Here is a 143280-nt window from a genome sequence, read left to right on the forward strand (position 1 = left end):
CCCACGCACCCTACAGAAGGGTAGGTCCCAGCACTGAGACATGGAGGTTTCTACACTTGAATTTCATGGAGATGCGTGAGCCACAGTACCAACTACAAACACCAAAAAATAAAACAGTACTTTTCTAAACAGTAAGAGTCTAACAACTATCTATGAAAATGAAAGAGGATTTCGACACACACTTATAGAAAAGGCATAAACTTAGAATAACCCTGTGTGTGTTTGTGCATACATGTAGATAACATGTGCATAAGACAAATTAAGCTGGGTGTGGTGGTGCATATCTGTAATCTCAGCTAATCAGGAGACAGAGGCAGGAAGATCACTCAAAGTGAGGTGTTTCTGTTGTCTCTCATTGACTACCTTACTTATCTTAATTTAAAATTTCCTCCTTCAAGATGTCCCTAATTATCCTCAAGCTGATGGCTCAGATTGTGGATTGGCTTCTATCTTCTGCAGTTACAGAGCAGGCTCGCACCCAGCCCTCTCTGTATCCTGGGAGGCTAGAAGGGATTTGCTTTAGTCCTTATCTTAGAACCAGGACAGAACAGAGTATTTTTTGTCTCTCAGGCACACAGCAGTTGTTTGTTGACTGAATGAATGAGTGGCCAGTGAAAGGGGGAATTTATTTTTTTTTCTTTGTTTATGAATCCAATAAACTCTTTGTAGAAGGCACAGTTATAAATTGTGAAACATGGCAATAGGCCCCGAGCCTACCACACAGCTTCAGAAACAACTGTCCTGCTCCCCTAGAAATAAAAACTATCCTGAACTTTGGCTTCATCATTCCCTTGCTTTTATAAGTTAAAAACATTACATCCTAGCTGGGAATATGGCCTAGTGGTAGAGTGCTTGCCTCATATACATGAAGCCCTGGGTTTGATTCCTCAGCACCACAGATATAGAAAAGGCCAGAAGTGGCGCTGTGGCTCAAGTGGGAGAGTGCTAGCCTTGAGCCAAAAGAAACCAGGGACAGTGCTCAGGCCCTGAGTTCAAGCTCTAGGACTGGCAAAAAAAAAAAAATCACATCCTAGCCACTCAGGAAGCTGAGATCTGAGGATCACAGTTTAAAGCCAGTCTAGGCAGAAAAGACCCTGTGAAATCTTTATCTCCAACTAACCACTCAAAAACCAGAATAGTGCTGTGGCTCAAGTGGTAGAGCTCAAGTCTTGAGCACAAAGAGGCTCTGGGACAGCCCCCAGGCCCTGAGTTCAAGCCCCACAACCGACAAAAAAAAAATCACATATGTATGTGGTATGTGTTCCTACATAATATTGTTTAGTCTTCACTTGTTTCTGGTCATTATAAAAAGCATACCAAAACAACATATAAGCTATCCTAAATTAGGTGTTTACATATTGCTAAACAACACATCATTGTTTTTGCTTGGTTTTTGAGGTTTGCACAAGTAGTATCACATAACACATACTATTCTGCTACTTAAGTCTTTCCCTATTCCATATTATGGTTCGAAGTTTTACTGGAGCAATAGTCATTTTCTTTCCTTGCTGAATAACTTGTTTTCATCTGAAGGGTTCAATTTACTAGCATAATTCCTTGTTGATACAATTCAGGTTGCCTACAGTTTGGAGCAAATACGAATACTACTGATACTACTGCTATAATATTCTTAAAGTGATAAGGGGTAGGGAGGAAAGATGGAGCCTGTTAGGTCCTCTCCCTACAGAATAAAGCAGGTGGAAAAGAGAGAAAAGAAAGGGCCAGAAGGCGCCAACACCTCAGGTAGCCCCAAAGTTAAATAATATTATTGTTTTCAATGGATGTTCCTGGATGGGTGTGATAGTCCATGTCTGTAATCCCAGCTACTTTGGAGGCTGAGATGGGAGGATTGTGAGTTCGAGGATAGTTTGACAACTCTATCAAGACCTGGTATCAAAAACCAATGAAGGTGGGCTGGGGATATAGCCTAGTGGCAAGAGTGCCTGCCTCGGATACACGAGGCCCTAGGTTCGATTCCCCAGCACCACATATACAGAAAATGGCCAGAAGCGGCGCTGTGGCTCAAGTGGCAGAGTGCTAGCCTTGAGCGGGAAGAAGCCAGGGACAGTGCTCAGGCCCTGAGTTCAAGGCCCAGGACTGGCCAAAAAAAAAAACAAAAACAAAAAAAACAAAACAAAAAAAAATGAAGGGGGGCTGGGAATATGGCCTAGTGTCAAGAGTGCTTGTCTCATATACATGAAGCCCTGGGTTCGATTCCCCAGCACCACATATATGGAAAACGGCCAGAAGGGGTGCTGTGGCTCAGGTGGCAGAGTGCTAGCCTTGAGCGGGAAGAAGCCAGGGATGGTGCTCAGGCCCTGAGTCTAAGGCCCAGGACTGGCCAAAAAAAAAAACAAACAAAAAAAAAACCAATGAAGGAAGAGGGAGGGGAGGAGAGAAGGAAAGAAGGAGAAGAAGGAGGGAAGGAAGGAGTACCAACAATATTCGGGGGGAAAATCTCTTTTCGCTGTGTGTCCTGACAGGTCAAATAAAGGCAGTCTTGCAGTCTTGAGGTCTCTGGGGAACAGTCTCCCGGCTTGGGTGATGGCAGTTTTGGGGGGTGAGGCCCTTGGGGAGTTCCTCTTGGCTTCTGAGTGCTTCAATGGCTGCCTGGCTGTGGATGTCTGTTTTTCAAAGCAACAGTACTACAGAGCAAAGAACAGGAGCAGAACAACCCGAAATGCCCAAAGCTCTGTGTTTCCTGAGATTCAGCAGTTCCCATGAATAAACATTGTGACGGTTGTAACCGCTGGGTTAATTTGCAGAGCTCAGAAGATGTTGAGTCTGACCATGTACTGCTAGCTTTCTTGTTCACTTTTTTTTCCTGTCTCAAAAATCAGTAAAACTTCATTTGCTTTCATTCTTTCACCATTAACAGAAAACTGGAGAAAGCAAATGTTTGTGTTTACAAAGACAAACGGCCTCTTAACCCAGAGCAAAACCTCCACTGATGAGGGGAGAAGATAAAAGCGGCCCCCAGCCTCCTGAGCAGACCCTCAGAGTCTCCATCTTCTGCTGGGCCCGTAGGGCCCAAGAATCTGAGCAGCCAAATAGATCCCAGCCCCGCAGGTGGAGCAGAAGTCATGCCGGACCAGGTGCTGGTGTGTAGTCACCAAGAAAACAGGAACCCGGCAGACACACACACAAAACAGGATTCATTTCAAGCACAGCTTTATTTTTTTTCTGTTTTGTTTTTAAATCAATAAAAGAAACTGGGCCCTAGAAGCTGCAGGGATCTAAGCAGCAGCAAGTTTGTGCATTTGTCCTTTTCTGTTTGTTTATATATGTTTATGTTATCACACTGCGCACACACTTTTATTTGCATGAAATTCTGCACCGTGTATACTAATTGTAGTAAAGTTACTTAACCCCCCCAAATTTCTATAGCAACCCATTTTCTTAAGTTGAGGGCCAAATATTAAAATGCTATTTTTCACATCATTTATAATAATCTTGTTACAATCCATTTAACAAAGTTTGATTAGATTTCAGTGAAAATTATCTTCCAGAATAGGTCCCTCACACCCCAAGATTGGGGTTTAGTAACTTTACTACAATTAGTATATACAGTGCAGAATTTCATGCAAATAAAAGTGTGCCAGCAGTGTGATAATATAAACATATATAAATAAACAAAAAAAGGACACGTGCTTTCTTGTTCACCTTCCTGATCACTTCAGGGCCTCCTCCATCATCTTCATTGGTGTTCCATTTGGGACTTAGAGTAATTGGGTCAGAATATAAAACATTGATTTAGGGCTTAGTGGGAGACTACTTGCCTAGCATGTATGAAGCCCTGGGTCGATTCCTCAGTACCACATAAACTTTGATTTAGCTGGGTGCTGGTGGCTCAGTCTCACTTTGGAGGCTGCAAGCCCAGGCAGAAAAGTCTACAATTAATCACCAAAAATGAATCTGTGGCTCAAGTGGTAGAGCGCCAGCCTTGAGCGAAAACCTCAGGGACAGTCCTTGGGGCTTGAACTCAAGCCCCAAGACCAACACAAAAACAAACATACAAACTGATTCATCACGAACATTGTAGATATATAACATTTAAATGTTTTTTGAAACCAGTAAATATACAATTAAATGTGCAGATGTTAAGTATACAAGTTGTTGATTTTCCACAGTTACACATACCCAAACAGCTGACACTCTTATCTGCACATTCATATATAGACATTCAATAATTTGATACATAGTGTCCATCTCCCCAGAAGGGATGGCTCATTTCCATTTTCAGTCAACCTCCACCCCAAAAAGGTGCCGGCTCTTTGGATTTCATTCATTATGGAGTTCTTTGCCCTTAGTAGTTTGCTTATATTGAAATTAAGTTTCCTATCCCAGAAATTAGTGTGAATGAATGACTCTTCTAAGTCAACATAAGGTTTTTGCAGAGAACTGTTGCATATATCAGTAATTCAATTCTTTTTAGAATACGTGGTTTTCAAAAGAGTGCTTTGTAGTGCTCTATTATTATTATTCTTCCATGCTGTTGATGCCTACTTTTGTAAATTATAGTAAAAGCACGTGTGTGTGTGTGTGTGTGTGTGTGTGTGTGTGTGTGTGTGTGTGTGTTGGTACTGGGGCTAGAACTCAGGACCTGGAGACTTTCCCTTAACCTTTTCCCTGAAGGCTGATACTCTACCACTGGAGCTATAGTACCACTTCCAGCTTTTCTGGCTAACTAGAGATAAGAAGCTTTTGGATTTGTCTGCCTAAGATAGCTTTGAACCATGTTCCTCAGATCTCAGCCTCCTGACTAGCTAGGAGACCAGGAATGATCTACCAGTGACAGGCAAAACGCCTTCTTAATGAATGCATTTTTTTGGCATACATTCATAGTCCAAAAGTGTTTCATTGGGGGTAATCCAAAAGACCTTGAGTTTTTAAAACCAGAATTGGGTTATGCAAACATCCTAGGCTCTTGGTTCATTTTTTAATGTTCTTGAAATCACTTGTTGGCTGAAGATCAAGTTTTCTGGTGGGAAAGTCTTGTCTGAGCATTGGTGGGCTATAACAACTAAGTATTTGTCAGCAGGTAGATCATTGTGAGAAGAATATTGGAAGAACTTCCAGAGAAATTAAGATATGCAAAAAAGTGTATCTCAAAAACCAATAAAACATGGTGTATCAAGTTTCCATATCTGCATGGATCTGTTTTTAGGTTCTCTGTTCTGTCTATTCCTGTGCATATACCATATTGTGTTAATTAGGATAGCTTTAAAATACATCTTGATATTTGGCGGGGCAAGTTTCCACATCTTATTCATCATGAGTACCTTAACTTGTCTTGGGATTTGACTTTTCCACAGAAATTTTGGAATAAGTTTATATACTAGCCATGCTTTTAGCTCTGCAAACCCTACGCATTGCCACCTGTCCTGTTTGCATGCCAGACATACATTGATGGCATATAATATGACCCAATCACTTTACCATGGCCCTGCCTCTCTGTTACCACCACCTCTGGAAAGAAAAGGTCCTCTTCTGCCTGTTTCTCTTTTATTTATCTTATTTTTTGGTGCCTGTCCTGGGGCTTAGACTCAAGGTCTGGGCACCATTCCTTAAGTTTTTATACTTTTGCTCAAGGCTAGAGCTTTACCACTTAAGCCACAGCTTCGCTTCCAACTTTTTGGTGGTTCATTGCAGATAAGAGTCTCCTAAACTTCCTATCCAGGCAGGCTTTGAACCGTGACCCTCAGATCTCAGCCTCCTGAGTAGCTAGGATACAGGTGTGAGCATCTGTGCCTGGCTATTTACATTCTTATTGGTAAACATAAAGCTGTCCACAGTAAGGAGTTTGAACATGACACTTGGATAAATTCAGATAATACTACGGAGGCGCATTTTTCAAACAAAATCCAGAGCCCAGATTCCCACCAAATCCTTATTGGCCTCTCAGACTCCAGCCCAGCATACATCCGCACTAATCACCACAAAGCCTTTAGGCCCCAGACCCTTGTGAAAGCCTGCCTTCCCTGCTCCCAGGGGCAGAAACCATGAAGAGTGCGGGCCCACCTTTCTGGGTCTCCCTTTGTCTCCGGATTGACTCCAGGGCTCCCTCATGTGGCCAAGCCCTGTATTACATGTACGCGCATGGGATCTGCAAGGTGTTTTTGTTTTCTGGATCTACTGCAGTAACATTCCTAAGACTAAGAAGACCCTATTACAATAATAGCTTACTAATTTCTTTAAAAAAAATCTTGTTGGTGTTTATTGCACCAGATAGAGCTATCAATTTACAGAAAGCAAATAGATTTAAAGTATTTCCAGAAACATGTATGTATGTACCTTGTTTTCCTTTAGTGCCTTCAATTAAAATTATATAATTTTCTAATTAAAGGGCCCCCACAAATGTGTTAAGTTTATATTTAATTGTCACTGTAAAATACATTTCTAGTAATCATTTTCTTGCCATTTGTTGCTAGTACATGAGGACTCAGTAGATCTTTATTCTGTAAAGCAGCTACCCGGATAAGCTCTCTTATTGTCTATAGTAATATTCAGATTTTTTTTTGTTTTCAGTGTAGGCAATTGTGTTACCTGTAGGTAATTCGAATTTCATGTCGTCTCTTCTGTTCCATACAGGACTTCTGGTACAATCTTAAATAGAAATGATAGGGCATCCTGTCTTGTTCCTGGCCTATTATTTTATTTTATTATTATTTTAGTAGGGCTGGTGATAGGATCCAGGGCATTGAACATGCAAGGCAAGTCCTCTATCACTGAGTGATTTTGCTAGTCCTCGTTCCTAACTATATGCAAATTATTACTAACATTCTACCACTAGAATAGCTCCTGTAGTGTGTGTGTGTGTGTGTGTGTGTGTGTGTGTGTATGTGTATGTGTATGTGTGTGTCCCTGTATTCGACTTGAATTGAGGGCCCCCATACTCTTTGTTGCTCAAGGCAGGCACTCTACCACTTGAGCCACAGCTCCAGTTCCAGTTTTTTGGTAGTTAAGTGGAGATATAAGCTCATGGAATTTCCTGCCTGGCCTGGATTTGAACCTTGATCCTCAGATCTCAAACTCTTGGGTAGTTACAGCCACTGGCACCCAGTTCCTGTAACTTCATTTTTTATTTTTTATTTTTTTTTGCCAGTCCTGGGCTTTGGACTCAGGGCCTGAGCACTGTCCCTGGCTTCTTTTTGCTCAAGGCTAGCACTCTGCCACTTGAGCCACAGCACCACTTCTGGCCGTTTTCTATATATGTGGTGCTGGGGAATCAAACCCCTGGCGTCATGTATGTGAGGCAAGCACTCTTGCCACCAGGCCATATTCCTAGCCCCTCCTGTAACTTTTTAATAGACTCTTTATCGAGTTAAGAATGTTCCCTTTCAGGGTTAAGTGTGGCTCAGTTGGTGGAGTGCCAGTCTTGGGCCAAAAATTAAAAGAATGTATCCTTAGTCTATTACTCTAACAATGTACCTGAGGCTCCATAATTTATAGGGAAAAGAGAGGTTTACTTCACAGTATGGGAGACTGACAGCCCATGCTTGGGCGGCCTTTGGCCTTTGAGGACCTTGTGGTGGATCGCATCACAGTGTTCAGAACACTTGTTAGAAGAGAGACCATAGGGAGACGAAAGCTGGAGAATGGCAGGGGATGGATGTGTGCTTTTCCCAGAAACTGACTCTTGCAGGAAGTACCGGGGCCCCTTAAGAACATTAATCCTGTCCTAGGGCAGTGCCCCCAGATAAGACCTATTCGCCTCTCTCTTCTTAATCCTGCCACATTGGGAACTGAGCTCTCTGCCATCCCTCACTGAGCGGCGCATGCAATCCAAATCCAAATCAGCAGTGAGCGTTGAATTGGGATCATTTCTTTTTCTCTATCTATTGAGATGATCAGAAGTTTTAATGTGGTGAATGCTGTTAATAGTATTTATAGAGTTTATGTTAATACTACACTTGCATTTCTGGCATAAGACAAACTTAGTCATGATGTATGATCTTTTTATATATCCCAAGATTAAGTTGGCTAATAGTTTTGTTTAGGGTTTCTGCATTTATGTTAAAAGTGAGATTGGCTTGTAATTTTCCTTTATATTTCATGTCTAGATTTTTACCTGTCATGACCTCATAAATTAAACTGGAGAATTGTTCACTTCTCTGGGGGAGGTAGTGGTATTGGGGTTTGAACTCGAGGCCTCATAAATAGTTCATCTTTTAAAATATTTTTGGAAGAGATTCTATAATAGCATTACTCGTGCCTTGAAAATCTAGTAGAATTTTGCTGCAAAAATATCTTGGTGTGAGGTTGTGGGGTGTGTGTGTGTGTGTGTGTGTGTGTGTGTGTGTGTGTAGGGACATTTTAGGCTACTGATATAATTTCTTTAATGACTTTAAGAATCGTCACTTTTGTCTCTAGATATGCACCTGTAAAGAACATGTAACTAGGAGGTGGGGAATTAGCTCAGTGGAATAGCAAGTTCAGTCCTCAACTCTGAAAAAAGAACATGTAACTATATTGAAAAAAATTGATTTGAGTGTCTTTTAATCTTTTTTTTTGTGGTTGTGGGGCTTGAACTCTGGGCCTGGGTGCTGACCCTGAGCTCTTCAGCTCAAAGCTCCCACTCTACGACTTTGAGCCACAGCACCACTTCTAGTTTTCTGGTGGTTAATTGGAGATAAGAGTCTCATGGTTTTCCTGCCCAGGCTGGGTCTGAACTGTGATCCTTAGATCTCTGCCTCCTGAGTAGCTAGGATTACAGGCGTGAGCCACCAGCGCCCGAATCTTTTTGTAATTTTTATTTTTGGTGGGACTAGGGCTTGCACTCAAGACCTTGCACCTGCTATGCATGTGTTCTACCACTTGAGCTATACCTCCAGCTTTATTTGCATTTATTTTGATTATTGCAGAAGCATGGGTTCCCTGAATGGCCTGAGCTGATTCTATCCCTCCTTTCTTGCAATTTTTGTGCATAAAATACTTTGACATTAAGGAAAGCTGTTGAGATAGTCCAGGCATTGTCTTCATTTCTCCCAGAACAGGATGCCTTGTAATGTTTAAGCTCAGAGTTCAGTGACCCTTAGGTATAAAGCCTGAAGTGGATTTCTTCAGGGGCTCACCAGCCACAGTATGAAGTGACTCTATGCAGGTGTGACTCTATTTGCCCTGAGCAGCTTCCTTTCATATTAGGGGGCTGATGACCTTGAATCCTAGGCTTCTGTTCACCCTGACTGTCTGTGATAAATCCACCACACCTGACTTGGGAAAGTGTTCTGTGTCACAGACTCAAGCAGCTGGTTTTCAGTGTGTGTCAGGACTCATACCAGACCGCAGAACCTGCTTGATCTGGGAGTCATAGCAGAAATGGGAAAAAAAAATGTAAAGTCCTCCTTGGATGCCCAGTGAATAGAATAGTTCCCCCCCGCCCCCCGGGCCCCTTCCACACCCCAGATGATACAAGGAGGGTGGGCATTCCTCTTCACAGTTGTTCATAAGGACATTTCTAACATGGACTTTTTACTTTTTATGTTTTTCTTTTTCTATGCTATTCCTTCCTTTCATTTCTTTCCTTCCTTCCTTCCTTCCTTCCTTCCTTCCTTCCTTCCTTCCTTCCTTCCTTCCTTCTTCTTATCTTTCCTTTTCCAGTACTGGGGTTTGAACTCAGGGCCTCATTTGGCTTGCTTACTCATCTGGTGCTCTACTACTTGAGCCATGCCTCCAGCCCAGCTTTCTTCAGTCTCCTGATTAGTTAGGATTGCAGGTGTGAGCCATGGGTGCCCCGCTCACTCCTGTAATCCTAGCTACTCAGGAGGCCGAGATCTGAAGATTGTGGTTGAAAGCCAGCCCTGGTCAGGGAAAGTCATGAGACATTTATCTCCAATTAACTACCACAAAGCTGGAATTGGGGGTGTGGCTCAAGTAATAGGGCACAACAATGTGTGAAAAAGCTGAGAGAGCTTGGGGCCCAGAGTTCAAGTCCCAGTACAGCACTGGTGTGCATGTACACACACACACACACACACACCATACACACACACCACACACACACATACCACCACACACACACACACACACACACACACACACACACACACACACGGGCTGAGAGTGGAAGGAGCTGAAATGAACTCCACATTATGGAAAGAAGTGTTATATCATTGTTGTAATTATTTTCAACATGCCATGTGAAACTGTACCCTTTTTTTTCCTCTTGTATTCCTTTCCTGTGGTTTTACCCCTGCTATCACTGTATCTGATCTTAGTACCCTGGATACTGTATAAATGTGTATTAGAACTAGGGAAGGGAAAGGGAATACCAAAATTGAGAGACAAAGGATAAAAAGACAAACAATTCCAAAAGCAATACTTACAAAGCTATTTGGTATAAACAACTGTACAACTCGTGGGGAGGAGAGGGAAAGGAGGATGGGGGAGGCGGGAGAATAATGAGGGAGGAGGTAACAAGTTGAACAAGAAATGTACTCACTGCCTTACATATGAAACTGTAACCCCTCTGTACTTCACTTTGACAATAAAGAAAAAAAAAGAGCAAAAAACCCCAAACCTTCACAGTCCTTCTGATTTTATACAGCTGAGGTGACAAGCATAGTGGTATATGCTATACCTGAATCCTAGATTTATATGTGTTCAATACTAGTCTTAATAACCTAATGACTAGTTATCAATAACCTCTTGTTTTCAGTAATCTCTTGCTCAGACTGTATTCAAATCAGTCCACCTAATGTTCACCTTCTGAATAGACAGGACCACCAGTGCCTGGCTCTGATGTTCACTTCTGAAGGTTGTTTTTCATCATACCTGGTCCTTCATAGTGTTTTATTGTGTTCTTATTTTTGAAACTATTTTTTAGATATTTTATATAATTATTTCAGTCATTGAAGTGCATGGTGGTATTTCTCATGGTTTTGTGGTCATAGACTAAACTCCTATTGAGTTGCTTTGAACTGAGGTGTTCTCGTCCCCCCACCCCCATGGACTTGAATTTGCTACTGCTACTGCCAAGAACAAGGCAGTGCTTCATTTGTTTATTTGTGTGTCCCATTTATTTTCTGCCCTGGTAATTTTCCTGCCCTCTGAGTTTGGCAATTCTTTAAAAGTATGGATTTTTGTCTAGGAACCAGTTGTTATATAGCAGGAAGCCCGTCAGGAAGCCTTCAGGTCCTGTTAATTTCTGATCAGGGGAAACATTTGGGCTGTGGCCTAAAGTTACCTCTTTAAGAGTCTGCTCTGCCTGTGACAGGGGTTACAGAAAGAAGCCAGATTTTTGTCCCAACAATGACAGCAGTGCTCACCTCACAGAGGGCTGTGGGAGTTGTGGTGAGGTGCTGGCCAGGACACAGAAGTCTCCATTTGAACAACCACCAGAGCATGGTTTGAGTATTTATGGATGACCAAACCGAGCCAAACTGACCAAATGACCAATACAGACAATATGGAATTAATACAGAAATTTGTCAGGGAAAAATAAAATTACAATGAATAAAATCTACTTGGCATACTTTCCAGGAAACACAATTAGATATGTTTCTCTTAAGACAAATGTTATAATCCAGGGTGTGTGTGTGTGTGTGTGTGTGTGTGTGTGTGTGTGTGTGTGTGTGTGTGTGTGTGTGTGTGCGCGCGCCCGCATGCACACGCCAATACTGGAGCTTGAACTTAGGGCCTGGGTGCTGTCTCTTAGCTTTTTCACTAAGGCTGGTGCTCTAGCCACAGCACCACTTCTGGTTTTCTGGTGGTGAATTGGAGAAAAAAGTCTCTTGAACTTTCCTGCCCAGGTTGGCTGTGAACCACAATCCTCAGATCTCAGTCTCCTGAGTAGCTAGGATTACAAATGTGGCACCTGTCTTCAAGAGTTTAAAAACCCCAAACCCCAGAACATTAGTTGTATGCTTCCCTGGCTCACTTTTCCAGTAATTAATTTTAACTACTGCATTCCCAGATCTCAATCTCCCTGTTTCTCTGCTGCTCTTACAACTCTTCTGACCTCTCCCAGTCTTTGATCATAAGGTCTAGGGTGTTTCATTCACAATCTCATCCCACCACAGCTGACTCCCCGGCCCCGCCCATTTCTTTCCTGCCCTGTGACTGGTCTGTGAGGCTGTTTTTCCTTGGTGGTGGGCTCTAGCACATATCACTACACATTCAGCCTGGCTACCCCAACACCAAACGCACCAGGAATCAGGCCTGGCTGAGGAGTGGCGCCAATCAGAGGCCGATCCAGTCCTGTGGAGCAATCTAGGGCATTTGGGATCCCAGGCCAAAAATATATGCCTGAAAGTCACAGGTTAAGTGCTTTATTTTTTGCAGCTTCTTAGACAAACTCCATAAGGGAAAAACAAAATGCATAGACTCTGCCAATGACATAGATTTAACATGTGAACCTCAGGAGCTCCAGACCTTGTGGTTGAGGCACTTCTGTGCCAGAGGCACATAGACTATCCAGCTCAGGCTGCCTGGCAAGGTTTGGATACAAGGCCCATAGCTGATTGTCCTGTTGGGCTGGCAGGTGACAGTTCCTCTGCCCCAACTGTTGCTTCCTGCCTCTCACTTGAAATCTTTTCTCCTGATCAACACCTTCAGCAGGAGGTAGGTGGGGGCAGGAACAGCTTAGATTAGGCCCTGTGTCATTGTCTTTGGTAAGAGAGAGGATCCCCAACCCCTTGTTGGGAAAAAGGAAGAACTGGAAAACGAAGGCAGCCAACACCCACTGTGGAGGATCTGGGGATTTCCACTGCTCGTGTTCTTCCCGCTTTCTATTAGCAGCTACTCCACAGGCCTGCACAGTGCCAAGCATGTGCTAACCTCTGAATTGCTCATCCACTGTGCAGGGAGCCTTTTGGTGGGCAATGTTGGTGCTCCATCAGGGCCAATTTACTGCTTAAGTACTGTCTCCCAGCCTGGAACAGCAGTTGGGAGTACCTGCAGGGAGCAGCCCAGCGGCTCCCTCCTCCCCAACCAGCCCTAAACCTAACTAGAGGATCAGGTTTTTGCTCTGGGTGGTCTGTCTTTATTGAAGGATGCTAATGTGAACTGGGCAGCAGGGGCACCCCATATTACACACTCCTGTCAGCCCTGCCCAGCCCTACTTTGAAAAGATGCTTCCAGGCACAGGAGGGCTGTTGTGCTGGATGAGTGTTTAGTGGTGGATGGCTGGCTTCTTCAGGATTTGGGGAATTTGGACACTCCCTGTTTCTCTCCAAAGGAAGGAACCCAGTTTGAGTGAATCAGTGGCAGATGGAGGGCAGAGGACTGGTGAATAGAGACCAGATGAGCCTGGCTGTAGTCTGGCCTTTTGTGCTTTGGGACACTGGCATTTTAGATTTGTACCTTTGGCATAAAAGGCCTTTCCAGCTGTTTTAAATGTATAAGATGGTAATTCTCCCTTTGTCCACTAAGGGTACATCCCAAGACCCCAGGGAGGCCTGAACTTCAGGTGGTAGGCAACCCCATACATAAATCTTCATGATGAGATCTAACCAATAAATTAGGTACAGGAAGAGATAAAAAACAGAATACAATCAAACAATTACAGCAATATACAATAATAACATTTGTGAATGTAGCCCCACCCTCTCAGAGTTCACATGAATGTTAATATTTTCAGACTAAGTTGACTGTGGGTAACTGAAGCAAAGGAAGATGAGATGTGGATGGGTGACTGTTAGACCCCACAAGGAGGAACATGGTGCTAGTAAGGTTTTCTGAGGGCTTGGAAGCAGTTTCTCTGCCTACAGGTAGCAGAGGACATTCGAAGGGGGTCCCTATTATTTTCCCACAGGCCCAAATGAATGACAGCAGCCCCTCAGCCAGTGGGGCAGGTCCAAGAGGGTCTAGCAATAGCATCACTCAGCCTGACATCTCTCCGCCCCCTGGGACCAGTCTGTCAGGGGTGTACTGAAGGCCTTCTGGGGAGATGGCCAAATTAATGGTGGAAAAGGCGAGAAGGCACAGTGGTTTAAAGAACGGTCACTACCAACTTAATGGAGAGAAAGCAATTATACTTGTTCTGAGATGGGATTCATTAGTGGCTGCAGCTCAGAGGTGACTTCACAATGACTTCACACCCTCGCAAGAGGATCAATTTACAGGCGCTGTGGTAACTCCACACTTTAAGGGGGGAATAAAAAAACAAAACACCTCAGCTCAGTGAGGATCAAGTGGAGCTGCTTCAGTCCCCAGCCCACCCTATAGGACAGAGAACTGACTTTTCATGGCTCCACACTGGTTGGAGCCATCCCCAGCCGGGGCTCCAGGGTGAGCCTGCCACTTCTGCTGCCAAAGGCTGCATCTGCTCAGCTCTCAGGTATTGCCAGAGGTGTGGAAGGTCCAGCCACTTTAGAGTCCCAGCTCTGTACTATTTGGGAGGGGGGGTGGTAGTAAGGGACAAGCTTCTCCTGGACAAATCTGTGTGTACTTCTGAAATCTAGGAGAGCATTGTCTGCTCTTTAAACATCTGGCACTTGCTTCTCATTCTACAAGTTGAAAGCTCAGGGCCTCAACTTTTTAGCTAGGGGAGTATAATCACAAATCCTGTTTTACATATAATATATATATGAAATATATGTACATATATATCACATGCATGAGTGTGTCAGTCTGAATACTGCATAATGACCCTCCCAGGCATTCCAAACTTAAATTGCAATTATTCTGCTTTGGATCATTCTGGGCTCCCCTGACCATCGGGCCTGGTACGTGGTGCAGGCCCAGGCACCTCACACGTGGCTCGTTTTCTCTAGCAGCATGGGGTCTGTGGGCAGCATGAACTTGCCAGCGCCATCCCTCTCCCAGCCTCTCCGGATCTTGACGAGTCTGCGGCTGAAGCAGGGCAGGAGGAACAGGCCCTTGGCTAGGATGACCACACAGGGCACCAGCAGCGTGAGCGTGAAGGTGGGTGGCAGGTAGAACTTGTAGCGGCTCTCCTCGAAGGCACGGGTCCAGCCATAGGTGAGCGTGTGCAATGTGCTCAGCACCAGGGCCACAAAGCCCAGCGTGGACTGAGGGAGAAAACAGAGCTGGAGTGAGAGCCGGCCATGACTGTGATTTGATTCCCTCACAGAGAGTAATGAATGTGGCTTGGGAACTCTTGGCTGTGGGTTTGAATTCCAGCATTATTGTTCCTATATGCAAGAATATCTCAAGCAGAAATGGGAATAACACTTCTATGCACAAGGTGTACAAGGTGATTCAGGAAGATCCCATAACATGAAGCTCCTCCCTCCATTTGTATCTCTGGGGGCTACCAAAGATTTAGAATTGCTGTCTAAGAACTTTGAAAACATTCTACCAATTTTGTGCATATTTCAATGCATATTACAGTGACAAGCATCTGCCTGTATGTCAAAATCAGAATTTCACAGTAGTTGGCCTAAGATGAGCCTGGACATATACTCTGAAGACTGAGATGTGAGGAGCATGCTTCCAAGCCTGCCAAGGCAGAAAATCTGAGACTCTTATCTCCAAATAACCAACAAAAACCCAGAAGTGGAAGTGTGACTCAAGTGGTAGAGCAAAAAAAGCTAAGGGAAAAAGCCTGGTGTTGGTGGCTGTAATCCTAGCTCCTCTGAGGTTGAGACCTAACGGTCCTGGCTTGAAGTCAGTCCAGGCAGGAATGAATGTCCATATGACTCTTAACTCCAATTAACTACCAAAAAGCTGGAAGTGGAGCCGTGGATCAAGTGGTACAACACAGACTGAGTAAAAAAGCTGAGGGACAGTGTCCAGGCCAAGTTCAAGCTTCAATATTGACAACAGAGAGAGAGAGAGAGAGAGAGAGAGAGAGAGAGAGAGAGAGAGAGAGAGAGAGAACTATTAAGTGGCCCTAAAGAGAAACAAAAAGTAAATAATTTACAGGTGGCAAAAGTGAACATGGCACCAGTGGCTCTGGTCTGGGCAAGCTGGCACCCGGCAGAAAGCACCAGTGCAGAGGCTCTGAGGGTACAGGTCCCCCTCCTCTTGCCCATTGCTGCGCTAGGAGCATCCCAGGCAGAAATGTGCCAGGCCTGCCTCCCACCAGAAGGGGAAGAGTGATGGGGTGGGCAATGGGGCCATTAGAGCTCCCGATAGAAACCGTCTGGGTCTGTATTTTCATCATTGCCCTGAACACAACTTTGTGTAGGAGCTGGATGTGAGAATGTTCCATAAACACCATTCCCAATAACTACAGGGGAACTCATGGATCACCATGGGAAGATGTAGATTATTGGGGACGATGGGGAGGAGGAAGGCATGCTGGTTTGGGCTGGCTTTGATCCACTTAGCATCCGTGAGGAACAGGAGATTCTAAAAGTCAACTTGAGCAAGTTCAGGCAGGGGTGAGGGCTCTGTGCATTGGGCTGGGTGGGGTAGGGAGGAGAGGCTGTGCCAGTTGTAGCTAAATTCTATGACCCCTAGATCTAGATCACAGGCTGGAAAGTCCTATATTTATCACATAGGAATGAAAATAACAGAGACTAAGTGAAGATCACTATGCATTTTCCCCAAGGAAAGACTGCAAGGATTTAATTTAAATAGGGTGAGATGGCGTGTTTTCATATAGATTTTTCTCAAACTTTCCCAAAGAGCTTCAGTGAGGATTTCTAGATTTCCTCCCAACCCTTTGTCAGCATCAATCCAGCAGCCCAGATTGGGGGGGGGTGCAGTCTTACACACTCAAGTGGGGCTAGAGGGGTGACAACACAGCTCAGCGGTAGAGCACTTGCCTACCATGTGCAAGGCCCTGTGTTCAATCTCACATTGCAAAATAAATACAAATGAATAATTGACTGAATAAATGAAATAGATTCTTCACTGGGCCTTGTTTTAACTACTTCCTGGGGAAAAAGATGGCATACTTGCACCCATTCATAAATAATACCAGGAGACTGAGCTCCAATTTTTAAAAGAATACTGCCCAGAATAATTGCTTGCAATTCACTCATGATGCACAGTATCATTTTGTGAACAACTTCCTAGGTTCCTTTTACCCAAATAAAACAAAATCCTTCCTTGCCCTCTCTGGTTCTTTTTGGCCTTGTGTCCATGCGAGGATCTAATCTCAGGTGAATGTCTGGACTCAATGACAGCAATTGAGATGCCATGGTTGGCTTTGTTCTCTGATCTACAATTAAGTCATATATCACTTAATGCCATCAACCCCTCCCTCAAATGGAGGCTTCCTTGACTATAAGTCACTGAAAACCAAATCCTTGTCACTCCTAGAAGTATCTATCAAAAACTGAAAATCTGAAACTTCCGGTTCACACTAACTTTTTTTCTAAAATTCTGATCACTGAGGTTAAACAAATCTACAGCACTAACCAGGAGACTAAATGTTCAATGACCTGTCAATCACCAGGCTATTCTCCAATCAGGTCCCCAGTGTCAGCAGGTGGCTCCCCCTCCCTCCTATTCATGGGGTTACAGGAATTGTCAAGGCTAGGAAGTGTCATTTACCCCACACCACTGACCAGTCTTTTTTGCAGGCCTGAATTATGTTAAAATCACCTGGGGAGCAGGGAAATGTTTGTACTCTAAGCTCTACCCCTGAAATTCAGATTAAACTGGTTTGAGGTGGGTCTCAGGCATCTGTTGTTTTTCAAAGATCAGCAGATGATGCTACTGCATAGCCAAGACTAAGCCACTAATTTTGGAAGCTCTCAACACCCACATCCTTCTAGCTTGAGGTTGAAGAGCGCATGCTGGCCTGGTGCCCAGGTTGTTTGAAAAGGCCCTGAACACATCTGTTCTTCAACAAAGATCCACTGAAGCCATTAAGTGCCCACCTGCTATGCTGTGGTTTTCCCAGATGAGAACCAGTAAGGAGAACCCATGAAGGTCTAGAATAGTGGTCCCATTGAGGCTCAGCATCTCCAAAGGATGGCAGGCCTTATAGTTCTAATGCTCCCTGATGAAGAGAGTGAGGGACAGGCCCTGCTCTGGGACACAGATGCTGTCCTGCTGTGCTGCCCTGGAGCCCCTGGTGGCAGTTGGTGCCCCAGCTTACACACCCTCATTCCTGGGCCATCCAAATCCCTCAGTGCAGATGGACAGAGGAAGTCCTAGCCTCAGGCTAATGCTTCTTAGGAAGGGCTGACAGCCAAAGGCCAGCCAATAACAAGAGACCTCTTAACTCTGCAATCTAAATGGGAAGCCTGGATGAGTCCAGCCAGTTTTCCTGAAACTCTCTCTCTCTCTCTCTCTCTCTCTCTCTGGGAACAATTTAAGAATCTCAGAATGGCTAAAGGAAACAAGAAGAGCAGGGATTGTCATGGGGGCAATTAATAACCCTCCCAACCCCCCAAAGCTAAGACCATTTTTATTATACAATGGCTTGTTAGCAAAAAAGACACAGCCAGGTCATGGGTGGCTGTTGTTGGTATTCAATAACTGTGGTGTGAAGGGGCTTTGGCAATCTCTCACCAGGCTGGGGTCAGGCTGGTCTGTCATTATTCCAAGCAAGTGGCTGTAGAGAGTAAAGTCAGAGGAAGCTCTTTTTGTTTGAAAAGGCCCTAATTTTTCTGTAGAAGTGAACTTTGTCATCTGGGAACTTTGCAATCTAATGTTTTACTGGCTGAATTGGGAGTGAAGGAAAGAAAAAGGAACTGTTAGGTAGGCATAAAAATTGGTGGCTATAACACGTGGCAGATAACATGTGTCCAGTCATGGAGCTTCTTGTTCCTATAGTGCCTCAGGCTCCTGCTCAAATGCTTCTTCTTCGTACAATGCATTGAGTTCCTGCTCCAACTTCTTTTCCCCATAGTGCCCCATGCCTGCTCATGCCTGGAAAAAGCTGAGGTGGCACATGTACAGGCCATCAAGCAATGAGCCTGAAGCCCGGGAGAGGAGATGGGGAGGGGCCTCACACTGTCATAATTCCCTTCATTGGATTCTTCTTTGAGGCCCCCTCTCTGAATTGAGAGCCTTGCTGCTTTCCTTTCATAGCTTTCTTTTCACATTCAAATAAATTTACTCTGTTTAACTGAAACACTTTCCTGCCTCTCGGTTCTTTAATGAAAGAAGGAAACAAATCCATACTCCTGGATGGCATCGGGAGCATGTAGCACAGAAATCGAACTAAAGTACCCAAAGAAACACAAACCCAAATTTCAAACTTGAAGAGCTCCCCAAAAGCCGAAGGCTGGATGTAAGCAGGGTCATCTCTCTGAGGAATCAACACAGTGCTCCAATGGCTCCCCGCTGGATTAATAAACAAAGCACCTGCAGATGCAGCCAGCCCAGGAGCCACCTCTGTTTCCTAAGCGTGGGCTATGTGGTTGTGGTGGCAAGCAGGGACTTACCTTCCCTCAAAAAATCTCCTTGGTGCTCAGGGGTGCGCGAGGCCAGCATATCACATACAGCCAGCTCACATCCTTGAGATAGATGACAGTGAGTGGATGCAGCAGCAGGTGGGAACAGAAGTTTCTAGAGGCTGACCTGGTCTGCTGTGGCAGGACTGATGAGGGCTCTGGGACTGAATTTATATCTGCAGCTCCTCCTCCTGTGCTCCCACGACAGGAGGGTACCAGCAGTGCAGCAGTGCTCCTATGGACCACCCTGACTTCTAAAACCATCTGAGTTAGTGTATATTGGTACCAAATCTTTGGCTCTAATTTTTTTTTTCTTGGTGCAAGTCCTGGGGCTTGAACTCAGGGCTGGGCACTGTTCCTGAGCTTTTTTGCTCAAGGTTAGCATTCTACCACTTGAGCCACATCTCCACTTCTGACTTTTTGGTGGTTAATTGGAGATAAGAATCTCACAGACTCTTCTTCTTCTTCTTCTTCTTCTTCTTCTTCTTCTTCTTCTTCTTCTTCTTCTTCTTCTTCTTCTTCTTCTTCTTCTTCTTCTTTTTTTCCAGTCCTGGGGCTTGGACTCAGCGCCTGAGCACTGTCCCTGGCTTCTTTTTGCTCATGGCTAGCACTCTGCCACTTGAGCCACAGTGCCACTTCTGGCCATTTTCTGTATATGTGGTGCTGGGGAATTGAACCCAGGGCCTCATGAATACGAGGCAGGCACTCTAGCCACTAGGCCATATCCCCAGCCCCCAGACTTTTTTTCTTGGACTGGCTACCACCCACGGGTCTTAGATCTGGGCCTTTGGAGTAGCTGGGATTATAGGCCTGATCCATCAGCGTCTGGCCTTTTTGGATGGCAGCTCACAGTTAGAAATGTATGTTACACTATACATTGCAAGTGTCCAGTAGATAACAGGTATGCCACACAGATACACACACACACACACACACACACACACACACTACCAGATCAATAAAAGGGAACATAGCTACCTTTGTACCATCTAACGCATTCTGGTGGTTTCTTTGCTATCTTATTTTATTTCTTTAAAAAAATATATTGGGTATAAGCCACCATGCAAATGAACACTGTAGTTTGTAAACTCTGACAAGGAGCACTCTGATGCTTGGGGTCGGAGTGTCTTGGCTTCTCTTTCTATCTTCTACTCATTTCAGACTTGGATGGTTGGGAGCCAGGTTCAGTGACCTGCAACTACAGTCCTAGCTACTCAGGAAGTGGAAGCAAGAGAATCACTGAGACCTAGGGGTCTGAAAGCAGCCTAGGCAACCTAAGACTCTACCTCAAAAACAACAACAACAACAACAACAAAGAAAACAAAACAACAACAAAACAAAGAAAACAAAATATGTGGTTAGAAACAAAAAGTGTGATTGGTAGCTAAGTCAGGGATAGTAGAAATATGACCAGCTTACTCCAAGAATAGAAAAACATGTTTTTTCTATTTTTATTATCCATAATTCCTCACTGTTGTTCACAAAAATGCCTGTAGGAGGAAAGTGATGGAGGGCAAATCTGATCAAAGTGCATTGTATGCATGGATGGACAAAATGAAATCCCCTTACAAACTAATTGATGCTAATTTTTAAAAATGTGGATAAGAATAATTCTCAAAAAGTCCTGGTAGAACATTCAGTCCATTTTTCAGTTGTGCAAACTGAGGCATGGGTTGGACACAATCTGCCCATGGTTATGGAGCAGGGACAAGGGGAGACAGAGCCAATGCTGGGCTTCCAGGATTGGCGGAGCCTCCTGTCTACTGGCACTGCTGGGAGATAGAGCCGAAGCATATGCAGATGGAATGTAGGTATTTAATTATTTCCCCAAATAAAATTGTGCCTTTCTACCTGCCCAGCTCCCTCCCTGGCTTCTGCAGGGGCAGAAGGACTTTTATATTTTTATCTCTACTCTTCAATATGTAAAGCTGAGTGTAGCTTCTGGGGTCCTGGGCAGCTTTCGCTAACAAAATCAAATCCACAGGCTTTCCCCAGCAGCTAGAACTAGGGCTTGTAATCTGTGTCTGCTTAAGGGAGTGACTTTCTGCTGAGAGGAGCAGCTGCAGGCTGTTTTAATTGTGGACAAACCATGCACCCTGAATACTCCAGGCAGGAACTAGAAAACCCTAGATTTGGGTGTGCGAAACATGGGGATTAGTGGCAGAGCAATAAAATTCCTTTCCCCCACCTCCTTAGGTCTGAGTGGCAGGCCTGAGCCCTCCTCCAGGGAATTCCGAGATGAGCAGAGCCCTAGAGATTCACAGGCACATTTTAAAAACAACCACAACTGTTTAGTTCTAAGGTACAGCTAAGGGTCCCCAGTCACAAATCATTAATTTAGGTTACATAAGAGCAGTACACAGTCGCTGTCCCTCTGGGCCTTCACTGCAGAGAAGATAGTCGACAGATTCTGGGTGACAGTGGGAGTGGATATGAGGGCTGTTCTGGCTGTTTGGAGTCCTGATACAATCAGGCAGGAGCCAGCATTAGTCAGCCCCATCCATGGGAAGAGAGATGTTACCCCACCAATTACAAGATGGAGAACAGCATGAGAGAAAGTATAAGAAATGTCCTGGTTGTTATCAGTTGTCTCCATTATCACAGAAACAAGGCTCAAGGCCTCCCACAACGGCAGGCCTACAGAAGTGCTTAGTACATGCTAACTGCTTGAACAACTGATCTTTTACCAGTGTTTTCTGCAGTGGTGGTGGCTGGTAGCTGAGGGATGGATGCTGAAGCTCAAAGAAGCCTGGCTAAGAGGAGTCTGTGTGCTGTACAGGGATTTAAACGCAAGGTCTGGGTGCTGTACCTTAGCATTGTACCTCAAGGTTAGCTTTCTACCACTTGAGCCACAGTTGCACTTCTTGCTTTTTGCTGGTTTAATTGAAGATTAGAGCCTCATGGACTTTTTTTTTTTTTTTTTTGGCCAGTCCTGGGCCTTGGACTCAGGGCCTGAGCACCATGCCTGGCTTCTTCCGGCTCAAGGCTAGCACTCTGCCACCTGAGCCACAGCGCCCCTTCTGGCCGTTTTCTATATATGTGGCGCTGGGGAATCGAACCGAGAGCTTCATGTGTAGGAGGCAAGCACTCTTGCCACTAGACCATATTCCCAGCCCCTCATAGACTTTTTTGCCTGGGATGACTTTGAACTGTGATCCTCAGATCTCAGCCTCCTGAGTAGCTAGGATTACAGGCCTTGCTTATGTTTCTTGAATCTGTGATGTACCAAGATTGTTTTGGGGGGAAGAAAATCTTTCCCCTAAGTTATTTGATGGCAGACTTCCTTCCTTCCTTCCTTCCTTCCTTCCTTCCTTCCTTCCTTCCTTCCTTCCTTCCTTCTTTCCTTCCATCTTTCCTTCCTTCCTTCTTTCCTTCCTTCCTTCCTTCCCTCCTTCCTTCCCTCCCTCCCTCCTTCCCTCTCTCCCTCTTTCCCTTCCTCCCTTCTTCCCTCCCTCCCTCCTTCCTTTTTAATTTTTTTTTTAGTTCTGGGGATGGGCTTTATACATGGGAGGCAAACACTCTACCATTGAGCTATATCTCAGTCCCCAGAACTCTTCTTCTTCCAACTTTTCCTAGCAATGAAATTCTTTGGGAAACATTCATCTCTTACAAAGGGCTCCCTCCCAGATACTCTGCAGGAGCAGCAGAGCCAGTGGCATTGAGGGTGAAGCGGGTAGGGCTTCCATCCACTTCTACAAGATGTGCAAGGCCTGCTCAGCAGGAAGATGTGCTCAAAGGCTCAAGGACTGTAATGATCAGACGTGCTTGACCTGAGACCCCCTCTTCTGGCCTTGTCACAGCCCTTGTCTAGCTTCCTGGGATTTGGAGAGATCGGGAAGCTGAGCTTGAAGCGGGCAGTCCTATATCCGAAGATGAGGAGGCCCTCAGGGCAAGAGGGCCCTGGTACCCTGGTACTGGGTGACCCTGCTGTGCCTGTGATCCATGCTCAGGTAGGTTTTGGAGAGAAAAGCTCAATTCCGGACAGGAGGGCCCCAACTGTGATGTGGCCGGCTCTCAGGGGGACCTGCTTTACCTGCACGAAGCTGAACTCCCTCCAGTTCAGTGAGTTTGCGATGGATGGCAGTGAGGTGACAGCCAGCAGCGACAGTGTACCCAGGGCCAGCACTCCTAATGACAGGTAAATCTCCATTCGCCAGACCTCCTCCTCTACCCACAGGTGGCTCTTGTTGGCCAAAACCTAATGCAGATGCAAGAAAAACCATGACCACCATGGCAGATGCCAGTGTCCTTGGAGATGAGGGAGCCAGACTTGAAGGACAGGAGAGAGACAGCCACAGCTCCATGCATACCCCACAGATACCTGATCACTCCCAGCTATTAACCCATTTTACAGATGAGCGAGATGAGGCACATAGATCACTTTCCCAAGGCTCTGTGAGGCTCTCATACATCTGCCTGGGGGACCAGCCAATTAGAAGGGTCTCATCAGTCAAGAGCAAGGGGTCAGAGAGGTTGACAGTACAGACTTTCCACTGAGGACTGTACAAAATTTGCTAGTCCCGAAATCACAGTACAGCAGAGAGGCCCAGATCCAGCTCTGAAACCCTAAGCCACGTGTGCTCGCACACCTTTGCAGGCTGCCTCTCCTCCCACCTTGCCTCACCTTCCAACCCCTTGTTTTTCTGGTCCTTCAACTGCCTTCTCTCTCTGTCTTTCTGTCTTTGTCTGTTTCTCCACACAGATATACACAGGCACTGATCTTTCCACATCTATCTAAAGCTCTCAAACCCCATTTCTCCACCCAGTCCACTCATCCACTTCTGTCTGTAGAATATAGGTTGGGCTTGACAGCTACCAGGAACAGAGACTGGTGTCTTTTCTTCAAGCACTGGAGAATACTTACTATGTGCTGGATCCTGAGTAGCAAAGCACAGTGCCTGCTCTCAGCAGCTCTGAGGTACCTACTAACTCTAGGGACCCTCTGCAAGCCTAGAGATCACCCCACCTCCTCCTGGAGTGGGTCTGAGCTGAGCCCCTCTTTGCCAGCCTCTGCTCACACCCACTGGAGGAATGCCAGCATATCGAGGTCATTCCATTTTCCCACTCACCAGCTGGGTTCCTGGTAGTCAGGTTGTTCTCAGAAGCACCCTGAAATGCTAGCGCATTAATTCTACCAGACAACAAGTGACGATTCTTCCATGAGAAGATGGCCTATGCGTGAGCCGGCTGCCTCTCAAAACAGAAAGACTCAGACAGGTTTTTTTGAGACACTGCTTCAGCAGAAAAAATAAAATAATATAAGCCCCGTTACCAGAAAAAATTATTAAAAATGAATCCAGGGGCTGAGCAGAAGTGGCTGAAAAATCTCACATGAGAAAGTTTAAAGAAACCCCCAAAATGCCACTCACTAGGTTCTCTGCCTGTGGTTTGGGGAAAATGGTGGTCTTTGTAGTGTTTGAGGGCAGGTGGGCGCCCACTGGTATCTGGAAGCGTCAGGAGTCTGGCGACCCCACTTCTTGTCCTGACCACTACCACGAAGGACCACGGGAAACTGTTTTCTGCTCGAGACATCTGCATATGGCCACATCTAAGACATGGCAGAAATGGCTACAATGGTATTAGCTTGAAAGGTGTGACTGGTACAGCCCAGGTCCTCTCCACAGCTGGGCCCAGAGGAGGCCGACTCACTGGTGATAGTGTCAGTCTGTCATCTCCCCTGTTTGTCTGCAAACCCACTTTATTACTCTTTATTCACTCTGCTTTTTGATAGGCCCAGGCAGTTGTCACGAGTCAGGGTTTATAAATCTTCACACAGTACTGCAGGGACTTGCAACATACCTCATTTGTTCCTGATACGTACACCTCAGTGAGGTGGGGGGAGGGGGGGTGGGGAAAGAGGGAGAGTGATGGTAGGGAAGCTGCCTGGGGATCTGCATCATGGCTACTTTTAACAGCCTGTGTGACTCTATGACATCTCACAGTTCACAGGTGCTAGCCAGTGCTGTCCATGGCTAGTTGCTCTCCAACCCTGTGGAAAGCTTCCACGCATACAGCTGACCAAAGGGTGGCGCACACAGGAATTTTAGTGCTTCAGCCACCTGGAGAATGCCCAGCAGGGTGCTGTCAGACAGGGATGGATGCAGGACTGCCTGTCCCTTCAGGTGCTAGATTAGATGTGACAGGACTCAGGGGTAGGAGGACATTGAGATGACACTGTTACTCCTCTCCAAGTCTTTTTAGTGGGCACTGGTAGAGCAGAGCATAGTATCTACTACCTCTCAAACCCAAGTAACCAATTTCACAATCAGTCATTCAGTGAATAGGGTTAAGAAGGGCAGACCTTCTTTGTTGAAAGAGCTAGAGGATGAGGTTATGTGTAAGAAAAATGAGGGAAGGGCTGGAATTGTGGCTTAGTGGTACAGTGCTTGCCTAGCATGCATGAAGCCCTGGGTTCAATTCCTTAGTACCACATAAACAGAAAAAGCCAGAGGTGGTGCTGTGACTCAAGTGGTAGAGTGCTAGCCTTGAGCAAAAGGAAGCCAGGGACAGTGCTCAGGCCCTGAGTTCAAGCCCCAGGACTGGCAAAAAAAAAAGAAAAGAAAAATAAAAGTAAAGAAGAAAAGAGAAAAACGAGGGAAGTTTCTGCAAGATACAGCAGATGACAAGTGGGAATGGAGAAGGAGGACAGGCTAGGAGATCTTAACAGGTGAGGAGGCAGGGCAGGGAGTACACTGCACTGTGAGGAGCCAGTCATTATCTCAAGGTCAGAGGGGTCACGGGATGCTTCTCAGCAGTGCTGTGATGTGGTCAGAGGAGGTTTGGAATGATCTGAGAGGCACATGCAGATTAGCTTTGGGAAGAGGGGTTTAGAGAAAAAAGTATGCTCAGTATATTGTCTTTCATTTTGATTTCTGATTTTGATCTGGAAATGCATCTCTGGGGAGCTGCACTAGCAAATCAGAAAATATTACACAATGTTAGTTATTGTCCATGAGAATAACACTGCCAACAAATGCAGTCTCAAAGATCTTCTCTCCACTGGGATGCAGCCTTGCCTCCTGATCTGCACGGGAAAATTGGGGACATTTCCTATGTGCAGGCTGGAGTCCTCCCTTTACCCATGGCTTTACCAAGGATCTACCTGAGGGAGGTGCTGTGGGAAAGCAGCAGAGGGTGAATGGGGCAGACACGCAGCATGCAGGAGCCATGGAGAAAATTCTGCTGTTGGGCACTGGATGCAGGCACCCAGGCTTGGATCTAAGCCTTGGGATGATGTGTTCTACCTGCTAAACACTCCCAGGTTGGGGCAGTTCACCACTTCCTGGTGGCTATGTGCCAAATCCCAGACTCCCTCTGCTACAACCCCAGACATGTCCCATCTACCCGGTGCCACCCTTGAGAACTCTGCAGAACAGTTAAGCCCTTCTAGTCACTGGCCTTCTGGGTCTCTAACAGTGAGCCTCCTGTCCAGGATGGTTGCCTGGCAACCTCTGTCCTTTAGAGGGCTTTGGGATTCAGAGAAAAATCACCTTGTTTGTACCTTCTGGGCCTTGGTATTGGCATCAAGGCAAAACTGAGTTAATGTAATACCAAAGAAGGCGTGGGCTGGGCAGGGACCTTAGGGAAAGGAAATTGGCCAACTGACAGGTGTCCCAATTGGGACAGAGCAGTGGTTTTCACTGTGCCCTGGGGGAGGGTGGAGGTCACACTCATCTGCCAAGTCCTGTTAGCAAGGATGCCATGTTCCCCCTCACCCCTGTTCCCCTTACCAAGGCGCCCCAAGGAGCTTCTTGCTGGCTAGGCTGGCTCTTTTAAAAGATGGATGAAAAAATATTAAAAATGTTACTGCTGGGCACTAGTGGCTCATGCCTGTAATCCTAGCTACTCAGGAGGCTGAGACCTGAAGGTCATGGTTTGAAGCCAGCCTGGGCAGAAAAGTTCCCCTGAAACTCTTATCTCCAATTAACCCCTCAAAAACTGGACGTGGAGCTGTGGCTCAAAGTGATAGACTGCTAGCCTTGAGTAAAAGAGCTCAGGGATAGTGACCAGGCCCTGAGTACAAGCCCCACAATCACAAAAAATCAAAAATAAAACAAAAAAAAATATTAGCAACACATGAGATTCTGGAGATCAAAAGAGGGCCTGGGACTTTCTTGGGGTCATGACCTAATCAGTGATACCAGAGGGAGAGAGTCCAAAGCAATGACCTTCAGGTTTCCATTCTACCTCATGCCATAGGGGCTGAAACAAAGTCAACACTGCGACCTTCTTACTCCTTCCGGTGGTGCCCCGGCCTGTCAGAGCAGGTTCTCGTTGGATGAGTAAGTAAATAACTGGTCAATGGATGAAGAATCTGGGATTTTCTACCCAGCTGCTGACCTGGCTCTGCTTTCCTGGGTATAAGCATGGATCTGGAATGGAATTGCTGGTTTTGAGTCCTACTTCTCCTGCTGATTGGCATTGTGGATTCAGTCAAGTTACTTAACCTTTCTCTGCCTCAGTTTTCTCGTCTGTATATGAAAGGTAGTACAGCTCTTGCCTTAAAGGAACAAGATAGAGGATAAATGATCTCACAGAGGGACTGTAAAGCTCTTAGAATGGTACTTAGAACAGCAAGTTTCTTATGGGCTTTGTGACTATTATTTCCCCCCTTTATTTTCTGTAGGCATCTTGCTTCTCTGCCTAAAGCCAGAGGTTCTTGATTTCTCAGAAAGTCTGAGCCCAGGGTTGGTACCAAGTGTCTGTGGTGGGACATGAGGGCTTTTGAGGGCCACCAGTGGAGAAGCAGGAGCACCAAGAGTGGTGGGAGGCTGAGGCGTGTGGTTCCTGGGCAGTAGCTGGCCTTGCTCAACAGTTCTCTGAGGAGGGAGGAGTGGCTTTTTGGTGGTGGGCAGCTTCATCAGGGTCCCTACATCACGAGCAGGATGAGTTGCTGCAGGGCCTCAGCTGGGACAAAGAGGGCTGACACATATCTCACTCAACTCTGCTGAGCAAGTGGTGCTCTGGTGTAGACCACAGTCAACCTAGGGCTAAAGGGGGGAACTCAGTAGGAGAGAGCAAAGGGACGAAAGAAAGAAAGATGCAATGTTGCTTGCAGTGCTGAACCTGAGACTAAGAATCAATCATCAACTGTGAGCTAAGAACCAGGAGGCTTGCGGGGCCTGTTCTGTACGTACTGTTTCCTGTTCCCACCTGGCCTGGCCCAAAGGCCTCCATTCCCCAGGAGTAGCAGGTAGAAGGACATCATGTCTGTTCTAAATGAATAGTAATGCCCCCTCCCCAAACCAAACCACTCACTCCTGTAGCCTTCCCTATGTTGGCTGTCAGCATAGCTACCTTTGGGGTGCTCAGACTCAGACCCCAGAGATGCTCTTGACTAACTTCATCTGTACAAGTGAACCTCACCTTCATTACGTCAGCAACGTCAACGTCCTCTTCCTTCAAAATATGCCTTCAATACCCCTTTTCCTCCACAGCTCCCATCCCACCTTCTGCCTCCACTGCACAAATGTGGCATCAGCCCAGTAGTGTCTGTCTTTGGCCTTCTTGGCTATTCTGGGCCAGGCAGCAAGAGCAAGCCAGTGATGGGGTGGGCCCTCAGTCCTCCAATCAGAATCCTTCACTGACTGCCTGAGTCCCTCAGGGCCTCAAGCTGGAGCCCTCCCTCGGCATTCAGTCCCAGTTCTGGCAGGTCTCAACTTCTGCTTACTCCCTGGGCTTCAGCCCCACAGGCTTCTTAGCTGCCCTTCAGATGTGCCAGGCCTGCTTCTACTTGAAGGCTCTGCTCTTGTGGCCTTGTCAGCCTATGGCATCTCTGGTTGGCTACCAACTAGGCTTTTACCTGTTTATATCTCTTCTTACACACCACCATTCTTTAGGCCTCCCTGATCCCTTTAAAACCCCACCCTGGGCCTGAGCATGCATGGTAGCTCATGATGATAGTTCCAGCTACTCAGGAGCTAGTGGTAGGAGGATGTAGCTTGATGCCAATGAAAAGGTGGGAGACCATATCTGAAAAATAAGTTAAAAGCCAAAGGACTGGGGTATGGCTCACATGGTAGAGAACTTGCCTAGCAAGGCCATGATGATCAATAATCCCAGTATTGCAAAACTAACAAATAGCAAAAAAAAAAAAAAAAAAAAAAATCCCTGCATCCTGCCCTCCTGATTTTTGTTGTTCACTTTTTTTTTTTTTTTGTACTTAGGCCCATGGCACTGTCCCTTAGCATTTTTGCTCAAGGCTAGTACTCTACTACTTAAGACGTACTTCCACTTCCAGCTTTTTGGTAGTTAATCAGAGGTAAGAGTCTCACACTTTCCTACCGGGGCTATCTAGGAGCCCCAAACTTCAGATCTCAACCCCCTGTGAGTAGCTAGGATTTCAGGTGTGAGCTACAGGGGTCTGGCTGCTCCCTGCTCTTTGATCCTGGATACCTGTGGCCCTCTGCTTGCTTTTCTGTTGTTTTTTTTCCGGTTCAAGTCTGCACCTTGGAGGCTGGCAATTGTCATCTGCTCTGTTTGCTGCCAGTAGGGTGTGGGTACTGCCCAGCTGGAACAGCACCTGCCTGCCCTTGGCTGCTGTAGGCTAGGTGCACCTGCTGGGGGCCACAGTGGGAAGCAGGTGTGAGTGGTACCTGTTTGACGGCCATATTGATCAGGTCGTAGCGGTGGGAGCGGCGCAGTGGCAGGCAGAAGCTGTAGAGCGCGTGCAGTGCGGCACAAAAGAAGCTGAGCAGCCCGATCTGCTTGCGGTGCTGCAGCCAGTGGTCCAGCCAGTCAGGGAAGCGGCGGTACTTGGTACCCCGCCAGAGCTGCAGGGCGGCCGCCAGCACACCAGGCAAGTACACCAGTGACAGCAGCACATAGGCCACACAGGGCAGTGTGGTGTTGACCACGGACACAGGCAGCTTGTAGAACTTGTTCTTGCCTTCCTGCACATAGGGCTGCAGCACATCCCGGGTGAAGTTGTATGCATAGAAGCACACGAAGAGCCCCAGTGCCAGGAGGGTGGGCACCTTCCAGCCTGGGAGGAGGCGCAGGGGCATGGCCTCCACCTCCCGGGCTGAGGCCAACAAGCCCATGTCCACTGGCATAAAGCCCATGGCACGCACCATCTCCGAGACTGTGTGCTTGGCTTCCTGTTGGTCACTGCAGATGGGCACCTATGGGGAGAAGGGGTGGGACAATCAGATGGAGGCACAGGCCACAGGGACAGGGAGGGCCTCAGTGACCACCAAGCCAAACAATCCCTTGAGAAGCTAAAGAAACCAAGACACATAAGGACAGGGATTGTCCAAGGAGCTAGCAGCTAATAGTACACTGGGGGCATAAAGTAGCTGCAAGTCCGCAGCCAGGGGTCTGTCCAGGTTCCCCCTGGGCTTCCCAGCCAGGCCCACCACACAAGGACCAGTGTGGGTCCTGCACAGCTCAACAACCACTGGTGAATGCCTGCCCAGGCAGCATCCCTGGGGCCTGGAACAGCTGCCTGCAAGGACAGAGCCTACCCTGGGAAAGGGTTTTGCATGTGGCCCAGAATGTGCTGCTGTACTTGCATCCCACTGTACAGAAGTGTCCTCGTTAGTGATGTCCCTCAGTTCTATGGGGAGACTTCAGCATGCAGGCTTTACCCAAGCCAAACCATGTCTGCCTTTATTCCAGAAGCCCACTGCTCCTCCAGAACAATCTATGAGGGCATGTTGGTATCTGAAGGTCCTGAAGCTCTCCCAGCCTCCTTGTGGGTACAGCTGGGGTCCAGTCCAGTTCCTCAGCGCTCACTGAGAACTGAGTCTGTGCCAGGTTTTACATACATGATTCCTCAGCTTCCTATAGGCCTTCAGGTGGGGACTCCTGTCCCCATTCCTCAGACAAAGAAACTGGGGTTTAGGAGTCTTGTTTCTTACCTTTCTGCCCTTGTAGGTTGTGCCCATGGCCTTGAATACCCCCTTGTTCCCTAATCTAAGGACATAAGGTAAGCCCCACCCCAAGCTCACGCCCATCCTGAGGTCTTCCCCAGCCAGCCTGCTTGCACCACTCCCTGCAGGCCTGCACCTTATACCTGTCCACTCTTCCTGGCCAGCGACCACTCAGGATGCAGCCACATCCCAGGCCCTGCAGACAGGGCCGGCTGGGCACCTTTGCACTCTTTCATCACAGCTGGTATTTGGTTGGACTGGTTGGTGGACATTCTCCCACACTTGTGGAATTTGTACTTTAGCCCCAGGGAAGAAGCAGGTAGATTTTTAGCATTAAAAAACACCTTGTAGGGGCTGGGAATATGGCCTAGTGGCAAGAGAGTTTCCCTCATATACATGGAGCCCTGGGTTTAATTCCCCAGCACCACATATATAGAAAACCGCAAGAGGTGGCACTGTGGCTCAAGTGGCAGAGTGCTAGCCTTGAGCAAAAAAAGCCAGGGACAGTGCTCAGGCCCTGAGACAAGGCCCAGGACTGGCAAAAAAAAAAAAAATAAAAAAAATAAAAAAAAAGAAAAAAAAGAAAAAAAAGAAAAAAGAAAAAAAAGAAAGAAAACCACCTTGTCTTAGTTAGAGCTCCCATATGTTTTTTTGATACATACAAAGCTCTGGCTGTTCTATAGAGCCATTTTCCAGCCTCTGTTGATCATTCTGAGAAACTTACTGGAAGCCCTTGGCATACATGTGATGAAGTTTTGGACATGCCTGCCTCCCTCAGGGCCTGGCACAGAAGTGTATTACTGTCCTCTTTCTGAATCCAATTTTATAAGCCATGTCTTTCCTTTTTCACTTGAAAACAGTAAAAAAAAAAAAAAAAAGCCAGACACCAGTGGCTCACGTAACTACTCAGGAGGCCGAGATCTGAGAATCGCAGTTCTAAACCAGCTCAGGCAGGAAGTCTATGAATTAAGTACTAAAAAGTTGTGTGGTTCAAGTAGTAGAGCACTAGTGTTGAGCAAAAATGCTCAGGGCCAGTGCCCAAACCCTGAGTTCAAGCCCCACGACTAGCACAAAAAAAACCAAATGACAGTACAAAGCTATTACGTTCTAGGACGCCCAGGTATCAGAGCAGAAAGAATATGGATTCATAGGAGTAAGGTTAAAATCCAAGCTCACCAGCTGTGGGCCTGTAAAATCACTGACATTCCTAGGCATCTCCTGCCATATAAAATAGAACATTTCAGTTGTGAGATTAGCTCAGACTATATATAAAAGGTTGGAATGCTGCTGGCTTATGAGGAGAATGAGCCACATATTTATTGTAAAGAAAACCGTTATTTCCTAGGAACCTACCTGCCTGTTCCCATCCCTCGGGCCAGCCTGTAGGGTCCAGGCAGAGATGACATTGAAGGCCTTCACTACTGTACAGGCAGGGAAGAGAGAGGCCAGGAACTCAGCGTTGGACTCGTGATGCCGAAGGTGCTCCTGCTCTGTGGGATTGCTCACATCCACCAGGATCTTGCCTGCTAGCTGGTCACTGAGACTGCACAGTGTGGCATAGTGCTCCCGGAACACTGCCACGAAGATGACTTCCGGGGAGCTCACTGCCTCCTCCTGGAAAGTTACCTGAGCAGAGGCAGGGAAGAGCCCAGCCGTGCGTTTGGGGTTGCGGCTTCCCACCACTACACTGAAGCCAGAGCCCACCAGACGAGTGGCCAGGGAGCGGGCAAAGTCCCCACTGCCCAGGATGCCCACTTTGGGGGCCCCACAGGGGGCCTCGGCAAGGCTGCCATCACTGTCCACCAGGCGGCGACTGATCAGGGGCTTGTCCATCTCCCCTGACATTTTGATGACTGCAAGAGAAGACAGAAAACTGGTTATGGGAGGGCTCCCGGATTCTCTGCTACCTCCTCCTCTTGTTTAGTGTTGGTGGCCAGGCCTCAGCCTGGAAGGTGTTCTCTGAATGCTCCCTGTCCCAGGGAGGAGTCAGATTCAGCAAGGAGCTGCGGGGAAGGACTGCTGCCATCACCAAGTCCTTCCTGGGGGACCGATAGGCTTGAGTGCTGGGAACCGGTATGGGATTTCTGTCCTGATTCTTTTCAGAAGAGTTATGCAATGTGGGATGACCATGCAACTCAGCTTTCATTGTCTGTGATTACTGGCAGGCAGAGCCAACATGCATCTGTGCTGCTTCTTGCTCTGCACAGGGGAGTAGGTGGTTGATGCCTCTTGTGTTCTTTCTTAAGTAGGTGACAGGCAGCCTGAGGGCAGGGCCTCTGGCTGGACCTAGATCTTGTTCTTGTGTGTGTACCAAAAGTGGGCTTGAACTCTGGGCCTAGGTCCTGTTCCTGAGCTCTTTTATTCAAGGTTAGCACCTTACCACTTCAACCACGTGACCACTTCTGCCTTTTTTGCTGGTTAATTGGAGATAAGACTCTCATGGAGTTTCCTTCATGAGCTGGCTTCAAACCCCGCTCCTCAGATCTCAGCTTCCGGAGTAGCTAGGATTATGGGTGTGAGCAACTGGCACCCTGCTTGACCTGGTTCTTTATCATGGGGCCTGCTGCTGGTGTGGAGTTTGACATCTACCAAGTGGATGAATGGACACTGTAGCTGATGGTTCTGGGGGACAGTGCTGGAACTCAAGGCAATGTGGGTGCCTTGGGATCTCCATCAGTAAGCCCATAATAGACATGAAGGACACCATGGATTTGGGCCAGGAGTCCACAGCAAACCAAGATGGTTAAATTCTATTTTAACTGTCACCATCTGATGCTGGCAATTTTTTCAGACACAACAGTGAACACAAATCATGCTAGTGTTGTCAGGTCCTGTGAGCTTGTCACCAACACTGACCAAGGTCAGGTGAGGAATTCCACTGTAAAAGCTTTCACCCAATACTACTGAAATTTCTCTAACTGAAAGTGATGGTAGATATCAGACTGATCAAGAGATGATGCTATTCAGCATGCTACTGAAGAAGTATACAAAGTACTAAAACACTTTTAAGGTAAATAAATAGTATCTGTGTTCCATGTTGGTTCCTTTGTAACCCTAGGTGTTTTGTGTGTGGAAGAGCATCACTGTGAGCATAAAGTACACAGGTGTCACATGTGTCTGGGGTCCTTGGTACAGGATGGCCAAGAGGCTGTGTCTGAAATTAGGTGGGTAGCAGGAGTGGCTTGTCCTCCCTGTATGCATGGTCCTTCCTCCCACATTTTCTTTTTTTTTTTTTTAACTTATTTATTGTCAAAGTGATGTACAGAGGGGTTACAGTTTCATACTTAACGCTGTGAGTACATTTCTTATCAAACTTGTTACCTCCTCCCTCGTTTTTCTTGCCTCGTCCCCCTCCCCAACTCCTCCCCCCCTAAATTGTACAAGTTGGTTTACAGCATATTGTTTTGTAAGTATTGCTACTGCATTGGTTTTTTTCCCCCAGTCCTGGGGCTTGAACTCAGGGTCTGAGCACTGTCCCTGGCTTTTTTTTTTTTTTTTGCCAGTCTTGGACTCAGGGCCTGAGCACTGTCCCTGGCTTCCTTTTGCTCAAGGCTAGCACTCTGCTACTTGAGCCACAGAGCCACTTCTGGCCATTTTCTATATATGTAGTGCTGCGGAATGGAACCCAGGGCTTAATGTATACGAGGCAAGCACTCTTGCCACTAGGCCATATCCCCAGCCCCTGTCCCTGGCTTCTTTTTGCTCAAGGCTAGCACTCTACCACTTGAGCCACAGCTCCCCTTCTGGCTTTTTCTATATATGTGGTGCTGAGGAATCAAACCCAGGGCTTCATGTATACAAGGCAAGTACTCTACCACTAGGCCATATTCTCAGCCCCCTCCCACATTTTCATGAGAATCTCCTAAGACCCTGTCAGCACTGGACAGGTGTGCAGGGGTTGGGAGGATGGGCTAACACAAGGTAGGGCTAGGGGACTGGGAAATTGAGGCTCAGCTCTAGGATATCAGTTGTGTGTCCTTGAACAGATCCCTGTGCCTCTCTGGGCTTCAGCTTCCACCTTTGCTAGAAGAGATCACCATGACCAAGAATATGATCTCAAATGGTTGAAGAAACTATGACTTGGACTTTTTACAAGGGGGCAACAGATCTTGTTTATGGGATTCCTCCTACAGACCAAGTACTGCTGTAAAGACCTTGCCTGAGTCCTAGAGTAATGGCCCTCGTGGAAGCCCATGAGCTAGCTACCATGTTAGCTTTCTCTCTCTCTCTCTCTCTCTCTCTCTCTCTCTCTCTCTCTCTCTCCCTCCCTCCCTCCCTCCCTCCCTCCTTCCCTTTTATAAAATAGTGGGTTGCACACTGACCTTGAACTTCGGGGCTCAAGTGATTTACCTGACTCAAACCCCATGTGGCTGGGACTACAGAGCACACTACTCTGCCTGGCTGAGTACCACCCTGAGGGTCAAGGTGGCTCCAGGTGGCACAGAGGCAAGTAGGGGAATGGAGATTGCTGCTTATCTTCTTCCCAGAGGGCAAGGAGCTGTGCACTGCTGCTTCAGAGAGATGCAGAGCAGGTACCACATAGCTGAGATCTGAAGTCAGTATGGAAAGGGCTGCTCTGACCATCCATCCCTGTCTCCCCTCTCTCATCTTTAAAGCTGTTTTAAAATGTCACCCTGTCATTCTCACAGGGTGGCAGGGATGGTCCACTGTTAATCACTGGGTCTATTCTGTAGTACCATGTTTCCCAAGTCCACAGGTGGAAGTCACACCTGCACAGACCACACCTCCAACCCTGCTCTATTTGGACTTGACCTCCCTGTCTAGTTCATTTGGCGGGGTGGGGTGGGTGAGGGGTGGGTAAGTGTTCAGGCATACTTTGAAAAGGGGCCTCCTGACTCACCCCACAATTCACTCACACAGGGAGGGCTGGGTCACGGGCATTCCTTAGGGGTCCAGGCTGCCTGGGTTGATTCTGACTTGTGTTGAGCGACCTGTGACTTGTCTGTGCCTCAGTTTCCTCAGCTATAAAAGGGAATAGGTAGTATTCCTTACGGATAAGTAGACTTAGTAAGGAGACCCTGAAGCCACTCTGAGCGTATCAACCATGGGTAGGTAGGTTACCATTACTAGGGGGGTGGGCAGCAGAAGCCATGCTCTGCACCAGCAGCAGATCAAGGGTGGAGAAGGCATTGGCCGGGGGCTCCCTGTGTCCCTCTGTCCCAGCAGCAGGAATGAGAGCTGGACTGGAAGGGACACTTGATGCCCAGCCACCTGGTGCTGGTGAGGCAGGGAGACACACTTTGCCCTGCTCTGATGGGGAGGAAGTGAGCCACTGGGAGCCTTCCTGATGGGCATGGTCACATTTGCCAGCAGATGGATGGCATGACCTGGGTTCTCACATGGACAAAAGTCTGACCTCTATCTTTGCTCCTAAGTAACTGTTCAGTGCTCCGGGAGTATAAGGGTGGGTAGGGAGAGTGCATTAGTGACTGCTTCTTTACAAGGTGGTGGGAGGGGTTGGATAAGACGTATCCACAGAGGACTGACAGAGGGCAGTTGGGCAGGGCTGGGGCTCTTTTCCTGGTGGGGATGAAGCCAGATCCCAAAGCAAAGCAGACAGGGACACAGGGTAGATCCAACTCTGGATGGTCTTGAAGAAACATGGGCTCAAAACAGCATGTGGCCAAACCAGGGTGAGAAAAGGTGGTCAGACTCAGCCTTGGAGTCTTATCTGTGCTGATCCTATACTTAGCATCCCAGGAAAGGGCTGGAGGCGCTGGCCTTGGGGTCCTGGCTGCAGCAGAGGGGAGGCACAGGCAGGGGATGGTTCCATTTCTGCTCTCGACTAGTATTACCCAGCTTCTCAGGGAAGTTTCCCCTTCCCCCTCTCTCTTCTCCACCTTTCTCCACCTCTCCTCTCTTTTTATATGTAGGTGTGACTGCTCTAAGTTCTCCTTGGGCAGTGGCCACACAGCCTAAGGCCTGTTGCTGGTCTGAAGGCTGGTAGGGATGGGGTAGGGAGGTAGATGCAAGTCCTGGAGGTCTGAGAGTCCCTGCAAGGCCTGGATGTCTGAGCATGTGACCTGAAGGTGAGGATGTTAAAAGGCCTGTCTGGGCCCCTGGCCAGGCCTGGCTCCCCCTGGGGTTCTATTTATAGATTGGGAGCAGGGGAGGGGTGGGGGATCACATTGCAGCTGGTGGGCCAGATTTGTAGCTTGCACATAGGCCAGGCTCCCTGCCTGAAGCTTGGGTGTCCCTGTCTCCACTTCCTGGCAGGGGCAGATCATGGGCTGTGATTACGGCCAGGAGCCATGCCTGGCCTGTGGGCAGCATGCCAGCTCCAGCCTGTTCTCAGGCAGGTCCTAAGGATGACATCAACTGCTCCTGGCCTTTTCCTCCTGGGCAACAACAGCACTTTAGATATGGAGCAGCCATTTTTATCCTTGGAGTGTAAAAATTTTTCCAAAATATAGTGCACAGTTTAAGACCCAAACTGCTCAGACATCCCTGTGCTGTTACTTTTTTCTATTTCTGGGGATCAAACGTAGGTTAAGCACATTCTCAGACCCGTTCAGTTTTGTCCGTTTTGTGGTAGGATAGCTTTTGAACTCAGAGACTCATGCTTGCTAAGTAGTGGTTTATCATATGTCCTTTCAACTTTTTAGTTATTTTTCTGGCAAGGCCACACTTTTCTGCCCCTATAGCTAAAATCCTCTTAACCTACAGCTTCCTGGATAGCTGGCATGACAGGTTAGAGCTACCAAACCCGCCTTACTGGTTGAGATGAGGGTTTCACTTTATTTCCCAAGTGGGTCTCATACAATGATCCTCTCTGCCTCTACCTCCTGAGCACTTGGGATGAGAGGTGTGAGCCACCAGTGCCCTACTTCCCTTAGGTTTTTATGGAACATTTTTGTAGGTCACCAGCATTTTCTCCCATTGTCAGACTACTGCTTTCTTCTGCAAGACCCAGCCCCAGAGCCTGCTAATTTGCTAATTTGTTCAAGTACACACCATGTGAAGAGTTACAAGACAACCCGCAGAATGGAAACAAATGGCAAATGACATATTTGATGAGGGACTTGTTTCTAAATACATAAAGAAGTCATAACTCTTACAATTTACCGCACACTGCGGTAGAAGTGTTAAATGGTATACCCACAGTGGTAAAGGGGCTGAGAGGTCCTCAGGAAAAAAAGAGTTTTTTTTGTTTTGCAAGGGCTGGTGATTTTGGGGTTTGAATTCAGATCTTGCTAGGCAGGTGCTTCACCACTGAGCTACACCTTTAGCCCCTTCCTACATTAATTATTTTTGAGATAGGGTCTTGTCCTTTGCCTGGTCCCATACTTGGTCCATACTCTGCCTATTTTATGTTTCCTGACATAGATGAGATGACAGGTGTGTGCCACCACGTCCACCTGTTGGGGACTCAGTTTTGGCCTTAGTGGGAGAAGGGCGCCAAGAGCGAGGCGCTGCCCCTCCCCCAGCCCTGGAGAGTGTGGGAGGGAGCCCCTCCCACCTTCCGGCCTCAACCGGAAAAGAAGCCCCCAGCCCCTGGGGGGCGAACACGTGCGTGCCACCATGATAGGGTTGTCCAGCCCACAAAGGAAGTTTCATGACATCACCTGATGGGCAGCTCGGCTTGGCCAATGGCCCAAGTCCTTTTCTTTCCCGCCATGACCACTATATAAGCCCCCCTCCCAAATTAAAGCCTTTGAGACTCATTAAACCATCGCAGAGTCTCCCTGGTGCCTTCTTCCGCCCCCGCTCCTGGTAACATGTGAGGGGATCGGGGGAGGGGAGGCTTCAGCAACCTTTCCTCAACTTAGTGTATTTCCATAAGAGTACGCCTTGGCCTTCTGACAGCAGAAGGCAAGGCTGAGTGCTCTTTCATAGATTTTGGGATTCAAGCATTTTCCCCAGGGGATCGGGGAGAAAGGGATCTGTCAGATCCCGACATCCACCTACTGGTTTAGAAGGGGTCTTGCAACCTTTTGCCTGGGCTGGCCTGAAGCTGTGATCCCCCATCATCTCTATTTCCCAGGTAGTTAGCATTGTAGGCATGTACCATTGCACCTGGATAAAACATGCCTAGTAATTCTGCTCCTAGGTATATAACCAAGAGACATGACAGCATATATCTATACAAAAATATGTGCATCAGTTGGATACTGTTGGCTCTGCCTATAATCCTAGCGACTCAAGAGGCTGAGATCTGAGGATTCAGTTCAAAGCAGAGAAGTCTGTGAGACTCTTCTCAAAATAACCACCAAAAAGCTGGAAGTAGGGATGTGGCTCAAGTGGTAGAGCACTATCCTTGAGCACAAAAGCTCAGAGATAGAGACCAGGCACAATGCTCAAGCCCAGAACTGACAAAAAAATTATGTACATCAGTACTCATAGCACCACTTGTAGTATCCAGAAAGTAGAAATAATTCAAAGACCTATCAGTTGATGAATGGCTAAACAGATGTGGTCTGTCCATAAGATGTAATAATACTCATCCATATAAAAGGAACTAAGTACAAATGGCTGCACTAACACAGATGTATCTTGAAAGTATTATGCTTGCTCAGTGAAAGTAAGCTAGCCACAAAGGGCTTCACTTATATAATTGTGTTTAAGTGGAACAGCTAGAAGAGGCAAATCCATAAAGGCAGAGTAGATTGTTTTGCCAGGGAATGTGGGTTTTGAGGAAAATGGAGAGCAACTGCTCAGTGGTACAGGGTTTCTTTATAAGATGATTGAAATGTTACAAAATTGACAGTGGAAGCTGTGCAACTGAAAATACTAAATAATAACAAACCATTGACTTGTATACTTTACATGGGTGAATTATATGGTATGTGAACTACAGTTCAATAAAGTTGTTATAAAAGAAGTTGACAATCAACTGGCTACTGGTGGCTTATGTTTGTTATCCCAGTTAAACAAGAGGCTGAGATCTGAAGGTCTCAGTTCAAAGCCAGCCTGGGAAGACAAATTGGCAAGACTTTTTTCTCCAGTTAATCAACAAAAAGGCAGAAATAGAGATGTGGCTCAAATGGTAGAGTTGAGTAGAAAAAGACCAGTGAGAGGATGAAGCCCTGAGTTCAAGCCCCAGCACTGGTACGTGTACACATACACACACACACACACACACACACACACACACACACACACAAAGTTGATAATAAAAATGGTTTTTATATGCTTACCCAACATGTGCCCTAGCTTCCACCTCCTTTACCACACCCAGAAAATATTATGTTTTCACAAGTTAAGTTGGGATGTAATCTGTCACTGTGTGTGTGAACTAAGAAGCTACAGAGCTCATAGGGACTTGCTGTGAGCATCATGCCTTGTTTTGTAACATGATGTTGATGGCTTTGCACCCTTCTACAGCTATTTCCTAGTTTTGTGGGGTTGTTTTTCCTTTCTTTTCTTTTTGTTGGTTCTGGGCTTGAACTCAGGATCTGGGTGCTGTCCCTGAGCTCTTTTGCTCAAGGCTAGAGATCTACCACTTTGAGCCACAGCTCCACTTCCAGTTTTCTGGGGTTCATTGGAGATGAGTCTCGTGGACTTTCCTGCCTGGGCTGGCAGAGCTCAGCCTTCTGAGTAGCTAGAATTACAGGCGTGAGCCAGCAGCACCCAGTCCCTAGTTGCTTTTAACACAGCTGAAGTTTCTAAGCCCCTTGAGCTCTAGAGTTAGTTTTAATTGTTGGAGAAATAGTATCTTAGGTTGAACCACCTTGAGGGCTGGGTGAGACATCTGCCTCGGTGCATGCCACTCATGTCAACAGACCATCATTTCAATCCCTGTGGGGTGGGCTGGTGTGCTGAGGTCAGAGGCCCACCCAACCTGTCCCTGGGTGGTCAGGAATGGCGCACACATGTTCTGGTGGGAGGGTTGGGAGGCATCCGCTGCTATTCACTCAGATGTCTGGAGCAGAGAGGGTATTAAATACAGTGTGCAGCTGGAAATCAAACACAACTACAAATCTGCTAAGTGTGGTGTTGGGTCTGACTCGTTTCCTGCTATGGTTTGAATATGCCTGATCCCATAGGCTGAAATTAAATCCTCATTCTGAGGCACTGATGATACCAGGTAGAATCCTTAAGAAGTAATTAGAACCAGCATGGTGTCTTGGGCCAGGAATCTTGGCCTTCAGGATGCTGAGGCAGGAATCTGAGGCCAGTCTGGGTAGTGTGGTGAAACTGTGTCTCAAAACAATCAAACAAGCAATAAAAAGAAACCCAGACTGGTGCAGGTGGCTCATGCCTGTAATTCTAGCTATTCAGGAGACTGAGATCTGAGGATCAAGGTTTAAAGCCAGCCTGGGCAGGAAAGACTGTGAGACTTTTATCTTCAATAAACTTCTCAAAAACCAGAAGTAGCACTGTGGCTCAAGTGGTAGAGCGCTAAAGCTCAGGGACAGCACCCAGGCCCAGAGCTCAAGCCCCACAACTGGCAAAAGAAAAACACCCCAAAACAAACACACACACACACGCACACACACATGCACACACACACACAGAAACCCAGGTATCACACCTATAACCCTAACTTCCAGGAAGCCGAGATCTGAGGATTACACTTGAAAGCCAGCCCAGATAGGAAAGTCCCTGAGACTCTTATCTCCAGTTAACCAGAAAAAAAAAGAAGAATGAAGCTGTAGCTCAAGTTGAAAGAGTACCAGTTGAGTAAAAAAACTAAGGAACATATCCAGGCCCTAAGATCAAACCTCAGTACCAGCACAAAAATAAAATTAAATTAAATTAAATAATAAAAAGTAAATAGGAATCTGCATTAATGGGTTAGTTTCCTACAAAAGCCAGTTGGGCTAGATCTCTTTGTGATGCCTTGTGCTGCTTTGGTACCTTACCAGTAAAGAGGGCATCACCAGATATGGCCCATGCAGAACTAGCAGCCATATTAAACCTCTTTTCTTTATAAAGTACACAGCCTTGGGAATTCTGTTATAGTAACAAAAATAAACTAAGATTCTTCTTCCTCCCAAGATCACCCATTCTCAAATTAGATCAGAGCAGGCCAGAGACTCTCCAAGTCTTGCCCCCCAAACCACATAAGTCCTTGGCAGCTTACCCAGCCAGGCTGTGCTGCAGTCCCCAATGCTACTACAGGAAAACATCTGAATAGTCTAGATTTACTAAGGATCAATTACCTTAGGGAACTTCTCGGTCAATGGACAAGGGTACAGCTTGTGGGGCACCCTGAGTCCTGACCCAGCCTGACTGCTTGCCAGCCAGGGGCCAGGGAAGCTGCTTACCTTTCTGGGATGAGGTAACTTTAATGTGTTGTGGTAGGGGTTCTAGGAGATAGGTTAAGGGCCACACTCTGGTCTGTTAAATTCACTCCATTTTCATTACATTCCTCTGTCTAGGATTTTTAAAACACCCCTTTTTGTCTGTATTAAGCAGAAATAGATGCCATTAAATCAATATACCAAATGGACAAAAATTTACTTTTAAATTTTCTAAAAATGTGCTCTGAGATAATGCCCTAAGTGTTCCACACATTTCTTCTTCCCAAGATGGCTGAGAGCAGAGACAGTGCTGTCTGGGATTTGAGGAAGAGAGGCAGCAGGGCCAGGGGAGGGGGACACTATGACTGGCATCAAGGGGCCAGGCACCAGGATATTTGGCATGGGCATTGGGCTCCTTGCCAGGACAGTCCTCAAGCCAGGGGTTCTCAAGCCACATTTCCCTGTTAGGATCCTTAGCCCTTGCATCAGCTTCTGTCCATCTTTGTGAACAGTGTCTCTCCCTTCCCCATTTGGCTCCTCTCCTGACTCTAAGTTCCTTCAACACAACAGGTCAGCACTGTTGTGACTCCAGCCCTTCAGTGCCTGGCACAGTCAGTCATAGTGTGCTGTCCTTAGCAGAGGCTGTAAAGCTCTGTTGGGCTCTTTCCCTGGGATTCTGATGCTGCTGTCTAGGCACCATACTCTGAAGGGATGGGTGAATTAACAAATTACTTGCATGCAACCATCCTGTCTTCCCAGGATTTCTTTTCCCAGGTCCTTACAGTCAGCCCAGGTTCCAGCACACCTCCCTCATAAAACTCTCCTTGACTATATGGACCCCAAGAATGGTCTCTTCTTACACTCTTCTCAGTTGTAAGGGTCAAGTGCATAAGCCCCATCTCTGCAATTCCCTCAGCTGTCCAGAGCTTGTCTTCATGCTGAGTATAGAGTGGTTGTACACATAGGGGTATGTTATCCAAGCAAATGAAGCAAACTTCATTGTCCCCTTTCCTGCTACATGTGGGTCACCAGGCACAGGAGAGGAGGGGTGGAGGAGAGGAGTTGTATTGGGAAGGGGTCACAAAGATGTGAGAGGGGGCAGGCAAGACCCATTAACTCCCTGAGGACTGAGTATCCTGGCCAATCAAGATTCCAGATGGTGGCTGGACATGGTAGCTCATGCCTGTAATCTGAGCTACTAAGGAGGCTGAGATCAAGAGGATCTAGGTTCAAAGCCAGCCTGGACAGACAAGTTTGCCCCACTCTAGCTCAACAATAACTAGCCAAAGGCCAGATTAGAGGTTTGGCTCAAATGGTAGGGATCCAGCTAACAAGCAAGCCAAGTGAGAATGAGGCCCTGAGTTTAAACTCTGGTGCCAGAGGGAAAATATCCAGATGACCACTTTCCATCCAGGACTGTCTCACTTCCTCAATTCAAAAACCCAGCTGGGAAGACTGACTCTTTGGAGCAGCTCATCATGGGAAAGTCAGGTGTCAGAGCTGATTGGAAATGGAGAGGAAGACCCAGTGGTCAGCACCAAGGCTAGGGGCTCAAAGCAGCCAGAAGTGCTCCAGTCTCAGGCTCCTAAAGAAACCATTCCCTTAGGAATCAGTCCGTGTGGACAGCGCCCTCTGCACTGTCCAAACCTCCTTTACGAAATTTTCCTATTTATGATTTCCTCAGCCCCAATGGGTATCAACAGGAGATAATGCACTAAGGCCATGGAGGGGCTCAGAAGACAACCTGTCTTCCAGGTGCTTTTAGGAGAAAGGCCAATTATATTAGGTACGACAGTGCTGTGTAGCAGGGAGCAAAATGCTCCAAAGAGGGCCCAGCCAGGAAAGGCTTAACTCTCCCGGGGGAGCCCACGGAGGTGGCATGCTGGAGCATCTTGCTCCCAGTGGGCTGGTTAATTCAGCCAGGCAGGATGCCATCAGGGAGCAGGGCTTGAATCTGCAGCCTCAGCGTCTGGGGTCAGGTGATTTCTTGCTTTCCAGGGAGCTCTAAAGCTGCAAAGCCTGGGGCCAGTGTGTCTTGTGGGCTGTGGCTGCCCTGCCTTTACCCTGGCTGTGGTGTGGGATCTGCAGTGTCAGGAAGGGACCTCAGGCCTGGGCCAGAGCAGGGGAGGAGGCCAGAGCAGGGGAGGTATGGATGAAAGGGCAGGGCGGGGGAAGCCAAGACACACAGCAGCTCCAGGGTTTCAGCTGAGGAACTCAGTCTGCCTTTGGCAGCCTGAGTGTCAGGCCTGGGGAAGTCATTTTCCCCTGGTTTTCATAATGTGAGTGCTCTTTCCAGGAAGCCTCTGGATGGCATTCCCCTGGCCCTGGGCAGCTCCTTCCTCTTGACTCACAGAGACATTGAACTTGGCCTCTATGTTCTTTTCAGCAGCTTTGCTGCTAAGGGTCATGCAGCCCCTTCCCAATCTTGCCATGGGATAGCCCCAACTTTTCCAAGAGTCCCAAAGAGCTCATGAGACGAACTCCAGAAGTAGTTCCTGGGAGGGGAGGAGGACAGTGTGAGTGTGGAGAAGGGGAACCTCACATTCTAGGATTCACTCAGCACTTTGGTGCTTCATGTGCCTGTCATCCAACAAGGTAGAGGCCACTTCTTATTTTTGTGCCTCTGGGGTCTAGCACCCGATAAGTGCTCAATGGATTTTTATGGCTTGAGTGAAGCAACTTCTGGATTCTGTGCCTGAGGGCAGGGTGTGCCCGTGGGTCTTGGCAATTCTCCCAGAAACTAGCTGGGGCTTTCTGCACCCTAAGATGATGAAGCAACACATGGGTCTGTAACCCCACTGCAGTCTAGTGATAGGTTAGATATAGCCTAGCATTTTGTTATTTGGGAAACTTATTAACACACAAGCCTTTGTATAAACAGCTGTGTTTAAATATTGCAAATAAATATAAATGCATAAAAAGCTCCTGTATCTTTGGCCAAAGTGGAAAATCAAATACCAGGTCGGAGGGGCAACTGGGGTATAGCCCAGAATGGGGTATAGACCACAGAGGCTTTGGAATGCTGGGTCAATGGCTTCTACATTAGGGCAGAACAACAATATAGAGCACCCAGTCTCCATCAGACAGGGGTGCCAGGGACACAGGTGAGACCCTACCAATGGCAGACATGCCTTGCCCTGCCTAGCTGGGGCCAGCCTGTTCCACAGTCTCATTTCTGAGATCCAGCCTAATCTCAGGCTTTTTTTTTTTTCTGCTCAGGTCGTAGAGATATTAGGTCCTTTTCCTCGAGGTCCACTAAGAAGGCATGAACACCCTCCCTAAGAAGTCCAAGGGGTGGAGGTGGGGCTAGCTCTCCAATCCCCTCCTCACTCCTCACATGTCAATGTTAATAGTAAACCTGCTGACCTTGGTACTAATACTCACACCTCCCAGTTAGGTAAAACAATCTCACTTTACTGACCTGAAACGTATGGATGTTCCTTGACTTATGATGGAGGTACTGCCAATAAACTCATCATAAATCGCTTACTGAAAGGCTGGAGAAAGATCCACATTGAGAATGTAAAATAGGGTCTCTAGTAAATGCTTACTGTTTTTACATCTTCATGAAGCTGAAAAACCCAAGTTGAAACATCAAACTCGGGGACTCTATACAATGGAAGTGAAAGGATCCTGGCTAGGCAAAGAGAAGCAAATCTTGGAGATGTTCCCCAGCACCCCCTTTCCTGACACATAACTGCCCTGTGTAGTCCAGAGGTGTGGACAGGTTAGGGGACTGGCTCCAGGCCTGGTTACTAGCTTTGGCCTAACCTCGATCTCCTGTGCCCTGATCCTGTCTAGTCTCCGTCCACACTTCATGGGAGGTGACAGCTCCTCTAACTCACTGCTAACCTTGTCATTCTGAGGCTGATTTTGCAAACCTGCCCTCTCTCCTACTTCCTGTAACCACAGCCAGCACAGCCTCAGGCACTCTTTGTCTCTTGGGCTTATGGGTCCAGTGAGAGGGAAACCAGTACCTCTGCCCTCTATCAGTACCTCTCACAGTGGGCAGAAGAGAGGGACAGAGAATGTCTGCTTCAAACCAGGATTGAAAAGCAAGGTGAAGGCCATATACATCTTAACTGCCTCATTTGTATTTCCTCTGTGGACATCTTCCCCTTCTGATGGACTCTTACAAACATTTTACTGTTAGATTTCTTGTAATACTGCCTGGAATTGTTATTTAGACATCATAAAAAAATCATTATATTTTAAAAAGAAAGGCGGATATGTTCCTACCAAAGAGAAGACAGAAAGCTCAGGCACACACATTAGCAAACACACACACACACACACACACACACGTTTGGTCTGATGGAAAACAGAATTTTACCCCCACATTGCTTTGCAAAATAAAAGCGGATGCATAATTTATAAAGCTTTTTACAAATATCTAGATTTCGAATCATCCTAGAAAAATCCGGTTCGATTACTTGAAGCTGCAGTTCCGTGATAAACCAATACAGAAACAGTTCTCAATAAGTAAAATTTATAATTCCCAATGGACTTGCTTTCTACAGAAATGCACCATAAACATTAGCCATTCTTTTTTAAAACATACACCAGAACCCACAAAGCTACTGCTCTCTGCTCTTGCTACCTGCAGGCACTGTGATAAATCCTGGAACCCTTTACTTTGAAAAAGGCTTCTGTCTTAATTGCCTGGACTCCCCTCCTTCCACAGAAGGCTGAAAGAAACAGAGGAGACCATCTTTTCCTTTCTTTTGCCAAGAACCCCATTATACTTCACTCTTTGTTGCCAGCCCAAGGCAATGAAGCCCTCTGGGAGAAATCTAGTTCTCTGGACTCTCTGGAGCTACAAGGACACATTCCAATAAGTCAGGGGCCAACAGGCTAAGACTAGGGCCTGCCACTCCCATGCCACCTCTGAGCTGGATCTGAGCCCTATCTGGACTTACCAACTTCAGGAAGGTTTGACATCTGGTCTGAAGTTTTGAAGTCTTGGTAGCTCCACTGTGAGCTGGAACACTCCCTCTCATTCAGGTCTCCACCTGTATCCAGCCTGACTACAGCTTCTCGGATGAGGTCTTCCAGGCAGCTGGGCTGCCTCCTCCTCAGCCTGCACTCTTGCTGCTGGCCTCAGCGGCTGGCCCAGGAATGGTGACTGATAGTCAGAGAGTGCCCTGAGAGAGAGCAGCTCTGCCTGAGACTTCCTGTTTTGGGAGGAAGCCTCCCTGGTGGTAATTAGTGGTTCAGACTCTGGTAAATTTGCTATAGGAACTGTAGTGGGACAGCCAGCAGAGCCGAGTACACATAAAACAAATAAATGCCATCCCAACATAAGGTGTACACACAGAGAGAGGGTGGAGGGGCGATAGATAGACAGACAGATATATAGAGCCTCTGAAGCAACAATTTAGCTGGGTGTCAGTGGCTCACTCCTGTAATCTGAGCTCTTCAAGAGGCTGAGATATGAGGATTCAGGTTCAAAGCCAGATGAGGCAGGAAAATCCCTGAGACTCTTATCTCCAATTAACTAGTGAACAGCCAGAAGTGGAGCTGTGGCTTAAGTGGTAGAGTGCTAGCCTTGAGCAAAAAAAGCTCAGAGATAGCAAGTACCCAAGCCCTGAGTTCAAGCCCCAGAACACACACACACACACACACACACACACACACACACACACACACACACACACGAAAGAAAAAAGGAAAAGAAAAAAGAAAGCCACAGTTTATCAATTTATACAGAGGTAATTGATTGCCATTTTCATGGCTGCCTTAGTGACAATCCTCCCAGTACTTTGTGTGGACTACGGCTTCACTATCATCTTTACCTGTCACATAGTGCCCACGGAAAGGAGAAAGACAGATGAACAAACAGAAAGACCCACAAACAGAAGACAGCTCTGCTAGGAGGGCAAATTTGAGTGTCAGCTGAGGACACAGGGATGTGTCTACCTGCTGCTGTTGGCTTTCAATTGACCCTGCAGGCCATACCAGCCATCCCATGAGACACAGGCTTGCAGACTTCCACGCTGTTGAAGTGAATTAGGCCCAGTTTAGGCTTATGGAGAAGGCTAGTTGGCTGTTTTCAATCTACTAAAAAGCTGGGAGAACAGGAGCTCCGAGCAGTGCTGGCCTTTTATTACCAGAGAACCCAGTACCAGGCTGAAGGTAGGTATCCTCTTACTGCTTACAATCACCAATGATAGAGCAGAAGCGGAATTGCACTTATGGAGGTGGGCCCTGGAGCTGTCTCTCCCGCTTCAGTGAAGCCTTCTGAGGGTAGGGGCAAATTCTGGAATCTTCCAGCACAGGCCAATGTAAAGATTTTTTTTTCACTACCCTCCCTTCCAGGTCTTTCCCCTCCTCACTTGCCTTACTACTTCCTACTTGGCTTTACCATCTCTCTGGCTCATCCAAGTCCTCCTTCCCTTGATCATCCAGCCCAAGCTCTTGAGCACTTAAGGCATTTCTGCCCCCATTTCCCCAAAGTCTGAGTCTGTGCTCTGTCCACTAGGATAGCTGGCTCCAGGAGATATGGATAGTACTTTTAAGTCAGGAGAATCCCAGAACCTACCAGTGGCCCGGGGAGCACAAGTGGTAGGTTTCTGGGAGGTTCCTGGTGAGACCCAGGCACTGGGGTGCTCAGGACACTGTGTTCCTGTTAGTACTGTGAGTATTCCTGGACCTTCCCACCCTAGAGAAGCGGAAAGGACACTTCCCTAGGAAAAAACCCCTGCCAGGCAAACACACAAATACCCCACAGTTTCTGAAGCCTCACTTGCTGGGGGTGGGGGGCACTAAGATCAGAGCTGTATCCTAGTTTCCCCAATCTCAGGACCTTTCTCCTCAGTACCCTGCACAAGTATTCCAGAAGTTCAACAGGAGTTAGTTATAGCAAGGGCCCTGGAAGGACAAAAAGCAGCCTGGACAAATTTGTAACAGCCTGGAGTTGTGAGCTCCATCTTCACCTATAGATCCAGGATTCTTGGGGGCAGGGCTTTCCAGGATGGTGGGCCACCCAGCCTCATCACAGCCCTTGGCTGCTGGATCCAAGGCTTCCTTCCTTCCTAGATAAGGCCATCTTCAAGAACCAGCTGCAGAGGGCCTTATCTCACCTTCCAAAGCTGCTCAGGCCTCATATCTAGACTGAGGCTGATTGGGCAACAACCTCACTGAGTCCAATCAATGCTAATGAACCCTGTGCAAGCCAGTGCCTCTAACATACAAACACACTAAAGCCCAGCTCAGGGCCAACTTACCCTCTATCTTTTTACTCAGAGCATGTTCATTTTCACATAGGCCCTCACACCAACTGTGGGTGTCCTGTCACCCTTAAAACCCCATCATGAAAGTCACAAACCTACTCTCCCTATAGCTAGATGACCATACCACAAGTACCAGAACCTAGAGTAGCGAGAGGGGGTCTGATTATGGGAGCATTGCTGTTGCTGGTGAACCAAGGTCTCTACCTTGTAAAGGCTGGTAGCCCTTTGCTAATCCCCACATTTCTTTACAGTTGAGTCACAGGCTAGTTTTATCCTCTGGAGCTATACATAGATTTTACATCTTAATCTTCTAATCTGATAGCTGAGGTAGGCTTAAAAATGGGCTCTTTGGGGCTGGAGTGCAGCTCAGTGGTTGAGCACTTGGCTAACAGGCTCAAAGCCTTGGGGTGAATAAAGAGCAGGAGGTTATGATTCACTAGCAGTCATCAGCCGTCTGCCCACCCTGCCCTGCCTCAGCAGTGGTCAATTCCTCCAGCCTGGGTGTAGGGAAGTAGCATCCCTAGTGTTGAATCCAGGTACACACTAGCTGTGGGCCCTGGGCCTGGTTGAAGCCACTTCCTTACTTCTACTCAGAAATTTTGGAGTTGGGGTGAGGTGAGGAGAACCAATGATAGCTGTGGCCAGGTGTTGGTAGGTCACACCTGTGGTCCTAGATCCTCAGGAGGCAGAGATCTGAGGATCTCAGTTCAAAGTCAGCCCAGGCCGAGAAGTCCATGAGACTCATCTCCAAATAACTAGCAAAAGGTCAGAAATGGAGGTGTAGGTCAAGTGATAGTGCACCAACCTTGAACAAAAGCCAAGAGAGCATGAGGCCTTGAGTTCAAGCTCTATTATGGCATGCAAAAAAATAAAAACAAAAGAAATGCTAGCTGCAATACTCATCCTGCCATATGTGTTAGTCAACTGGTTTTAGAGTAGCTAGCCCAAAGTTAGTACTCAGCAAACATTTGTTGAATGAATATATATATATATATATATATATATATATATATATATTAAGCAGAATATTGGCGGTGGGTAAGGAGTCTCAGACTTGAGGTTGAAACAAGTCCCTTCTGTCCTTGGGAAAGTTACATGGTTGGGAAAATAACAGGCTTGTCTCCAAAGAGTCCCAAGGCACAAAGAAGCTCATGTATACACTGTGCTTGGCCTGGGGCCTAGCTGAGGGAGGTGGATGGGTCAGGGATGAGGACTGTCATTCCAGGTGTGAGTGTGTGGGTGAAAGACGAGCAGGCCCATTATGAGAGGGGCTGACAAGCTGGAGAATGCAGAGACTTGGGATCTTTGGGAAGCAATCTGGACAGGGGGTCTCTTCAAGGGGCAAATGAGAGGAAGTGAGACCTGAACAGCTAAAGAATGTCTGGATACCATCACTCTCCAAGTTTACAGAGGAATGGGGTTGGCAGAGAAGGGTAGCAGTAGGAAAAAGCACTAGTTCCTTCAGGAAAGAGGAAAGGGAAGTGAAAGCATGCTAGAGTAGTAGATCACCATCTTTGAGTGAAAAAGCTAAGGAGGAAAACAGGCCCTGAGTTCAAGGTCCAGGAACCAGCACAAAAAAGGGAAGAAAGGAAGGTAAGGAGGGAGGGAAGGAGGGAGAGAGGGAGGGAGGGAAAGAAGGCAGAAAGGAAAGAAGGCAGGCAGGCAAGCACCAAGTTTGCCTTAGGTTTTAATAACTACTTAAACTGACAGGCTTTCTTTTAAATCCACAGGCTCATTCCTGGTCCAGATCCTAGAAAGTAATGTTATGGAGGGCTGAACTCAGCTCTTGCCTGCTTAGTCCAAGAAATACTAGTAACTGTCAATGCTAGGGAGGGCAGGAAGGGGGTGGATACAGCCTCAGCTGTAAGGCAGGAGAAGCCACTTCCTGAATGTCTGTTGCTAGATTCTCACACCAACCTGAATAGGTTTTCCAGTTACAGGCTGAACGGAAGAGGAAGGAAGCAGGTGGGTGGCAAAGTCTTCTCCCAGGCTGGCGGTATGGACCAAGATACTTATCAGGGATCCTGAGGCCTGGAGGTAAGGTCAGCTCTGCCACAGGGAACTTAAAGGTCACGCTAGGGGCCTCCATTACCTTCCTTAGAGACCAAAAGGGCAATGAATCTGGAAGGTCCCATTAGATTGCCACTCAAATCCCTAAAGAGCAAGGGATCTGCTATTCAATGCACACATATGACTTAGTATTTCTCACTGCCAGTCACCATTGCCTCTGCTTTATGGAAATACCGTATCTGAAGCCCTAGGTAAGGTATCTAGATGAAGAAACACATACAGAAATCTGAGGACTCTGGTCTACCTGACTCCAAAGCCAGGCTCTCCTCTACAAACGTCACCAGCCTTCAGGGCACCCAGTGCTCAGGTGTGCAAATTTGGACTTTGGTCAAGAACTTTCATTCTTTCACTTTTTACCTCCTTCAAGGCCCTGCCCAGCATACAGGTCTGATAAGTCCTAGGAAGGAAGAGCCATCAAAGGAGGAAAGAAAGGAGACAGGAGTATATTGGATATCTCCTATCTGAAAAGGAGTATCTGTGGGTCCAGGTAACCTGGCTGGGTCCTGGGGACCTCAGCAGGTTTGGGGCAGGCTGTTTAACCTTCAGGTGTCCTGGTGGCCCAGCATAAGCTTCCCGCTGCTGGCTCTGAGGCTAGCAGGACCATATCTTTATCCCAGATGCCTGGATGGGATGCATGCACCATTCAAAAACCTCCTTCAAGAAGTCTTCTCCTTTCCCCAGCTCTGCCCAGTGACACCATCTACCCCCCACTATGTCCATCTTTTTTTTATATATATTTTCTTCATTAATTAAACAAATTTTTTGACAAGGTGTTGTGCAAAAGGGGTACAGTTACATAGTAGGGTAGTGTGTACATTTCTTGTGATATCTTACACCCTGTTTTTCTTTCCCTTCCCTAGGTCAGGTAGACATATATACAATACACAGTGTACCAAAAACATATACAGTAGCCAGGTGGCCTATGCCAAAGGAAATTTGCCTAGGGCTTTAAATGTAATGTCAACAATAGAGTTTGCTTATCCTTGTCTTATATGAATGTACATACACTATGTCTATCTTGATATCCATCACACAGTGATTAGGCATTTGCAACTCCTGGTGACAGAGATGAGTAAAACAGTCTGGGATCTCCAGATGCTTCTGGTTGATTGAGTCAGCTGCTAGCAGGACATAGCCATCTATATTTTAAGAGAACTTGCCAGCAAATTGGATGCCGGTGGTTCACACCTTTATTCCTAGCTACTCAGGAGGCTGAGATCTGAGGATTTCCATTTGAAGCTTGCTGGAGCAGACAAATCCAAGAGATTCTTATCTATAATTATCCAGCAAAAAGCTGGAAGTGGTAGCATGACTCAGGTGGTAGAATGCCATCTTTAACTCAGAAAGAGCATGATTTCAAGTCCCAGTATTGGAGAGTGGGGAGGAAAGGAGACAGAGGGAAGGAGGCAGGGGGGCCTTGTCAATGATTGAGGGGGTTCCCAAGTGAGACCCTTAGGTCTTGTAGACATTCTAACTCCAGCACTGCATTTTTTTCCCCTGATGCCAGCATCTCTGATAGCAATGACCTCTCTCTCCTAATGGTAAGTTCATCTTGGCTGTTGAAGTAAGAAGACTGCGCTGGAATTCTACTTCTGCGACTTGCTACTGGCAACTTGCAAAAAACCCCAAGCTCTCTGGGGCTCAGCATCCCCATCTGTAACAAGATGTAATAATGGTGCCTCTCACTGTGAGGATTATCTGGAATGTTGTGTGCAAAGCCCTCAGCAAGGGGTCTGACACACATAAATGCACAATAAATGTTTGCTATTAATTATATCATAGTTGCACCTCTGATGGGCAGAAATCCCTAGGGGGCACTTACCTCTGATGGCAGAAATCCCTGGGGGGTCATTTACTTAACACACTCCCTTCCTGCAGCCTATACACTGGTGACTTTCGACCCCTGGAGGCCTCTGGGTACCCCAGGTCACATCTCCAACAAAGCCTGGTATCCCTCCTTCTACTCCCACCTTCCTCCACCCGGAGCGAACCGTGCCTCTAGACACCCAAAAGACAGAATGCACGCCCTCCCTTTCATCTAACCAGTGACCGAAGTTCTAACCGCACTGTTCCGGGCAGCCTGCTACCAAATTTCTGGGAAACGGACCGGAGGGGGAACTTTGCAGACACGGACTCCGAGCGCAGGGGCGAGTCCCGGGCAGTCCAGCCGCCTAGGTGCCAGGTCGGGCGTCGCCGCCCCCGGGAGGAAGATCCCTCCCGCGGCCGCCGGCTCACCCCGGGACCTGCAGGGGCGCCAGGGGACGTGCGGGACTTGCCGCGAGCAGCGTTCACGGCTGCACTCCAGGACCCTGCTCCCGGCTCCCTGCAGCCCGCCCGGCCCTGCCCACCCCGTCCCCACAGGGGGAGGCACACGGCGACCCGGACCCCGCTCCTCTGCCACCCGGCGCACGTGGTTCGGTTCTAGAGGACTAGGTCGCCGGACGGGTCACGAATGATCAAGGTGCAGCCGGGCGGGCCCCAGGCGTGGGTCCCCGGGACAGAAGGCACCCACTGGCCCTCGGGACCCGGGAAGGAGTCACTCACCTCAGCGGCCCGCTGCTCGGAGCAGCAACGCCGGCTGCTGGTGCCCCCCCAGAGGCGGCGACTGGGTCCAGGCTCCGCCCCTCCCTCGCCCCGCCCACCTCATAGCCCCGCCCCCCGATAGCCCCGTCCCCGGCCGTGCCCCGCTCCCCACCCATCAACTTGCTCCGCCTTGGCCCCGCCCCACGCCCTGCCCATTGGCCAGCTTCACTCCGGCAGCTCACTGCCCACCTGCCAGCTCCACCCCGGCCCAGCCCCCGCGGGGCCTGCCTGCGGGGCTGGTGGCCACTTGCTTATCCCACTTGACTAACTCCCTCTGGGCAGCAATCGCAGTGCTGCAGGTCCCTCAGTCTCTGCCCCGCCCTGCAGCAGAGGAAGCCACCAGCGATGCTCCTCCCTCCCCTCCTGGCTGGAAGTTTGGGACTAGCCAGGCCGTTTCCTCCTGCACAGTGAGCAAGAACACCTGACAGCCTGTTAACCGGGCAATTGGGTGTGGAGGACAAAGTGACTTCTGACACCTCCTCCTCATCCCAAAGGGTATAGCAAATCTATTTTTATAGTCGAGGTCATAATGGCAGGTCAGATGGTAGGTTAAGGCTGCAGAAGAGGTACACCAAAGCCAAGATGCTGGGAAGGCAGAGTAAGAGAGGAGGGCTCTTACCTCCTCCCAGGGGAAGCATAGGCAAGAGAAGCCTTTCCTTTTCTGCCAATTGCATCCCATTACGTGTCCATCCCTTCTCTGAGAGCAGATCTTTGACTTTTTCTTGGAATCTGAAGTTTCAAGACCTGGGACTTGTGATTACTGTCTGGACCCCTGTCTAGGCCTTCTGGGCTTTAAAGCATCACCCTGACCCCGATATAGGTGCCCCTACCCTGGGGCACTGCCAGGGTTTCATAAGCAGGGAGCTGAGACTCAAGATGTCATTGGATATGGTCATCACCTGCTTCTGATGATTAATCCCCTCCCTGAACAGGTGAAGAAATGGAGGTGCTGATGGGTAAAGGGGGCACCAACTTCATCCAGCTTCTGGGAGACTAAGGATTTCCTGACCCCTTCAACTCCTTCTAAAATATTCTATCAGCCCCTGATAAATAGCTTCAAATTACCCTTCTTTTGTTTGTTTTAGAGAGAGGTCTTATTATGTCTCCTAGACTGGCCCTCAAACTCACAATCTTCTGTGCCTCAGTCTCCTGATAGCTGGGTTTGCAGACATGCACCTACAAACCTAATTTCAAGTTACTCTTAAGTTGAAGAGGGCCTGTGTAGTGAACACATGCAATTCCAGCTACTCAAGAAGTGGAGAATCATAAGTTCAAGTCCAGCCTGGGCAAACATAATGAGACACAATGTCTCAAAAATAACAAGGGCTGGGAACATAGCTCAAGTGGCATATCACTTGCCTAGTATGAACAAGGCCCTAGGTCCAATCCTTAGTATTAAAAAAAAAATTTCAGAGAGACTTACTTCTAGGAATCCCATCTGTATCAGGAAGATAAGCCCTAGAAGGTTAGAAGTAGGGTGTAGGCTTCAGGAATGCACCTACAAAATGAGATGCTAAAAGGTACAGTGTGGCTGGGGAGTCAGAGTTCTGCCCACCAACCCTCAACCTGTGAGGCTTCCTATGAGAACCTTATACTACCATAGGCTTCCTCCTTCTATCAGGTACTCCCATCCTAGCTGTCTGCTCTGCCAGGTCCCAGGTTTCTTTTGTTTTTTTTTTTTTTTTTTTTTTTTTTGGCCAGTCCTGGGCCTTGGACTCAGGGCCTGAGCACTGTCCCTGGCTTCTTCCCGCTCAAGGCTAGCACTCTGCCACTTGAGCCACAGCGCTGCTTCTGGCCGTTTTCTGTATATGTGGTGCTGGGGAATCGAACCTAGGGCCTCGTGTATCCGAGGCAGGCATTCTTGCCACTAGGCTATATCCCCAGCCCCCGCAGGTTTCTTTTGGTCTACTTCAAGGACCCTCCTGCCCCACCTTGACCCAGACCAAATACCCTTTGCACTCCAATGGAAGTTCTCTAAGGTCCTTTATCCATTCAAGTCAACGCTCCCCAGGACCAGGCCTGAACACAGTAGCTGGTCATTAAATGTCTGTTGTCCTGATGGGGGGTCTCTGAGTATCCTACCACAACCCCAGTGAGTGGAACAAGCAGCTGGAGCTTGGGAGATGGAAATCTTAGTGGGTGGGGGGAAGCTTCCAGTGTCATTGGAAGGATTCTTGGATCCAAATAATGCCCTATGATTTTAATGGATTTCTTTGTAAGGTTTTCATATATGAGGGTTGCCTAAAGGAGGCTGGATTGGCAGAGGCCTAGAAAATGACTTTTACAACCATGCGTGGTACCTTATGCCTAGCTACAAAGGAAGCTGAGATACAAGGGTTACAGTTCAAAGCCAGCCTGGGCAGGGAGGTTGGTAAGATTCTTATCTCTAATTAACTCCAAAAAGCCAAGAGTGAAGCTGTTTCTCAAAATGCTAGTGGACAGTACAAGGTCCAGAGTTCAAGCCCTAGTCTGACATAAAGAAAAGAAAGGAAGAAATGAATGAATAAATAAATAATAAACATGGAAAAGAAGACTGTCTTAAAGGAACATGAACCCTCCAAGGGGAATGGAGCCTTAGGGATATAGGCTTAGGGATATAGACCAGCAAATCTTTGCTGGGACACATTCATTAATGGACAGAGCAACTCCACTCCATTTGTTTTTCTACTTGTCCTGTCTACCTCCCACTTGACTGGACATGCCTGGAATGTGAGCTTATCCCACCTGCCACAGGATCTGGAGTGGGTGAATATTCAACAAATGTCTCCTAAAATTTGGAGGCCTGATTCCCCATAGCAGATACGACTTTTGCTCCAGATTTGCTGAGCACCTTCTGCAAGCCAGATGTTGAGATCTTCAGCCAGCCCAGGGACAGCAGTTAGAACTATCTTTGCACTATATCTATTGAATTCTGTTACTCCTGAGCTCCAAACCCTGATCTGGCTCCCCAGATTTCCCAGCAGGTGCCAAGTCCTTGGATGGCCACCTCTCTATATCATCTTCTGTTCTCTTCTCGGCTCATACTCCATCCTGCCCACGGGCCTTCTTTTCTTCCCTTAGAATGATGGGACAGGAAGCCAGGCAGGCATGGCCTCGTCTTTGCTGTCCTCACTGCCTAGACTCTAGGCCCAATCCATCTTCCTTCAAGTCTCTGTCAAAATATCATTATCATGCTAGTGGCTCACACCTGTAATCCTAGCTACTCAAGAGGTACAGATCTGAGGATCATGGTATGAAGCCAGCCCAGACAGGAAAGTCTATGAATATCTCATCTCCAATAAACTACTAAGAAAGCCAGAAGTAGAGCTATGGCTCAAGTGGTAGAGTGCTAGCCTTGAGCAAAAGAAAGTCAAGGATAGTACCCAGGCCTTGAGTTCAAGCCCCAGGTATAGCACACACAAAAAAATTGTCATTGTCAAGAGACCAACTCTTACTATTCCCTCATCCCTGGCGCTGCTCATTTCCTTTTCTTCTTCATCATTCTGTGCTGTTTATTCATTTTCCCCTATAGAAACATGGGGTCCTTCAGGGTGACAGTATCTGTTTTACCTATTCTGGTGTTTCTGTGTTTACTGAAGTGCATGGCCATAGTAGGTGCTCAGGAAATATTTTCTGGGTGAACACAGCCCAGTCTCACACTCCCTTCCCTCCTTCAGCATTCTGAGAAACTTCTACTAGGGTTGCTGGCCACTGTGCTCTCCTCCAGTGGGTACCTACTGCTGTGGGCCACATGCAGAAATCATGTGTGCATTTATGGCACCTACCGTTTCTGAGTACTCTGTATGTGGAGTAGTAGTGTTTTTCCTTGAGGACAAGGCTAGCCCCTTGGCTAAAGGGACAAGAATATACAGATCAAGAAACTAGAATCATTGTCTGTATAGGCCAAGGAAGAATGGGATATTGTTCAGGCTCAGCTTCTTGGAGCAATCCCACATTTATAAAAGGCTGGAACAAAGCACATCCATTTCACAAAATAAATACCTAATTGACATTTAAAATGAGATGGCTGCAGGAAGCCCTGGGTCCTGATGTTCTCTAACAGCCCTGGCTGGGAGCCAGGCCACCTGGATCACATCCTATTCTGGCCAGGCAGGGTGAGCTGCGGCCCAGGAAAGGTATTTCTGCTTGGGATGCTCTCTTCTCAGAAGACCAGACATCACAAGAGGAACCCAAGCTTTGGGGGTACAGGAAGCTGTAGGGGAAAGAAGGGCTGCACCAGGGCAGCAGAGGATCCTGGGAAATGAGGAATCATCTTTAATATGATAGTGACAGCATGGGTAAGGCCATGTGGGCTACACCCACAGCTGAAAGGAATGAATGGTCCAGGTGGAAGGTGGAGGCTGGGTGTGTCTTCCATGGGGAGTTATTGTGATGTGCTATCTCATATTGCATGTATTGTATATTGTGTGGCATTGTATGGTTTATGAATATACTAGGAATACTGCTCCCCCTCCAAAAAAAAAAAATAAACAACTTCTTACACTAGAGTTTTGTACCCTGCTAGGGTAAAGGTTGCCTCTTTCCAGCTCTCTATTAAAATTTGAGCTCTCCAAAGAAGAAAAACAATCTAAGCTCAGAATAATAAAGATTGAGTGTCCACAGGGAGATTTAACTGTGGCAGCCTAACAATGTGGAGAAGATTTTACAGGCAAGTGAAGGGGGAGAGATGGGAAAAAAATGGAGGTGAGGGGAATAGGCCCAGTCATTTTTCTACAGAAATTTCCTGGTACACATGAGGTACTTAATAAACTTGTATATGTAATCAAAGGTCTTAGATTTTCACTGCAACAAGGGAAGGTATGCCAGCCATGCTGGCACTGTGCCTGGGTAGACACAGCTTTGACTTTCCGGTTAGGGACTGTTGGAGCGAGACTCTCAGGTACTTATGGCTCAATCCCTTGAAGCTTCCAACAGGGTGCAATGAAAGCTGGTGAAAGGGTATCAGAATTACAATGAGTGGCCTACTCTAGGGCTCCTGAAATTGGACTGCATTTCAAGAGATTGAAATTGCACTAACCACTGGTGGCTCACAGCTTGTAATCCTAGTTACTCCAGAGGCTGAGATCTGGAGGTTCAAAATTCAAAGATAGCCCAGGCAGACTCCATCTCCAAAATAACCAGCAAGAAGCAGGCCTAGAGGCATGGCTCAAGTGGTAGAGTGCCAGTACAAGTAAAAATAAGCCCTGGTACAGGCAAAAATTTAAAAAGAGACTGAAAGGACCCTTGACAGTACAAGTGCAGAAAGTGATAATTCCTTGCACACCTGGGTCAGGGCAAATCAACAGAAGTCTGTATTTGGGTGACATACTCCGTGTATGGTACTACAATGTCACACTGCGTTGTGAAAGGCCTTGTGAGCTGTATAATCCTACTTAGCCTGCTTTCCAGTTTCTTACAAATATGTACTCTATCTTTCATAACACTCAGTGCCTATTCTACAAAACTTCAAGAAAAAAATATAGGAGAAAAATAATGTGTACTTTTAAAAAACATTTTGCCTTCTGATCATGATGGTGAAGTTACTCAGAGCCAGGTTCCTAACTACATTATCTTTTTTATACAGTATTTCTCCATATTGACATATATAGTTTTTATTTTTCTCTAGTCCATGACTTTGATGTCCAGTTTATTATTCACCTCATTGCTAAACTTTTCATTCTAAGTGATACCAGATGGCCTTTGGCACAAGCCAAAATAAATGAGAACGGTGTGCTCACTATCATAGCCCTTCCCCCTTCCTTCAGGCCCATCACCTTTTCAGACCACTGACACAGTGTTGGGTTTAGGGATTGGAAGAGGCCCACCCCCTGAGATTTCTGCCAGGAGTTACTGAGAAGAGAACCTCTGGCATGTGCTGATTACTTGGAAGGGTGTTGGCAGAGGAAGTCCGGGGTCACTAGTGGGATGAGAAGCTCACTTTGTCTTATGTGCCACCCACTCCCTGCTTCTTCCCTTTAGCCCTTTGGAGACTAGCTAGCTTACCAGGTATGGAGTGGGAGGTGCTGTCCTTGTCAGGCAACTTTCTGCAGCCTTGGGCAGGGATGCTGGGGCCGAAGTTTTGGTCACCGGGGACTTCAGCTGCCATCTTCCTCTTGTTGTTCCCTCTGCCGTATTGTTCCCTCTGCCGTTGAGACCCCTGAGGCAGGCGTGTGGAGCTCCCTCAGTACAGCTGGGGTGCTAGAGATCAGTGTGCACTGACCCCGCCCAGCATGTGGGATGAAGCCTGTTGGTCAATGGCCTCTGGCTCATCAGCAAACACACTGAGGTCAAGGGCAGCCAGAGATAAGAACCAGCGGTGTGATCACACTGCCCAATTCTCTGCTTCTTGGGGCTTGGCCCCCCAAAGGGAGGTGAGGGAAGGGAAGTGACATTTACTGAGTCTGCACTGTGCAAAATGAATGTCTCAGCTCTGCTGTTTAGAAGAGGATGCAACTGCCTTACTACCCTGCAGGGAAGAAATGGCAGATCTGGGATTCAAACTGGGTTCCCTGACTCCCTGACCTCCCTACCTCTTGTTTCCTGTTGGAGGACTTCCATGGAAAGTGGCCTGCACATCTTCAGTAACCTTTTTAGTACAGGGACTAGGCCATCTAGGAGTGTGGCTCCCTGGGGGCTTTGCATGCAGAATGGCTGGAGGGAAGATATTCAATCCTGAATATTCACAAGCTGCTGAGGGAGGTCTCCCAGCTGTCCCCAGCCTCTTAGTAAAGGCATCAGCTTATTGAATCAACCTGACCTGAAAGTTGCTCATCTGTGGAGTGGTGGATAGAATGTCCCAGAAATCACCAAGACTGGCGCAGTAGTGTGCTGGCTGACTTCCTAGACACCCACACAAGAGGGCCATCATTAGAACTGTCTTTAGACATTGCAGGTGACACCAGAATGGAAGAAACCAAAACACAGCTTGAAAAGACAAAAGAGATAGGGCTCCAGGGCCCACTGAGTGCCCAGGGCCACAGGCAACCCAGCAGAGAGGCCTTCAGAGAAGAAAAGGGGCTGGACTGGGGCCTCTGGAACATCCACAGGGTAAAAAACAAAGCAACAACAAAACACGAGCTTTAGAACCCTATGGAATTAAGCATTAGGACTGTTTTAGCTCATTTATTCCTGTAAAGAATTTTGCTTTTATATCCTTGTTTATTTTGTGCTGGTACTGAGACTTGATCTCCATCTGTGCTTTGACCTCTCACTTGTTTTTTTTTTTTTTTTTTTGCTCATGGCTGGCATTCTACCACTTGAGCCACACCTCTACTTCTAGCTTTTTGCTGGTTACTTGGATATAAGAGTTCCTTGGATTTGCCTGCTCAGGCTGGCTGAGAACTCTGATACTCAGATCTCAGTTTCTTGAGTAGCTATGATTCTAGTCACAAGCCACTGGCACTTGGCTTTGCCTATTTTTAAATAGGGAAGTGGAGGCAAGAGTAGTTAAGTCACCTGCCTCGTATACTTAACTGAGCATGAGTTAGACCCAGTTCTCAGCCCATGCATCTGCCTCAGGGCCCATGCCCACCCCACATTCTTGTTGCCTAGATGACCTCACCCCTTCAGAGGTGAGTACTATTCTCCCAGATAGCCATTGTGGGTGGAGGAGGGGAAGATGCGAGGCTAGGCTAGGCCTAGAAGCAACAGGCAGCAGGTGGAATTGTCTGAGCTGCGTCTTAAAGTCTACCTGTGATAGGCAGCAGCTAACCAAGAGTGATGGGGAGATTCAAAGCAAATCTAAAGCAGAGGATGGGATCATAGGATCTGTGAAAGAACAAATATATTGTAATTCAGCTTAGCCCATGTGGCCCTCCTAAGTCACAGAATGTCACAAGATGGCTTGAGGGTGGTGGGATACTCCATCCTCTTATGGATTAATTCCAGTGGGTCAACAAATAGTTCCTAAAACAAAAGATCTGCAACTCACCCACGCAGGCCAGTAAATCTTGATGTAGAGGTTGATTGTAATTCAGTAAACCTATCTCACCCTTGGGCCCTTGGCTCTGCCCAGTAGGCTGATGTTGGAGAAGTAATTAACATTCTAAGCCCCTTACACTTTAACAAAAGTGTGTGCATGGGTGAAGTTACTGGTATGATCGCCTTAGATAGGATTCACTTTCAGACTATTGAAAGTACATTCCTTTTCAAATACACTTTCCTATCCATTTCATTATGTTTGCCTGAATTCTTCTTACGTTGGATATAAGGATGAGGTGGATTAGGATGGCTGACTTTCCAGTAACATCTAGAGGACAGAATTACTCTTGAGGTTTGGGAGCCTGTCCCCAGGTCCAGGGCAGCACATTTAATCAGAGGTCACAACAGGCCACATCAGACCCTTGGCCCAGGCTGAAGAAAGGCAGTTCAGCCCAGCCCACATCTTACCTGCCAACACCAGGGAGAGAAATAATTACAAGACCCACTGCCCTCGTATAACTTTGTCACCTAGGCAAAACCCAGTGAGGCTAGGGTTAGAACCCAGAGCCTCACATGCTTGGTCAGCATTGTCTCCACTCTCTGACTTTCTTTGGGATGAAGCTTTCCTTGGTCAGAGGAGGGATTCCATAGGGAGTCTCCCTGGGCTTGGGGAGCCTAAAGCTGACTATCTTGAAAGGACCTTGCTTCCAAAGGTGTTCATTGTGCCAATGCATCAGTCTTTGGGGTGTTATTTTAGAAGTGAAATGTGGGAGTGGGAGCTGAGAAGCTGAGGGTGCCACATAAGCTTTTAGGGATGAGGACATAGACCAAGAGTGGAGCCTTCAGGCCTGCCCCCCTCTTATCCAGACCCAGGCCTCTACTTGCACACAGGTGAGGTCACACTGAACATCTTGTTTTAGAAATCTCAGAATCCCCTCTGTACCTAAAATTCTAATCTAGTTAAGCCAGGACTGCTTAGAGGATTAGATGTGCCAAGACCTTGTTTCCCTCCCACCCCTTTTAAGAGGAATTCCCAAAGCAGTGGACAGTAATCCCTAAAAATAATTTGGTGACAGGTCAAATAGGCCCAGGGGAGACATTTTCCATTGGGTGGGGGCTTTAGAAGGGTCAGAAAGGGGCTTTGGGTCTACCTGTGTCAGGGGGCCAAGGAGGCCATACCTCTGCTGCTGACCCTTCAGGGAACATGGAGCTGCTTAAACACAATACTTGACTCCATGACATTCTGGGAATAACAGGGCTTGGACAGATTTATACAAATAGCATGCAAATGCAGCCAGCCTTAGGCTAGGTGCCCTGGAATGGCAGCTGGCTAGAGGTGGAGTGTCCTCCCTCCTTTTGTTTTTAACTTCTGACTTTGCCTTAAGCTTCTGAGTCCCTCGAGGGGACAGGAATACTGGCTTCCCTCCCAGTGGGTTTCTCATTAGGTTTTGGCAGATGACAGCAAGCAACTGTGGAGTGCCAATGATAAGTGGGTCCCTCTGAGCAGAAGGCACCAGGGCACCCCGGAGGGGTCCTATGAGAGGCAACTGTAGACACATTCATGGCCTTTGCACAGGCTGCTGAACTTGGGAGTGTTTTCCCAAATCCAGTGAGCTTGGAGAGATGACATGGCTTTCCCTGTTCCTCAGCTGGAGATACTGAAACTCAGATTCCACCCACCACTACTGCCTGACTGTGTCCTCCCTGCCTCCAAATGCAGCAGCCTACATTGCCCTTGCTGTGACACCTGACCTAAAAATAATGGCTTGGCTCAGTGACAGAGGACTTGCCTGAGATAAAGGAGGCCCAGGCTCATTCCCACTGTGATAAAAATAAAGAAGTCAGACACCAGTGGTTCATACCTGCATTCCTAGCTATTTAGGAGGCTGAGATCTGAGGATCACAGTTCAAAGCCACTGGACTCTTATCTCCATTTAACTACAAAAGGAAAGAAGAAGGAGAAAGAGTAGGGGGAGGAGGAAGAGTAGGGAGAGGAGGAAGAGGAAGGGGAGGAGGTGGAGGAGGATGGGGAGAAGGAAGCAGAGAGGGAGAGGGAGAAAAAGGAGAAGGAAAAGGAGAAGGTGAAGGAAAAGGAGAAGAAGGAAAAGCCAAAGGCATAAGTGGAGTTGTGGCTCAAGTGGTGTTAGACTTGAGCAGAAAAGCTCAGGGAAAGGCTCTGAGTTCAAGCCCCAGAAATGGTGTGCACATGTGTGTATATGCACATGTACACACACACACACACATACACAAGTTAAGTAGTGCTGACATTAAATAACGGGCCAAACATGAGTCAACATGTGAGCATTGGGTCCCTTCTGATGTCCCTTCCACCCCTAATATGACAGTCAGTCTGTGGTACCTCTCCATTCTTAGTGCCACTGCCTGACTCAGTGAATGTTGCTCTTAATGGATGGAAGTATTTATTTATTTGTTTGTTTGTTCGTTCATTCATTCATTCAGGCACTTGGGGTTGAACTTAGGGCCTCACTTTCTACCTGTTGAGCCATGCCTCTGGCCTTGCTTTTTGCTGGTTATTTTGGAGATAGAGCCTTGAGGACTTTATTGACTGGACTGGTCTTGAGATGTCATCCTTGGGGCCTTAGTCTCCTGGAGTAGTTAGGATTATAGGCATATACCACAGGGGTCTGCCTAACTTGAAACCCCATCTTTGAGGACTTAAAATCTTTCTGCTGTCGGGAGCTCTGTACTGCTCTTTCCTGGGCTGTCAGGGCTATGTTGTGGTTGGGGTGAGGTTTACTGCAAGCAGAGTCATGTGGGAAACGAAGCCAATGCTTGCAGGGAGTGGGAAGGAGACAGGAGTGGGTGTAGACTAAGGGAGCCTTTGACTCAGGCCTGGAGGCTCCATGAAGCCTGGATGGCTTGACTTGGACACTCCAGCCAAGAGAACACAGAGACCCTGATGGCAGGGCCTGGGGATGCCACCTCCTATCTTTTCCCTCCCATTTACCCTACCCTCAGGCTCAAGAAGTCACATGGGCACAAGTCATGGCTGAGGGAGCTCTGCAGCCAGACTCAGGTTTGTGTGAGTGGAGAAGGCTACACTTGGGCCAACTCCAAAGTGAGCCAAGGACATGAATGTCCCTAGTGGAGAGAGCTTATCCAACTAGACATCAGGGCAGTGGCCCACCTGAGGCTAAGGGAAGGAAGGCAGGTGCCTTACTCAGAGCTCTGGGGCAGTGTTTGGGAAATACTCAGACATCATAGTAGTGGGTGAGGTGCGTTGTGGCAGGGGCTGTGTGATAGGTATTTCAACCTCAAAAGCAAGAGTCCCCATAGGTGGGGTCAGAGTGCTGGCCTCAGAGACCCATGTAAGGTCCGTCCTGGAGGGCTCCATGCAGATGTGCCCCCACTTCATTAAGTCCCCACCCAGTTTCCTGGGTAACCAGCAGACCTGGAGGCAGTTACCTCCCCCTTTCCTGAGGTCACATCCTAATCCACCTGGCCACACCCCCTGCCCCTGCCATAGATGAGGCAGGGGTTGGTGAGGGTTGTCCCTTCTCTCCCTTTTTTCTGGCCATGCATTATCTCGGCCACTGGCCAGCAGTTCGGTGAAAAACTTTTCTCTCCTGCCTGAGTACCGCATGACGTTTTCCTTTACTGGCTACCTACTTTAAAAACCTAACAACCCATATTCCTCAGCCTCAATGTGTCTCCAGAACAGAGCAGCACATGGTGGTACAATACATGAAGAGGCCATGGTGGTGGTGACCATGAGATGACCAGAGCTGGCTGGGGTCCAGTGCTGCCATGGAGCACCGGGCGCCCAGGCCTGGCATCCAGGCTCCCACACCACAAAGCTCTTGGCACTAGGGGGGTCTGCCCTATAGCATGCACTTCAGAAGTTGACTGGGTTCTAGGTGAAATGAGATGGAATGATTCACTTCCCCAATTCCCAGGGAGCAGGTTGAACCATGGGTAAGATATGATACCAAGCCCCATAGCAGAGGCTGAGTGCTTGACAGAGTGCAAACCAGAGTGGATGGCTGTGTGGAGAATGGCCGAGGGGCAGACACCCAGGCAGGGTAGAAGCAGGGGAGATCAGGCAGTTGGGCAGTCTGTGTCCTGGGCCAACCTGAAGGCCTTACTAACATACTTTGGAGAGATGTCTCCCCATAGCAGGATGTGGCCCAAGAGCTAAGTAAGGCAGCCAGGACTCTCTGTCTTTTGGAAAAGAAGAATAGGGAAAGAAACAAAGAGCTCGGTCTCTGTGTGTGCATGCACACACATGTGTACACACATTCCAGTCCTGGGGCTTTGAACTCAGGGCCTGGGAGCCATCTCTAAGCCTTTTTGCTGAAGGTTAGCACCCTACCACGTGAGCCATACCTCCATTTCCTGCTTTTCAGTGGTTAATTGGAGATAAAAAGCTCACACTTTCCTCCAGGCTGGCTTCAAACTGATCCTCAGATCTCAGCCTCCTGAGTAGCTGGGATTACAGAGCCACTGGTGCCTGACAGGGAGCTTTTATTTCTCTTCCCCCACTTTCTCAAGGGTGTGGGCAGTGATGTTGAGAAATGGAGGGTCACTAGCACAGACCCTTGTTGAGTCTCCAGCCCTGGAAGCCATCTTTAGCCCTTTTTGTGGGTGGGTTGCCTGATATAGCATTAGGTCCTAGGCCAGTGAGTATGGAATGGAAGGGACAGGGCTGGGGAGAGGAGATGGGCAAGATTGGCTTCAGACACATCTAGGAAAACCAAGAACTTTTGCTAATGTCTCTGCCCACTGCCTCCAAGTATTAGTGGTATGGATATGCAAATAAATGCTGAAGTGCAGAACATGTGGGACCCACTTAAAGAATGGGGCTCAAAGCTTGTGGTAGAATTTGGAGTCATACCAGTGTGAACACTTTCCCTTACTAATACTTCCGGGTCTGTCTCTAACTTTGCGTGGTTCATCTTTCCTTTTTCTGGCCAAGAAAACCCATCAGAACCTCACAAAAAACATGCTTGATGCCCCACCACTTGGCTGAATAGAACGACCCATGCTAACAGACTTAAAAATCAGTTTATACAACCTCTCTGAAAGGTGGGGAAACTGAGGCACACATGAAGATGTATGGATTGTCCCTTAACACTTACAAGCAAATAAAGGAGGCAGATGCTCAATCAGTACCAGAGGACAAGTGTCAGGTATTATAGCAGAGGTAAGTAGAAGAAATCCAAGCACTATTGAGAGGGTCATGGTAAACTTGCTCCCCACTGCTTTGGGTATAGAAATGAGCTGTAAGCACCCTCAAATTCCAGAAAGAACTCTGCCAGTACCATGGACCCCATCCCTCCCTGTACTTCAGTGATCATCAGGATTCTGCCCTCAGTATACATGAACTCTGGGACAGGACACAGGCTGTCTCAGAATCTAGTAAGGCTGAAAACCATAGGCAGAGAGTATGGAGGTAGAGACTGCTCAGTCACTGATATGGACACCACTGGTTCTGCTGCCTCAGAAAGTGGGGCTGAAGCCACTTCAACCAGCAGGACTTCTGACTACCCTGTTTCTAGGTGTTACTCTTTGTAGATCCAGGTCCCTGGCTAGAGCCTCAGGTGGAACACAGGTCAGCTGCCCAGCCAAGGTGGGTAAGGAAAGGCCAAACTTTCCTGAAGGAGGCAACTCCTCTGCCCCCCCCCCCTTCCTGATGCTTGACTCCCTCCTGCTGTACCTTCTCCTGCTCCCTGTGCCTTCTCTGTGCCCTTTGTTCTATGTAGGGGTATTTAATGGAATAGGGAAGATCTGAATGAGTTTGCCTAAACTCATCAAAGCCTACCAACATGGCACTGCCTGTGCTTGGCTATAGAGATACTGTCATAGTTCTCTGGGTAGCTTATAAATGTTAATTTCTTGAATACAAATGTTGTGCCAGGACTTTTCCTCCCTGATGGAAGAATTGGTCTCAAGGGCTTCTATCGGCTCTCAGGGTGATGGCTGTCAGGGTGAAGGAAGGGCTGAGGGAAATTCCCTCTGGTCATCCTCTCCCTTCATTTGGAGCTGATTGGCCCTGTGGCATGCTCATTGCTCACCCAGCAGGAAACTACAGTGGCCCTAATAGATTACTCTGAGATAAGAATCCCTTCACTGGCTTAACAGACACATCCATATGTCCATCCATCCATCCATCCGTCCATCCGCCCATCCATCCATCCATCCATCCATCTGTCCATCCATTCACCTGTCTGTCCATCTATCCATCTGACCAATTCATCCATCCCTTCTTTCATACATTTATGCACACATTCTAACTTGGAGAGCTACAAGTGAGGGGAAGGCAGGGATCACAGAGATGCAAACAATGAACAATACTTCAAAATCTTAGAATTGGGTGTTGGTGCCTCTCGCCTGTAATCTTAGCTACTTAGGAGGCTGAGATCTGAGGATTTTAGTTTGAAAGTTCTTGAGATTTAACTGGCAAGAGATGAAGAGGTGAATTCACTGGGGTCAAAAGTTGCTGGGATGTCAAGGAAACCACCATAAGGAGCCTTAGACTTACTTGTGGACTCCACTGGTGGCTTTGGGAACTGGCTAGGGTAGGGTATTAACTGAGAGCACAGATTTGAGAATCTGACTGGACTTAGGTTGGAGCTCTTTTACTTATGCGGCCTTGGATTTTTTTTTTTTTGCCAGTCCTGGGGCTTGACCTAGGGCCTGAGCACTGTCCCTGGCTTCATTTTGCTCAAGGCTAGCACTCTACCACATGAGCCACAATGCCATTTCCAGCTTTTGTATGTTTATGTGGTGTTGAGGAATTGAACCCAGGGATTCATGCATGCTAGGCAAGCACTCTACCACTAAGCCACATTCCCAGGCCTTGGAGAGATTTTTGATCTTTGTAATTGTCAGAGGGACCTAAGGACATGATGAGAGGGAGGGAAAAAGCACTTGACATAGCACAACTCACTTTTCATGGGAAGTGAGTCACTGGCAGCAGGTGTCACTGCAAAAGAGTGGGGCAGGAAAGGGTTTTCATGTATGGTGGTGGGGAGAAGCCTTCCACTTGGGGTCTTTGAGGTGGGTGGGAGTAGACATAGGGAAGGATGCAAACTAGCAAGGGGCTAGGGGAATGGCATAGTCACAGATGCAGAAGAGAGAAGAGTCTAGAAGCTTTCTGGGCCCTTCAGACTCAGAGGAGTAGAGCTCCTCATTGGCTGTGATACCAATCATTCACCAGCATCATGGGTCTGCTCAGGGCTGTAAAATATGAGATGACACTAGATTCAGTCATTAAGTAAATGGGCTAAAGAAGTAATTGGAAAATAGATCCTGTCTGGAAGAAGTGGAATTGTTCCCTGGGTTATTGTCCCTGTCCTGCTCTCAGTAATCTGCCAGAGCTGGACAAAGAGGGGCATCAGGATTAGGGGTGGTGAGAAACTCCACCTTGAAAAGAACCAGAAATTATCTGCAGTAACAAGAGCCTTTGTCTCCGGAGCAGAGATTGAAAATAGGCCCTGAGTGCTCTCTGGGGGCAGGCACCAAGGGGAGTGAGGAGAGTCACTGCCAGTACAGATGCTAAACCTGATCCCCACAGCCTTCCCTGGTGGGATGGAGTGAGTAAGGCCATCAGACCCTGCCAGGGGTCGGGGTATAGTGTGCTCTCAGGCTGTGGAAGCTGGAGCAGGTGACCATAAATGAGGAGCACAGGACAGACTCTTGTTCGTAGATGACTCCATCACCTCCTGGCCTCTACAGCTTACACCCTCCCAGGAAAGCTACTCCTTGACACTCCCCAGTGGAGGAAAGTTGGGGTGATGCGTATGTGGACACTCCAAGGAGGGTCAATGGATCCCACTCCTTCCACACGTCACAGATCCTTTACAAAGAGCCTAGAGTGTTGGATTAGAGTAACAATGTCTCCTCCCCACTGAACCACTGCCTACTCCTGACCAGATGTATGACAAAGCAGATAGTTGTCTCCTCTGCCCCATGACCTTCAGATAATGATTTGTAAGAGTATTTGCTTTTCCATTCTTCTACATTGGAAGAGCACCAGCCAAGGCACTTGAGGTAACAGAAGAGCTTTGCCCTTAAGCTGTAGAGTTTGAAAGCAATAATTTCAAGATGGCAGAATGAGCACAGGCAGAAAACTTTTCTCCTAGAGCCATTATCAGACAAACAAGCTGGACACCGTGGTTTCTGCCTGTAATTCCTTGTCACTCAAGAGGCTGAGATCTGAAGATTGTAGTTCAAAGCCAGCCAAGGTAGAAAAGCCCATGAGGCTCTTACGTTCAATTAGCCAGCAAGAAGCTAGAACTGGAAGCGTGGCTCAAGTGGTAGAGAGCCAGCCTTGAATGAAAAAGCCAATCAAAAGCATGAGGTTCTGACTTCAAGCCCTACTTTTGGCTCTTGTGCATGCATATGCACACACACACTATTGTATATATTTATATAATTTTAAGAATAAAGAGAAAAATATAATTTTAGAAAATCTGGAAGTTGTACCCAAAGAAATACTTATAGACAAATACAAGTTTTAGGAAACAATAGAAATTGAAAATTGACTTAACTTCAAATGAGTTTAGAATCCTACCATATAACATTAACAGGCTACTCACCAGGATGGGGCTATAAAATTTGCTAAAATTGGATGAAATTAAAAATTCAGTTCTTTGGATACAGAAAAACTTTCTTCATGGGATAAGTAGCCATAAATGGCTAGTGGTGGGCATAGGACATGTTCATTAGGTTTAAAAGTTCAATTGGAACTCCTGGTCTAGAAAAGAAAGAAATGTATAATGGAAGAAGAGGAAAGTAACAGAGGTGAAAAGTTGAACTTAACATTAAAAGACATACATTTATTATTAAAATCAAGGCTTGAGCCCTTAAAAGATGCGCAATAGAAAAACCTTCAATGAATATTATCAATAAAACAAGAAGATCCATGCACTGGTGACTCACACCTGTAATCCCAGTTACTCAGGAGGCCGAGATCTAAGGATAGAGGTTCAAAGCCAGTCAGGGCAGAAAAGTTGGTGAGATTCTTATCTCAAATTAACCAATACAAAGCTAAAAATGGAGGTGTGGTTCAAGTGATAAAGTGCCAGCCTTGAGTAAAAAAGCCAAGTGAGAGTGTGAGGCCCTAAGTTTAAGCCCCAGTATCAGCATTCAAAAAAGAAAATGCAAAAGCAAAGAAGGAAGAGTCAACAATCCAAAGAAAAGGAAAAGGAGACATAATCTCAAGTATGGAAAGGATTTAAACAGTATTACACTTTGAAAAATTATATGCCAATAAAGTTTAAAACCTAGATAAGATGTTTGGATTTTTTTCCTGCCAGTCCTGGGATTTGAACTCAGGGCCTGGCACTTTCCCTGAGCTTCTTTTGCTCAAGGCTAGCACCCTACCTTTTCAGCTATAGCGCCACTTCCAGCCTTTTCTATTTATGTGGTGTTGAGGAATTGAACCCAGGGCTTCGTGCATTCTAGGCAAGCACTGTACCACTAAGCCACATTACCAGCCCTGATGAGGATGGTTTTGACAAGAATAAAATCTACTTGTATAGTTGCCCAAAGAAAACAATATTTAAAAATCTAACTATCCAGCCAGTTGCTAGTGGCTCACATCTGTAAGCCTAGCTACTCAGGAGATTGGAGGATCACGGTTTAAAGCCAGCTGGGGCAAGAAAGTCTGTAAGACTCTTATTTCTTTCTTTTTTTTTATTATTAATTTGAACATAAATTTTTTTACAAGGTGTTGTGCAAAGAGGGTGCAGTTACATAGTAGGGCAGTGTGTACATTTCTTGTGATATCTTACAACCTGTTTTTCCATCCCTTGTCTAGGTCAGGTAGACCCATATGCAATATACAATGTATCAAGCACACATACAGTATTCACAGACTTGGTCTCTACTGTCTCTCCGTCTCCCTTTGTTAACAGTCATATATCAGGGAGATCATGCCCCTTTGTTTTCTGTGTTCTAGGCTTGTCTCACTCAACATTATTTGTTCGAAGACTCTTATTTCTAATAAACTACACAGGAAGAGTCAGAAGAGATGCTGTGGCCCAAGTGGTAGAGAGGTAGCCTTGAGCACAAAGAGGCTCAGAGACAGTGCCCAGGCCTTGAGTTCAAGCTCTAGGACCAGAAAAAAAAAAGAAACTAGCAACACCAATTAATGGAATAAAAATTAAAGTTGGGCTGAGTGCCAGTGGCTCATGCCTGTAATCCTAGCTATTCAGGAGACTGAGATCTGAGGATTGTGGTTTGATCTGTTCAAGGCGCAAGGGTCAGCTAATGTTCATCATATACAAGCAATGCTATAGAGTGCCCAGAATGCAACCTATTAGCATATAAACTTGATTAGTACAGCACAGAAGAGAAAGTATGACCACTAATGTAAACATTCCAAACAAGATCTATATTTAAATAAGCAGCTTACTAAAGTACTTATATGTCACAACTACTAAGGAAATATAAAGGGTTTAATATTAGAATATCTGCAAGAGAAATTCACTGTATTAACTGATTCAAAGTCAAGCTAAGGATATCTCTGTCACTACTACAACTACTTTTTTTTTGGTTGGTTGTGGGGCTTTAACTCAGGCCCTAGACAACATCCATTAGAACTTTTGCTCAAGGGTAGTGCTCTACCGTTTTGACCCATAGCTCAACTTCCATGAGCCATTGGCACTAGGCTTACTACTACTTTTTGTACTAAATAATGCAGTAAAGCAGGAACAACTTTAAAAAGAAACAACAAAAAAAAGAAAAAGCCTCATAATTTATGAGTGTGTACACAGATTTCACAGCAAATAAACTGAGAATACTTTCGAATATATAATTTAATTTAAGATTAAGAGAACTAACATTTAGAAACACATACAAATAAGTGGCATTTCAATATACCAGCAATAATTAGTGCTGCAATAGAAGAAAATGTTATTAAGAATAATAAAAACAAAAACAAAGCAAAAAGGCTATTGATGCTATACATATCCTGGAATAAACTTGTTTATAAATTACTTTTGTGCTAGTACTGGGGTTTGAACTCAGGGCTTTGCACTGTCATTTGGCTTTTTTACTCAAGGCTGATTCTACTACTTGAGCCATCCTTCACTGTGGCTTTTTTTGCTGGCTGATTGTAGATAAGAGTCTAGAAGGTTTTTCTGTTTGGGCTGGCCTTGACTGGCAATCTTCCAATCTCAGCCTCCTGAGTAGTTAGGATTACAAATGTGGGCCATTCATTCAACGGACAAAGGCCTCATATCTAAAATATATGCAGAACTAAAAAAATTACCTTCCTCCAAAACAAAACCGCAAAGAACTAATAGCCTGCTCATCAAGTGGGCTAAAGACCTACAAAGAGACTTCTCTGATGAGGAAATGAGAATGGCCAAGAGACATATGAAAAAGTGCTCTACATCACTGGCCATAAAATAAATGCAAATCAAAACAACATTGAGATTCCATCTCACCCCAGTAAGAATGTCATATATCAAGAAAACTAACAAAAACAGTTGTTGGAGGGGATGTGGACAAAAGGGAACCCTACTTCATTGTTGGTGGGAATGTAAACTGGTTCAGCCACTCTGGCAAGCAGTATGGAGATTCCTCAGAAGGCTAAATATAGAACTCCCCTATGACCCAGCAACCCCACTTTTGGGTATTTATCCAAAAAACCACAAACAAAATCACAGTAAAGCCACCAGCACAACAATGTTCATTGCAGCGCAATTTGTCATAGCGAGAATCTGGAACCAACCCAGATGCCCCTCCGTAGACGAATGGATCAGGAAAATGTGGTACATATACACAATGGAATTTTATGCCTCTAGCAGAAAGAATGACATTGCCCCATTTGTAAGGAAATGGAAGGACTTGGAAAAAATTATACTAAGTGAAGTGAGCCAGACCCAAAGAAACATGGACTCTATGGTCTCCCTTATTGGGAATAATTAGCACAGGATTAGGCAAGCCACAGCAGAGGATCACAAGAGCCCAATAGCTATACCCTTATGATCACATAAGATGATGCTAAGTGAAATGAACTCCATTTTATGGAAATGATTGTTATATCACAGTTGTAACTACTTTCAACATCCCATGTGTATCTGTAGTTTATACTGTTGATGATGTTCTTGTATCACCTTCTTGGATTGTATCTACACTATCTCTGTAATCTTACCTGAGTATATTGGAAACCGTGTATACTGGTATTCGAATTAGGAAATTGAGAGGGAATACCAAAATTGAGAGACAAAGGGTAAATTAAGAGAAACAACAACAAAAGCAATACTTGCAAAACTGTTTGGTGAAAGTGAACTGAACACCTCAGGGGGGGAAAGGGGGAGGGGGGAGGGGGGTATGAGGGACAAGGTAACAAACAGTACAAGAAATGTATCCAATGCCTAACGTATGAAACTGTAACCTCTCTGTACATCATTTTCATAATAAAAAAAAACAAAAAACAAATGTGGGCCATTATCACAAAATTATAAAATTACATAGAAGAAAAAGACATCTAGGCACTGTTGTGTACACCTGTAGGTCAAGCACTTGGAAGATTGAAGGAAAAGTCACTTGGGTCTGGGCGTTTGAGACCAGCCAACATAATGACATACCATCTCCAAAACAAAACAAGGGCTGGAGATGTGGCTCAGTGGTAGAGTGCTCACCTAACATGCATGAAGTCCTGGGTTCGATTCCTCAGCACCACATAAACAGAAAAGGCCAGAACTGGCGCTGTGGCTCAAGTGGAAGAGTGCTAGCCTTGAGCACAAAGAAGCTCAGGGTCCTCCTGAGTTCAAGCCCCAGGACTGGCAAAACAAACAAACAAACAAACAAAAATGAAGTTTAAATATCCAGATAAACTGGAAATCTCAGCATTGTAAAAACTGTAATTACTTCCCAATTATTCAATAGATTTAACAAAATCCTAATGAAATTACCATCAAAATGTTAGTGTAAATCAACAAATTGGTTTTAAAAATTAACTAAGAAGACTAAATGAGCCAGAACTGTTAATATATTGTGAAAAAAAAAGAATAAGGGGAAGCAACTACATCAGGTAAGCAGGTGTGATATGAAGCCAGAGAATTTGAATAGTGTATGATTGAATAGACTAAGGTATGTAGGTAAACAGACTAGCACAGAGAGCCTATGTATGGATGGGAACTTGCTACATGTTCCAGCCTGACATCATAAGTCTTTGGGATAAAATGATGCATGGGTTGGTATACTTAATGTACCATAGGGAAAAAAAAACCGAATTTATACTTCCCACTGCAAACAAAACTAACTTCCACATATAGCACAGATCCACTTACAAAATAATGACATCTAATGACAGGGAAGTAAACAGGCTAGTGGGGGGGGGTATTAGCAGGAGAGAAAATAGGGTGAATCTCATTGAAGAACTTTGTGTAAAACTAGAACAATGAAACCTGTTGAAATTGTTTTAAGAAGAGGAGAAGCAGGAAAAGGAGAGCACAGAGGGAGTTAAATTATCTTCATGTATGAAATTATCATAAGGGGATCCTCTGTATAACTAATGTATACTAATAAATAAATCTTTTTTAAAATGACATTTACAAAGCATTGGAAGTCTGGAGGTTTGGCTTAGAAGCAAGACCACTGCTTGGCAAGTGTGAGGCCCAAAGTAAATAGGTGAGCCCGACTGGCTTATGCCTGTAATCTTAGCTGCTCACAATGCTCAGACCTGGAGGATCCTAGTTTGAAGCCAGCCTAGGCAAAAAAAAGTCTGCTAGACTCCATCTCCAATTTTCCAACAAAAGAGCCAGACTGGCTTAAGTGGTAGAGTGCCAGCTGTGAGCTAAAAAGCTGAGCAAGAGCTCAAGGTCTTGAGTTTAAACCATAGTACCAACATGTACACGCACGCATACACAACACAGGCATAGCTAAAAAAAAAAATTAAAAGCATTAGGGGACAATATTGAAAACTTGCATTATTATCTAGGGTTAGAAAAGATTTAAATGAGACACACAAGCAAAAGTATTCATGAAAAATTGACATTAACACTTTTTTTTTTTTGCTATATAGTCCAAACTGGCCTTAAACTTGTAATCCTCCTGACTGTCTTCAGAGAGCTGAGAGTATAGGCTAGTACTACCATGCCCAGCATCAAAATGAACAACCTTAATACCACAAAAGAAGCATAAAATGTAAAATTATATGGAATGGAAGAATCTATCAGTGAACAGATACAGCAAAGGCGCTTACTATATGAAGAAATGAGAAAGAAAAAGGTAACAGCCATAGAAAAATAGGCAGAGCAATTCATATCAGAATAAGTCCAAATTGCAAAAAATCACAGTGAAAGATAAATAATCTCACAAGTGATGGGGAAATTCATAGAAAAGTCATGAGAGAGGGAGGGGAAGAGAGCAGGAGAGAGGGAGAGATAGAGAATTAGTGAGAGAGGGAGAGGGAGAAAGAGAGAGAGAGAGTCCATTTCACTGTAACAATGAAGTCGAAATTGGATGACATAGAGTGTTGTCAAGAGAATACAAAGAAATGGTCTCATCTGTTTTCTGATTCAGGGATCCTAAATTGTACAGGCAAACACAAAGAGTGATTAGTTGCATCTTTCGTGACTAATAAGGCTGACATTCATGTTTTACCTTTAGACTTGGCCAGAGGAACCCCTGCACCGCTGTACAAGCAATAGCAGGAATGCAGTACTCTTTGTGCAAGTGAAAATATTCATCAGGAAAAGGATGGATGAGAATGGGAGAAAAGCTCAGTGATAGAGAATATAAGTACCATTCAGGAGATCCTGCCATCTCTCCCCTAGCATCACCACCAATAGCAAATATGTATCAAGGGAGAAATTGATCAAAAGAATGGAAGCCCTCCACATTAGTGCAGAAATAAAAAGCAATATGCTTTCCAGGTGCTGGTAGCTCACACCTGTAATCTTAGCAACTCAGGAAGCTGAGATTTGGAGCATCAAGTTTGGAAACCAGCCTGGGCAGAAAAGTCCATGAGACTACATTTCCAAAATAACCAGCAAAAAGCTGGGCTTGAGGGCATGGCTCAAGTAGTAGAGCTAGTAGAGCACCAGCCTAAAAAGCTCAAGGCTCTGAACCCAAACCCCAGTACCAGTATTTGAGCTCTGGGCCTTACACTTGCTCTAGGGCGGGTGTGACTCAAGTGATAGAGTACCAAGAGAGCAAGTGTAAGGCTCAGAGCTCAAACACTGGTACTAGACAGAAGATGATAGATAGATGGATAGAATTTCTGTTTTAATTTCTAACACTGTACATGTCAGTAGTGGTTATCCACACAACAAAGGTTTTCTGAATTTTCAATAATTTTTTGCTTGATACTGGGGTTTGGATTAAGAGCCTTGAGCTTTCTAGGCTGGTGCTGTACTACTTGAGCCATGCCGCTTATTTTGGAGATAGTCTTGAGGACTTTTCTCCCTGAGCTGGCTTCAAACTATGATACGCTGGATCTCAGCCTCTTGAGTAGATAGGATTACAGGTTCCCAGAAAAAACTGAGAAAAGTAAGAATACAAATTTAGTTACTGCCTATAATCTCAGTGATTTAGGAGGCTGAGGCAGAAGAATCATGAATTGAGGCTGGCATAGGGACCCTGTCTTTTTTTTTGTTGTTGTTGTTGTTTTTCTGTGCTTGTCCTGGGGCTTGAACTCAGGGCCTGGGCACTGTCCCTGAGCTTTTGTGCTTAAGGCTGGTACTCTGCCACTTGAGCCACAACTCCACTTCCAGCTTTTTGGTGGTTAATTGAAGATAAGAGTCTCACCTACTTTCTTGGTTGGACTGGTTTCAAACTGTGATCCACAATATTCAGTCATTGGAGTAGCTAGAATTACAGATGTGGGCCAGCAGCATCTGGGTTTTTTTTGTTGTTGTTGTTTGTTTTGAATTATTTGCCAGTCCTGGGGCTTGAAGTCAGTTACATTACACAAACAACATTTTAATAGAGTAGCTATACTTTCCCAAACACAGAAGGTCACTTAGAAAGTGTTTTATCTTTCCTTCCCTGCTCCTATATTCAGCCTGCCTCACTTTCACATGTAATGTGGCCAAGTCACTTGAAAACCCAACCATAGACTTGCAAAAGAATGAGTGAAAGAGCAAATAACCTCTTAGTATGTTTATGGAAATAATTTCGACTTTGTGAGCCCCTAGAATCAGTTTCAAGGACTGACTTCTACCCCACACTTTGAGGACCACTCAAGTAGATCAATGTTAATCAACATAGATTTATTTTCAAGAACATTCTAAATTTAGTGTTTTAGCTTGGATTCCACTAAAAATCTGAGCTAAGGAGTTGCAATTGGGTAGTTTACTTTGAGAAGTGATTCTAGGGAGATCAGAAAGGATGAAACAGGGAATTAGAGAGAGCCAGATATTGCTGTGGGCAATTGGGATGTAATTTAATCGAGGACCTCAAGAGAAATCACGCAGAATTTGCTTTAGAACTGTGTGCCAGTTCTGTGAGACCCAGTGGTGTGCAATATTTATACACTGGCTCTCTCTCTAGTGGGCAAGAATTGCTCCCCTAGTGTTGCCATCCTAGCTTTTCTAGGTTTTCCAGTGTACTAGGAGGCCTGGGGCAGAAAGAAAGGCAAACCAAGTGCGGCTGTCAGCCGCACCTGGGAACAGCAGCCTGTTGCCACAGCAACCACTGTGTACAAAAGAGCTAAGAGAATGTGAGATGGGGCTGAAAGATGTAAAGTTTCAGAATAATATATCTAGCAAGACATAATTTCTGCAAATAAACAATCACCACAATAATAGTCTTCATTTTCTGAGACTACATATACATACATACATACATACATACATACATGCATACATACATACATCGTACATACAGTGATGAATCATGCTGTTTGGTTGAGAAATACCCATAAGACACTAATCCCTTAAGCTGACCATCTAGTGACATTGTATCTATCTTAGCTTGTGTACACACACTGCATGATATTCACATAATGACAAAATCCCCTAATAAGACATTTGTGAGTATGTAACACTGTTGTTAAGCAACATAGAAATCTATATACACACATATTCACATATATGGCACTAATGGATATAGCATATATATTTTTATATGCATGTTATATTCACACAAATGTATTTAAGATATTTGATTTGAACTTGCCAAATTCCAAGATTAGGGGTCCTGATGGAGGGTTTGTGTCATTTAAGAGAATGACAACTCTTCCTACAATTTCTTACTCTTTCATCTTCCAACTGTAAAAACAGATAAGAAACTTGAGAAGGGCCTCTCAGAAGTTATTCATAGGGCTGTGAATGTGGCTTAGCGGTAGAGTGCTCACCTAGCATGCACGAAGCCCTGGGTTTGATTCCTCAGCACTACATACACAGAAAAAGCCAGAAGTGCTGCTGTGGCTCAAGTGGTAGAGTGCTAGCCTTGAGTAAAAGAGAAGCCAGGGACAGTGCTTAGACCCTGAGTTCAAGCCCTAGGACTGGCAAAAAAAACCCCATAAAATGTTATTCATAGACTTTATACATCCACCCTTTCTTCATGGGGGAAAAGACAAGGACACCCACTCATGATGAGCAAAGGAACCCCAAGAGAACAGCTTGTGGAGTTTGTAACACCTATATGATTTAATCCATTCATAGTACTAGAACAAAATACTTGAAACTGGAAAAATTACAAATGAGATTTTTTTTCTCCTTCACAGTTCTGAAAGTCAAAGCTGGGAAGCTAAAGAAACGAACAGATATGATGTTTAGTGAGGTCTTCTGTCTGATGCTGAAGTGTGTCTTGTCTTACAGTGCATCTGGAAGAGACCCAAGCTGTACCCTCAGATGATGGAGGGGCAGTGGAGAGAAGGGAGGCAGCTCTCTCCAGCCCTCTTCCTTCTGTACCAGTCCATTCTGGAAGGCTCTGTCATAATCACTTAAGAGCCTCTTATACTGCTGCATTGGGGATTCAATTTCAACATGAATTTTGGAGGCTATACAAACATTCAAACCATAGCACCATAAGCAGGAGAGACTGGCATCTATCATTGATGAATGCCTGTCCCAGGAGTGTCAGAAGGACTGGCTAGTGGAAACATTTTGGGGGAGGGTGTGTAGCAAGAGACTGGGAAGATTTCAGATTCAAGCTGGGTGAAAATGAGTTTGCCTCTGTGGGAGCAGCGTGATGCCCAGTGAAGTGATAAGAAATTCAGATAGTAGTCTCTGCCCCTTGTCCATGGCATGGAGCTCCTGGCATGAGCCCTTAAATTTCCTGAATGATGGTGCTGGGAGAATCTTTTGTTCCAATATTTGGTCCTGACCTCAGAACTTCTCAATCCCCTTTTAGAGTGTTAGGAGCACTTTTTATTCTCATAAATGAGTTCACCCCTGGGTGAGGGAGATTCACCAAGACCAAGCCATGCCTAGGAGCTGGGACCTTCTCCTGCTCTGGGTTGGAAACAGAGTTAGTACCCAAGCCTCCATGAAAATCTTCTGGGAGTGACTGGGTGGGTGAGCACACCCATGTAAAGGCAGATAGACACCTCTATTCAAGAGCCCCCCAGACCCCCCTGTACCTCTTCTTTGGGCTGTGTGTCTCTCTTTCCTTAATCACATCCTTTATTAGGAAGCCGGTAAAGATAAGCAAAATACCTACGAAGTGCCTGGCAGGTGACCTGAACCCATGGAGGGCATGGAGGGATGCCGTGTACAGCCAGTTGGTCAGAAGCACAGGACACCACCTGTGCTTGAGCTGAGCAGTCGAGAGTGGAGCAGGCAGTCTTGGGATTGAGCTCCTGGCATGGGCGATCTGCTGCCACCTCCAGGGCGGCAGGAACAAGACAGGAGGACTGGCTGCTCACCACGGGTGGAAACTGCTTGTATGCCAGGGAATGCAGCTCTGTGCAGAGTGGCAGGTGTGTACCTGCTGCCCCTGGCTTTACTATAAGTTGTATAAGCAGTTGTGGGAAAGCCATTCTTCCATTCTTACTTATTCTTTTTTGAGGAGGATGCTGGTATGGAGACTTGAATTCAGGGCCTGGGCTTGCACTTGGGACCTGGACACTGTCACTTAGCTTTTTGGCTCAGGTTGACCACTTGACCCACAGGTCCATTTTTGACTTTGTGCTGGTTAATTGGAGATAAGAGACTCACGGACTTTCCTGCCTGGGTTGGATTCAAACTGAGACCCTAAGATCTCAGCTTCCTGAGTAGCTAGGATTACAGGTGTGAGCCACAAGTTCCCATCTCATTCTTCTACTCTTGAGCAAACCAAAGATGCAAGAGTTTCTAGGAGTCAAATTCACTTCCAGGAATCAGGATCAAGTTATTTTCAAGATCCCCCAAGAGATCTGCTTGTTGGGGGAAAGGCTCTTGGTAAAAGGCTGTGAGAGGTGAACTATTAGAGAGGCCAGAGAGGGTGGCACAAAAGCCAGCCAGAGAGCATCACCTGCACCTGGAAACTCCTTGTGGAGTGCAGAGACCCGTGTGTGTGTGTGTGTGTGTGTGTGTGTGTGTGTGTGTGTGTGTGTGTACTTCTCAAAACCCACCCTGGAGTCCAAGGCAGAACAGATGCCATGTCCCGATTACCCACCAGTCCTCTAGATTTGCCTCTCCTACTAATCTCTTCTGCCATGTGGAGTGTGGAAGAGCCAGGAAGGTGGAGGAGGGTGGTAGAGAGGGAGCAGGTCTGTTTGCAGGGCAGGTCTGAGCTGGGGAGAAGATACTCATGCAACAAAGTTCTGATAGTCCCATGCTTAAAAACATGCCCATGGTTGTGTGCCGGGCTTCACTCTACCTCCCATCCACGTGGAGGTCCTGGGCTTCTCTGCCTCTTCTGTGTGTGGTCCTCTACCGCACTCAAAGCATCCCCTGGCCAGTAGGGATTGACTGTGGGAGCGAAGGCCACGTGTAGCCTCAGTCAGAGTGTGGTCGCAGGATGCCCTGCCCCCTTCCCCATTTTCCCCAAGGAAGACACAGGCACTCGTGGGGTCCCGGAGAACTCTCAAGGGATGTTCTGAGTTTAATAAGGGAGGGGCTAACAGTCTTAAACCAGTAATGACACACGTAGGAGAGGGACTGGCCAGGAGCCAACCATAGGCTACGAGCATGTCCATCAGGGTGATGTCACAGAACTTCCGGCAGAGGTGGAGACCTCTTGGCTCCGCCTCCTGGGCCAGCCAGCGCCATTCCTGACACACATGAGCTCACAGCTGAGGGGCAGGGGCTGGTCTGACTTCTCTTCTGTTGAAGCCAGAAGGAGGGGGGGGGGCGCTTGTGAATGGGCTAACTGGGCTGTCCCCTCTTAAAGGCACAGCCATCCCCCACAGTTGTGGTAGCACAAAGTGACTGAAAACCTCTGGGACCACCAGAGCTGTCCTCAAGGCCTGGGAAAGACTTGTGGGCAGCGCAGAATTAGACAGTTGTAGTGGGGCTGGGGACCTGTGGCTCATACTTGTAAGTCTAGAGACTCAGGAGGCTAAGATTTAAGGATTGTGGTTGAAAGCCAGACTGGGCAGGAAAGTCAGTGAGACTCTTCAATTAACTAGCAAAATGCTGGAAGTAGAGGTATGGCTCAGGAGGTAGAGTACCAGCCTTGAGCAAAAAAGCTAAGGCCCCAGCACTGACAAAGAAAGAAAGAAAGAGAAAGAGGGAGAAAGAAACAGAGAGATGAGAAAGAAAGAAAATTAGATGTAATGAAACAAAAATAAAGTCATATATTCAATCTGCTTATGGAGTCCTGCCATTTTGTAAATCAGTTTTAAAAATTATTTTTAATTGTAGTGTGTATATATGTGTATGTGTGTATATGTATGTGTGTGTACGTGTGTGTGTGTGTTGTGTATCTGAGAGCAATGGCACTCACCTCTATAGGCCCAGCTACTAGGGAAAATGAGGCAGGAAGATAGCTGCCCAGGAGTTTGAAGCAAGCTAGGGAAATATAATGAGATCTTGTTTCAAAAAATAAATTAACTCCAAGAGATGGAAACAGGAGGATTTTATTGTTGTCGTTATGTTTAATGTACTAGGTGAATTTCCTTTGGCGTACCCCCTGTGGCTACTGTATATGATTTTGGTACACTGGATATTGGATATATGCTTACCTGAACTAGGGAAGGGAAAGAAAAATGAGGGAGGGTGTAACAAATAAGACAAGAAATGTACTCACTACCTTATTATGTAACTGTGCCCCTTCTGTATATCACCTTGTCAATAAAATTTAATTAAAATGAATTAATATATATTTATATAGTAAATAAATGTGTTTAAAATTATATTAAATTATATATTATTATATATAAAATATAAATTATATATAATATTACACAACACAGACACATTACACATATAGATACAGATATACATATACATTGGCAGATACAAAGCCATCCAGCAGTGCCTGTGTTTCTTGGGTGAAGAAACAGTTGGTTTATCTAACCAATCTTGTCACCTTCTACATTCTATATGAGCCCTCATTTTGTTCTTGTGTTACCCAACTCAGTGTCCTACAGTGAAGAGTAGTCTGTAATGACAGAGAATGACCCCGCATTCCACACGACTTGTTTTTATTTTTGAGTTTTGCTAGTTGTACAGGGGAAATTCCATTCTGGCATTCCCATACCTGCCTGCCACATATGCCATCAACTCCCCACCTCCATCACTTTCCCCTATTCCCCCTTATTCCTTCATCAATTTCTACAGATGTCATTGTTCCCACTGGACTTCCTGATGTCCCATGAGACTTTTGGGTGGGTGAAATCCTTTCTAAGCCTCACATTTCATTCCAGTTCATGTATAAGCTCCACATGTCTTTGTGCTTGTTTTCAACACTCCCTGAATTTCCTAGGAATGACACCACATGTCAGTCAAGGGAGATTTCACTGGGTTTTGTTTGGAGTGTTCTCCAGGCTTGCTCGGGGTTTAGAGAACCACACTGTTAGGGGCAATGGCCTTGTGCTGGTGAGTCATCCTCCCCCTGGTCTATGCTACGTAGCCTTGGCATTTTCTGGCATAGATGCAGGATTCTCACCACTCTGCTGTCTCCTATAGAGAATGCCGCCCAAACACTTGCTTAGTCAAAGATGTTTTCTTTTATTATAAACTATAATGGCTTTTACAGAGCTGGGGACTAAACCCAGGGCTTCATACCTGATAGGCAAATGCCTAGCTTATAAATTGCTTTTAATTCTTCTTTATATTATAGCTAGAGTATCATTTTGATTTTTTTTCCAATATAAGGTTTTGAACTCAGGGCCTAGGTGTTGTTCCTTCACTTTCTCACTGAAGGCTGGTACTCTACCACTTAAATCACACCTCCATTTCTGACTCTTCGGTGGTTAATTGTAGATAAAAGTCTCATGTACTTTCCTTCCCAGGCTTTGATCTGAGATCTCAGATCTCAGCCTCCTCAGTACTTAGGATTATAGGACCATTATAGGATTATGAACCATTGATACCTGGCTCTTTCATATTGTTTTTTGAAATGTATATTTGTAGATACATTGTAGTATTTATGGACAAGTTTTTTCGATTGAAGGAGAATGGTCATTAGTCGTTATTTTCAAGGGAAGGGTGCTTGTGGCTTATGCCTATAATCCTAGCTACTTGAGAGGCTGAGACCTGAAGTTGCAAACCCAGTTTGAGATCAAGTTGCAAAGCCAGTTTGGACAGAAAAGTTCATGAAATACTATCTCCATATAATCAACCAAAAGCTGTGTTGAAGTCATGGTTCAAGTGGTAGAGTGCAAGTTGAGCAAGTGTGAGATCTTGTGTTTAAACTCCATTCCAGAAGGTGGAGACAGAGATAAATGGAGAGACACAGAGAGCGCAGGTCTGATATTGTTAAGGAGCCCTTCTTATTCTGAAAGATCAAGGTTGTAAGGTAGTACTCTCCCTTGCCAGTGATTGACTTGTGGACTTGTGATATTCTGGTCAGTGAGATAGTTGAGGGAAGTCCCTCTAGGAGTTTCTTTAACCCTATAAACAAAAAGGAAGAGCTAGTTTATTCTTCTACCTCTGGGCAGTGTGTTGCTTTGACCATACCTGACTTTCAGAGCCACATGGTTAGGAAGGCAGGAGCAAGGTCTGCATGCCACAGAGGCTGAGCTGAAACACCAGGTCACCAGTCATATTGATAAGCTGCTAAGTGAACAGTCCTGTGGCCACTTCTCATTTGCATTTAGTCTACTTGTAAATCAGCAGAGATGAGTAATTTCGAGAGGTGAGACTATGACTGGATGTCATTACCATTTTATTTTGTTTTGTTAAATTGTTTCCCCAGAGAAAACAAAAATTCCACAAACTGAAAATCCTCTCCAGAGGGGATGAAAGCAATAATGTACAGGATAGAAAAATATAACACTAGAAAATGTTTAGAATAGAAAGTCAGTCTCCTACTAGCTGCCTATCTTTCCCAGAGGCAACACATGTTACCAGTTTCTTATGTGTTTTCTAGAAATATTCTATGCCTGCATAAGCATAGGTATACATATGCACATTCATCTTAAGTTGAAAATACCAGTGAGCGGACATTGCATATAAGACACATAACCAAGTAAACATCCTAGGCCACATTAGCCTAGCCTGCCTTAACTGTGCTTAAAACACTTACACTAGCTTATAGTTAAATATCATAACATAGTGTTGAATACCTCATGGAACTTATTGAGTATCTGTATCCAAACAGCCTTGGCAACACAGTGCATTGTGGGGTCCTGACTATTTGCTCTTGTGATTGGGAGGTGGACTAAGAGTTGTAACTGGCTGCTGCTGTCCTGAATTACAAGAGAGATTCACAACCAAAGGCCAAAATTCAAAGCATGGTTTGTATTGGTATCATTACAAACTGAAAAAAAAATGGAACCCTCATAAATTGGGGATCGTCAACATATATGTATTTGTGTGTGCATGTACTCACAAGCAAACACTTCTTTCTCTTCCTTCCTTCCTTCCTTCCTTCCTTCCTTCCTTCCTTCCTTCCTTCCTTCCTTCCTTCCTTCCTTCCTTTCTCCCTCCCTCCTCCCTCCCTCCCTTACTCCCTTCCTCCCTCCCTCCCTCCCTCCCTCCCTCCTCCCTCCTTCCTCTCTCCCTTCCTTCCTTCCTTCCCTCCTTCCTTCCTTCCTTTCTTCCTTCCCTCTTTCACTTGGCAGGGCTGGGGATCAAATCCAGGTGCTATAGAGCTCAAGAGCATGCTACATCCCGGCTTTGGTACTTCATTTTCAAATGAATTATTGTTATTGTATATTATGACCAATTCTATTCTTTCTACCTTGTCAAGTAATTATTAAGAAGTCAAGTGTCCTTGTTATTGTCTTATTTAGAGATTACTTACAGAAATCATGTTCTTGGTACTCCAAAGTGGAAAACTACATGCTAGTATGATCCTTTGCTAGTATGCTAGTATGCTAGTATGATCTCCAACCATTCTGCCTTTTGCTTATTTTCTCAGGTTGTAACTTTAGCTCCAGTATTTAAGTATGGCCTTTCTTCGGCTTCCAGGCTGCCATGCTGTGAGTTGCTCTGCTACACCATGCTCCCCCCCCCCCCAGCCATGATATCAAGACTTCTGGAAATACAACATGACAGAAGATGTGAAACAAAAGTCCTCTCATTTTAGCTTAAGGAACAGAAGTAATGGCTGAAAACTCCCCGAATTTGGTAAGAAACATAAACTCACAGATTCAAGCAGCTTAGTGACCCTCAAATCAGATAATTTCCAAGAATTTTTCTCCTCAACATAGCATAATGAACAGTAGAACACCAAACAGAAGGGAAATCTTGAAACCAGCCAGAGGAAAACAATTCTATATACATGCAATTGTTAATTTTATATATTATGCATCAATAGCTGGCCACAGTGCTTAGATATTGGGTCCAACCTTATTCTGGATGTTTCTTTAATAGTGTTTCTGAGTAAAATTGACATTCTTAAGTGTGGAGTGCTCTTTTTTTCTTTTCATGTATTATTACTAGTTTACATTACAGAGGGGAATTTCATTACATTTCCAAATGTGAAATATCCTCTATAGAAATAAAGTTTAGAGCCACGTGTGGTAGTGCTTGCATGTAATCCCAGCTATGAGAGAGATGGAGGTAGAAAGACTGCAGTCTAAGGCCAAAGCACAAGACCCTATCTGCAAAATAAACTAAAGCAAAAGGGTTTAGGGCATGGCTGTAGTGGCAGAGCACCTGCTGGCAAAGGCAAGGATCTGAGCTCATATGTGAATCTTTCAAGAATGCATCATCCTGGCAGAAGGGAGTTGTAGGTAGTATTGATATCAGAGACATAGGTGGGGCTGGGGAAGCCAGTGTCTGGACCCCTTCCCTGCTGTGCCCTCTGCCTATGTCAGAGGTGCCCAATGGATCTACTTGGGTCTGAGTTGGTAGGGAGAGCCTTGAGCTTGGAGCTGAGTTTCAGTTTTCCCTCTCTATGCAGTTGTACATATTCTCCTCTTTCTCTACTATACTGGATTCCCATTGAAAAACAAGATAAGCCAGGCACTAGTGGCTCATACTGGTAATCCTAGCTACTCAGGAGGCTGAAATCTGAGGATCACAGTTTGAAGCCAGCAAGGGCAGGAAAGACTGTGAGATTCTTATCTCCAATTAACCTCCAAAAAAATACTATAATTCAAGTGGTAGAGTGGCAGGTCCTGAGTTGAAGCCCCAGTACCAGTGCATACACACAAAATTAAAGCAAAATAAAAACAATGCATTCTACCTTAATTGCTGCGTTGCTCTCCTCCTGCCTTACACAGCCAAATTTTCCTTCTTTCCATCCATTTTCAGCCATCAGATGTAAATCTGTCCTTGTCTACCCACTAGTAGAGGCTCACTGCAGCTGGGCCTGGCCTGCTCTCAGCTGTGGCTGCTACCAGAGAGTCTGAATATCAGCTTACAACTGTGGCTGCATCCTGTCAGGGAAGATCCTTGAGCCCCACAGACCTTGTGGCATAGCCTTGTGTGAATGTCACCCCTCCAGGTTCATGGGCCACATGGGGCTGGGCTAGATTCAGGCATGAGGCAAAGGCATGCAGTAATAAGGAGGTACAGGCATCACTTACAGCAGGAACCAGGGAAAGGAGGATGAGGCTCCCCAGAGACTCCAGAGAAGCATGCTGATGGAAAGCACTAGGCTTAAAAAATTATAGTAATGAATAAATGATATTAAATTCCTATCTTGGTGTGTGTGTGTGTGTGTGTGTGTGTGTGTGTGTGTGTGTGTGTGTGTGTGTGTGTCCTGGGACTTGAACTTGGGGCCTGGGCACTATCTCTGAGTTTCTCTGACTCAAGGCTAGTGCTCTACTGCTTGAGCTACAGCTCTACTTCTGGCTTTTATGGTGTTTTATTGGGGACAAGTGTCTCATGAACTTCCCTGCCATGGCTGACATTGATCCTCAGATCTCTGCCTCCTGAGTAGTTAGGAATACAAGTGTGAGCCAGCAGTGCCCAGCTATCATAGCTACTTTAAGTGCATGTGCAGTGGTGTTAAGTATATTTACATGGCTATGTAACAGGTCTCCATAACTCTTTTATCTGGCAAAGCTCTCCAAACATTCAAACCTGTTTGATCCCTTTGGAGAATGCAAGTAAATGAATTCTTGCCTTGAAAGATGCTAAATAAAAGGAAAGAACAGAGGCTGGGGATGTACCTCAGAGGTTTAGCATTTGTCTAGCACTGGGGGAGTCCTAGATTCTCTCCCTGGCTCTGAAAAAAAACAACCATGATTATGATAAAGAATTTTAAAAAGGAAAGTATTCAGCTTTATTTATTCAAAAAATCTCATGCCTGTGAGATTTTAATCCTAGCTACTCAAGAGGCTGAGATCTGAGGGTCGAGATTGGAAATCAACCAGGGCAGAAAAGTTCCTGAGACTCTTATCTCCAATTAACCAGCCAGAAATGGAGGCATGGCTTAAATGGCAGTACACTAGCTTTAGGCAGAATAAGCCAAGAGAGCATAGGTCCTGAGCTCAAACCCAGTACTGGCACCCCACCTCCCCAAAATAAATACTACTAGGTAACCAAAGAGTAGGTAAGTGGAGCTGTCTTCTCTCTAGCAAAGCATAAGAAGGGATGATAAATTACCAGTGAATTTGAGGTCTAAGTGCTGAGAACCAACCACTGCTATCCTCACAGAAAGAGAAACAATGAGACACCCGGTGCCTTTGCATGGAAAAATACCACTCCACCTTTGAGGTAGTCTTGCCAAAAGTTCTAACCCTCCTTTGATCAAGTTCCAAGTTCTAATTTGCAGAAATACAGAGCATCAGGGATGAGTAATGTGCACCATAGGGGGAGGGTTGGGGGTTGCAACCAACACAATCCAGACAGTGGGAAATTTAGGAGGAAAATCAATCCAGTTTATTCAGCAAGCAAGTGATAAGGGAAGGGGGGAATGGGTAGAGGAGAAGGTAGGGAGGTAGAGGAAGAGGAGGAGGAGGAGGAGGGGAAAGAGGAGGTCAAGAAGAAGGAGGAGGAAGAGGAGGAGGAACAAAAGATTGTTAAGGGGATTCTAGATTAAAAGAAGCTTTGAAAATACATTTTTAGCAGCAGTCTCTGGACCTTATTTGGTTTCTGACTCAAACAAACTGTGATAAATAATATGGCATTTAGACAACTGGAAATTTGAACAGTGCCCAACCATTCGATGATACTAAGTAATTATTGTTCATCGTTTTAGGCAAGATAATACTATTGTGGATTAAAAAGTTCTTGTCTTTTAGGGCTTGGGGGCTTAAAGCATAGCGCTGTGGTACATGGAGCACTGTGAACAGAAGGGTCATTGAAGGGTCTTAGGAGAGAGAATGCTCTCAAGGTCTCTTGTCTCCCCAAGGGCAAGGTGGAAATCTCCCTTTCTGAAGTTCTTGTTCCCAATTCTCCCACAGAACTCAATTGCATCTGATATCCTATTAGTGGGGAGTCGGGGGATGGTGAGGTGGGGGTGGGGGGATGATGAGGGGGATGGGAGTTGTGAGCTCAGGTGGCAGGAAGGACAGGTATGTCATCATTTCTAGATAGCCTCAAGCTACATCTGTCTTTTGGGCTTCTATGACTCTCCTAAGAACCAGGTGGAGCCCCTTAAGTTAGCCTGCACTGCCTTCTCCTCTTCCTATAGAGAGGGCACATAAACTTTTGTACCTCACTGGGGTCCTGGCTTGTCCCTCTCCTGTGATTTCCTCATACATGAAACCAATTTGTGACTCCCTTTCTCCTATTAGTATATTGTCAAGTTTACATCAGCTGATTTGAACCTTCAGAGAGAGGGCAAAATGCCTTCACCACTACAAGAAATTCTCCATACCAGGTACCAGGGGCTCACATCTATAATTATAGCTACTCTGGAGGCTGAGATCTGAGGATCAAGATTGAAGCCAGCCCAGGCAGGAAAATCTGTGAGATTCTTATGTGCAATCAACCAGCAAAACAAGTCAGAAGTAGAGATTTGACTCAAGTGGTATAGTGTCAACATTAAGTGAAAAAGCTGAGGGACAGCTCCCCTTCCCTGAGTTCAAGCACACACACACACACACACACACACACACGCGCGCGCACACACACACACACAAGGCCTAGTGATCTGGGAGTGTGGGTCAAGTATACAAGTATGTATACTTGTCCTGTGTAAAGCTAGGAACAATTGCAATATTACAATTGATGATGATGATGGTGATGGTGGTGGTGGTGGTGGTGATGAAGTAAGTTAACATTTATAAAGAGATGTTTGGAACACAGTAGGCTCTTTTTTATTAAAAAAGTTTATGGTAAAAGTGATGTGCAGAGAGGTTAGAGTTACTAAGTCAGGTAATAAGTACATTTCCTTTTGAACAGTGTCACCCCCTTCCTCATTCTCTCCCAGTTCTCCCTTCCTGAACCTCCCCTCCCCCCAAGTTGTATAGTTCATTTCCAACATAGTGTCTAGAGGGTTTCACTGCTGAATTGTTTTTCACGCTTTGTCCCACCGTTTCTGTGCTTCCCCTTCCCCTCTTCAAATCAAATAAAGTGAAATACAAGACAAAGGGTACAGAAAAACAAAACAAAACAAAACAGCCACAGAAGGGAGTAAACAAAAGAAGAAAGGAAAGAGGAGGAGGAGGAGGAGGAGGAGGAGGAGGAGGAGGAGGAGGAGGAGGAGGAGGAGGAGGAGGAAGAGGAAGAAGAAGAAGAAGAAGAAGAACAACAACAACAACAACAACAACAACAAACAACAATAACAACAAGAAGAAAAGAACCATAAAAACAACTTTTTGCTTCCATTTCTTAGAGTTCATTTCGATAAGCATCATTTCACAGTAGGCTCTTTATGTTAGTTGTATTGTTACTACCTTTTTGCTCTTCCCCACCCTGGGGACTTACCTGAGTGCCCCACTTTGACTTACTTGTGCCATGGGTATAACTGGGAAGTCCAGCATCTTTGACTGGGGGCCAAGTGTAAGAGAAAAGCAGCCCCTCCTGCAGCACAATGTGGTCAGGTGAGCAGGACTTACCCAGGGGTGGGAAAGAAATATGAAGCCAGCCTCCAGGCACCATATCCAGCTTCTGTCCTAGGCAGAAGCCATCCCTTTACCCATCAGCCAAGCCATTTTCTCTAGATTTCCCACTAGTCTCTAATCTCTCCTCTACTTATGATCCTGATCTGATGATTGTGGGTTGAAGTGAGCTTGGGCAGAAAAATCTGAGAGACTATGGCTCCTGTCATAGAGCACCAATCTTGAGTGGAAAAAGCCAAATAAGAAATTGAGGTTTTGTGTTCAAACCCCAGTACTAGCATAAAAATGCATCTGATAATCCCACAGTTACTTGAAAGTATTATAAGTTGAAAGTGCAACAAACATATCTAAGCTGCTTAATGCCATAGCTCAGCAACACTGCAGTGCAAAGTTAATTGTTTCCTTTGTGTTCTTGGCCTGAGGCACAATTTTTACTGAATGCTTGTTGCTTTGGCACCACTATAAAGTTGAAAAATAGAAAGCTTAGTGGGGAATCAAGATACACACCTGTAATTCCAGCCCTTGGTAGGAAAAGGCCAGAGCATTATAAGTTTAAGGCTAGTCCAGGGAGGAGGAGGAGGAGGTGGAGGAGGAGGAGGAGGAGGAGGAGGAGGAGGAGGAGGAGGAGGAGGAGGAGGAGGAGGAGGAGGAGGAGGAGGAGTCAATGAGCCATGGTAAATCAGGAAGTTTTGTTCTGCCTTCCCCACATCCCACATCTGCTTCCATGTCTGCTAGGGTCTTTAACCTGGAGGCTCCAAGGGCTGGTGAGATGCTATCTGTGGTCCCTGCCTGCCAGCTGCCCTGTGACAAGTGCATTGACAGCTGTGGTGAAGTCCCCAGAGGAGCAGAAGAGGCGATGCCTGGGCTGAAGGTTGTAAGGGCAGGTGGGAGGGACACCAGCAGTTAGGCGTGGCTGGCACGTGGCCTGTCCGTGGGCACTGGTGTAGAGGAGAAGCGAGCCAGTGCCAGCTCTGGGAGGTGATTGAACCCCAGCGGCATTGGAGTGGGCTCTGACTGGGAGCCCCAAACATGGCTCTCTTAGCTTCTTGGAGAGAGGTTGACTAGGTGCAGCTGTCCACAAAATGGGGCTCCAGGAGCAGGGCTGATGATTACCATTCCCCTGTGTGGGGTAGTCTGGGTAGTCTGTGAGCAAGGTGGTATCTGATACTCAGCCACAAATGCCCAGGGCAGCTTACCCTGTCCCTCCCCACAAGGGAGGCATGACTGACCAGGAGGCTTCCTCTTCCACAGAAGGGCAGGAGCAGATTTTCATCTGAGAAGACAGATGGGAGGGTATGGAGTATGTTTTGGATTGAAGATGCTTTGCCCTTATCAAAACTCAGCATGGCAGTGTTGGGAAGTGGGCCTAGAGGAAGTGTCTAAATTATTGCCTTCATTGCTGGTTTAGTTCCCTGGCTGCTAACAGTTGTCTTCACCTATCTTCCTTCTCTTCTGCACATACCAGTTCCATCATGCAGACGGCAGCACCATGCTCCTGGAATTCATAGCCCTGGAACTGGGAGCCAAAGAAACTTCTACTCTTTATAGATTACCCAGTCGCAGATGCTCTGTTCAAGGAACTGAAAACCAACCAGAGAAGGAGTTTGGATGGAGAAGGACCAGCGTGTGGAGAGATGAGCTCCAAGGCCCAGGATGATGGCTCAGAGCAACAATGGGGATTCAGGGCTCTGCTGAGCCTGTTTCACCTACACTAGGTGCACGCTGGCACCTAGTGTAGGCCAGCTGTTGCCTCACAGACATTCCAGTGAGTAACATCTGGGGACAAAGAGCCACCAGTGCACCCCATTCTAAAAACAGCAGGGGGGCTGGGGATATGGCCTAGTGGCAAGAGTGCGTGCCTCTTATACATTGAGGCCCTGGGTTCAATTCCTCAGCACCACATATACAGAAAATGGCCAGAAGTGGCGCTGTGGCTCAGGTGGCAGAGTGCTAGCCTTGAGCAAAAAGAAGCCAGGGACAGTGCTCAGGCCCTGAGTCCAAGGCCCAGGACTGGCCAAAATAAATAAATAAATAAATAAATAGATAGATAGATAGATAGATAAATAAATAAATAAATAAATAAATAAATAAATAAAACAGCAGGGGTTCCATTCAAAACGTGAGAGAAACTGACCCTTGAGTTCCTCTAGGATGTAAGTGGACAAGCTTGTCTAGTCAGCTTTCCCCACATCATGAAAAAAAAGGATGGAGGCAGAGAAGGTGAACCATGGGCTTGGTGAAGCCAGCAGGGCAAGGAGGGGGAGGGAAGCCTCCATGAATCCATGGAGGGACACTGGAGGAGAAGACAACTCAGTGACTACAGGCTTCAGGAAAGGGAGGCTTGGTCAGGAGACGGAGCAGCTGGGAAGGTGCTGGCAGGGAGCTGAGGGGAGAGCTGGTTTGAGCTATTGCTGGTGGAGGTCTCAGTCTTTGTGGTAGGGAATCCCCTATGCCAGAAAATGTGGCACCCAAGCAGCTTTCAGGAAAGCCATGCCCCAGATAACACCACAAGGGCATCAGTCAAAGAGATGGCCTCACCAGAGAGGCAGCAACAGAGAAGTGCACAGCAATAGTCAGACAGTAGGTGACAATGGTTCCTGTCCCACCCTCTTCTCCCAGGCCACTCCATGGGAGACAAAACTCAGCAGGGGTTGGTGGGGAGTAAAATGACAGCTCATATCCTCACCTGTGTGTGTGTGTGTGTGTGTGTGTGTGTGTGTGTGTGTGCCGGTCCTGAGGCTTGAACTCAGGGCTTGGGCTTTGTCTCTTAGTTTTTGTGTTCAAGGCCAACACTTTACTACTTGACTGTTTTGGTGATTATTTGAAGATAAGAGTCTTACGGACTTTGCTGCCTGGGCTGGCTCCAAACTGGGATCCTCAGGCCATAGCCTCCTGGGTAGCTAGGATTATACATGTGAACCATGGCACTTGGTGAAGTTTCTTTCTTGTTGGAAGAACTGGCCTTGTCTTTTTCCTTTCTCTGGTCACAACCAGCTCACAACTATTGTCCCATTTTCTTTTTTTTCTGCTATCTTACAGTTCAATTTAATTCTGACACTACTCAGAGTTGGTGCGGGCTCTGTTGGGCCCCCACTTAACATGCCAATCCACAAGTTATGTGTAGGTTACCCATAATTTCTGTTCCATTGGCTAGAAACCTAAGGCTCCCACCACCCCTGTTTTGGGCTTGACTATTTGGGAGTGTGGCTCATAGAACTGATAAAACTGGTTTACTTATAATTGCTGATTTATTACAAAAGATATTTTAAATATTTAATGGAAGGATTTAACAAAGAATATTTTAAATATTTTATGAAATCTTTTATTTCATTACAAGTGAACAGCAGATGAAGAGCTACCTAGGAGTGGGGCTTAGAAGAGCTCGAAGTGCTTCTGTCTCCTAGCAGTTGGGGGTGCCCTCTACTCCCCTAGACATGGATGTGTTTTTGTTCAACAATCTGAAAGCTCTCAGAGCCCTGTGTTTCTGGGGTTTTATGGAAGCTGTGTCACATAGGTGTGGTTCATTGAATCTTTTGTTTGACATTGTGATTAGCTCAATTTTCAGATGTTATCTTCTAACTGGAGATGGGCAGTGGGTGAGAGCAGGTGAAGCACATTGGCTCCCCAGCAGCCAGCCCCAGCCTGGTTATATAGGACCTCAGCCAGCAGTTCTGTGTGTGTGTGTGTGTGTGTGTGTGTGTGTGTGTGTGTGTGTGTGTGTGTGTATGCCAGTATTGGGACTCAGGATCTAGGCACTGTTCTTTACCTTTTGTGCATAATGTTGGTGCTCTACTGTTTGAGTCACAGCTCTACATTTATTTATTTATTTATTTATTTGTTTATTTATGCTGGTTAATTGGAGATAAGAAACTCGTGGACTTTCATGACTATTAGGTAACCCTCTCAGAAATTTCTGTTAGGCTTAACAGAACTAATGGCTACCACTAATGTAAAGCCAAGAACGTATTAGATAACATCTTCCTGGAGGAGAGATTTCCCTATTTCTCCATTGTGCAGCTGGACTTCCGGTGCCCCACCAACACATCTGTGTATAAACATTGATTTATGGATTTCTTTGTTCTTTGGATATAAAAGCACATGTGCCTCTTTCATGAGGGAACCCATTATTCTTGGTGGCTCAAATCTGTGTTATTCATTTTTGGCTAAGAATCAAGTATTTTCTTATTTCCTTTAAAGCAGAGTTATTTTATATTGACAGGTCTTAGTATTGTTACATTAAGGCTTTAGGGGTTATTTGCCAGGAAATGAAGCTACAGATGAAAACATGTATTAATTGCAGCACAACTTTGTTATTGCAACTACTATAGAACCATGTTCTTCACTCCCTACCAAGTCTTCAGATCATAGTAACTCCACCCGACGTGGGACTGCCACCCCTATGACATATCTCACTCCAGGGACTACTTGGCTAAACTTCTCCCAAACCCCTGAGCTACAGACTATGGCTTTTCCAATATACTGGACAATTTATTATACTCAGGAGGTGTAGAAGAGAGAGAGAAGGGAGGGGGAGAGGGAGGGAGAAGGAGAGAAGGAGGGAGAGAGAGAATATGCTCAATTTAGTCCATGAGAGTCCTTGACTTTGCCTTAAGAAACACATTTTTAAGGCATGAGCCTTAAGCAGACTTAGAACACACATTTGAAAAGGTAGAGTACAAGCATGAGACACACTATTTTCCTTAGGAGACACATATGTTTTGGGCTTCTGTTCTATATTGATTTTCTTTGTACTGACCATCTGGCTAGTCAATTATCAGCTTTAACTATGCTGATCATCTTATCTGACCTTGCCTGTCTTATGTTCTGTGACTTCAAACAGTGAGAAGGTCAAATGAGAAGGCACATATTTATTTACTGGAACAAGCTCAATCTCTCTAGTTATACTTTAACATATGCTTTCTTTAAGGTCATATATACATGTAGGTCCTCTGTGGGGACAGTATGAAAAGTTTATCTTAACATTTTACTAATTTTTCCTTCCTTGTCATTTCCATTTTCCTGTCTCAAAAGGACAAAATTACAACAGATTTCTTGTAAATATCTCTCTCACGCACACACACACACACACACATACACATACACGCACACACACACACGAGATTTTATAACCAGGCAGTATCTTGTTCTGTACAATACAATGGTTCCTCCTGATCTGAGCACAGTAAGGAGGCCTTAAAGGTAAAAAGGGGTGAGGAAGTCAGTAATGGAAAACAAAAAGTGACAGGTGAGCCAGATGCCAGTGGCTCACTCCTGTAATCCTAGCTTCTCTGAAGGCTGATAACAGGAGGTTCAAGGTTCAGAGCCAGCCCAGACATTAAGAGTTTGTGAGACTCCATCCTCAAAGTAACTAGCCAAAACAGGGCTGGAAATGTAGCTCAAGTGATAGAATACCAGACAAGCAAGATGTTGTGAGTGTGAGACCCTGAGTTCAAATTTCAATGCTGCAAAAACCAAACAACAAAACAAAACCCCAAACATGGACAATGGTTCCACAGCCTCTTCCTGTTAGAGGTGAGAGCAAAGAGGACTTCCACTTTCAAAACTGGCTTATTTGAGGATTTGGCTGTGACTTCTCTCTCTTTCCATATCCAGAAGGCAAGCTGAACAGCTTAGCTTGCCTTGGTGACTTGGAACTTGAGCACACAGGACTCCAGTTTGTTTGTCTATTGGGCTTACTGCAGGAGCTCAGTCTTAAACAAATGGCCGCCTACATATTTTGTTTAACAGTGATGCAATACAGTGGCAGAGCTTTTAATTACATCTCCAAGTGGAGTGCATGGTCCATGAGGGTATGTGAGAAAACCCCTGGAACATGGGAAGAAAAGCTGAGACATTTTTATTTCTGTGCATTTTTGAACTAGAAATAAGAAATTGTCTCATGGATATTTAGTGTGCAGACAGACCTGGTGCCCTGAGTGCTGGGTGGTCATGGGGCTTGCACTATGGTTTCCCCCCAGGTATCTGAGGACCAGGAGAGTGGAGCTGCACTTACTCATTTTCCACATGGATTTATGTCCAGGTAGACACATGTATGGATGACTTGGTTTAGATCTACTCGAACAAATCTCCTGAAGCAGACACGTTTGGAAAGGTGCCTCAGAAACTCCAAGGACTAGTGATGTCATGTGTGAACATGAAGATATGGGAGAGCTGACATGCCTCTTCTGGGAGGAGCTCTTTGTCAGACACAAGAGGAGGAATGAGAAGAGATTTACTAATCACATCTGCCATCTCAAATACCTCTTTCCCACTAATAATGCTACTATACTTATCCTTTTGAGAGAATATGATGTAGCTTTCTTAGGTACTTCTAACAAATACATTAAAATAGTACCTTGAAAATATTTATTTACTCTTTATTTATTTATTGGCAGTATTGGGGGTTGTGTGTGCTAGGCATGCATTCTACCACTGAGCTATGCTCCTAACCCCTCTTTTAATGCATAGCTTTGCATTAGGTTGCTGGGCACATACTTTGAAAGGGATGTTGGGACTTCTGCACTTTGCTGTCTCTCTCTTTACTTCTGGTCACCATGAGATGAGCCCTAATGTAATGGAGCCAACTGAGCATGGACTGAAGCTGTGAGCCTAAACAAACCTTTTTACTCTTTAAGGTGATTATCTCATGCACTTTTTCACAGTAACAGAAAGGTGGCTAACCTAGGTACATTGCTCAAAAGAACTTCAGGGCCTGGATGTTTGTACTGGGCCTAGTTTACCCAGAGGGACCAGGATCCTCAGGAAAAACCATTTCCAGATATCCAAGGAACCAGAGGAGTGAAGTGGTCTGCAGCAAGAGGAGTTGGTGAAGACAGGAGGCCTTCTACATTTAGTGAGTCTGAGCATTTAGGGCTCTGAAGGGGAACATCAGACCAGAGTGCAACCAAGGTTGCAAGAAACAAGTGTGAGTCTATGGATAATTATTTGCTGCTCCTCTTACGACCCTATCCTCAGCTTCCTTGATTTTCCTTTTCAGTCTTCTTCCCCTTCTCCTTTCTCCTATAGGCCCTCTCTCCTTCTATGTGGCCTCATCCTTCTCTTAGCTGTATCCATCTCCTTCTGTCTGGTCCCCACCTGTCCCTTTATTCTCTCTTTTTCCTACTTGCCCCTCTTCCTTGTCTCTACCTGTCTCCTTCCTACCCGCTTCTCGCACCTGTCTGTCTCCTACTCCTCTTTCTGTCCCAGCTCTGTGAGTGGAGATTGGAGGGAAGGGGAGAAATGAGTCTAAAAAGTTTTTGCCACTTCCTCGATGGGCAACCCTGGGGCCATTCACTTGGTATTCCTAAATAATGTTCTATCTGCATTTTCAACAGTAGAAAAACAACCCAGCCCTAAATATTCTCCTCAATATTGATTACAAAAGTAAAATTTTAGAAATAAGCCAATAAGCATCCATGTGAGGCTTCCTGGATGAAGCAGTAAATAGAAACAAGATGAATTTTAATCATATGTTCTGGAGTAGCATGCATTTACCCCAAAAAGTGAGATTGGAGGCTGGGGTTGTGGTTAAGGTGGTAGAGCACCTGCTTGGCAAGTGTGAGGCCTTGAGTTCAAACTCCAATACTGCTCAAAGGAATGAGTTATGCTGTGTGGTGAACACAGGAAGGTGTGCAAAGCAGGGCACCGGGGAACTGGCGATGAGTGCCAGAGTCACCGACACTGGGTGTAGCATGCTTTTGCCGGATAGCCATGGTAAAATATTAGTGTACTCCTCATGGTTAATAAACCATGGTCACCCCTGGGGATTGAGTGAAAGGGGGAGAAATATTTGGGGATACTTTTTTTAACTTCATACTCCTTTTTGATTAAAATGTCATTAAAACAAACATATCAATTATGCAATATAATTTTTTGGCAAGGAAGAAAAACTATTTGGGAGTCCTTTTCTGAGAGTGCCGAGTATCAAGTGATACCTATGAGAGAATTCTGGGTAGCAAAATTCCACTCTTCTATTACTGGCTCACTTTGCTGTGCCCACCCCATTTTGTCTCTTGTGACAAGGATGTCAAGTTGGAAGAGGGAGAGTGTTAGACCCAGTCCAGTGCTCTGCTGCTCATTCCTTCTTCAACTTCTGTCCAGATGGGGAGATGGCTGGAAGATCCTTATGTAAATGTCCTGTGGCTGCCTGCTCTACCCCTAGACTTCTCCCAGGGTCACATGAATGGTCCTTGCAAACACTGCTACCTGCCCTGGCTCCCAGCTTGCAGTGCCTGTCTCCTAGAGCCCCGGGCTCCATTCCCAGGAGCAGGGCAGGAGCAGAGGGACTTGGCCAACTCGGCTACTGAAGCCCTCAGGATTTGCCATGCAGTGTTGAAGTCAGAGCTGACAGATGGAGTCATATGGGCAAACTAATTATATTTTTCATTTTTTTTCTGGGCATTTGTGCATCTGCAGGAGCTTAATTTATGTATTAATTACACCTCAGAGCTAAATGAGGGGGTTGGAGTGCCTCAGACAGCCTTTGCATTTTATTAAGAAATGTGGCACACACATTTGGCTCACAAGGAAGGAAACAGCCACCGAAACTTCCTTCTGAAGAGTCAGTAGGCCTTTGAGAAGTAGAACATTCCAGATGGTTCAGGTGTGTGGCCCAGGCTTGCGTTTTGCCTGTAGACAGGCTCCAGAACTGGCTGACATCTTGCTCAGCTCCTCTGTGAACCTTGTCCTCATCTCCCAAGCCCAGCTTCCTCGGCGTCCATATGGGTGCCTCCTTGACTGGCTAGAGATGGCGGTGCCCAGCTAAGCTGCAGTGTCCCTGCTGAGGTCCAGCAGGGAGGCCTTGGGCCTCTAAGTACTATCTGAGGCTTCCAGAAGGAAGTCAATAGTATGTAGCAGGACACTCAGCTACACAGCCCTATGTGTGGAATAGGGTCTCACTACATGAGTGAAAGGAGAGAAGTCTGACTTGATGGGGTCTGGCAGTCACAGTATGGGACTCAGTCACCGACTGCCCTGCAGAGGCCAGGAGGGCTGGTAGGGAAGAAAAATCCGTGTGTGTGTGTGTGTGTGTGTGTGTGTGTGTGTGTGTGTACTGATAAGGTAAACCTGCCATTATTAGTACTAGTTAAATTGGATATTTCCAGCTTGCAAGTAATCTTCGAGAAACTGTTACCATTGGAGTAAACCAAAGCTCAAAATGCCTCTGCTCTGCCCGAAACTAAGGCCTGGACCCCAGGTACAAAAGGATTGTACTCCTACCAATCGAGCCTCAGACAGGAGTAGGAGCTCCTCCCAGAATACCTGGTATAATGAACCTGAGGTCTTGGAGTGCTCTTGGAGTGCTGCTTGTTTCTTCCAGTACTGGGGCTTGAACTCAGGACCTCCTTCCTGCTCTTGCTTGTTTTATTTATTTTTTATATCAAGGCTAGCATTCTCCCACTTGAGCCACACCTATGGTCTACATTTTGCTAGCTAATTGGAGATGAGAGTCTCACAGACTTTTCTGCCTGGGCTGGCTTTGAACCAAGGAGATCTCAGCCTCTCAAGTAGCTAGAGTTATAGTTGTGAATCAATCACCAGTGCCTGATTGAAAGCCATTTAATCTTGCAAGCCAGGTTGTAGAGCCTGGGTGTCCTCAATTCCTCCTTTCTTGTCCTGGGTCTTCATAAAGTCTTACCTGCACCTTCTAGTATCATGGAGTAGGGATGTGAATCCTTTATCAACTCTTTGTCCGTTTTTTCTGGGTGATGCAGTACTAAGGCCTCATGGTACGGCGTGGGCTGTTATTATAAAAGGGATCACCAGAAGGAAAAATTAAGACCTACAAGGTGTGGGCAGTCCCTTGCAGAGTTGACCTTGGATGGTCTACACTGGACCATGCACTTCATTAAAATGGCTCAAGGAAGCCTCAAGGCTGCCTTGGGACCACAGATTGACAGATACCCACCCAGGTGACTGATCACTGAAAGCTGAGGTGTCTGAAATCCGAGCTGAGGTGTATACTAGTCTACCTGCATATAGGCTGCCATTTGCATCCACTCTAGGCACTTCTTATTTTCCCAGCTCTTTCAAGGGTTGAGAGAGGGCTGGGCATATGGCCTAGTGGCTAGAGTGCTTGCCTCTTATACATGAAGCCCTGGGTTCAATTCCCCAGCACTACATATACAGGAAACAGAAGTGGCACTGTGGCTCAAGTGGCAGAATGCTAGCCTTGAGCAAAACCAAGCCAAGGACAGAGCTCAGGCCCTGAGTCCAAGGCCCAGGACTGGACAAAAAAAAAAAAAAAAAACCAGAGCTTTTGGAGCTGAGAATGTGGCTTAGTGGTAAAGTGCTTGCCTAGCATGCATGAAGCCCTGGGTTCGATTCCTCAGCACCACATAAACAGAAAATAAAAAGCCAGAAGTGGTGCTGTGGCTCAAGTGGTAGAGTGCTAGCCTTGAGCAAAGGAAGTGCAAGGACAGTGCTCAGGCCCTGAGTCCAAGACCCAGGACTTGCAAAATAATCAAGGGTTGAGAGAGCTCCTAAGGGCAGGCACAGTGCCTTGCTCAAGGAGTTAACAGGCTTGGGCTTGGAGTGGTAAAACACTTGCCCAGTGTGCACTGAGTTCCATTACCAGCATCAAATGAGAAGTTTTGAGTTCAATTGCAAACCTATTCTGGTCCATATCTCCCAAGAACCTAGAACACGTGAGATGTGCACAGAGCAGGTGGCCCTTAGTGAACACACAGGATGCAGAGTTAGGAAAACTGGTTATAGCTGAACCAGAATCATCTCTTGTGCAAATCTGATGAAGATAGGGCCAAGGAGTACCAGAGAGCCTTTCTCATGTGCTCAGTGTCATACAGCTATTATAAATTAAAGCCTGGGCCAGGTTGATTAGTTTACTTCTCATTCTCTAACCCTCTGTGTCACACGGACCGTGTGGCCACTACATCCATAGCCACAGCCTCCAACCAGCTGAGCTAATGGACAAAAACATCTGCTTGGCCTCCCACTGTGAAGGATGCTCAGATTTGTTTGTCTAGGAATCCTTATTAGTGAGATTCCATCACCTCAGTGAAAGGTTTTGGCCCACGCACTCGGCAGTGGAGAGGGAGAAGCCAGTGGAGCACATGGTGATGAAGCAATGACCACCCACGTGCATGCTGGCAGGTGACAGGTGGCGCAGGGCCCAGTTCTTGGACTTGTGCAATGTGTGCTCTAGGGAGAGACTTAGGAGACTGGAAGATTTCACTCCTGCTACTCCACCTGCAGCCTGCTACTGGCCGCACAGCCAGCTTGTCTGTGCAGGAAGTGTGTGAAAACCAGCCAGAACGCTGGAATGTCTGGCCATGTCTGCTCTCCCAGTCCCCAGCTCTCCCTTGATTCACCCAGCAGAGTGAAAGCTGACTGGATTCGCTAAGCCATTTGCTGAAATTATGCTGTACTCAGATATCTGATCAGAACCCTCCTGGGGCAGGAGCAGGCACTGACTGACTGTCAATCTCTCTGCAAGGGCCTGGCTATTGTGGGTCCTGACACTTTCCCCCGAGGGCCCTGGCTTCTTCTGTCTCTTCCCTGAAGCCTCAAGGTCCAACTTCTAAGATGGAGTGGAGGGAGCCTGAAAGATCTGGGAGAGGTGGCCAGCGTGCTTGGCAGATAGCTCTCTGCATTGAGGCTGTCTGAATGCATTTGTCTAGTCTGCTCTCATCCAGCCAGCCCAGAGACAAGACTAACCCTTCCTGACAGAATCAGTTCAGCCCTATCCTCTGAGCAGGGCCCAGGGTGGGCAGGGGGCTGGCTGGTTCTCTGGCCATTGCAGGCAGGGGAATGCTGGATGGAGAAGGAGATATAGGAAGCCTGGTGGGCCTGGCAGTTGGCACCCAGCCTGGTTCAGGGGACTGAAGTAAATGGAATATGGAGGAGATGAGAGGGGTCCTTATCTCTGCAACTTTCCCCAAACCCCAGACAAAAATTGAGAGGGGAAGAGGCAGAGAGGCCTGACTTATTTTCTTTATCCTTTTTCCATTCTGAGTTCTCATTCTCATGTAAAGGCCCTTCTTGGAGAGTCAGATTAGCCTGGGTTTGGTCCTTGGAGACCTAGAGGAGAGCAGGATTGTCTGGGCCCCTCTGGGAGCACTTGGTATGAACCGTGCCCTGACTATCCCAAATAGAAGCCCCTGGGGTGGAATGCTGCCTGCTTTGCACTGGACCCACACTCAGTCCTGTCCAGCTTCTGATGTCTGAAGGCCATCATGTCTCATACCCCCTTGTTGGAGCTGTACTTCAAACCCTCTTTAATAAATTGTGCCCTCTCTGATCCACTCACAGAACTTATGAGAGTGTATCTAGCCTTGGAAGGGCGAAGAATGCAGGGAGTCACTAGGGAGTTACTGGGGTCCTGAGTAGGAGTAGTGAGAGTTTGGGTGGGTCAGGGATTTGAGAGTCTGGGGACAACAGATGTGGTAGGATGCCCCACTGGGACGTCTGGATACCTGGAGTAGGACCAGGTAGCTGAGATGGAAACAGGGTCCCAGTTGAGGGACCCTGGCCTCTGGCCTCTAACCTCACTGTAGCCAAGGGGACTAATAGACTGGGATCTGGGTGAGGCTGCTGTTCTGCTTGGGGAAATGAGAAGGAGGCTCCTCTGGGGATGCTTAGGGAGCCTAAATGAGAGGCCGGGGGAGGCAAGGTAGGACCTGCCAGGTTTTTTTTGAGAGTTGGAGGACAGGATATGCAAATTCTTGGCCTAAAAGTGTTATACTTTCAATATTTTCTCAACTCCCACTAAATAGCAAGTCGTTCTGAGTCCTCGTCCTGGGCAGACAGCAATGTACCTGCTTCTGATCTCACATGTCCCCCCAGACTAAGCTGGGATGAGCCAGCCAAAAGAGCCAGGACAAGTACAGCTAGAAGCTCACAGACATCTTTGGTCCACTGACAGACTGTGTCCATGATGATGATGGTCTTGTTAGATCACAAGAGAGTTGAAAAATTCCCATCACCTGCTGATGCCATAGTTGTCCTAATGTCTAGTGCATTATATTGTGTTTGTGTTGATGCTGAAATAAACCAGCCTAACACATTGCCTTGTATAAAACAAATCACATACAATTATGTACAGTCCATAACACATGATGGTAAATGGTTATTGGTCTATGTATTATTACCTAAGATATACTTGTCATCATTATTTCAGTGTACTTTTTCCTGTTGCACAGCTGACAACCACAACCACCCATGTCTGCTATGGGGTCTAGGCCATGTTCTGCGATTGACTTAGACCATTTGGGTTGGTACAAATGTATTCTCTGCTGTTTGCACAATGGCTAACCTGCACAACCCTCAGAATACCTATGGTTAAGCATCATGACTATACTTCACTTGGGAGATGAAACCAGGAAGTCCAGAAGCCCCAGGAGAGCGATGGGAGATGAGACAGGCCAGAACAGGTATACAGTGTGTCTCCAAATGGCTCTCTTGAAGGATGGGGGTGGCTTACATACCATCTCCCATGGCTCTAGTGAAGGGCTACTCTGAATGGCAGATTCTAGGGCTCCTCTAGACTTCTGTGCAAAGAGCCAGAGTACATCATGGGTTTGGTGTTAGCCAGCCCTTTCTGTACATGTTCACAGATGTGAACGCTGGCAGCTGGAAGGTGGTTGTGTGCATGGAGATGGGTGGGTACATGCTGTGTGCTCTGTGCTGTGTGCTCCAGTACTGCTAACGCCCTTGGCAGTTGGTAAACCAGGCTCAAAAAAGCCACTTGTCCAAGGTCCTCCAGTGTTGGGGATTCAGCTTGGCCTTGAAGGGGGAAGGGAGATGAGAGTGCCCCCGAGACACTGCCCTTCTCCCAGCCCTGGAGCAGTATGGAAGTAAGCCACACCTATCTCCTTCTGGGTCCGGAACCAGAAGGGGTAGCTTTGTGACCAGCCCCCCAACTTCTCGCCAGTGAGCACATGTGCCCCCCTTTTGCGGTCTTTGCCCAGAGGGCGGGACTATGGGAAGTGACGTTAGCCCATGAGGGGGTCCTAGGGAGCTGCTCTTGGATGGACAAGCTTGCCAGCCTATCGCCAGCTCCTGGTCTATCACCCCTTTCCTCATCATCTCTGCTGGTATAAACTGTTATCCCCTCCCTTGAATAAACCAGAACATCCTTTGAGAGTTCTCTGGGATACCCACGCGCCCGTGTCTTCCTTGGCGGGTATGGGGCGTCTTGCGACCACGCGCCAACTGAGGCCACCCATGGCCTCCGCTCCTGCAGTTAATTCCCTACTGGCCAGGGGGATGTGAGAGAGCGGCAGAGGACCACACACGGAAGAGGCAGAGAAGCCCAGGACCCCCCACGTGGATGGGGGGGTAGAGCGAAGCCCTGCACTCCAGATGGCAATCACTAGCTGAAATTGGTCACCCAAGTCCATGCATTTTTTAATTTAAAAAATTTTACTTTTTAGCCCATGTCATTTTTACCTTAACCCCCAGCACAGCAGTTTTCCTTCTTAGATGGTGAGGCCCTGGGGAGGTGACTGTACTCTATTACCCCAGCAATGCCCAGCATGCGTCAAACACCAGGCCGATGCCCAGTAAGCGGCAAGCGGGAAGGTTATTTCTGACTCCTAGGATCTTATTGCAGACAGATAGACATTGTTTGTGCCACTGATGCGAGCCTGGGAAAAGGGAAAGGATCAAGTTCTCTTTCAAATGCACCAGGGAGATGATGCCAGAGGGCGGCAGCTGAAATTTCTTTTGGAAAATGAGTGTCATCTATGTAATGGGTCCAGTAATGTCTCCTTTCCAAACTCCTGTGGCGAAACCATAACCACTGTACCTCAGAGTGGCACTGAAAATATTCAGAAGGAATGAAGGTAAAATGTGATTAGGTGTGTGCACCCCAATCCATTATGACTGTGGCCTTCTGAGAAGAGGATACCAGGACCCAGACACACACAGGGACAGTGATGTGAAGACACAGGGAGAAGATGACTGTCTGCAAGCTAAGGACAGAGGGATCTGGAGAAGCAGTCCTGTCAGAACCTTGATCTCTCAGACTTCTAGATTTCAGGGTGTTTTGTTTGTTTTGATGCTGGTCCGAGGGCTTGAACTCAGTGGCCTGGGTGTTGTCTCTGAGCTTCTTTTTCTCAAGGCCACTGAGCTCTACCACTTGAGACATAGCTCTAGTTCTGACACTTTTTTGGGGGTGGTTTATTTAAAGATAAGAGTCTCACAGACGTTCCTTCTGGCTTTGACTGGTGATATGTGATCCTCAGATCCCAGCTTCCTGAGTAGCTAGAATTATAAACATGAGCCACTGGAGCCCAGCAGACTTCAGTTTTTAAGTTTCCCAGTCTGTGGTATTTTGTTATAGCAGCTTGAGCTGTGTAACACACTTCGAGGGTACACAGGGATGGAACTTTCAAATAATCTTTTCTTGTTTCCTCCAACAGCAGAGGCAACAGAGTCAGACAGGGACTTCAGGATGACAATGGCTGCTGCAAACTGGATATTGCTTCCCAACATCCAGACCTCTGGAACACAACAGGAGCAAGTTGGGGCCCAAGAGCATTACTGCCTAGAAGGCTACGCATGGAGTTCAACTATCACTTAGCTACTTAACTGCAGTGAGGCATAGGAGAACATGGCTAACCTTTCTGAACTTCAGTTTCCTTATCTGTATGTATGCAAATATCTTATAGCCAGTGGGTCTGTTAAGGGATTTCCTAAGAAAACAGAGCCAAGCATACCTGTCTGTACTCACAAGGCTGAGATCTGAGGATCACAGATTGAAGCCAACCCACACAGACAAATTCAAGAGACTTTTTATCTCCATTTAACCAGCAAAAACCGGAAAGTCCTGGTGTGGTTCAAGTGGTAGAGCACCAGCCAAACAAGAGCATGAAGCCCTGAGTTCAAGCTTTAATCCAGCACAGAATAATGAGAAAAAAGGAAAGGAGGAAAAGACCGATGACCTGGCTGGTATCCCCAAAGGGCTATTAAGATGCCCCCTTCACACCCTCCTCAGTTGCTCCCCATAAGAGGTTTGCAAGCCTCTTATGATTTTGTAGAAAGATGAGATTTAAGGGCAGTAGTGTTCTAAGGAAACAATGCTTCTGGGGGCAATAATGCTCCCAGGGCCCCTAGTTTCTCATGTTAAGGATGTGTGGGGCATGTTCGGATGCCTTGCATCATTAAGAGAAAATTAGCTGGCCCCACCTGTTTCCCAGCCCTGGGGTTACTTGTGGCTGTTCCCTTGCAACCCGGAAAGGCGGTTCTAGCTGGCCCCGCCTCCCAGCCTTGGGACCACGTGTGGCCAAGATGGCGCCTGGTGGTGAACCTGGAGGAAGTTGTAGAAATTAGACCACCTCTTAGGATTGGTCCCTCGGCCCTCCACCCTTGATGGATAGCTCAGGCCTCCCTTCACAGTCCCTAGGTAGGTGCGGTACACCCCTCCCCTTCCTGCTGATCTTTGACCTGATTGGCTCCTGTGCCTTATTTAATAGAAGGATCTACCTCAATACAGCGAGACCTGTGCAGACATTTCTCCCGGAGTCCGTCTGATTGTCCTCCAGCGAAGGGGGGGCTGGGTGTGGGCTGTCAACCCTTCTCCTTTCTTGGCCTGCCCCAGTCGGGGCGAGCTTCCCCTTCTCTCCCGCAAGTCGGGAGAGCGCTGGGGGCCAAAGACCCCAACAGGATGCACTGGACTTGGTGGGTGGGCAGTTCTCTGCCCACTCCCTTCTGGTTCCAGGAGCCTGTATGTTCCCAGTGAGCTGTTTCCTTCAGCCTGAAGGTCACTTCATGAGTCATACAAATGGGGTCTCAGCAGGAATCCTCCTTTAGAAAATACATTTCTTCTTTCTTTGGAGGATCTGGCTCTCTAGCTAATGAGGGTAACCCATCCAGGACCTGTAAAGGGCTTGCTCCTTGGGTCAGTGGTGTCCACAGATTTTTTTCTGGCTCCTTTACTTCTCCATTGGAATGGCCACCTTTCTTTGCATTACCAGTCTTTAGACCTTCCCTTCCCTCTCTTCAAGGTCCAAGCTTTGCATGAGGTTACCCACGCTCACAAATTCCATTTATTTGTTACCTTCTGATTTGGAAAACTGAGATTAGATGGATCCTATCTCTGGGAACTTTCAAGGCTTTCTAAAAGCTCTGCCTTGTGGAGATTTTAACTATTGTTAACCTAGGCAAGGATTAGACAATAGCTGCCTGTGGCCACCAGGGGGCGCGCTTCAGGGAAGCGTCAGGGCTGCAGGTCTTCAGGCGCTGGCTTAGCATGACAGTTAACTCCTTGCAAACACACTGTGGTCCATGAGTCAAACTAGCAGACTCCTCCCAGATTCCCCTATCTGTCTTGTGTCTTGTGTTGCTGCTGTTTTTCTGAGGGGGCTGTACTTTCCCTTCCTTGTCTGCAGCCCCACCGGGAGGACCTCCACCAGGGTGTAGGGGTCCTGGATTCCCAAGTAAGCCTGGTTCAAAGGAGCATCTTACATGGGCCACTGTGAGTCATTCAGATGCTTACATTTTCTGTGGACACAATATTCTCTTGTAATTGCACACTTCTGTGTCTATTCTTTTCAAGGAGCACACCACCTCTTGTGATACTTTAAGGACCCCAGCCATCCCACACAACACAGGTGAGAGACAAAAGATCTTACAAAAGGCTCCAAATGAGAGGAGGAGCAGATCTCACTGAGTACTGGGGAATTAGTGGAGGGGTCCATGTGTACCCCGCTCTTCCTGTCCTCTCCTTGGGTGATGTGATGGCCATATTATGTGTGACTTTGTCTAGGCTACTGTCCTCAGCTGTTCACTCACTCACACAGGAGGTATTTAGAAGAAACTTTGTAGTTGGGTGTGGTGGTACACATATCTGCAATCCCAGCACTTGGGAGGGAGGCTGAGGTAGGAGGATTGGAATTTCAGGCCTGTGTTTCAAAGTGAGACCTTGCCTCACCAAAACAAAACAAAACAAGGTATTTTGTGGATGCAAATTTTGTCATCCCTCAGTATCTGCAGGACTTTGGTTTGAAGGCTCTTCATCTCTACATTATTCATCAGGACCTAAGACAAGTAAGTAGTTATTGATGAGGGAATGATGCACAGATGAAAAGTAAATGTTCAGCATGGATACTTTTTTCCTAACATTTTTTCCATCTATAGTTGGTTGAATCCACAGCTGGAGGGTCTGTGGATAAGGTGAGGTCTATGGCAAGTTGACCTTAGATGAAGGAATTTCCTTAATGATCTTGTGGGCCTGAGTCAATCATGTAAAAAGCCCTAAGTACAGATCTAAGACCTCCTTGAGAAGAAGTTCCAGCTGTGGACCACAGCTGGCTATGGAGCATTCCAGCCTGTGCTCCTCACAGCTCCACAGATCTCTTAACAGCCTTTTTGTGCTGGTGCTGGTGCTCTAAGTGGTTTCTGTGCTACCTGCTGCAGGTGGCTGGGGAACTCTGTGTGCCTGGGGCTGGATGGGTGGCAGGAACCTAAGAGAAGCAGAGCCATGTCAGCTCCTCAGATGCTGAGAAATTTGTCACATTCAACACCCAGGCATTGTATGTCAGAGGAACAAGGAATGACTGCCATTTTATGTCTAAGGCACAATAGTGTGATATGCCTAGAGTGTTGCTTGCTGTTAGCCTGGATTATAATTTACAAGTTCTAGGGCATGAATCCCGAACCTTTTTGTTTGTATGCAAGCAATTCATTTTACATCCTGAAAGCTTGGATCTCTCCTCCGAATGATTCTTTCAAATGTGTAAAATAAAATGCACAAGTTTATGAAGAAACCAATTTTTAAAATGCTTGTTAAAATATTTACAAATTAATGGCCTTATCATCTCTGTAGCAAGATCCTGTCTCAGAAAACCAAAGGGGGAAAATGAAAAGTTCCATGTACTTCTCCTGCCGTGTGTGGTTCCGTGGCTCCTTCACAAGGAAGGGAATGTTGAATTGCAGTGAGAGGTTCTTGGGCTAGGAGTGTGGCTTAGGTGGTAGAACACCTGCTTAGTAAATGTGAATCCCTGAGTTCAAATCCTCACACTATAAAACAAACCCCAAAAGCACCAAATAAAAGGTTTATGTTAATAAACATACATTTCTTCTCTGTGATAATGAACATACATTTTTTTCTCCATCCAAGTTCACAGACTGCTGAATGACTCTTGATCTAGGCAGACTTAATTCCCCTCTGTGGGGATGACTGCTGCCTTATAAGGGATCAAGTTCACAGGTAGAAGGCATTCCTGTTACACAGTAGCCACCTTCCTCCTACTCTCTCCACCTCCCTCAGGAACCAGGGTCCCACAGAAGGAAACAATCTGCTGAATGATTCCCAAGCCAAGATCAGTTATCCTCATGGTCAGTGTGTATTTGCTCTAGCCTGGGCCAGTTGTATTCTCCACACATCCCTGGTGTCACTCAGAGCCTGACTCTGCTGCTCCCTTGCTGTTCCTCTTAGGGACAGAGGCTGTGGCCAACATGTTTCCTGTAGGCCCTTCTTGTGTCAGTCCACACGGCCTTGCTGGAGGCTGGTCTGCCCCCCTGCATACAGAATAGCTTTGTCCAGAAGCTACTAGCCTTGGAGGATGAGGGTGAAGGTGTCTCTAGGTGGAAATTTTGGAAGGAAAGGGAGAACTGCAGGCTAACTTGGGGGCTTTGCAAGCCCACTATTCTATCCATAATTAGGTGCTTGCTTTTGAGGCCTGGGATAGGGGACTCGGGTATGGCAGCTGGAGAAATTCTGTGCATCTGACGTCTCTCTCCCTTCCCTCCAAACTACAGCCTAACTGGGCCTTGCTCCCATTCCCACAGCTTCCTTCCCACTCCCAGTGGTGTCTTGTACTTTGGGAAGGAAGGAGAGAACGCAGTAATGTGTGCAGGGGCCACTGTGTGCCAGGAGCTCTGGCTCCACAATTCAACTGTCCTAACCATCATCCTAAGAGGTGACACTATCGGCAAGTCCATATGTGAAGAAGCCCAGGCTCAGAGAGGCTGTCACCCAGCAGGGCGAGCTAAGATCTGTTCTCTTTTCCCTTCACATTGCCAGCCTCTAGTCACCTTTATTACTCCTATTCCTCAGTTTTCAAGCCTCATACCGCACCTGCTATTGCTCAGAAAAGCCTATCATACTAAAGTCAGACTAAAGTGTTACTGACCAAATTGGTTGCTCTTCTTGAATTTTCATTTTAAGAAGGGTTTGGGGAGAAAGTTACACTAGAGTCTCAGAAAAAGGCTCTGTTGTGTGGCCCTGGGATGAATGGGACCACCTTGGGTTTCAGGGGAAGGTGTGTGAGATGAGAAGATGCTGACAGCTTGTGGACTTGAAAAAGCTTGTGACCCATTCCTGCTGGGACATTCCTTGGCTAAGGATCCTTAATCCAAGCCTCCTGCTCTTATGTCCTCATGGTGGGTCACTTTGCCCTCCAGGGAGCCCCTTTCTCTGAGCAGAAACTCTAAAGCCATAGCTAGAACTATCACTCCATTCTGCTTTTACTGAATGGAGGAGAAGAGAGCAAAGATAAAGCCTAGGCTCAGGACTTGGGGATTAGTGAGTGGCAGAGGCACTGGAGTCAGCCAAGACCCTTTCTTGCTCCACCTTTATCCCTTCTTGATTTAAATGAGGCTCCAGTGAGAATACTCATTGGAGAGCAGGAAAAGCAGGCTGGGGAGAAGCAGAGGTGGGAAGTCTTGTTAGGGTCTTCACTTGTAGGTAGAGGCAGGGGGGAGACACAAGGAGGTGTGAGGAGGCAGGAGGCAAGGGAGGCAGGAAGACACAAAGTTAGTGGAGGCACTGCCCTTGGCCATAGCCAAAGCCAGCTCCAGAAATGCCATCAGTGGACCGGTCTTTATGGCTGCCTTCAGAGGGAGAGTTTCAGAAATACTAGTGCTCTGTCTATAATAGTGTGAGGCCTCACTACATACCAGGCACATTTCTAAAATTCACTGTGTGTTAACACATCTAACTCATATCACTGCTCTAAAGCATCTACTGGTATTGTCTCCACATCTCAGAGAAAATAACAGTGGCATAGAGACATTAAGGAACTTACTCAAGAGAACACAGCCAAGTCTGGTAGTCCATCAAGAATGGTCTAGGACCCATACTCTGCTACTACACAGAATCTGGCTCAACAGGTTAGGGGAAAAATAACCCACTGATTGGCATGTTAAAGTTATAAAAAGTTCATCATGACACAAACTTATGGTTTGGATAAGAGGCATCCACAAGGCTCATGTGTTGAGGGCTTAGTCCTTGGATAGTTCTGTCAGTGACTGGCTCATGGGGGCTCTGAACTAATCAGTGGATTCATAATTTGGTAGCATTATGGATTGGAAGTAGTTACCTGGGGGAGGAGGTAGACACAGCTAACTTTAAAGGATATGTCTTATCTCCAGCACCTTCTATCATCTCTCTGCTTCCTGGTTGCAAACATGTGAGCAGCTGTGCCCCAACACAACCTCCCAACATGTTATTCTACCTCACTATGGCCCTGAAACAACATTGCCAAGTGAACATGGACTAAACCTCTGAAACTGTGAACCAACTCAGAACTTTGCTCCTTTTAAATTGTTTCTCTTGGCTATTTGGCAGAGCAGCAAAAAAGTAACTAATACCCATACACAAAAGAAAATTCAACCTCCTCATTTTTTTCAAGTCTTACTGGGACTTGAACACAGTTCCTGGAAGCTGTCCCTTAGTGTTGTTTTATTATTATTATTTTATTCAAGGGTTAAGCCACACCTCTTCTGTTAGCTTTTTAATGACTAACTGGACATAAGACTCTCATGGGCTGTCCTGCCTGGGCTGGCTTTCAACAATGATCTTCAGATCTCAGCCTTCTGAGTAGCTAGGCATTAGCCACTGGCAATCTGGTTCCAACATCTCTTGCACTAATTTTATCTAGCTGTGCTTTCTTTTGCTTTCAAGGTTGGAAAATTCTTTGGGATTTGTTGCCTTGTCCTCAAGAATGATAGGGAACTGTTCTGATTTTGATAACCTCAAGCTTAGGTTGTCCTGGTATCTATCTTCTTACAGAGCTGAAGGTCTTCCTCAGAGAATCTGCCAGGACTCTGTGTGTGTGTGTGTGTGTGTGTGTGTGTGTGTGTGTGTGTGTGTGTGTGTGCATTCTTTTCCATTGCAGTTAGAATTGAGAAAGTACTTCTGAAGCTGTCAAAGCTACATTTTGGGCATGTGCTTGATTTTTTTCTCTCCTGACAGATGGGAGGACTGGTAGTTGTTGCCGGACAGCTGTGTTTCATGGCATGTGAGTGTGTGCACATGTGTGCATACAAAATAAGTAACCAAACAATAGGAAATAGGTAGTCACAGAGCAAGAATAGCTCCCTGTGGTCCCACCCTCTGGCCCAGCCAGGCTTAGGAAGCATGCTGAGTGAGGATGGGCTGGGAGGGAGACCGTAAATACAAAGTGTTTGAAGTTTCCACAGAGCTATGTCCTCACATCAGAGCCAAGCAACAGGAGCTCCGGCCTGGGTCTCCGAAATTTGATTCCTTCCCACTGAAGGAAGTTCAGCCCTCAGCCGCCACAGCTATTAGCACCATGGACAGTGGCAGGCCCTGTGGGTGCTCATGGGAAGGAATGTTAGAACTTCCAGTGCTGCTCAAGGAGCAGACACCGGGGAGACTGAGTTTATGACACTCTGGAGGGCTTATTTTCATTGCAGATAGATCCTAGATGGACTTAACCTGCCCTCTATCTCACCAAATGGACAGAGGCTCCCCAAGGAGGGTGACAAGGTGAAGATGGTGGTATAGCCATGTTCTCTGAAGAGTGCAGAGATGACTAAGGTCAGACAAGATGGCTATATGTTGTGGCTTGAATTCCCTGGGCTGGCTGAGTTTTCAGGGCCCTAAGCACATGCTGAGCCTAGTGGGAGCTTAGCTGCCAGGTTCACGTTGATGCAGCAGGAGGATGAGCCTGATTCTTTGGCCAAATTCTCCACATGCATGAGCAAATAAATGCTGAATCTCCCTCTAGGGGGAAATATGGTCTCAGAGGAGCTTTCCAATAGGAAGTCTGCTCCCCCAGCAGTCTTCAGGTATGTTGTCATACCTTGCTTGCTTCAGGGAGCTGTCAAGACCACACCACAGCCACACCCCTCTCCTGGCCTCTGGGCTGTCAGCAGCTTGCTGTGCTGCTCAGAGAAAAGTGTAACTGTTCTGGGAGATCCTGTCTCCTTTCCCGCTATCTACAATGTCATGTTGAGTGTCTAGTCCCAACGCCAGATCTGTGGGGGCTGAGGGCATCAAGTGTCAGGGGCTTGGCCCACAGAACACTCAGCCTTCTAGAGGGAGAAGCCACTTGGGGGTGACAGGATGTTACAAAGGCCATCTGCAGATTACCATGGGTACCTAGGTGGTTTGCCGGAGGCAGGGTTGATGTGGACAGGTATTACCAGGAAGGCAGAAGAGGAGGTGGGAAAGCTGCCTGCCCAGGCTTCATGACTAATGAGAAGGGGAAGTCCGGGTTTCCAGCACGTTTCCTACATCTCGCACATAGCAGGTACTTGATAGATACATGCTTCTGTGTGAGTCACTCAGCCTCATCCCCCTACCTGGGAGAGGCTGGAGAAGAGCTGCAGAGGGTTGGGGAGATAAAGCTGACTATGGAGTAACAGATCAAATCATCTTGTGATTCGAGACAACAGTTGGGAGGATTATGGGGGAGCTGAGCCCAATAGAAAGCAGACCCAGGGACAGAAGCAGACCTACCACTCTCTAAGTGCCCAGAAGGACCAGCTCCTTTCCTCAGAGGAGCGGTGATTAGGACTCCCACAATGAGGACTCCAGAGGGCCAGGACACAGCCCAGGGCAGGCTGACCCTCTTGACTCAGAGGTGTAAATGCTGCTTGTGCCTAATAGGCCTGGCAGATACCTCCTCATTGGCTACTGAGGAGGGTTGTCTGAGCATCTTCAAAGACTGTGGCTGGAATATTCCTTGCTCTGCTTACCTTCACTGTGAGCATGTAAGGTACTGGGGCTGGGAATGGAAATGGAGGTTGGGGTCACAATGGCCCAGCATCGAGGAACATCAGAGGCCTGCGTCTCCCCTATCCCTGGCCATGGACTCTAGAGCACTGATTTTTGCCTTAGAGAACTAGATTTTCCCCACATGTAATGAAATATCTAACCCAGTCCCAGCATAAGCAGAAATACTATTTCCTTTGTTCTTTGAGAGTGATCACACACTAAGCCCATGTGAAGCCTGAAGGGCTAAGAGCTTGGCTAGACAAAACCAGGTCCAGGACAAAGTATCTTCAAGCAGTCCCAAAGCCATGCCTGATGACAGCGTAACAGGATGGAGGAAGACATATCTGCAGGGAGTGGGGCCTGGGCTAGGCTTGGTGGGACAGTGCTATGCTGTGTGCAGTCCACTTCAGCCTACATAGAACCTGCTCTGCCCCAGGACACCAGGCCGTGTGGACTGCCCTATTCCTACCCATAGCCAGACCTCTCATGGGCCCAAATTTCCCCTGTCAGTTAAGGTTATGCTCTATCTCTTTACCCTGAGACATGTGTCCTCCTGTGCTGTGGTCCTTGTGTCTTGTTTTCAGCCCTATCTTCCTATAGACGTCTTACAAATCCATGTCTTACATGGTTGTCTGGGCACGTTCTCCATAGTAGTCTGTTCTGTATATGTTAGGCATTAAATAAAACCCCCTCTCCTTTTCTTGGCTGTAACTCAAGCTTGAACTCAGGCTTGCCTAGCTTTTAGCTCAGGCTGGTGCTCTACCACTTGAGCCATAGTCCTACTTCTGGCCTTTTGGTGGTTAATTGAAGATAAGAATCTCACAACTTTTTCTGCCGGAGCTAGCTTTGCATTACAATCCTCAGTCCTCAGCCTTTTGAGCAGTAGGGCTACTGACAGGAACCATGAGTGCCTAGCAATAAAATTAGTGTCTGAAGATGAATGATCAGACAAAGGAATAAATAAATAAAGAAGGAAGGAAGGAAAAAAGGAAGGGAAGAGGAAAAAACAAAAGGGTGGGAGGAAATCTTTTTGCAAAGGCGAAACTGATAAATTTGTGGTCCTTCTTTGCTTTTTTTTCTTTTTCCTTCCTTCCTTCCTTCCTTCCTTCCTTCCTTCCTTCCTTCCTTCCTTCCTTCCTTCCTTCCTTCCTTCCTTCCTTCCTTCCCTCCCTCCCTCCCTCCCTCCCTCCCTTTCTCCCTTCCTTCCTCCTTCCCTCCCTCCCTCCTTCCCTCCCTCCCTCCCTCCCTCCCTCCCTCCCTCCCTCCCTCTCTCTCTCTTTCTTTCTTTCTTTCTTTCTTTCCTTTTTTCTTCTTTTTTTTTGGTTAGTAACAGGGCTTGAACTGAGGGCCTGGGTGCTATCCCTGAGCTTTTTCACTCAAGGCTAGCACTCTACTACTTTGAGCCACGACATCACTTCTGGTTTTCTGGTGGTTAATTGGAAATAAAGAGTCTCATGAACTTTCATGATTGGGCTGGCTTCAAACTGTGGCCCTCAGATCTCAGCCTCCTGAGTAGCTAGGATTATAGTTGTGAGCCACTTTAATTTTTATCCATTTTTATTAGTACACATTGGTGTACAAAGGCACTTTACTGGGACATTTCCACACACGTGTACAATGTATCCCAATTCACCTCATATCCTCCATCCATTCTCTCTTTTTTTTTTCTCAAATTTTTATTATCAAACTGATGTACAGAGAGGTTACAGTATCATACCCATTCTCTCTTCTTAAGACAATTCTTAATTAAGACATTCCTTTTCTTTATTTCAACTGGTTTCATTGTTCTACTTTCATACACAAAGATAAACGATTTTGGCTATATTCATCCTCACTCATCTTCTTTAGCCATCCCTGCTTGCTGGTGCCTATGCCCCAATTAAAAAAAAAGCCTGTTTTACTTTCCTTCTGTGTAGTGTGTACACACTGCTTCCATTTTCTCATGTCACATTCACACACCCAGTCACTACGTTCCAGCTTCTTCTCTCACTACTCCACCAACAGGTGCTTTGTTAAGGTTCTGTCTTCGCTGGGCACCCATTATTGCTGCCACACAGTTCCCAGGCACAGCTATCTCCTATGTCTAATGGATTCTTTTGCATCCTCTTCCTTAAGGACCTGTCAGCTTTCAAATAACCTGTCATGTCTTTCCTCTTGAAATGTTCTCCTCAAAGTCATTCCCTTCCCACTCCTCCTTCCTTCCTTTTCTCCTCCTCCTTCCCTCACTTGCTACCTCTCCTCCCTCCTTCCCTTCTTCTTTCTCTTCTTCCCTTTCTTCCCTTCCTCCCTCTCTTCCTTCTTTCTTCACTTTCCTCTTCTCTCTCCTCCTTGCCTTTCTTTCTCCTTCCTTTCCTTCCTCCCCCTTTCCTCTCTCTCCTATTCTCCCTTCCTCTATCTTCTTCCTTCTTCTTTCTCTTCCTCCCCTCCCTTCTTCCCTCTCATCTCTTCCTCCATCTTTTGCTCCTTTCCTCCCTCTATTTTCTCCCTCCCTCCATTTCTTTCTTCTTTCTCCTCCTCTCTCCATTCTAATTTTCCTTCCTCTCTCCCTTTCTTCTTCCTTCTCTTCCTTCCCTCCCTTCTTTCTTCTCATCTATCTCTCCTCTTTCTTCTTCCTCCTTTCTCCCTCCCTCCCTGTCTCCCTTCTTTATTCCCCTCTTTCCTTCCCTCTTTCCTTCTCTTCCTTCCCTCCCATTTCTCCCATCTTTTCTTCTTATCTCTTCCTCCCTCTTTTTCCTTTCCTCAATTGCCTTTCTCCCTCCCTCAATTTCTCTCTTCTTCCCTCTCCTTACCTCCATTTCTCTTTCCCTTTCTCCCTCCTTCCATCCCTCTCTCTCTCTCTCTCTCTCTCTCTCTCTCTCTCTTCTCTCTCTCATAGCTCCACTTTTTCAAACTTTGTTTCAGGCTTCTTCCCTCCTCCCTGTCTGTCTTCTCAATGGCTGGAGCAGTATGCATGGGGGGCTTGCTCATCCTGTTTCTTTTTCTCTCTCTCCACCCACTCCCACTCTCCATTCTCAAGACCACAAGCATTATCTGCATCATAGAAAGACTTCTGTGTCTATATCCATGTGTTACCACCTCTCAAAGCTCCACATTCAGGTCCAGAGGCCAAACGACATCTTCATGTAGGTGTTTCTCTGCATCCCATAGTTAACATGAACCAAACACATAGCTCATAGTCCCATCTGTAATCTTCTGTAGCAGACTATCACTTCTGTCTCTTCACCCAGCCATGAGTGCAAACTATTTATTTCTTTGCTGCTAGAACTGGGGCTTTTTCTTATAGTCTGTGCTAAAAGTGGGTGCTCTACTACTTTAGCCATACCTCCACTTTGGCTTTTTGATAGTTAACTGGAGATAAGAGTTTCTTGGTTTTGTCTATCCAGGCTGGCTTTGAACCTGATCTTCATGTCTCAGCTCCCTAAGTAGCTAAGGTTACAATCTTGAGCTTTATGCAAGATCTTAACCTTGATTTTCCCTTTTCCTCCTCCTCCTCCCTTAAAGTCTGTCTTGAATCTATTAGCAAGACCCATGGATTCTGTGTTCAAAATACAGCCAGAATTCACTTACTTTTGTTCTAACTCCTCAAACCAAGCCATTGATACCTCTTGATGGGATTATGTGCTAGCTCCCAACCTGCTGCCATCATTTCTAGTCCCTTTCATACATCCATTCACACTATGCAGCAGCTAGGATTATCTTTGCAAAATGCGGAAAGTGGGCCTCATTTTGCTCCAGTATTTACACTTCTCTATTGGACTAAAGGCAACCCCCTACCCACCCCCCACACACCTTAACATGGATTCTGAGTTAGTCAGATTTCCATTACTCTAATAAATACTTGGAACAAACACATTTATAAAGAGAAACGGTTTCTGGGCATGGCAGCTTACACCTGTAATCCAAGCTACTCAGAAGGTGGAGACAGGATTGTGGTTTGAGTCCAGGCCAATGGAGCAAGCTGGAGACTTTATGTCAACCTATAAATTCAGGGAATGGTAGTGTGCACCTGCCATGCCTGCCATGTGGAAAGCATAACTGGGAGGATCAAGGTCCAGACCAGATTGAGAAAAGCCACATGTTCTACCCCCAAGTAACCAAGATAACAAGTGCTTGGGAACGGTTCAGGCAGAATACCTGCCTAGAAAGTGTGGGGCCCTGAGTTCATACTCTAATAATGCCAAAGAGAGATGGAGAGATGGAGAGAGAGAGAGAGAGAGAGAGAGAGAGAGAGAGAGAGAGAGAGAGAGAGTATTCTGGGTCACAGTTTTGAAGGCTTGGATTCATCACCAGTTGACCATTGCCTTCCAGCAGGTGGGGAGGCAGCACACCATGGTGGTGGCATTTGGAAAATCTGCTCACCTCATGGCTGGGATGGAAAAAAGAAAGAGGGAGAGACTCAGATCCCCAAAATCCCCTTCAAGGACATGCCCCCAACAACCTACAAACTTCCCACTAGTCTTCCACCACTTCCCATAGTCCTAAGGGCTAGGCACTAAACCAGTCAAACACATGGGCCTTTATGGGACACTGATCCAAACCACTGCAGATGCCAGGCTTATGTGATGTGGCTGTGCCTCCTCCCTGCCTTCACCTCAGGCTGCCCTTCCCCTTGGGATCAAAGGCAGGAGATTAATCATGATACTCAAGATGATGTGTCTGAAAAGCCTAGCTAGACTTAAATTGAGGAGAGCATGACAATGAACAGCCATGCCCAATAGTAGCTATGTAGATGCAAACCTAAGTAAGACAGGTAGGAAGGTCAGGGTGGAGGGAGTTGGGGAAGTCCAAGGACTCTTGTAGAATAGCTGAGATGGGAGGGACTATGACTTTACTATGTACACTCAGTGAATAGATCAATGCCTGAAATACAGTAGGGCCAGTTATAAATGGAAAAAAATTAAGGATGCAAGCATGAGTGAATGAATAATTTGATTCCTGCCCTATTGGTTCTCAGAGCCTAGTGGGGAGGCTAAAAAGTAAACAAATGCTGGATTATCAGATATCTAATGACAGGGGTGCATTCTGAGAGCTCTAAGGGATACATAAGAAGACAGTCAACTTCACTTGGGACGGAATCAGGGAAGGCTACAGACAAGGAGGTGACACTTGGTAGCACTGCCATGCTTGAGAGGAAGAGGGGGCTTGTTGCTAGTAGAGGTCATCAGAACCCCAGACCAGACATTGTATGATCAAATATGAAACCACAGGATTCATGAGGAGGAGAGGGCGGAGGTGACTGGTTGACACACAGTAGGCTGCCAAGGATCATTGGTAGAAGGAATGCTGCCTGGTTATCAAGGCAGTATAGAACAGGTGCGAGTCTTGAGTGAGCCTTGAAATATAAAAACATGGGCTAAATGGGAGACGATATGCTGATGAGGTTTGTAATTAATATTGATGAGAAGACACTCACCGACCACAGAGCATTCAGAAGTAGAAGCCAGGGGGGTGAGGAGGGTGTCACATACTCCATGGCTACTCCCTCATGGTTGGGAGGGGAGGGCTAGGGCCTCAGACTCCTGGCTTGGTGGGCAGTACATGCCTGCCAGCCTGCCATCTGGTGGATGGCTGGCCTTGGAGGAAGCAGTCTTCCCTGAAAGCCAAAAGGGCTCCCAGAAGTACTGGGGCCTAGAATGACTGCTTTGCCAGGAGGCTGGGGAGTCTCCAGCATCTGCCCCTCTTTTTAAATTTTTATTATTTTTTTTTTATCCTAGCTTCCACAAGGGTAAAACGATGGTCTACAGGGCTGGAAATTCCAAGTAAATCAGCCAGGTGAAACAGGTGGCTGGGAGTAATCCTGACAGAGAACAGGAACCCAGGGGAGGCAGTCAAGTTTAAGGAGATGTGAGGGGTCAGGGCAGCTGCCTTTTCTGTGAGAATCTCTTGAACTGTCTGCCTGGATTGGCCTGAAACCACCAGCCTCCTGATCTCAGCCTCCTGAGTAGGTGGGAGGACATGCATAAGCCACTGTGCCTGGTTGGTGACTTTTTAACCCTAAATCCCCAAGGAGCATCCTACTTACTGCCTGTTGGTTTCATGTTCATCATCATTAACCATAATGGTGGAAATACAAAGCATCAATATTTAATAATAACAGCTAATTTACCAAGTCCATCATTGTTCTAAAGCTTTTTGGCTAACTAATTTAATCTCATATTAACTTTGAGGGAGGTATTTTTCTCACTTTCATTCTGTACATGTGGAGACTGAGGCTCAGAGAGGTGAAGCAATTTGCTGAACGTCACACAAGAAGTTACAGAGCTAGGATTTGAAGCAGATAATGTGGTTCCTGGAGTTGCCTGTTGTAGAGATGGCCTGGTGCAGGGGAGGGAGGCAGCAAACCAGTGAAATCTGTGGTCAGGAATCACACTGTTCTGAGAGTCCTTGGTCTGAATGGAGGAGGATTCCAGTCTTGTCACGTGGATGGAGGACACTGGACAAGCATCTCATATCTTCAAAGGTTTGTTTTCTCAACATTGGCATGTTGGGAGAGTGATTTTAATTCAGAGTTTCCAGGAAGAACAAAAGAGTGCATGCACAGAGCCTTCTACAAGGTAAGCTACCAGGAAATGTGAGCTTCTTTGTCTGGACTCCTGGGTAAAGCTGGCTTTAGGCAAAGCTGTGTTTCTCCTCCCCAGCAATAATAAAGAGGGCCTACCAATGAAGGAAGAGGCTGGGATAACCATGAATGGGGTGCAGAAGTGATCAGAATGACAAAGAGCACAATGCTCAAAGCTTCCTGGGTCTTTTGGAGGGGTAGAACCAGACCTGGGTTTTCATTTATTTTTTGCTGTGCTGGGGTTAGAACCCCCAGCCTCCTGCCTGGGGCAGGTCATTTCTGAATGGGACATCTTCTCAACACAGGGAGTTTGCCCTTCTTCAGTCTTTGTCTACAGCATTATAGATAGACAATTTGGCTCTAATCTGGAGCCGTGGTTTATTTAAGACTTGGGATCCGAACGGGAGTATTTCTGTTTGTTTTGTTTTGCTTTTGCTGACTAAGCCTGCTAAAATTGAAAAGAACTAGGGTGACCTCCCAGGGAGTGTCCCTGTATCTGCCTGGAAGCTCCCAGGGGAAGCTGAACACCTCAGATCATCCCAGATGTTGGTGTCAAACATTTGTGTTTCCAAATGAGTTTTTATGGAAATGTTATTATAGAAGTGATGTACAGAGAGATTACAGTTACATACACCAGGTAATGAGTACATTTCTTTTTGGACACTGTCACCTCTTCCCTCACTCTCAGTTCAAATGAGTTTTTTATATAGAGAACAAATCTAGCTATTTTCTACTTATTTATGCACAAGACTAGTGCTCTATCACATGAGCCACAGCTCCACTTGTGCCCCAAGCTATTTTCTGCTGCAGAAAGAGGCCCCCCGACTGCGCGATCCTTGTACTGGGAGGGCTTTGGGTTTCTTGGACGAGTCCTTCCAGGACTTGGTGGAAGGACTTTTCTGCTGACATCTGTTAGCAATTTGAAGTCTTCAGTCTGTGCAAGTGCGTCCAGGAGTGATCAGTTCTGAAGAAACGCGGGAGACATTCAGAAGGTTGTTTCCTGTGGAGGATGGGTTAGGGGACCCCGAAAGGACCTTCCAGTACCCGGATTCTGAGCACGTTCCTTGGTGATCCATTGCGGGTGCCTGGGTGTGCCCTGCGAAGGCACGGGAGGGTGTTTTGCGCGTCGGATTCGTGGGTGGGAGGCGCGCGTGGCCACCAGGGGTGTGTCTGTGGGCCCTGACTGGGGGCTGCGCCCACTTGTGGCTCCCCGGCGCCACCAGGAGGCACAGCGCCTTTGCCGCCTCTGCGGGGGACGGCGCCGGATAGGAGGACGGGAGGCTGATGACATGGGGGCGCCGTCTCCCGAGTGATGGCAGCGCGCGCGGCCTCGCCGCCTCCGCCGCTCAGCCCCGGACTCCTTACGTCAGGGTAGCTGGGTCCCCCTCCGCGAGGGAGCCGCGAGCCGCGGGAGAGCAGAGCAGAGCGCGGCGCCAAGGAGCCTGGGCGCCTTGCCGCGAGCCCAGCCCCGCCGAACCCCGCCAAGCCCAGCCCCGCACGAGGCGGCGCGGAGGGGCGGCCACCGGACGCCACCTGCGGACCCAGCCCTCCGTGACCGCCGCTGCCCACCCTCGTCCCATGCGGCCCCTCCGCCATGCGTGTGGGGCCCCGTGACTCTCCAGAGCAGTCTCAGCGCGGTGGGCACCGGAGCCCGGGCCGGGACGCCTCTTGCTGAAGTCGTTGGGTGGCAGGGATAGGGGGTCGCCACGTCGGGGACGCGGTCAGGACCCGCGGAGTTGGCTCCTGAGCGCGGGGAGCGGGGCCACCCGCGCCGCCCCACCATTACCTCCCCAGGCGGCAAGGAGGAGCTGGTGGCGGTCGCCTCCCGGCTGTGGCAGCGGCGGCGGCGCGCCTGCCTGGCGGCCGTCGGCGTACTCCTGGCCATGGCACTTGGGCTGCTCATCGCGGTGCCCCTGCTGCTGCAGGCGGCGCCCCCCGGCGCGGCGCACTACGAGATGATGGGCACCTGCCGCATGATCTGCGACCCGTACAACGCCGCGCCCGGAGGGGGCCCCGCGGGCGCCAAGGCGCCGCCGCCCGGACCCAGCACCGCTGCCCTGGAAGTCATGCAGGACCTCAGCGCCAACCCTCCGCCCCCCTTTATCCAGGGACCCAAGGGCGACCCAGGGCGACCTGGCAAACCAGGGCCCCGGGGTCCCCCTGGAGAACCGGGTCCGCCTGGGCCCAGAGGTCCCCCAGGGGAGAAGGGCGACTCGGGGAGGCCCGGGCTGCCCGGGCTGCAGCTGACAACGAGCGCGGCCGGTGGCGTCGGGGTGGTGGGCGGTGGAGCCGGGGGCGGCGGCGACCCGGAGGGCGAAGTGACCAGCGCTCTGAGCGCCGCCTTCAGTGGCCCCAAGATCGCTTTCTACGTCGGACTCAAGAGCCCCCACGAAGGCTATGAGGTGCTCAAGTTCGACGATGTGGTCACAAATCTGGGTAATCACTATGACCCCACCACGGGCAAGTTCAGCTGCCAGGTGCGCGGGATCTACTTCTTCACTTACCATATCCTCATGCGCGGCGGCGACGGCACCAGCATGTGGGCAGACCTCTGCAAGAATGGACAGGTCAGTGATCCCCACCCCTGCCGGCTACCACTATCCCAGCAGGTCCTTTCCGAGCCCTGAAACCTCCCGGGAACAAGCTCCTTTTCTCCCCACCGTGAACACTCAAGCAAGCCCGGGGAAGAAGTGCGCCTCAGTGCCACAGCACCGGCTTCGCTATGAGCTGGGGCCGCTAACCCGAAAGCAGCGCCCGGAGGTCAGGTCCCAGGCTCCCCCCAGTAACCCCAGCTATCCAAACTGCGCTGCCTGGTAATTTGCGTCCCTGCCTGGAATCCCTTGGGCTTCTCGGAAACCTCAGTGTTCTTTAGGAGCTCCCCGGTTGTGCTCGAGTCGCCCTTGCCCTCCAGCCACCTTTCCTCTTGATCTTGACCCTGCTTCCCACCCATCCACTCTAGGCCAGTGTCCGCAGAACCCTCATCCTGGCTGCGGAGAGGGGAGCCGGGAGACAGAGAAGGAACTGGCAAAGTTGGAGAGATCAAGGAGCTGGGGAGGGAGGGTCGGCTAGAAGTTGCAGGCAGATGGAGGGCCAGCTCCTTCCCCGCCCCACTTGGAGGCCGGGCCAGGCCTCAGGGAAAGGTCCTTGGATCATCCACTCACTCCCCTGGTTCACCCCTAGGTCCGAGCCAGCGCCATCGCTCAGGACGCAGACCAGAACTACGACTACGCCAGCAACAGCGTGGTGTTGCACCTGGATTCAGGGGACGAGGTGTACGTGAAGCTGGACGGCGGGAAGGCGCACGGTGGCAATAACAACAAGTACAGCACGTTTTCGGGCTTTCTTCTGTACCCGGATTAGGGGCACCGAGAACGCGCACGCGTGCGCGCGCGCGGGGGTGGCTTCAAGCTACCCGGTTCCCGCGGGAGCGCGCGGCATTTTGGTGAGGGCCACTCTTCAGCTTCATGACACTTCCTGGTATCTTTGATGGAAAAGACACATCCCTGCTGTCCTCCTTGCCCCGCTCCTGGCCTCAGTGTGTGACTCACCGAGCTGTAAAGTGCGCCCCTGATTCCTGTACCAAACCTGGGAAGGGAGAGGGGACGTCCAAGTATGAGCTGAGCATGAACCCCAGCCCTGGAGGCGCAGAGACTTTGCAATTTGATTGGATTGGACAGATGGTGGGGGAGTCTGCCCTCTCCCAGACCCTCTTCCTTCTCCCAGTGCCCCCGGGCCAAGGGCTCCAGGCCCCACCGGGGAGACAGGCCCACGTGAGCACTGCTCCCTGGGGCTTCCCTATATGTGACCCGGAATACTTGTGCAGATTTTCCTGTCCATCAGCCAACTACTCATCCCCAGCAGAATTCCAGCAAATAGAAAATCCACCTTTCCCACATACACACTGCACTCCCTCCTGATTCAGATTCATTGAAATGCATTAAATTATGTTTTTAGACTATGGGTTCCTGTGGTCTTTGTGAGAATGCCCCTACTGGGTCTGCAGATGCCCATCTTGCTACACATAACTCAAGTGGAGTCCCAATAGCCCTGTTTCTATCCTGCCGTGCAACCCCTGCCACCCGTGAAAAGGTGTGGGAGAAAGGAGCATCCGGTCAGCTTTGGCAGGCGCTTCCCCAGCTGGAGGGCCTAGAGGGAGAGGGGCAGCTGAGAGAAAGGCAGAGATGAGTCGAATCTCTAATCTCCAGCAACCTGGATGAGTTTGTTCTAGATTTGGGAGAGGGGGTCAGAAGGGAGGGCCTCTCTGCCAGTGAGTCCTGTGGGTTCTTGGGTTCTAAAGGACCTTGTAGAAGCCTCAGGGCAGAGCCACTAGGGACAGGAGAAGCATACAACATATTCAGCCCTTGTCCACTTACTGTTACCTCAGGAAGGCCCATATCTCCCTGAAGAGCTGGTAAACGGGGGCAACTGTGTGGGTCCTCCAGCTCCACGGATTTTCCCAAAACATTTGGTGCCTCTGGGCATGATAGCCCTTTTCTGATGTGTTCCTTTCTAGACTCACAGTGGAGTGGGGGACTGCTGTTTTTTTCTCTCTCTCCCCTTCAGTGTTGCACACATATAAGGTAGGAAAATATCCCCATGTGGTGTCAAATGTTTTGCTTTTGACTTTTTTTGTTTTTGTTAATAGAACACCCAGTTCCAAAGAACAGTAAATCATTTACGAAACAGCTTGTTAGCGCCTGCTAGTACCTCTGCACCTTTTCAGCTTCATTTTGTTTTTTGAGTGAGGGTCTTGCTAGGTAGCTCAGGCTGGCCAGAATTTGCCCCATCCTCCTGTTTCCTCAATGCTGGGATGGCAGGCTTGCACCACAACGCTCAGCTTTACTGAGTTCATTTTGACTGGTTGTTAGGGAAAAAAAAAAATGTGTGCACCAGAGGCTGTAATGGAGGGTTGTATATTCGTGTAACACATATACACACAGCTCCAATGTGGCTATTGTCCTATAGATCTCCTTATATGCTCCATGTTACACATGTGTTCATAGATCTGTGCTGGTATGAGGCATGAAAGTATTTCTCGCTGCATGTCTGTCCCCAAATTGCATTGGACCAGACTTTAGTTTCTGCAGGATGCTGAAAGCTGTGATTCTTACTTAAAAGACAATTACACCCCCTGCCTCGAGTCCTGTGCTGTCACTATTCTTCTTTCCGCTCTTACTTTATTTGAATAATCTTTTATAGTCATCCACTTGAATATAAGCAATGATTATGCCAGTTTTGAGTCCACAGATAAAGTGCATAAAGAGAGCTAGGGAAAACTGGCTATATACAAACTACCACCCTCCAGTTCCAGACCCAAACAGACCCCCCAATTCCCCACCCTGATCTACCTCACTGATTGTAGGGCCCAAACCCAGCTGAGCCCTCCTGCACCCAAGAACTGGGGAGGACACAGCCAGCCCAGCTACAGTTGCATACATATCAGTTTCTGATATCTTGTTGATTGTATCATCCAGAAATGCGATTAAAACCCAATGTCTGAGACCCAAATGAAGTCTAATTGCTATGGATCTGCAATCCCCAGCGGGGCCCCTAATCCTTTTTGACTTATTCCTCCCCTTCCTCCGATGAGATGGAGCTTAGACACAAAGCCCTCAGTTTAAATTTCAAAAATTAAAATTGACATGCAGCGGTGGCTTTTCCTAGGAGTAGGAGGAATTTCTAAGGAGGTGCTGGAGCCCAGCTTTATCCTCTGCATTAAGAAGCAATTTGTACTTCTAACAAAACCCCCCTGCCACTCCCCTTTGGTGGAAGGGCAATGGAGACGCCTTGCCAGGGCCTGGCTGTTCACAATACTTAGACAAATTTAAATCTAAGATTCCTCCATCTGTATTCCCTAGTGCAGTCGGGCTTCTTGCAATTCTAATGCCTGGGCTGCCAAGAGGCGCTGCCAGAGGTGTCAGCTGCTAAGAGGATGATGGATTGATGAGACACAAGGCGGGAGGGAGGTGTGGTCCTCAGGAGCTGGCCAGCACCCAAGCAGTGCCCATTCACATTTGCACATTCTCCAGGGCCCTGGCAGGCCCCTCATGGCCCACCAAGATCAACAGTCCATCAGGTCTCTGGAAGATTTCCTGAAAATGGGACTGGCCAAGGAAGGGAGACTAGGTGCCTCATCACTGCTAGGATGGAGATGTCAGCCTTGAGGCAAGTGTGGGATATAAGAAATCCTTCAGCCCAGACCCTTACCATTGTAACTATAAAGTATTTCTTTGCTGGACTCCAGTGGCTCTCACCTGTAATATTTGCTAATCAGGAGGCTGAGATCTGAGAATTGCAGTTTGAAGCCAGTCTGGGGGACCAGGGAGAATGTCCAGGAGAATTTTATCTCCAATTAGCCAGCAAAGAAGGGAGTGCTGATGTGGCACAAGTGGCAGAGCACTAGCCTTGAGCAAACTAGTCCAGGGATAATACTCATGCTCTGAGTTTAAGCCAATGTGCACACACACATGCGCATACACGTGCTCTCATGCACGCATACCTGCACACACACACACATACACACATACATGATGTATTGCTTTAATATCCTAATGGTTTTGGGGATATCTTTCCTAATTGTGCTTCTGGGATAGGAGTATTATGCTGGCATTGTTCAGCAAGTAGAAAAGATTTATTCTGTCTGCTTTGGGGCTGGGGATATCAGAGCTCAGAGATATTAATGATTTACCCAAGTTCACAAAGGTTTTAAGAGACAGACCTGGGAATTGATGCAGATTACTGTCCTGCTTGCCTGCACAGATGGGATACATGCACTTCCCAGAATTTCTAGGCTTTTAAGAGGAAAGCATGGGTATGGAGGGGGCACACATCCCCTCTTGTGATGTAGGAAGGATCAGATGAGCTATCTCAGAAACGATACTCTGGAGATGGCCTTTCTTCTTACCCAGGCCACTGAAATGCACTGGATGCAAGCTGTCCTTCCTGAGGACAGTGCCTGAATATACTGGCCTTGGAGCCATTTTTGGCCCATTGGGACCTTAGGTCACCATGTTCATGTGGTCCACTTAGGTCTGACCATCCCTAACAGTAATGTCACTATCATCACTTTCTTCCATGACAGGTTCTTTTCATCTCTTGGTGCTGAGGGAGTGGGACAACCTGCAGGTGTGCTAGCTGAACTGAGTATTGGCCATTTCTGATTTTAATCAGCATCAATGTGACTAATACATTTCAGGAGTGCCTGGGTACAGGACATATACACCTGGCCCTGGAGAATCTGATCTAGCTTATTTCTTCTTCTCTATTACTGTCCTGTGTATGAGCAGATGGCTCTCTTGGGCACCCAAGACAAAAAATTTGGGTCCGCCTTTGCATTGGGCTGTGATGACAACACAAAAGGCCACATTGCATAGACAGGCTGCTCCAAACCTTCCTGGTCAGGCCATCTGATTGTTTAGACATTTTTGAGCATTCATACCATATATATATATATGTATATATATACATATATATATGTATTTGACATCTGAATAACTAATGTATACTATTGTCAGTCTGTCTTTTTGTGTTATATCTCAGCACATCAAATCAGTAACTCATCCCCACTGGCCGTTCAAGACAGAAACAGAAGGAAAATAGAGTTAACTTGTATTTATCCTCCAACTTGTGCTTTTCCCAAAGTCTTAGTCATGAAAATAATTATGAGTCCCAGTAAACCTGTACACTTTAATTTTTGGAGTGCATAGTTTCAATTCATATTTTAGGTGTTAGAAAACTGTATATCTTTATCTGTCTTTCCCTTTCCTGTTTTTTAGAGACAAGGTCTCCCTTTGTAGCTCAGGCTGATCTCAAACTTGTGATTCTCCTGCCTCAGCCTCCTGAGTGCTGAGATGTAAGAAGCGTCAGATGAGAAGAGCCAGCTCGGACAGGCCACTTCTGAGAGCCCAACACACACACACACACACACACACACACACACACACACACACACACACACACTGTGGAAATGGGGCTGACTCTCTGGCCGCGGGGACAGTGTTGATGGTCCTAAACTTTAGATCGCCAACTCTAAGTGCTCCAGTTGGACCTGCTCATTTCTACCAGCAGTGTCTCTGTCAGAAGCCCCCTACATTTCCTTCTCCATTCTAATCTCACAGACAAAATTGAAGTTTCTTCCAGAAACATGATGGTAAAACCAAGTCCTTGAGAGACTAAGGCAGGAGGATCATAAATTTGAGGCCAGCTTGGAGGCCACAGGGAGACTGTTTCAACAACAGAACAAAAACAAAAACATCAAAATGTTCCAATGCTTTTGTCCCACACCTGAGTTTTGGGGGCTTTGCTGTTGGTACCTGGTCAGGCTGGGCAGGGCTAAGAAAGCCAGGACTGGGAAGGAAAGGGCAGAACTGGGCAGGGCTGGACAAGATAGTGTCCAACCTGGTGCCTCTGAATATCAGAGAAGACAAACCTGGGATGGAAGCAAGAAATCCCAAGAAATGCTGCAGTTTCCAGTTGCTGCCACATCCTAATTCCCTTCAAGGAGGAAAAGCCATCCTCAGAGGATAGTGGATCCTAGCAGCAAAGGCAATACATCACATGAAAATATTTTAAACGAATGTCACCATGGTCATCTCAAGAACTTGCTCAAGTACACCAAAGAGTGTAATCAGTGTTGGTTATCTCGCATTGACACTTACGGTGTCACAGCCAATCCTGCAGTGCTATATTTTAAAATCTGTTCACCCCTTCTGATAGGTCAGAGCCATGTATCTGTGGGTGTCCTGGATGTGCCAGAATGACCTGCATGAGATCTGTAATTTTCACAAACACCTCCCTGAGGAGGGGACTCTTCTCACTGCTGTGAACTCACAGCGCCCCCATGAAACACTGTTTTTTTTTTTGTTGGTCATGGGGCTTGGATGCTGCCCCTGAGCTCTTTAACTCAAGGCTATCACTCTGCCACTTTGAGCCACAGAGTCCTAATTACAAATGAAGCTTGAGGAATCAAATGGCTTCCTTAAGATGAGAGCCAGGACTATTTCCAGGTCAGCGTGAGCCAGGGCACAAACATTTTGGAGTCCATGGGTCCAGCAGGGAGCTGAGACCTTAAAAAGATAAAACATAGCTGAGTGTCATGTCAGTGGCTCACATCTGGAATCTAAGCTAATCAGGAGGCCAAGATCTGAAGATGGAGATTCAAAACTAGTCCAGACAGACAAATCCAACTGATTTATTTCCATTTAATCAGCAAAATCCTGAAAGAAAATGAAAAGACACAAAACATACAGGTGCATTTCTCCAGAAGTGCTCCTTAGATGGGCTCTGGGCGGCACACGCCTGCTCTCTGCTAACATAATCTGCTCATATCCAGAATTTCACAAATCCCAATTCTTGCTGTTCCATGTGTAGTCATGCTGTTCCTTCCACCCAGAGCCCTTTTCTCTGGCTCAGCTCTGACTTCTTTTGCTAGCATGCCATCCTTAGGGACTCCCAGTTTCTGCTACTGTCCCACAGGATTTCTTTGTTCCCTTCTCAGAGGCCCAGGGAAGGCTGGACTTCTCTGCTATATGCTTGTCACACTGTTGTAGCCACTCATTGGCACACCTGATTCCCCATAGACTGTAGGCTTTACAGAGGCAGAATCACATCCATGTGACTCACCATGGAATGTGAAACCTGGCACACAGTAGGCATTCAAAAAATGCTAGTCAAGTGGATGGGATGGAGAATCCCAAGGTAAACCTTGGAAAAGATTTCTGTGTGGATGTGTATCTTTTAAGAAATTATTATTTTTTAATATTTTGTGCCAGTATTGGGGTTCGAATTCGGGGTCTCAATGCTGTCCCTTAGGTTTTTTGCTCAAGGCTAGTGCTCTCCTACTTGAGCCACAGTGCCACTCCAGGCTCTTTGATGGTTAATTGGAGATAAGAATCTCATGGACTTTCCTGCCTTTGAACATGGTGATCCTCAGATCTCAGCCTTCTGAGTAGCTAGGATTACAGGCATGAGACATTGTTGTTCTGCTTTACATAGCTCAGACAGGCTTCAAACTCACAATCTTCCTGCCCCAGCCTCCTGAGTGCTGGGATTACAGGTGTGTACTACCACATATACTATCACAGCCTGCTTGGGCATGTGATTTTACGGTAGAATTAAGGGGGTCCCCCAGCAGGCTGGGTCATTGATCTTAATAAATAGGTCCCCACTGCCAGCTCTGAGTTTGTGTAGTTGGGATAGGTGAAAGGACCTTAGGAGAGATACATTCATTATAGTCATTATGTGCTAGTTGCCAGAATCTTCCAGTGGACACGGGGGTGGAGCCATGGCCACCCTCAGCCCCTGGGCTCATTCAGGCTGACCCTCTATATTCTAGGTCTTCATCCACAGCAGGTCCCTTGCTTGGTGCTTTTTGCTTTAGGATTCTTTTCTCTTCTCCAAATGGAAAACATCTTTTGAAAATTGTTGACATAATATGCACTTTAGAAAAAATGCAAACAATATAGAGAAATCGACAATGGAAAGTGAAAACTCCCCTCTCCCCCTGTATGATTTCTTTCCCTGGATAATTTCTGTAATAGCCTGGCTTGTATTCTTCCACACCTTTCAGAAGCACACAGGCGTGGACTTGTACCCAGGGAGGGTGTTGCTCTACACGCTGCTCCACACCCACTCTCCCCCCCCAACCATGACGAGCAACTCTCAGCCCCTGTTTCCTTTGCCCAGGGCTCCTGACCTCAGTCCATTGTGTCTCCAGGCAGCAGCCCTGGGAGCTGTTCTCAGCCCTGCCCAGTCTAGCAGGGACCCTTCTATTGCAGGTCTTGTCCTGGTGGGGGAAATCCTGCCATACTTCCAAAGAAGTATCCACAGTGTGTTTATCTAATGGGCAGGTGATTGGTTCCAGCACTTTCTCCCTCACCACCCACTCTTTCCACCATGTGGTGGTATATCTTTAGCACCCAGCAGCATCTCTCCCAGGGCTGAGGCGATTAAAGAAAAGAATAAAGTCCAGCCAGCTATGGTGTGCTACTGCTGACCTAGGAGGAGGAAGGGGATGGCTCTGTGTGGGGAGGTTGAGCCTTGGCAGCTGCCTAGACTTTCAAACTGAGAAAGACAAGGGAGGAATCTCCAAGAAAGGGTGGAGGGCTGGTGGAATTTGGGTACCCTGGTCCTTGACCATCTTGAGGGCCCACTGTGGAGCTTGACTTTGCTCTTTGGCAGCTGAAGGGCAGACTTGTGCTTCTTAGTGGTGTATGCCTATCTGCCCCAGTGGACTTTACAGGATTGCTAAAATAACCTCCTCCTCTTGGAGGATGTGAGGCTCTATAGGGACTTGGTAGGGGTTCTGCAAAGCAGGCAGAACTTGGCTCCCTCCTGGCTTCAGGGAGACCCTTCTCTCCAGTCTGTGACTTGGAGAGTGGCCCCCTTCTCCCCTCCCTTCCTCCATTGGCCCTCAGGCTGGGATACGACTTCCCAGTTGCACCATACCTAGGGGCCAGGAAGAGGTGGGGAAAGATGGGATGCTGTGCTCCAAAGCCAGGTGACTCCAGGCCAGCAGAGGCTGATGCAGCCGCCGGGATGCCAGGCCATGCCAGGGATCTGGTGTGTGCCCAGCAGCCAGATTGATCCATGGGTAGCAGTGAAGTGCCACAAAATAACCTGTTCCTTTGAAAGCAACCTAATCACCCCAGAGTGGAGTCAGAAGGAGAACAAAAAGTGGTTTGAACCTTTTTAGTTTTTATTGAGTTGAACCCTTTTTCCATGTTACCTGGCTAAATACCAGCAACTTGGCTGGGAAGGTTGAGACAAAGACACAGAGAAAGCTAGTCATTTGTCTCAGATCACACAGTAAAGGGATGCCGCCAAGATTTAAATCTGTATGACTGCAAAGACCCTGGTCCTTGCAATTTCTATCTCCTATCCCATACAGCAGCCCAGGCTTGTCACCTGATTTCTCTGAGCCTGCTTCCATTTTTGTAAAATGCTACCTATTTTTTCTACAAGGCTTGTGTGAAGATGAATGACTAATGGCCATCAAGATCATTACTGGGATATGTTCCAAAAACAGTTGTGTTGTCATTGGCATCCAGCATTTGTCTCAAAAAAGTCACTTTTCAATAGGCACTGCCTATTTTTCTGAGCTACCAATGTTCAGAGGAACTCAGTTAAAGCCTTTGAACTTGGATCTGTACTCACTGTTCTCATAAACTAGCTTTGGTGTCCCCCACATAGTATGTGGAAAACCTAATGCAATGTCATGATACAGAGTAAGTATCTGAGACCGGGGGAGTAGGCAGGGTTGTTGAAATAATGATGGGGTCATTTTATTTTCTCTGGAGCCAGTGCATTTCAAGAAACATCAAACTGCTGGGTACTGGTGGCTCACTTCTATAATCCTAACTACCCAGGAGGCTGAGAGCTGAGGATCAAGGTTTGAAGCTAGGCAAAAAAGTCCATAAGACTCCAATTAACTAGCAGAAAGTCACAAGTAGAGTGGCTGAAGTGTTAGAACACCAGCTTTGAGTAAAAAAGCTAAGAGACAACACCCAGGCCTTGAGTTCAACCACAACACTGGCACACACACACACACACACACACACACACACACACATCATCATCATCATCATCATCATCATCATCATCATCACCACCACCACCACCACCACCACCACCACCACTATCATTATCAAACTAGGTCCACTTAGAATGAGGGGGAGTTCAATGTAGACAGCTGGTATTTGTGAGTGTGTTGGGAGCCACATATGTTTTGCAAACATGTCTATATTTCTTTCATAAGTTGGTAATAGAAAGACCACTGTATCCATTTTACAGATGCAGAGGCAGCCAGTGGTTGTTATCTATGTCAAAGCCAGAATTCAACACAGCACCCTTGCCACCATTCATGCCTTAGTCCCCCATAGAGACTGAGTTGTGGTGGTAAGCAGTGGTCCCGGTGGATTAAATGGTGTGTATGTCATCTAACCTTATAGGGTAACTCCTGGTGGGACTCCCTCCTCCATTCCCAGGCCAATAAGCCCTTGCATAATTGGGCCTGGAGCCGTGACTAAGTTTCAAGGTTCTGCCATATGAATATGCAAACTCCCATTGACAGCTCAGTTCCATCACAGCCTGATTTCAAATTGATGCACACAGCCCAACAGCTTGGGGCTCCTTACTTGCATAGTAAGAGCACCTGCTAATCCTGCTAAAGCTCCCAGGACTTGAGGTGTTGTGTGTGTGCGCGCGTGTGTGTGTGTGTGTGTGTGTGTGTGTGTGTGTGTGTGTGTAGGGGGTGTCAGTATTTGAGCAGAAGTAGAGGGCATGCAATCCAGATGGAGACTTACTCCAAGACTTGCCCCCGGTCCATTGATGTGGACCTTGCAAGTCTTTGCAAGGCTGGCTGCTTCTCTCTCTGGCTCTGAAGAGCACCCTTAGGAGATCTAGGTCCTGGTCAGAGTCCAGTGGAAGCAATGTGCTGGCCTCCACAGCCCCATCCTAGCCCTGCTTCCTGGGCAGCCACTGTGTACTCAGCACCATGCCGCACTTTCAGTCTGGTCGGTAACTGGAAACACACGTGCAGATGCCTAGACAGGCAGCTGAAGAAACTGAATGTTTCCACCCCTTAACCCTTTTGAAGGTATTGGTGGCCATTTTCTCTCTCATTTGTGTGGACCTGTCAGCTCCTCTCACTTACCAGTATGTGAGATTATGGGGAGTTCCGTGTTCCCCAGCATCTTAGGAGTATGCAAAGACTCTAATCATTGAGAGTAATTTCTTATCCCATTTATCAGCAGAGGAAATTGAGACTGAGATTAGTAAGGTTATTCATCCCAGCCAGTCCAAAGGCCTCTTTTGGCTCAAGACACTGGACCGAGCAGAGTGCCAGTGGTTCACGTCTGTAATCTCAGCTACTCAAATTGAGATCTGGAGAATGATGGTTTAAGGCCAGACTGAGAAGAAAAGTTTGCTAGACTCTATCTTCAAAATAATCAGTTAAAAAGTGGGGATGGGAGCATGGCTCTAGTGGTAGAACACCAGAGAAAAGAAAGGAAGTAAGGAAGAAAAAAGGAAAAGAAGGAAGGAAGCAAAGACTAAATGTAAATTTAGAAAGGAAGGGAGCAAGCAAGTGGAGTACCAGGCCTATTTCGTAACCCCTCCTGCATATATGAATGTCTGTTTGTGCCTGTTTCCCTCCCTCCCTCCCTCCCTCCCTCCCTCCCTCCCTCCCTCCCCCCACCTCCCTCCCTCCCTCCCTCCCTCCCTCCCTTCCTTCCTTCCTTCCTTCCTTCCTTCCTTCCTTCCTTCCTTCCTTCCTTCCTTCCTTCCTTCCTTCCTCCTTCTTTCAGCTCTCTTCATTCTTTCATCCTGTTAGTCAGCTTTCTCTTGCTGTGACAAAATACCTGAGACAAACAACTTATAAATAAGAAAGTTGAATTTGGGCTTATGGCTTCTGTCCTTAGGCAGCCCTGTTGCTTTGGGCTCGTGGCACTATATTGAGATTTGCCGGGCTCGGGTTGCCTCCCCTGGCACCGGGGGTCAGGCTCTACTCTACTCTAATCGCTCCCTTTCACACCCTCTCCCCTGGTCACCCGACCCACAGGTAAGGCCAGAGTGGAGTGGGGGGCTCAGGAAAGACCTCAGGTGCATGCGGCCGTATGAGATCGCTTATCCTCCCTCCTTACCCTTGAAGAAAGCCAGGCGTACTCGGATCTCGGAGACAGCTTCAAGAGCAAATCTGATTTAATAAGGGAGTGGCTAGCAGTTGATATAGTAGGGGTGATGAGAAAAGGGGTGATCGACCAGAGAGCTGGCGATAGGCTGGCGAGCTTGTCATAGGACCCCCTCATGAGCTAATGTCACTTGCTTAGCACCACCCCAGGGTCAAAAAGCCCGCGAGAATGGGGAGCACATGGGCTGGTGAGAAAGTTGAGGGGCTGTTCGCAAAGCCAGTTCTTCTGGTTCTGGACCCAGAGAATTGTGGCCTGCTTCCTCATTCCCCCAGGGCTGGGGGAAGGGCTGCGTCTCAGGAGTGCTCTCCATTGCCTTTCCCCCTCAAGGCCAAAGCTGAACCCCAACAGAGAGTGTTTGGAAGAAGGTCTGTTTGTTTCATGGTAGTGTTGAAGCAGAGAGAGAGAGAGAGAGAGAGAGAGAGAGAGAGAGAGAGAGAGAGAGAGAGAGAGAGAGAAGTGGGGAGAGGGAGAGATGGGAAGATGATGGGATTCTAATATTGCTTTCAAGGCCATGCCCACTGTGACCTAGCTTCTACTACACCCAACTATTGATGTTTCTACCACCTTTAAGTATTCTCAAACAAGAACCAGGTTATAGATCCAAGCTACAGCAATTCATCAATGAATCATCTACTCCCTAGTCTATCCTTTCCCTCCCTCCCTCCCTTCCTTCCTTCCTTCCTTCCTTCCTTCCTTCCTTCCTTCCTTCCTTCCTTCCTTCCTTCCTTCCTTCCTTCCTTCCTTCCTTCCTTCCTTCCCTCCTCAATTCATTATCTATATCCTCTATGCACACCTGCCTTCCAGGCCTGTGTGAGGTGTTCTGGAATGAACCGGTCCCTACTCAAAAGAACCCCCAGTCTACTGGCAGAGTTTCTGGATCTCTCCACTACTTTCTTATTTTCTCTAGACAACCACTTGCTGAGAGATGGTGATAGAACTTTCTCCATGTTCTGCCATGTGCCAGCCAGCCTGCCCATCTGCCATCTTGCCTGCTCCTGATAGGTCACTCTGAATGAATGGCACAACTCATGCCTGCAATCTCAGCTACTCTGGAGGCAAGCTTGAAAGGATAAAAGTTTGTGGCTAGCTCAGGCAAAGGGTTGTGAGACCTCCATCTCAACCAACGAGCTAAGTACTGTGTGACACATCTGTAACCTTAGTTATGGGGGAAGGCATAGGTAAGAAGGTCACAGTCTGACCCTCACTACAGACAAAAGAACCTGGGGACTCTGCATGAAATAAAGCAAATAAAGGGTGAAGAGTTTGGCTCAAGTGGTAGAGTACCTAGCTAGCAAGCTGGTGGTCCTAAGCTTAAACCCTAGTACTTAAAAAAACAACAACCTTCCATCAGGCTCATGATCTCCTTTGGAGATGACCCAGGGTCTGGAGATCTAGCTCTCTTTGGAGTGGTGGTGCAGGACCTTCCTGCCACCTCTGTGAAAGGGAGGAGTCTGAGGCTATCATATACTCAGCCTTGAATTCAGGACCCAGTGTCCCATGTTATGTGTGGCCTTTGCTCACACCCTGTGGGCACAGGCAGTCCATTTCTGGGGTGGACAGGTCATGACCCCCAAATCTGCAGTTCGCATCCTGTTGGAAGCTCTGGCCACAGGGGGCACAACTGGGTCTCCTTCTTTCTCTGCCTGCTCTGGCAGGACCAGGTTGCTGCTGGCGCATGCACAGAGGCCGAGCAGAGTACTGAGCCCCAGAGTACTGAGTAAAGAGCAGCTTCTGGAGGAGCCTTTGCTCTTCTGGTTCTGAGCGGGCAGCTGCCTCCTTTCACATCGCTGGGCTCACGGGGCTGCCAAATCAGGAATCCGTGGTCCCGGCCCTGAAACAGCGAGAGATTGTTCCCACTGTGCCAGAAGCCGCCAGAAATGGGCATCTGGCTGGCAGCTGCCGGGTCGGGACGCAGCCAGGGATTTCCATCCTGAGCCAGGCGCAGGGAGCCGTTCTTGCTCCCTAAACTTAACACCAGCTCCTCCAGTTCCCCAGTCTGGAGGGTGGGCTTTGTGATCACACCTTGCTTCTCCCTGGTCCACACTCCCTCCACGGGCTTGGCCGCCCAATGGAACTCCTTGCTCCCCACAATGAGACTCCTCTTGGCTTCTATGTGGGCCCAGGACTTGGTGTGTGGGAGAGCTCCAAACTCACTAATCAAGATACATAATTCGAATGCAGCATTTCAAACATGAAAATTAGTGTAACTCACAACAATAAGATATCGACAACAAACCCATAGACACCAGTCTGCAGAGTGGATGCATCTGTCTCTTTCAGGTGGTTTCTTTTCCTCTTCTTCTTTTCTTTTTTTTCCAAAATCCACCTTTTCAAGATGTAACTCCTTTTTGAGAGGTGGAAGGCAATACTTGAGCTTGAACTCAGGGTTTAGGTGTTGTCACTTACCTCGTGTGTGTGTGTGTGTGTGTGTGTGTGTGTGTGTGTGTGTGTGTGTGCCAGCGCTGGAGCTTGAACTCAGAGCCTGGGCACTGTGCTTGAGCTTTTCTACTCAAGATTAGTGCTCTATTACTTGAGCCATTGCTCGGTTTCCAGCTTTTTCTGTAGTTAATTGGAGACACAAGTCTCCCAGACTCTCCAGCCTGGGCTGTCTTTGAATGGGATCCTCAGATCTCATAGGTCTGAGTAGCTGTGTTTATACATATGAACCACTAGTGCCTGGATGTCAGTTACCTTTTTCATTCAAGGCTGTTGCTCTACCACTTGAGCCATACTTCTACTTCTGGTGTTTTGCGGAGTCTCTTAGATATGTAGGCCTGGGCTAGCTTCGAGTCTCCATCTTCAGATCTCAGCCTCCTGAGTAGCTAGGATCACAGGCTCATAGTTTAGGTATGATTCTTGATTCCCATTTTAGCCTACAAGTACACCAGATTTTGACAGCAGAGGAAAAAGAGGAGAAAGTGATATATCCATGCCTGTTTCTTTGCAAGTGCTGGGAATTGAACCCAAGACCTTCTATAGTGCTGGGCAAGTGGTGTACCACTGAGCTATATAGCCAGTTGTTACATAGGCTTATAATCTGAAGAACAAAAAGGTGGAATAGCTTGCTTGGAAGTGCACAGCTTTGCCCAGAGGAGGTAGAGCAGAATGCAACACCATCTTCCTCCAAGAGCCCACAGGCCTCACAGGGAAAGTTTCTGTCTTTATCTTGCTCCCTACAAGATAATAAATGACATTTATGGGTTTTGCTTTGTGGAAAGCACCCTTCTGAGGATTCTGTGTGTGCTGCCTATCTCATTTAAACTCTCAACTTCTCAGAAATGAGGTAAGAATAAACCCCACTTTCCAGAGAATAACACTGAGTGAGAGAGGTTGAGGGACTTGCCCCAGGTGCCATGGACAGGAAGTGGCAGAATGGAAACAGACAGGTGCCAGAGGCCTTCACGCTTCCTACTGAGCTGGACCAGGATTGGCCTGCCCACATGTCAGGTCCTGGACCAGGCCTGGGTCTCTGCAGGCTCCCAGGTGGCACTTGTGGGCACCCTTCTGCCCTCTTGGTGCTCCTATGCACTGGGCAGAAGCTGCCATCCTTATTGGAAACCTGCCAGGGGGACAATAAAGGCATTCAGGGGCCGTTATTTATTTATTTCTCAATAAAGAAACTTCATGAATAGATGGATATTTATTCACCTAATTCACTTTTGCAAATGCAGTGTCCTTCAAAGGATGATTTGTTTGCTGAGCAGGGCTGAGGCGGGAGGTTAAAAATAGCTCCCAGCAGTACCGTATTTCTCAGTAAATCAGTGTTGATAATTTAATAATAAAATTAGCCTTACATCAGGTACCAGATAAGGCTCTTCTAACATGCAAATGGAATTCAGCTTCCTACTCAACTTGGGCCTTTTGTGAGACAGCAAACTCACCAGCCTTGGTCTCTGGGGCACTAAATTTAGAGCATTTTTTTGGTGGATCAATAGGAGATCCTCTAAAATGTCCATCTCTCTACCATGGCCATTTGTAATGTTCACCAAGTTCCAAATGTGGATGGCTGGGCTTCCTGTCATTTCAGAGCTGACACATAAGACAGACACCAGGGAGAGTCTCAGTTACCACACTTGTCCACTTCAGGAGAACTTTGGCTGACTGTGAATTCCAGAGCAAAAGGGCTATCTCTACTAAGCTGCCTTTCATTCCCTTTCAATAAAAGTTTCATGGCCATCTATGTGTGCCAGGCCCTGAAGGAGGTCAGGTGCTGCCCTCAGATACAGTCTGGTCAGGTCTGGGCAAAGGACAGATGTATCATGGTGAAGGGACATCATCTCTAAGAAAGAGCACACAATCCAGGCAGGCTTGTCCCTCCCCACAAAGTATGCCTCTGTGGGTTTTGCAGGAAAAATCGGAGTTCTCCAGAAGATTGAATAGACTTTAGGGACAAAGGAGAAGATATGGAGACACGAGAATGTGTGTCAGATACTGTGTTGAGAAATGTCATTGCATTCTTTGTAGCCACAGGCTAGCAAGAGGCAAGTTGGACAATGTTGTACCAGCCATATATATGGGCCTGTGTGACTTGAGATAATGGTGATGTTTGTCTGAAGGTGTAGTTTAGAAGGAGGAAGAGACAAGGCCACATGTATAAGTTGAAAGACCTTTCAAGACATTGTGGAGGTAGAAATAAGAGGGCAGGGTGGTTGCCAGCTCCCTTAAGGAATGGAACCCATTTTCTGTAGGACAAGTGGGGCCTTCTGTCACTGACAAGGCACAGGGATCAGGGAACGACTAGGAACTAAAAAATGTGAGGGGAGAACAGAAGAGAAAAGGCTGCCTGGGTCTCTGGGTGGGGATCTAAAGTCCCACCCCACATAGATTTAACAAGCCCTCAATTGGTAAGACCTGGGCAGTTTACAAGCCATTCCTATCAGGACTATGGTAATTGGATCAGAGCACACTCAGACTGGTAGGGTGGGCAGCTTGGCAGCTTGAGTCCCGGGGACAGACAGGTGATTGAGCAAGATCACCCAGACATTGACCAAGATATATTGTGCTCACAAACTGCATTGTTAAGTGGCAACTTAAAGATAAGAAGAAAAATAATTTTTTTCTAAAGAATTTATTTTTAAACAAGATCACTCATCTAGAAAGGTGCAGAAATGGCTACAGATCTAGTGTTCTTGATTCCTAGACCAGGCTCTTTGGGGCAAAATTCTCAGTTCAATGAATTGGTGTGCTAGTTTTCCTTCACTGGAAGAAAACACTGGAGATAAACAGCTTACTGGGAGGAAAAGTTTCTCTTGACTCCAGGTTTCCAGGGTTTCAGTACATGATTAGCCCAGTTGTTCTGGGGCCTGTGGTGAGGCAGAGCATCAGGGAAAGGTTTGGAGCCCAAGCCTTCAACACATGGCCCGTGGGGTTACTTCAGATCTAACAATTTGATACCTTCCATAATTCTCTATTTTTGTTTTTGCTGGGGCTTGAAGTCAGGGCCTGGGTGCTGTCCCTGAGTTTCTTTTACTCAAGGCTAACATTCTATCACTTGAGCCATAGCTCCACTTCTGGTATTTCTGACAGTTAATTGGAGATGAGTCTCACAGACTTCTCTACCCATGCTGGCTTTGAACCACAACCCTCAGATCTCAGCCTCCTGAGTAATTAGGATTACAAGAGTGAGTCACTGGTGCCTGGCTTAATTCTCTTTTTACATATGAGAAATGGGAGAGAGAAGATTAGAGTAGCTTACTTATAGTTGACTCAAGGTCTGAATATATATTCATTCTTTGACACCTCACCATTCATTCACATATATGTTCATTCATTCATTCATTGCAATATCAATGCCATTCAGCACTGTCCACTCCTATGTCCCCTTGCACTGTTGGGGTGCCAGGCTGGCTAGTGAGGTGCTCTCCTGCTCAGGCCTATGCTCTTCATTCCTCTGTCTGGAATGCTGTCTTCTCACTTAGTTCCAGCCTTCACTGAAATGCTGCTTTCATAGCCAGATCTCTTTTCCTTCCTCAACATTTGCAATGACACACGCCCTTGCCCCATCCTTTTCTGCCTCAGTTTTCTTTGCCTCCATGCTTCTACTTCTTCTCTTGCATAGTGACTAAGTTCTCAGGGAACCAGGACTTTGCTTCTGCATGTTGGCTCCTCTGGTTGGAGAGGCAGTACCCGGGCTACTTGGGTGTGGGGTCCTGGGCTAGGATGAAGAGCAGCTGCCTGTGCTTGCTGCATTGATCTGCTCATACTCCATAGAGCCTCAGGCTCAAGCCTCACCTCATGCCGTTGTGACAAGGGCCGTATTGAAGTGCTCAGGAAATCGGAGGTGGGAGCAGCCTGGAGTGTGTTTGTCTAGCAGGAGCTGGGGTGAAGGAAGTCAAAGGTATGACAAACTTAGCAATTCCTGCTTGACTTGCATGTAGCATGGTTGGATGAATTTTATGGTGTGTGGTGTGTGTGTGTGTGTGTGTGTGTGTGTGTGTGTGTGTGTGTGTGTGCCAGTACTGGAGCTTGAACTCAGTTTGGCACCAGCTGAACACTGGTGCTTTACCACTTGAGCCATACCTCTCTCTATTCCTGGCATTTTGTTGATTAATTGGAGATGG

The 143280-nt window shown here is 46.9% G+C and overlaps 2 protein-coding genes and 1 long non-coding RNA gene across 5 annotated transcripts; 2 read left to right on the forward strand and 1 right to left on the reverse strand.

Annotated features, from left to right (window-relative positions):
- Positions 1-14340: 14340 nt before the first annotated feature.
- Steap3 (STEAP3 metalloreductase) lies at positions 14341-60296 on the reverse strand. Of its 3 annotated transcripts, none has more exons than XM_048369242.1 (5): positions 60210-60296; positions 32489-32988; positions 29858-30385; positions 23296-23460; positions 14341-14972 (listed from the first exon to the last, which is right to left on the reverse strand). In XM_048369242.1, the coding sequence occupies exons 2-5, from the start codon at positions 32978-32980 to the stop codon at positions 14691-14693; spliced, it is 1467 nt and encodes a 488-aa protein (XP_048225199.1). In that variant the 5' UTR covers positions 32981-32988; positions 60210-60296; the 3' UTR covers positions 14341-14690. The 3 variants fall into 3 exon arrangements, with proteins under 3 accessions (XP_048225199.1, XP_048225198.1, XP_048225197.1); XM_048369241.1 differs by lacking the exon at positions 60210-60296 and adding an exon at positions 54189-54237; XM_048369240.1 differs by lacking the exon at positions 60210-60296 and adding an exon at positions 47262-47684.
- On the forward strand, positions 20005-23283 carry LOC125368328. Its single transcript, XR_007214220.1, has 3 exons — positions 20005-22080; positions 22933-22935; positions 23022-23283. It is a non-coding gene; the product is annotated as an uncharacterized LOC125368328 (long non-coding RNA).
- A 63252-nt stretch (positions 60297-123548) lies between the features above and the next one.
- Positions 123549-125950, forward strand: C1ql2 (complement C1q like 2). Its single transcript, XM_048369533.1, has 2 exons — positions 123549-124600; positions 125214-125950. The coding sequence occupies exons 1-2, from the start codon at positions 123917-123919 to the stop codon at positions 125391-125393; spliced, it is 864 nt and encodes a 287-aa protein (XP_048225490.1). The 5' UTR covers positions 123549-123916; the 3' UTR covers positions 125394-125950.
- The last annotated feature ends 17330 nt before the right edge of the window (positions 125951-143280 follow it).

This window comes from Perognathus longimembris, chromosome 20, assembly GCF_023159225.1.
Source record: "Perognathus longimembris pacificus isolate PPM17 chromosome 20, ASM2315922v1, whole genome shotgun sequence".
In the NCBI taxonomy this organism is placed as follows: domain Eukaryota; kingdom Metazoa; phylum Chordata; class Mammalia; order Rodentia; family Heteromyidae; genus Perognathus; species Perognathus longimembris.

What these genes read in the sequence shown, in the direction of transcription:
- Steap3 (XM_048369240.1), bottom strand. Translation starts at nt 47,283, where the DNA reads ATGTCAAACCTTCCTGAAGTTG. An exon ending in CGAGGGATGGGAACAGGCAG is followed by an intron (nt 30,386 to 32,488) that starts GTAGGTTCCTAG and finishes TTCTCCCCATAG; the next exon opens with GTGCCCATCTGCAGTGACCA. An exon ending in TCAATATGGCCGTCAAACAG is followed by an intron (nt 23,461 to 29,857) that starts GTACCACTCACA and finishes CATCTGCATTAG; the next exon opens with GTTTTGGCCAACAAGAGCCA.
- C1ql2 (XM_048369533.1), top strand. Translation starts at nt 123,917, where the DNA reads ATGGCACTTGGGCTGCTCATCGCGGTGCCCCTGCTGCTGCAGGCGGCG. An exon ending in ACCTCTGCAAGAATGGACAG is followed by an intron (nt 124,601 to 125,213) that starts GTCAGTGATCCC and finishes GTTCACCCCTAG; the next exon opens with GTCCGAGCCAGCGCCATCGC.